Source organism: Hevea brasiliensis, chromosome 6 (genome assembly GCF_030052815.1).
Source record: "Hevea brasiliensis isolate MT/VB/25A 57/8 chromosome 6, ASM3005281v1, whole genome shotgun sequence".
Classification (NCBI taxonomy): Eukaryota; Viridiplantae; Streptophyta; class Magnoliopsida; order Malpighiales; family Euphorbiaceae; genus Hevea; species Hevea brasiliensis.
In genome coordinates, this window is record NC_079498.1 from 10058190 (window position 1) to 10202368 (window position 144179).

General features: G+C 32.5%; 8 protein-coding genes and 1 non-coding gene across 25 annotated transcripts; 4 read left to right on the plus strand and 5 right to left on the minus strand.

Annotated features, from left to right (window-relative positions):
• Window positions 1-3864: 3864 nt before the first annotated feature.
• On the plus strand, window positions 3865-18611 carry LOC110651660 (uncharacterized). Of its 15 annotated transcripts, none has more exons than XR_009149401.1 (11): window positions 3865-4000; window positions 4521-4655; window positions 6655-6784; window positions 6915-7021; window positions 7468-8547; window positions 12949-12986; window positions 13073-13277; window positions 15931-16181; window positions 16960-17100; window positions 18380-18425; window positions 18540-18611. XR_009149401.1 is itself a non-coding variant. In XM_021807084.2 (8 exons), exons 2-8 carry the CDS (start codon window positions 4521-4523, stop codon window positions 17006-17008), a joined length of 1698 nt encoding a protein of 565 aa, XP_021662776.2. In that variant the 5' UTR covers window positions 3865-4000; the 3' UTR covers window positions 17009-17277. The 15 variants fall into 15 exon arrangements, 2 of the variants coding, with proteins under 2 accessions (XP_021662776.2, XP_021662758.2); XR_009149404.1 differs by having other exon boundaries at window positions 16960-17088; XR_009149400.1 differs by having other exon boundaries at window positions 18380-18611.
• Window positions 18612-27323: 8712 nt separating this feature from the next.
• Window positions 27324-31214, plus strand: LOC131180762 (serine/threonine-protein kinase-like protein ACR4). The gene has a single exon (XM_058148381.1). The coding sequence runs from the start codon at window positions 28183-28185 to the stop codon at window positions 30946-30948; it is 2766 nt and encodes a 921-aa protein (XP_058004364.1). The 5' UTR covers window positions 27324-28182; the 3' UTR covers window positions 30949-31214.
• A 199-nt stretch (window positions 31215-31413) lies between these two features.
• TRNAT-UGU (transfer RNA threonine (anticodon UGU)) lies at window positions 31414-31485 on the minus strand. The gene has a single exon. It is a non-coding gene; the product is annotated as a tRNA-Thr (tRNA).
• Window positions 31486-33239: 1754 nt separating this feature from the next.
• LOC110650860 (eIF-2-alpha kinase GCN2) lies at window positions 33240-70969 on the minus strand. 3 transcript variants are annotated; one of them, XM_058148382.1, is made up of 29 exons: window positions 70433-70966; window positions 69938-70006; window positions 69794-69853; window positions 69602-69707; window positions 69245-69349; window positions 68470-68892; window positions 66186-66317; window positions 66019-66105; window positions 65831-65917; window positions 65641-65752; window positions 65159-65276; window positions 60903-60957; window positions 60378-60544; window positions 54768-54952; window positions 50510-50658; window positions 50146-50395; window positions 48749-49031; window positions 48573-48666; window positions 47395-47475; window positions 47204-47260; window positions 41484-41615; window positions 41322-41405; window positions 38969-39077; window positions 38738-38874; window positions 36075-36179; window positions 35671-35756; window positions 35471-35573; window positions 35269-35391; window positions 33240-33689 (listed from the first exon to the last, which is right to left on the minus strand). In XM_058148382.1, exons 1-29 carry the CDS (start codon window positions 70567-70569, stop codon window positions 33579-33581), a joined length of 3747 nt encoding a protein of 1248 aa, XP_058004365.1. In that variant the 5' UTR covers window positions 70570-70966; the 3' UTR covers window positions 33240-33578. The 3 variants fall into 3 exon arrangements, with proteins under 3 accessions (XP_058004365.1, XP_058004368.1, XP_058004367.1); XM_058148385.1 differs by lacking the exons at window positions 69794-69853; window positions 69938-70006; window positions 70433-70966 and having other exon boundaries at window positions 69262-69349; window positions 69602-69618; XM_058148384.1 differs by lacking the exons at window positions 33240-33689; window positions 35269-35391; window positions 35471-35573 and having other exon boundaries at window positions 35671-35776; window positions 70433-70969.
• Window positions 51032-54759, minus strand: LOC110657282 (uncharacterized). Its single transcript, XM_058148386.1, has one exon. It carries the CDS (start codon window positions 53976-53978, stop codon window positions 53379-53381), a length of 600 nt encoding a protein of 199 aa, XP_058004369.1. The 5' UTR covers window positions 53979-54759; the 3' UTR covers window positions 51032-53378.
• Window positions 70970-76443: 5474 nt separating the features above from the next.
• On the minus strand, window positions 76444-78649 carry LOC110650852 (zinc finger BED domain-containing protein RICESLEEPER 2-like). Its single transcript, XM_058147913.1, has 5 exons — window positions 78465-78649; window positions 77637-77927; window positions 76712-77558; window positions 76576-76636; window positions 76444-76502 (listed from the first exon to the last, which is right to left on the minus strand). Exons 1-5 carry the CDS (start codon window positions 78647-78649, stop codon window positions 76444-76446), a joined length of 1443 nt encoding a protein of 480 aa, XP_058003896.1.
• An 8106-nt stretch (window positions 78650-86755) lies between these two features.
• On the minus strand, window positions 86756-90460 carry LOC110642410 (putative receptor-like protein kinase At3g47110). The gene is made up of 2 exons (XM_058148387.1): window positions 87732-90460; window positions 86756-87610 (listed from the first exon to the last, which is right to left on the minus strand). Exons 1-2 carry the CDS (start codon window positions 90403-90405, stop codon window positions 87165-87167), a joined length of 3120 nt encoding a protein of 1039 aa, XP_058004370.1. The 5' UTR covers window positions 90406-90460; the 3' UTR covers window positions 86756-87164.
• A 2809-nt stretch (window positions 90461-93269) lies between these two features.
• LOC110651075 (hevamine-A-like) lies at window positions 93270-94403 on the plus strand. Its single transcript, XM_058148388.1, has one exon. It carries the CDS (start codon window positions 93324-93326, stop codon window positions 94218-94220), a length of 897 nt encoding a protein of 298 aa, XP_058004371.1. The 5' UTR covers window positions 93270-93323; the 3' UTR covers window positions 94221-94403.
• Window positions 94404-101129: 6726 nt separating this feature from the next.
• Window positions 101130-102286, plus strand: LOC110651625 (hevamine-A-like). The gene has a single exon (XM_021807003.2). It carries the CDS (start codon window positions 101287-101289, stop codon window positions 102181-102183), a length of 897 nt encoding a protein of 298 aa, XP_021662695.2. The 5' UTR covers window positions 101130-101286; the 3' UTR covers window positions 102184-102286.
• The last annotated feature ends 41893 nt before the right edge of the window (window positions 102287-144179 follow it).

The following is a 144179-nucleotide window of genomic DNA, read 5'->3' on the forward strand; positions in this document are numbered from 1 at the left end:
ATTCAATAAGAGTCTAAACTTGAAATTGCACTTACCTCAATTTGTAGATTTCAATCTTCAATTTTTCTCCTCTTCTCTTCTTTCTTTCTTGCTAAATTTCTTTCTCAAGGGAAGGAAATAAGGTTTTATGGAATAATTATGGGAGAAGTTGAGATTTGGTAAGGGTTTCAAAGCTTGAAGATAAATTTTAATGGAGGAATTTCCATGGAGATGAGAGGGAGAGAGTGTGGCGGCTTGGATGGGATAAGGAAGAAGACTAATTAATTTTTTTTTCTTTTCTTTTCTTTTATCTTTTTATGTCTTAGGAAGACCCAAAAATCCATTTAATTAATTATATTAATTATGACTTTTATGGCATCATGCATGATGTCATGCATGATGTCATTACCTTTTTTCTTTTTTCATTTTCATTTTTATTTTTCTATTAGTTTTTTAATTTAATTCTCGATTCCGAAATTTTTTTTTCTCCGATTTTATTTGACAGTTAGGTCAGGAGTCAGCTCTTAGGGTCAATTGACCAAATTGCCCCTCACCGATTCATCCCGGTTTGCAAATAATTCAATATTTCTTCCGACTCTCTGACCTAATTATTTGACTGGCTTAACAATTCTTTTTCGTGATTTTCTCTTTTTCACTGTGTTTGTAATGGTCCTAAGGACCGTAGCGTCACATTTTACTATTCAAAATTTGAGTTTAAAATGGCTTCGCAGTCGTTCCCGAGACGGTCACCCATCGCTGTGACTCTCGGCTCGTTTAACTTCTTATGTTCTGTTTTTCTTATTTATACTTAACTAATTGGCAATTACTAATTATTTGTATTTATGGCTTCTCTAGTTGTCTTAAGTGTGGTTCTAATCCCCTTAATTGTTCGGACCGACACCGATCACCGGAACAGTGAAATATACCAGGCTATACAAATAGGGGTGTTACACTCTACCTTTGATGTATTGAAATGTTGAGCGAAGCAGATAATGTAAGGAAAAAAAAAAAAGATATCTTGAAAGAATCAATGGCAAATAAAGAGAGAAAACAAAAGCTTCTTCGATGCTTATACTTTTGTTACTACCAAATCCTAGAAATCAACATCTGTAGGATGCCAATTCCTCTTCTAGTGACACAAAATTTTTCTCACTAGCAAACCCAAGTTCTTCAATCAGCGATTTTAAATCCCCCAACTCTATGCCTCTACCATCTCCATTTTATTTTATTGATTTTCCCTTGAACACCATAGACATAGACCATCACAAAACCAGTGACAATGTCATTCCTTAGAATCAGAGATTAAAGGTTTCACAGCACCACGCAGCACCTTCCCTTACCACTTCACATCTCCCATTCCATAGCCACCATCTTGCCTTGAATCTCTTAGTACTGACACTAACCCACACTATCTATTTCTCAATCCCTCACCTTGTAGTAGACCTATTTCACTTATAATTGCTTCCTTGCTAAACCCACATACCCATGATCACCATCCTAACACCGCCCCTTTCCCTCTTAACAAGCAAGGGTGGAGCTTGAAGCAAGGGAAATCTCACCATGTTTTAGCAAATTTTTGGTGAAATTTCCATTGAAACATTCCCAATTAACCCATTGACCTTTTTCCTCACAATGCTTCTCTTCAGCCTGACTTATGACACACCAGCTGCTCCTCTCCATTGACATAGAGGCACCACCACACAACATAAGCTCCTCCATCGGCACAGAGTCACCACCATAAACTGTAAGCTCCTCCATCACTGTTTAAGTACAAAATAAAACCACCACCATTCTCTTTTCCCTCACTTTTCAACACTAAATAGACAAGCTTAACAACCTAAAATGCCATTTCATGCCCCTAAATGATACATTTGCTAGGACCAGCCTCCTTCACATGATTGATGAACTTGGTAAGATTTACATGGAGGAGCTTCAATGTGAGGTTTAAAGACATGAAATATCGATTGTGTAAATTTTATGTTTCTTGTTGAAGATCTGATTCTACATGGTTGGGTTTTATTTGAAATTTGAGAATTTTTTTCATGCTCTGTGTTCGTTGTTACAAATCAATTGAATTAAAGGTGAAGAGATTAAAGGAGGAGAAAGAAGTGTGTCAACGTGGCATAATTTTTTTTTAAATCAAGTTAGAAAAGCCACGTGTACATTTGGCTAAAGCTCTCACTGAATTTTGGTGAGAAGGACTTTCTTTGCAATATAAGAGAAGTTAAATGATTTTATTTTAACAAAATAAAGTTAAAGGACGGAAATGGAATCATCCCCTAAGTTGAGGGACAGTTGGTGCAATTTAGCCATAACTTTTAAAACATCATATCTCACATCTCAACTTTCACAAAATGGAATTAATATACCCTATGATGCTAGTAAGCAACTTGTGTGAAGAGATGCTCTACAGTGTAAGTGAAGAGTACAAAATGAGATGGCATTAAAAAACTAAAAAGATTAACAATGAAGTCCCTCCCTTTTTTAATTCCCACTGCCGCATCTATAAGGGGAAAATATATTAAAAAAGAAAAGAAAAGAAAAGAATTCCATCCAATGGCTCTATTCTGGGTGGTATTCTTGGTTTCTATGTTATACACCATGTTGAAGTCACCTACAAGGAGAAGATGAATGAAAGATTGAAACAATACAAAACTAAATTGAAGAAGAAAGAGAAGTTGAATAAGCTTGAAGACTCTATCTAGTTTTTCTTTTCTTTTTCTTTTTTTGTTAAACTCTTTCTATTTGGTTGCTGAGAAAAGGATGGAAAGTGAAAAGAAAAAAAAGAAAAGAAAAAGGTAAACCCACTATGTTGTTAAACAAGCAGGACACATGCATCATCACAAGAAGTCTCATACTAATATTTAGCCAAAACAACTCATGGCACTATTAAGATGGATGGTTGAATGTAAACAAGAACAACAAAAGTGATGTGGTTGGACTTGGTTTTCACCACGACAAACAATGGGATTGCTGAACTTTTTCAAGATGTTGCCTTTCTCAAAACTAAAATAATCCTTGATATAGGTTTTTGCTTTACATTTGCTTTCCAAAAGCCAAGTATTGCAGTGTAGTATCCTTGTTAAAATAGCTCATGTTTTTGCTATTTTGCAATCAATAATAGAGTTATTTTGGATATTCTTGTCAAACATATATTAAATTATCCTACCAAAAAAATGCTAGGATTTTCATTCCCTTAGACGACTCTAACAACTTCTACAGGAGTGACAGCTGGGATTTGATCCTCAATAACTTTTCGCTTTTTAGACAAAAACCTCCATCATGAGCTTCATTGTGCCTAGAGTTGGGTCACCGTAGTTGCTAGTGTTCGTCAATCGTAGTCAATGGTGATGATGGTCAATGACAAAAGCAAAATGGACAGAGAGAAAAGGGAGTTGTGAATGGGGAGGTTTCTTTGGGAAGGAAGAATATAAGGCTAGGGAAATTTTTTTAAAATTTCTATTTTTTTATTTAAATATAATATATATATATTAATTAAATAAAAATAAAATGACAAATAAAATTCTCTATACCGTAACACGTGTAAGACAATTATTGGATCCAACATTATTTTGACATGTTGACGTGCTTCTATAGCACGTTCTGTAGTAAGCCAATTTCAAGGTTATTAACATTTCACTTTTTCAAAGTTAAAGTGTGTAATGTAATATTTAAAAATTTGGGTGTCACTATATTTTTTTGGGTAAAATTTAAGAGAAAACTTACATATTTTGCCTTAAAAAAAACTAATATGTTTTTGCGCTCTCAAACACTAATTTGTAAATTTCCTTTTACAAAAATATCCGCCACATTTTGTTTTATTAACAACAATGCCACTTTCGCTTTTTATTTTTATTTTTAATTTTCCTTTTTTTCCTTAAGGGAGAAAAACAAGTCGGGATTTTGACATTTCGAAGTCGGTTGCGCACCCCCCCGGCTCTTTCCTGTTAAAACTGAACGTAAATTTTCTCGAATTTTCCTTCACTTTCTCTGCAACTTCCCGGGAAAATTTTCAAATCAGGTAAATATTAGGCACGTGTTTGTCTTCTTATTATTCTTCGTTCTTGCTATTTTCTTTTATGACTTTCATGGGAAGCTTAAAAATAAAATAAAAGAAAAAGAGGAGGAATTCAAATGAGCTCGCACTGTTTGGTTGCTTGGATAATGTACTAAAAGAAGATGTAAATCAAGTATTTTCTTCTAGATTCTGCCTTTCCCTGAGATGTGAACTTAATTAAGAACTCTACTTTGTTTGGTTTCAATTTCTTTTTTAATTGCGATTTATTGCTTTTTAATTGGTGAAGTTTAGCTTTATCTGTTGTGTGTTTAGTGTAACTAGTGAATTTTTTCCCTTTTTTATATTCCTATTATCTTGAATTTACGTGCTATAGCTGAGTTGAGTTCCTTGGATATCGAGTTTTGGGAATAATTTTTTTGGAAGATTGTTTAACTGAGATTATCCATCTTTTAATGGAATATCATGTTCATACTGTGAAAAACACATTGATTGATCTTATTTATTACCGATTTAAATTTGGAAGATGTCGATTAAGGAAGGTCAGGAATTCTATCGTAGTCTTTCAAGGAAAGAGCTTCAAAGTTTGTGCAAGAAATATGGGTTGCCTGCTAGGAAGTCAAGTTCTGAAATGGCTGAATCATTGTTCTCTTTCTTTCAGGTAATGCAATTTGAGGAAGTTGGTGGTTCATTGTGTTTGCATTTAATACATTATCAGCTATTATGCTTTTGTATGTGTAGTTTTGCCATGTTTTGAAGTTATGTGCATCTGATTTTTGAATAATAACCTTTTGTAAAGCTATGATGGATATGTGTTAAGCCTCCTTTGTATCTGTTTAACTTTTTAACACCTTTTTTTAATAGATATTTTATGGGTGTATATTTTTTTGTAGCTAACAAACTCTAACCCTAATTAGGCTGTAGAGTAGGTAAGAGAATATTGAAGGGAGAGAACCAAAGTAATCAAATGGTCAACCAACTTGTTGTACAGAGAGGAAGAATAACTGTTTGTAACTGGTTTTTTATTATCCCAGAATTATGCCTCTAAAACTGAGCATTACAACTCTATATATAGCAAAAAAATCCTACTAAAATTAGGTCTTGAGCATACAGTCCTAATAGAATAAGGTCTTGAACATAAAATCCTAATAGAATGAGGTTTTGACCCTTTTAAAACATAAAATCCTAATAGAATGAGGTTTTGACCCTTCTAAATAAAGTCTAACATAGTAAAAATACAAAAAATAGCCTTAGCCTAATAGAATTAGGTTTAAACCTTTTGAAATTAACTAAAAGGCTATGTTTGTGATCTAGATGTTATGGGTTTAAACCATAGAAACAACCTCTTTGTGAAAGAGAAAGGCTATGCACACGTGAGATTCTCTTGAGTGACACAGCCCTCAATGCTAAAAGTCATGTGCACTAGGAATTACCATGCATTTTTGGGATGTTTTAGCTTCATATTACGAGGGATTTTTTTATTGGTTGATCAAGGAGTTACCTGGTTTTGAACTCTGTTGCACACTTCTCTCATATGTGTGTTTTTCCTGGCTGGTCTTTGTTCTCCTGTATAGCTTGGTTTACCGACTCAAGTTTCAATCAGTTTGATTAGCGTTTCAATTGAGAACGCTTGGTTCTTGAAATTATCTCTATAGATATGTCTATTGAGGATCTGATTTAAAATTATTTCATTATTTCTATATAAAAGTATTTGTAGCAGTTACTGTACTAGTACATGATGTGAGATACACTCTTTTAGCTACATGAGATATATTGGGAAATATAAGATGTCATTCTTGATTTACAGCTGGGGAGAATATGATTGAAACAATCCAAGCTGAGCTGTTGGTTGAATGAGGTCTTAATGAGGTTTAATTATTCTGGATCTAGCTTGAACACAGTTTGCTTGGGGACCATTTTGTAAAATTGTAATATGTGATAAGATTCATCTGTTGTGCCTAATCTGTAGATAATATTATCTCTTGTAACAAACTGATATACCATTATCTCATAGCTTGTATAAATATGCCTCACTATGTAACTGTAAATATTAGCCATTTTATTCAATGAATTACATTTGCATGGTATCAAAGGCCACCAAAGCTTAACAGCACATAATGGCTGTTTCCAATATGTAGATGGCCATTATCAGCTATTCTATCATTGTCTGTATGTGTCAGTATGTACTAAAACATTTTATTTGGAAATTAGCTTGAAGATTAGTAGATTGATGACAATTTAGAGGACTTGGCTATTCTCTTTATTTAACTTTGGGTTCACTTACTGTGAAATTATCAGCATTTGAATCTAGATTCTGTATTTCACCCGTTTCTCATCATTATTACTTGTAAGAAGTGAACATTTCTAGGGAGAAAGGCCTCCTTGTGTTTGTGCTTATATTATTTTTTATACACTTGTTAAATTCTTAGATTTAAATAACATTCAGTACAATCGTTTAAAGCAACTAGAGATTTAGCCAAATTTGAGGTGGTAAACTTTATAGAAATGGAAATGGAGCGCTATGCATTTGTATGCCATATGATTGTTTACTAAATTGTATAACTTTACATTTTTGGGTTGACATTATTTTCTTGAGATAAGCTAGAATGCTTTTAATTTTTAGTCCTTACATCCCAAATTGATGTGTGACAAATTGGCAGAAGAATGATTTAAGTTTGGCATCCTTAGGCAAGAGCAGAGGTGGGATCCAAGAGGTTTTACTTTCTCCATCTTCAGTAACAAACTGGCAGACTGAAGCACCTTTCAGTTTGACAGGAAATGTAATAAAAGGTTTGCACTTTAAAAAAATTTTGTTCTTCAAAGTTTGTAAAGATAAAAGTACTATCTTTTTTTCTGGGTGTCTTTTCTTTCCAAATCAATTTAGATTCTGATGGAAGTTGATCAAATTCTACTTTTACAGATAGTTTTCGACAGAGATCTTGTCCTAGAGAAGAAGGTAATAAAGGAAATAGAAACACTAAATGCAATGAAATGGAAAGCTGCGTGGGACTCGGAGTTTATGACAAGGTGTGATCATATTTCATATATTTATATATATTGTGCATAAAGTATTTGTTGGCTGGAAAAATTGCCTCATAGTCTTTAATTTACGCATCTCCTCTTTGAAATGACTTCAGTTTTCAGATCTTCCCCTTTTTGAGGATAGTCTTCAGATCTTTCTTAAAAGCTTCATGGGTTTATCAAAATGCGCTATTTTACAGGTTCTCACAAAAAATGAAACCTACATTGGAGATAAGAATAATTTCTTCTTCGACCATATACTATCCAATGAAAATTTATTCCAGTATAACTTTAATAATAATGAAGATGGAAAATGGCTTTAAAAAATACTGTAAAGTTTGTGCCTGGCTACTCTCCTATTGTTAAAAGAGTATGTTATCTTTTGGGCTTTTTTGCCTCTGTTCAAACTGTTGAAAACTCCTTTTTAAATTCCTATATATGTGTCAATGCAGGAAGCCATTGGTGGCTCAATTGATCATTTTCAGGGTTCATCCCTGTCTCAAACCGTTTTACAGAGTGCTGGTGGTGGTGTCATCCATAAGGAACCCCCATCAAGCCTCAGTGGCAGGTTGGAAGATACTCCCCAGTTTCATTGTGGACACATAAATGTAGGTGTCTGTCCTATAAAGAATGTCTCTCCTGCAAGAACTTATAGAAAAGTTTCTCCGTCTTTTGAGTTTTATGTCAGTTCAGAGGAGGGAATCAAACTGTGTGTTGATTTGAATTCAAGCCCCTTGGACTGGATTAAGGATTACAAAAATCAGGTTTCTTTATGCAAGAATGCAGGCGGTGCTACATCTCGAAGTCTTCATCAAGAGCTTGGGTGCATTGGAGAAAGTGATAATACACAAATAAAAGGTTCCTTTCCTCACAGTGTCAATCCTGGCGAAATCGAGGATGGCCGTGTACAAGTTGAAACTTTTCCGAGTTTGGTTATGGAAAATAATATAGAGATTGATCATCCAGATGGAGGTAATCAATCATCAATGATCTTACCGACAAGACCTTGTAGTGTGGAGGGATTGGAATGCTTAGGGGAAGAGCAGGGACCTATCTCATCTAAAACTAGTTCTGGTGTGCAGAACCAGATAATTTCCAATGCAGAGTTCTGCGCAAAGAATGGCTGTAGTGCTATTCTTGATTCAGATATTATTAATGTTCCAACAGAAAAGACAGCCTGTAATTTTGCTGTCAACTCCATATCCGATGGCTCAGTAGATCTTATTGCAATTGAGCATCAGAATTCAAAGCATGATGATGAAATTTGTGAGACTTTGACCCGGCAGAACAATAGTGATATAGAGAATAATTGTATTGTGTTTCCTGGATGCTTGGCCAGTTGTTCTGCAGAAATGCAATTGTCAGAAGCTGGAAACTACCACAAGGACACGTCAAGTTCACCTAATAAAAATGGTGAATTCTTGCGTCTGGATGATTCAAGGGACAATGCAGTAAATGAGCAAGCTGCATTGGCCACATCAAGTGAGAATGACCATTGTGGGAACCATTTGCCTACATGCTCTGAAGAGCAGGTATCACCTTTTTCTAGTTTATTTTCAGATGAAAATTCTAACCTTGGTGAAATTGAAAATAATATGTTTGTCATTTGAGCATGTTCTAGATTAGTAATGCATTTAGATTTGTAAGTGCAGCATGTTGTTGTAATTATATCCCATTTTTTAATTATTTGTTACATGTTGAAGATCTGAAAAATCATGAGGTGGACTCTGGTGCACTGTAGTTAAAATTGGCAGTAGTTTTTATTGTAGAAATCACTCATATTGTTTCACACTTTCCATCTCAAAATTCTTTGGAAAATTTTAATTATTAGTGAGACAAGCATAGATGGGTACCAAAGTAGGTTTTTAACTTCTTGTTGTAGTTATTAAAGCTGCAACACACATTAAGGCACAAAGATATCTTGGAGCCTAGGTGCTAAGTGCAAGGATGTGCCTGTAGAGGTGAGGAACAAAAGAAAAAGATTTGAGACCATGCATGCATAATATATGACAATTGACAAGTAATCCTATTTAAGACTACTCGTTGTTATGTATCAGACTTGCACTTAATCCAGAAACACAGAAAGGAATCTAGAAAGAGACTTAGTTGAGAAAAGAAGAAGGGGGAGAAAATTTAGAAAGAATATAGAGAAGAAGAGAGATAACTCTTTGTATTTGATTCTTGAATGAGAAATGCAGGTGTTTTTTTCCAACATTTTAACTCAGTCTATTCTTGGTAACTGTCACAGACATACTAACTGATTAACAATAGATTACACAACAGTTCTATAACTACTTCCTCCTTCTCTATTAATTTTTATATATCCCCACGCAACTACTCTACTTCCTTAGTCATAGCATTCCCCACTCCTTGAAATCATTCTTGTCCTCAAGAATGATGAATAACAATCAGCAGAACATATTGCAATTATAGACCACATGCTATTACTGGGACTTGTAATGAATTTTATGTGCAAATCTAATAACCTGCATACTGGAACTGGTTCTTCATATTTGCCTTTTTTCTTTTTTTGGCCTTCCCATCTTTCAAATTCTTCTTCTTCAAGAATTACAAATGTAGCTCCCTTGAAAATTAATTTCTTTTTACAAACTTTTTGATTTCTCCAATTTATCCTCCATGGAAATTAGGAAAACACAGTGATAGAACTCAAAATCATGGTCCTCTTGAATTAGTAAGCTCAATCCATCCCTATCGCTCCAAGAAATTGCAAGTTTATGGACTGTGGGTTGTGCAGCTTTAATCTACAATTTTATTTTCTAATCCAACATTTCTTTGGGTTGTGCAGCTTGAATCTCTAATGTTGCAATTTTCTGGTCTAATACTTCTTCCATTTTTAACTAAGGCAAAATCATCCTTTGTGTCATTGAACAAAGAACTTTCAGTTTATATTCAACTCTTGTTTTCCCCATTGCATAATCTGGTTGCCCCTCATCACCTTATTCAACATTTTCCTTCTTACAATCCTCACTCACTCGAAATGTATTAGCAATGAAATCCTGTTCCATCTTAGTGCCCTTGCTATTCTTGTTGGAAACTTCACTTGAGGCATCTTGGTCTTCATTTGGCTCTTGATCCTTTTTTCGAGAATTAAAGAAGTCTTTGAATGAGAATAGTTCTTCTGTTCTCAAAAACCTTGTTCTTAGATCTGGCCAGTTCATCCTCATTGTTGTGGACCTCTCTACCCTTATCTTTCATCATACTATTTATAAAGGCTAGAAATTCACCCCTAAAAAAAATTGAGTTCCAAAGAAGTCTTCTTCACTTCCTCCTTCAGCCCCCAAGACTCCTATTGGAAATCTCTTATCTTTTCTTCCAACTCAGCAATCCTAATCATTTCTTGACTTACTACCATAGATCCAGTCATATTTTCGATTTACAAAAATTGAAAATTGAATCAGTACCTCCACATGCTTGAAACCCTAATAGAGCTCCAGAGCTAATAATTGGTAACAAAGAGAAAGAACAGAAGAAAATAAAAGATTGAAGAAAGATCAAGAACAGAGAAGAATTTTAAGAAAAGGGCGGAAAATTTCAAGGAAAAAAAAAACATATATTTGAGGAAGAAAAAGGGGTTCCCAAAATTGAAGGAAGAAACTCAATTTCAGGGTTCTTGGGAAAGGGAAAAACGAAGTTAAAAAGGAAGAAAAAAATATAGAGAAAGAAATCTGTGTTTCAAGGAAGGAAGAAAGAAACAGAATGAGAAGGGAATTTGGATTCTCAGAAGAAAAAAGACCAAAAACAAGGTTCTGCTGAGAAGAAGAAACAGAGCAAGAAACAAGAGGAAAAGAAAGGGAAGGAATTTATGGGAAAGAAGGGAAGAAAAATTAAGGTAAGAAGGAAGAAGAAATTGAGGAAGAAGGGGAAGAAATTTAGAGGGAAAGAAGAGAAAAAGAGAGAAGATCAGAAAGAAACCTAATTATGGCCTGGGTGCAACTTTATCTAAACCATTTTTCAGCTTAAGCCCACTCAAAACCAAGCTCTGATACCAATTTGTTATGTATCAAACTTGCACTCAATCTAGAAACAGAGAAAGGAAGCTAGAAAGAGACTTGGTTGAGAAAGAAAGGAGAAGGGGGAGAAAATTTACAAAGAATATGGAGAAGAAAATTTAGAAAGAATAAGGAGAAGAGAGAACTCTTTGTACCAAGTATAAAATGTAAGAAAAGCATTTGTATTTCTCATTCAAAAATCAAATATAAGGAGTTATCTCTCTTCTTCTCCATATTCTTTCTAAATTTTCTCCCCCTTCTTCTTTTCTCAACTAAGTTTCTTTCTAGCTTTGTTTCTCTATTTCTGGATTAAGTGCAGGTCTAATATATAACACTCGTATGTTTAACAACCAAACATTTAAGCTATGTTTGGTTAGAATTGAAAATGGGAATGGAATGTAATTTTTGGAGTATGATTCCATTTTTGTTTTTATTACAAAAAGAATTCAAATTTTTTATAATATTTTTCATTTCAATAACCTAAGGATGTTGAAATGGCTTTTATTTTTAAAAAATAAGTTTTAGCATTCCCAATAAGTTCTGTTTGATTATTTCTATTGGATTGTTGAGATGCCAGCCTGTTTGTTGATCCATAATCCCAGGCTCTTGAATAGCCGCATCAAACACTCTCCCTCAAGTGCAATTGGGTTAAGCCCAGGCTTACAAGCCCAGTTGTCATTTGCCATTGCATAGGGCCCATCTACTTGGATCTTGCTCTTCTTGGCTTTGCCTTAAGGGATTGGCTCTCCTTGACTTGCCCATGGGTCCACCCAAGTCTAACTCATCTACGCTCAGCCATGGATTTAAATTGTGGTCACGGTTAATGGAAACATGGTTTTAAATAACTACCGTTATATAATGTAACAGTCGTTATTTTAAAAAATTAAAGGCCCTCATTACCATTTTCCCTATTATTTACTGGAAAAAAAAAAAAGCACGTTACACCCATTACCATCAAGTAATGGTAATGGTCCATTACTCACATAACATTGCCTTCCTGTGTGTGTGTGTGTGTGTGTGTGTGTGTGTGTGTGTGTGTGTCTGGATGGGTTAGCAGCTCATTTCATATATTTGTTTTTAGTTCATGGGTGTTTAGGCTTCTATTTCTCACATTTCTCTCAACTTTCCATCTAAAATTTTCTGTCTTTTTACTAATTTTTTTCTTCTTGAACTAAGATCATCAATTAATGAAGGTTTATTTAAAGTGAAGGAGAGCAATCTATACCTTGCAAAGAATGAGTTTTTTTTTTTTAATGGTAATAAGGTTAATTCTTTATTATCTGCATAGTTTTTTTTTTTTTAGTTTTAAATTGATTAATGGTAATGTTGTCTAAGAATAATGGATTTAATGTCTTTATTTGATGTATTTATGCTTATTATTTAGTTGTGTATCTTAGTTTTTTTGTATCTTTAAAAATTTACTAATTTTATGAACTTTACAAAATATTCAAAAAAATTGTGTAACGATAGGTCATTAGCATTATGTTATGACCATTATAGGCCTTTTTTCCATTACCTATGATTGGGATTTAAATTCATGATCGGAAACAAGAATATAAAGGCCGTAAAATAGCGGTAATGGCCTACTGTTATATAGTTTCAAAATTTATGAAATGAATAGATATTTAAAGATATAATTAAAATTAAGATCCACAACTAAATAATAATCATAAATACATCAAATAAAGACATTAAATTCATCATTCTTAGACATTATTAGCATTAATCAATTTAAAACTAGAATAATTAATTAGATAATAAGGAACTAAGCTTATTACCACCAACCTAGCATAAATCATAATTTTCTTCAACAAATGAGCAAAGTTTGTTATTTTTTTTTATGGTCCCAAAGTTTTTGTTGCTAAGATGCATATATACTTAATATTGTGTTGTGATTATATTCTTTTTTTTTTTTTTTTGCAGGAATGGAACAATATTGTCAATGTGATGGAGAGTTCAATGTAATTTCTTTTCTTCATAGAAGTTTTTGTTGTACTACTTTTATATTATGCTGTGATCTGATAATATACAGATATTCCCCTTTCAGATGCTCACAAGTTGATAACTCAATTGAGAAAACTTGTTTCAAGTCTAATAATCAGGAATCAAATGAAGAATTTTGCCGAAAGAGGCCATTTATAGGCAGTGAATGCCAAAATTGCTGCAGTAAGCATGATGCAAAAATTTTAAGAAGCATGAAGTATTCAACTGGAGAAGCTCTTCCCAGAAGATCCATGCGGCTTGTCTCTAAGGTGACTTTTTGACACATCACTTTGGTTGTATATTTAATTTTTGCATAAGGAGTTAAGGACAACTTTTGCAATATAAACCACTCATATATAGGTTATGGTTTAAGGTGCACTAAGGTCCAAAGTGTCCTGGAGCCTAGCTGTGTGCCTGAAAGAGGTTAGGTTCAAAAAAAAATGTAGGGAAATTCGAAATCAGGACTAAATTCAAGATGTTAGAACTGTTTAATAAAATTGACAAATATTTTAGCAGTTTTCCAAGTCTAGCATTTACTCAACATTTGGGGTTTGCAAGTGTTGTTGTGGAAACATATTGCAAGGACTGAGATTCTTCTATTTGATATAAGATATGCTAAGAGAGTTTGGGAATATTGAAGTTTAGTTTAGAGGAAGTGACTCAAATTTATTTGTTCATGAATTAGTAAAGTTTAGTTGTCCTTTATCTAATATCACATTTGGTATGGCCACCCTCAAGTTGGTTTAAACAAACTCTTGAAAGATGCTTTTATAATAGTTGTTAGATAGAGAGAAAGAGAGAGTGAAAGATGTGTAGTAAAAGTTTTAGTATAGGCCTTTGTGTTATCCTAATAGGAGAGAATCCAAAAGAATTTAATAAGGGTGGCAATTTTAGACACGACATGCGAACACGATACTAAAAAATAAAGGTTTATGGTTGGATTTATTCGTGTTCGTGTTGAAATCGCGTTAGTCCACATATGACATGCCAATAATCTTGTTATATCATGGGTTGACCCACTAACCCAATTTGACATGCTTCTTTGTTTGTGTCATATTTCTACCTATGATCTGTTAACTCATTTTGACTCACAACTGACATTGGAAAATGATAAATTAATAAATATAAGTTTAATTGTTTATTACATTAGAGATTTATTATTTTATTATAACTTATTTGTATTTTCTTAATTAGAACTTATTTAGTTTGTGAATTTACATAACAAGTTGAAAACTATATTATTTTACAATTATATATATTTTTTATTTTTTTATTTAGAATATTGATTATTGAAATGTTAAAATATCGCTTGCTTGTTTGATATTAGATTTCATATTTTTACATATTATTAAATTTATGCATGTTTAAAATTAAGGCATAAAGTTCTTTTAAGCCTCCTGACAATTACTTTTATAGTCAAATAAGTCTTTGTCAATTTACTTGATTATTTTAAGTCTCAATAATTACGCTTACAGTCAAATAAGCCCTTATCAATTTAGTTTACCTTTTTAAGCTCCTAATAATTGCATTTAGAGTTAAATAAGCCCTTGTCATTAAGCCCCTATGAATTGAAAATTTGTTTTTACAATTGTGCTCCGTTAATCGTAAATCTAGCATACCTAGTGCCACTGGGTCTTATAGCACTTGAAGCTCATCTTCTGCATCCATCACAGGGCATGCCGAAAAGCATTGAATTTAGCAATGGGCATACTGAATGGCAATAGTAGCGCATAATAGCCATATTTTTAAACATTTATCTTTTATTGATAGAATTAAGTTGTAGAGAGAGAGATGAAAGAGCAATAGAGAGTTTATTTCTTAGGTTATATAACAAAAATGGACGTTAATTAAATGTCCATCCATCACATGTAAATCACATGATAAAGACAAAACCTCTTTGACCCAAATTTTCAATGTTTTAACTTTAAGAGTAATTGTCAGCATTTTAATGGACCAACTAAATTGACAAGAGTTTATTTAACTTTAATAGTAATTGTCACAGGGCTTAAATGGGTCAACTAATTAAAAAGGGCTGATTTGACTCTTAGAGTAATTATCAAGAGTTTAAATGGATCAACTAAATTAACAAGAGCTTATTTGATTATAAGATTAACTGTCCAGGGTTTAGAAAGTCTTTTTGCCTAAAATTAATGTGTAATTTTATGTAATATATTGTTTTATAAAGATTAAAAATGTTGAATTGTATCAAAACCTATTGATTTATGTTGGGTCGGGTCATGTCTAATTGTGTTGTATTGTATAACCCATATAATAAAAGGGTCATGTTCGTGTTTAGATTTTTGGCACGATTCATTAATTGTATCGTGTTCGTGTCCATCCTAACCATGTTTATATTGTATATTGACACGACATGAACACAATCTGCCAACTCAAATTGCCATACCTAGAATTTATGATAGTTCTAGGGAAAATTTTGTGATAAATTTACTAAACTTGGAATGGGGTTGATCAATACTTTATCTTTTGGTTTCTGTTAATTTGGCTATCGAAATATTTCACACTCCCTCTTACTTGGATAACACATAAAGCTTATGTTAAAACTTAAATTACACAATATTGGAAGACTTCATAACACCCCTTTTGTTGTCACCTTTCAGATACATAACTTTGATGTAAGCTCTAGGGCCCCTTGGTGCTATGAGCCAGAGATAAGAACATGAAAAGTCTTCAGTTGTCCAATCCAAACTCAGCTAATTTTAAATGAATTATCATGAAAGTTTCAAAGTTATTTTTCATGAGAATTGGAATGGATATCAGCTGAAGTTAGCTCTCTCTCTCTCTCTCTCTCTCTCTCTCTCTCTTTTAAATCTGTCTCTTTTTTTTTTTTATGTATTTTTTTTAAATTATCCTTTTCTTTGAAATATGAAGTGGCTACTGAAAAATGAGGTCTTCTCCTCTTAGGGATCTACTGATAGTGACTGACTGGTAAGATTCGCAAGAGTCCAGCAATGGTGTTGGGAGAAGATCTAGTTGCAAACAGTGGCTAGAGGAGGCGCCACGCACTGACACGTGGAGGAGGGGCGTAATCCTTTTACTGGCATCTGTGCTTTGCACCATGCCATTTCTAACGGCGATCTCCGAGAAGCTAACTTGCCAGCAGCTAGTGCTTCTTTGGGAATTGGGATGAGACTTAAAGATCAACATAAAAGGGGGTAAGGCTTTTGAAATATATATGGGTCTATGTTTTCAAACCTGACAAAAAAAAAAAGAGTAGAAATCAAATGAGGGACTTTAAACCCTCGGCCAAAATGAAGTAGAAGAATAAGAGAGTTGGGTTTCAACCCTTGGCTCTCAAATCATGAAGAAGGAGAAGAAAAAAATAATGAATATTTTGGGACTAAAACCCACAACTTTGGGACTCAAATCCAGAAGAAGGAAAATAGATTTTGGGACTCGAATCCGTAACTTTCTGCAGAAGGAGAAGAATAAGAAATGAGAAACCCATAATTTTCTGAAGGCTCTGATGCGATGTAAAGTTTTTAGAAAGAAAGAAGAGATTGGAGGAAAATAACAACAGAATGATTTATGTGGTTCTACTACAGAGAGCCTACATCAGCAGACACAAAACCACAAAAGGACTACATTTTATTCATTTTTGTGTTGTTAATATAATACATAAGCCTCCATATATATAATGGAAGATGCATGATATATATGGTATGCTATAAATAATAAATCAATCCTTATTTTTGCTAATCAATCTTATGATTTTATCATAAACATGAGATTCCATACATTAAGGTAAAATCTCATCAATTCCAATAGTTGCTTTGCCCACAAGTCATATACAGAAATTTAAAACCGGAAAGCGTGAACTATTTTCATCATTCTAGGAAGATATGCATTATATTTGCTATTATAGGAGACTGCTGTTTCTTGACTTCAGTGGTTAGTTTTCTCACTGCGTGTTTTTGCTTTATGTCTCAACAGTTTTGAATATGCTATGTGATCCATTACTTTTTCATTTCCCTTATAGTGAGTTCACTGAGTAAATGCTGGCTACATCGGAAAAATTGGTTAATCTGGCGTTGTTCTATCAACAATTCTTCTGGATCTATGGTACAGTTTGAGGTACAGTTTTATTTTGTACAATCTTTATGCAAAAACGTTGGGTTTGAACAATTTAGTTCTCTTCAATTGTTTTGTGCAATGTTTAAAGTGAGTCTGATAGGCCTTTTGTAAGAGTCCTAAATAGGGGTGAGAGCTAATCGTTTTTACCCGAAAAACTGAACCAAACCATTTTAATTAGGTATTTGGTTTATTTTTCTTTTTGAAATTTGTTTTTTTTTTTTGTTCTGTTCAGTTAATTCAATAAAAAAATTGAAAAAACCAAACTGTAATTCATTGCAGTTCGGTTCGGTTTGGATTGAAACCGAACTGATTTCTTTGCACACCCTTAGTCCTAATTTATATTCATTCATTGCAATTCTAAAAACCATTAGGGGATTGATCAATGAGGGGGTCATGATATGGAGTTGTGTATAAGAGAACAATACTAGTTTGCACATTACTTCAAAATTTATATATAGTTGTTTGTGTGTGTTGCTTCTAGCCCTATATCAAGCATACTTTAAAGCTTGTTGTAAGTTCAAATAATTGTTTTCGAACTACATTGATTATCAGACTAGGTAAGGGAACTTTTGACAAATAAAGAATGCACAACATTTCAAAATCAGTTGTGTGTGCGGCTTGGTGATGTTACTGTTGCCTGTTAACTGTAAAATAAAATTTGGTTTTTAATTACAAAAAACCTCTAGAGTTTGCCTTAAAATACTTTTCATCTCTGTCGTTTCAAAATTTACTACTCCTTATATCAGTGTAAAGTACAAGATTTTGGGGACTCGACTAAATTTTGAACTTGTGGAGCTGAATTGTTATCTAACATAAATGTAAAGGACGATAGTGAAAAAATTTGTAATTATATAATCAATGACTAAAATGTTGAGTCATGGAAAAACAAATTTAAGTGCTACTTTTGAAACAATAGGTATCAAAGTGTATTTTAAGGCAAAACTTGGGTACTTTTGTAATTTACCATAAGAACTTTGGATTCATCGTGGGTTTCACATTTTCAGATTTTTGCTGGAACTACCCAACCAGTTAAATCACAGGTTGAATGCTGGTTCTTTACTCGATTTATGGGTCCAACCATTGGTGAAGTGGTTCAACTTAGGGTTTGAGATCCTTTGGATGTTTGTTTTATTTGGTTTGCATACTTTTCAAGCAGTATAAACCCAACGGGTTGCTGGACTAAAATAAAATAACTATTGAATTGTGAATGCATCTTTAATAATTTATGCGTGTAGCCTTTAGTCATTCGAGTTTTAAGCATGCCATCTTAACTTTGCAGGTTCTACATTCTTTGGAGAGCAATAGCCACGTAATAAAAATAAAAGGTATTCTGCTGGGTGTTAAAAGCCTTCATAATATCCCCCCTTTCTTTATTTGTATTATTATTTTCTTTAAAGGAATGAAGCCCTGACTTATATGTGCATTTGGATTTTTTGCAGCTTCCCAATTCTTTTATGCATTTTAAAAAGGAAACTCTTGTTCTGTTTTTGTGAAGTGTCTATTATGCGTCATTCGATTCTATTCGACTGGTTTAGGTTTTTCATGAATAAAATTAATTCATTAAATTATAATGAAATTGTTATAATGCCTACGCAAGTATAACACAGTTGAGGTGTTAATGAAGCATGACACTTTGTATATTAATAACTTGGGTAAATTACAATATAGTTTTAGAGATTTGTTAAAATTTATAATTTAGTATTTTTAAAATTAAATAATTTAGTTTTTGAGATTTAATAAAATTTATAATTTAGTCTAGTAGAATTAATTATCATTACCTTTATCTTTATTTTTAATTTAAAAATAATTTCATCTCTAAAGATCTATTTTCTTAATAATTTAGTCTTTAAAATTTTATTATATTAATAATTTAATTATTATATTTTTAAAATATTGATTCCATTAAATTAAAATTTTAAATTTAAATTATTAAAATGTGAATTAATTCCTTTATGATCTTTTAAAATTTTAGTTAATTATATAATTATCTATATATTTTATAAATTAATTTTTAAATATTATAACTATATATAAATAAGCCTTTATAATTTTCTAAAATTCTATTTGTCATTATTGTTTTAAATAATATATATATATATAAAAAATTATTAATATGGATGCAAATTGTTATTAAAATTAAACTTCAATGACTAAATAGTTTGCATATTGAAAATAGAGTAAAAAATATTTTTGTATTTCTACTATAATAGTATGGATTAATTTGTAGGTTTAATTATAAATAAAATAAAATTTTAGAGATTAAATTATTTTTAGATTAAAAATATAGTTAAGGGCATTTTGATCATTTTTATTAGAATTAATGGTATTTTATCTCAAATTCTAATGGTTGAGACTAAATTTTAAATTTTGTTAAATGCAAAATTATTGAATTTTGAAAATACAGAAATTAAGTTATAAGTTTTATATATCTAAATTGTAGTTCACCTTGTTGAAGTGCTAATGAGGCATAACACTTGTATATTAATAAGTGCAATATAACTCTCATCTAAAATCTTTGAATCGTTGTAATTACAGTAAACGAAAAGATAATATAACTTCTTTAATAACAAAAGACGCTAAAAATGTCCAGTTGGGTGGATTTAGATCAGGGTTTTGCATTTGAGATCCTTTTGGATGTTTGTTTTATTTGGTTTGCATACTTTTCGAGATAGTATATATGGAATTCTTTGCAATTTTTCATTTTTTTAATGTTTTTCTTTTTTTTTTTTTTTTTTTTTCTCATAAGAAATGGCTTGTGCGCCGTGGTTACGTTAGAGAAACTCAAGCCCATTTTTATCGCTAGGGCTTAAGCCGAAAAGCTTTGCTACAGTTGGTTGGGTGAACAAATTCTACGCCACTGCTACCTCATATGCGTTATAGAAAACTATAAGCCATTCTTATAATACAAGATTGTTTTAGTGAAATTATTTCCTACATTTGTGTGTTTATATATAATTAATAAGAAATTTTTTGTAAATATGCTTATACGTGAGACCTAGCATATAGTGTTTATCATGATTTCTTCCTTCTCTATAGGAAATCTTGTATAGCCTTGTGTTGCTTCCAATCATAGAAGAAGCAAGTACTTCAGAGATTTTGGTTTCATAGTGTATACATGGCTATGACAGTAAATGAAGAAATTATTTCATGCAATCATTTTATATATAACAGATAGATTTTGATAGCTGATTATGATAGGATTTATATGAAACTCATTATGATCAATGACTATAATAAAATTATTTTATGTACAGTGGTCATATTCTAAAATTTCTCCTAAAGCCGCTTTGAGCTCTTGATTTAGCTGACCATTTGAAATGCATCAACTAGGTGTGTTCAGAAAGTAGAAATCCCATAGCTGAACGTGAATATGTTGCAAGTTTGGATTCCTCCGCAACCATAAATTGCATTACATATCTATCTCATCTCATCTTGGGGTATTATTTTTTTGATAAAATAATAATTTTATTAAAAATGTAAAAAAAAAAATAAAACTTTGTAAAGAAGTTCTAAATTAATTGAGTGTTGGATGCAATGGTAAGGTTCATTGAAATCTCAAGAGAAAAATTCAAGTTTGATTATCGGAAAAGATATTATTAGAAGAGGCACTCATGAAATTGAAGGGATTAGCATTCTATCTACCATAAAACGAACATAAAGGAATATTCTGATAAATCAAAAAAGAAAGTCCAAATTAAATCCAAACTAATAGCGTTCAATCTAAGACTAAAAATGCTAAGTTGAAAAGGAAAAAATGAAAAAACTTCACATTGAAGAGTAGGAAGTGAAGAGCTTGGAGGCTCTTTCCAAAATATAGCCACCATGGTTAGAAAGTTATCAGCTTTCTTGGCTTGTCCTCTAACCCAGCTTAGAGACATATCCAGAATTTGTTTCATTAGAAACTTACAATCCACAATGATTTGGCCAAACTCAGGCAAATTGTCATTTTGAGATTCCACTGTCTTAAGAACTTCTTTATAATCAATTTCAATGTCCACATTTCGACAATTGGTGGATAAAAGCCAAGATAGCACTTCCCTTAAGCCTTTAAGCTTCAGCAGATGCTTACAACCCAAAGAGACACCTCTAAGACCTGCCACAAAAGCACCATGTTCATCTCTCACAATTGCCCCATTTGTCACTTTACCTTCACCCATAAAAGTAGCTGCATCTATGTTGCATTTTTGTCCTTCCATTTTGTGGTTTTGTCCTCGCTATCAGACCTGTAGATGTGCTTGTGTTACCCCTTTGGGTCGGCTGCATGGAGCTTTCTTTCACTGCTTTCCATTCATTCAAATAATTAATAGCCGAAGAGATAATGTCGTGAGGAGTGTCAAAAGTCCGCAAGAGAAAGGAATTCAAAAGGGATTTATAAGGCAAATGTCACCTCCACTCCTTTAATTTAAAATCGAAATAAGGAGTTCGGTCCTTTCCTTGCCACTGAAGACAATTCCTATGATTCCACAGGTTCCACAACATAACATTTACAGTTCAATCTATGTTTGGTTGGAGTAGTATCCCTTACTGCCCTGCAAACCAAATAAATTTTTTTATCTTAGGAGGAACGTGCAACTTCCACAAAGCATTCCATTTCCCCTCCCCTGATGAACAGGATGGGCTCCATGGTAACCTGTTTTAACAGAATAATCCCCATTAACAAAACGTAAAATATTTTTCTTCTTGTGATTTCATTTAATGGAAAAAATAAAATAAGCTTATATACTTTCGATTAAGATCAAATAAGTTTAAAATTAAATTTTGAGCTAAATAAATTTTTATACTTTTTAATGAAGGATAAATAAATTTATATTTAATAAAATATTATTTTTTTAATAATAAAATATTATTTTTTTCTTTTTAAAAAAGAAATAAGCATGTTATTTTAATCAAAACTAATAAAAAATTTTAAATATTTATAATTAGGAGAACATGTTTTATTATTAAAAATAATATTTTATTAGGTGTAAACTTATTTAGTCTTATTAGAAAATTCAAAACTTTATTTTGATTAAAACCTAATTTTAGATTTATTTAACCTTCTATTAAAATATATTTAAAAAAAAAAGAGGGCATATTAAAGTACATGAATTGCCCAAAACCAAATGCGACAGTTGTCCCTTAAATTCTTGCCATAGTGTTTTACAGTTAGCATTAATTAAGTTGTACCAAAATAATTGAAGATTTTCATGATTGTGTTCCTCATCACACTCTTAATTAACTTACCCTACAAAAATCATTTCAAATAATTATTGACGTGGACATTCACACACTTTCAAAATTTCCAGTGTCTCACATGCATACACATCATAAAATAATTAATATAATATAATCAATAAATCAAAATTGAATCCCAAAATCCAGAATGAATGAAGGGATTTGTTTGCTTTATTATTTAATTAAAACCCTATTCCATGTGTTAGTTTTTCTTGCTCACCATTGTTTCCTCTTGGACAGTTCATCTCTATTAATATTTTATACAGGTTTGCGGGGCTCAAGATTCTTTTATGTAACCTTATTATTCAGCTACCAATTTATTTTTCACCTCTATCATATTTCCTTCACTGTTAATAGCCTTTCACCCACTTCAACTTGTTCCATTGGCTAGTTCAAATCTTGGTACTATGAATATTGTCAAACGCAGTCTATATATATATATATATATATATATATATATATATATATATATATATATATATATTTCTTGTCTAAACTGGAGTGACAATATATTCGATATATAAGATATATAATGGGTTAAATTACCCTATTAAATCTTTTTTTTTCCTCATATTATATATTTTTAACTTATTTTAACCCTAAAATTAACTTTAAAAAAAATTATTTTGACCCTACAAAAAGTATTCAAAAGTTTTAAAACCCACAAGAGGGTGTTGTCCAGCAAGCCTTTCCCTCTCCCTTCATCGTCCACTACTCTTAGCTTTCTCCATTTTCATTCATTTTCCTATTCGCTCTAATTTTTGCTTGATTCTTGTCATTCTAAGATAAAAAAATTTTAACATAGTCCCACTAACGTTATTGAAAAAGCTCTTGTAAAGGTATTATTGACTTTGCCAATTACAACGGCAAGTGTGACAAGAACATTTTCCTTAATAAAAATTGTGAAGAATCGGTTAGGTAATCAAACGAGTGATCATTTGAAAATGATTGTCTAATTACTTACATTAAAAAGGATATATTTGATAATAAACTTATCATTCAATGTTTTCAAATGAAAACTCATCGAGAATAATTATAATTTGTTTAAATTAAATATTATATATGTATTTATTTTCAAAATAAAATTTATTTCATTAACTGAAGTTTTTTATTATGACACTGAGTAGAATTTACATATTAAATATATAAGTCATATATTTATATTTTAAATTTATAATGAATTCGATTTAGAAAATTATTTATTTTTTTATGTCTAATGCTACAAGATAGATGTTTAATTATGACATGGATATGCATAACAAACCTCGGTCTATGAATGATTTTATTAGGTTAAGGATCCATATAACTAGATTTGGTTTTTGGCTTTTTGCTCCCTTTCTTCTTTTGGGTTAAAGAAGCTACCTACTAGTGTTCTCATTTGTTGATTCGATTGAATTAAAAATATATATATATATATATATATATATATATATATATATAAACTCATTGTTGATGTTTTATTCATTTATTTATTTATTTTTATATGTTTAAATTTAAAATGAGTAATTTAAGCGATTATTTGATGTGATGTCACTATAACAAATATTAAATTTAGAGGTAAAAATTTTTCAACAATATTAATTTTATTGCCTATAAAGTCAACATGCAGTCGCAATATAAATAATTACTTCTAATGGTACATAAAAATACTATTGCGATAATTATTGTTATAATTAAAATTTTCTTATCGCAATAATTATTGCTAATAATTTTTTTTCCGGCAACCATAATTTTATTATAAAATATGAACACTATAATTTTATAACAGCAATATGCAATAATTTATATATTATCACTATAAATTTATGAAATGAAATTTTATATTTTTAGCAGTAAAAAAAAAAATTTACTATTAAATCTAACATTTCTCATAGTGTGTTAAAGATTTTTAATATATAAGTAATTCAATGCTAGTCAAATATGTTAGGTCTAGTATATTAGAAATTTGGGGAAAAAAAAATTGTAAAATCTAGTGGCTAAATTTATTTGAAGTCTTAGATCAGAGTTTCGGTAATTTTTTTAATTAAACTAATTGAAGTATTATTTTTAAACAATTTATAATAAAATTATAATTATTCCAATAAATTAAGTGCACCCTACTACTACTACTACTACTACTATTATTATTATTATTATTATTATTATTATTATTATTATTATTATTATTATTATTAAAAAATAAAGGAATGGAGATTCTAATCTAACACCTATCAATTAAGTGATATTAAAGGTTTATTATTATTTTTTTTAAATAATATATATCATATTTATTTTAAATCCCCAAGATCTGACGTTGAATCTTGATCACTTCATTAATGGTCGGCAAGCATAGACCAAACTCACTCAAATCCCAAGCATAGACCATCATGTAGCTCAGTAGCTGCTTGCTATCTAATTGTTAAACTTTTTTTTAATTAAATTATTAATTTTGGTCAACCTTTTTTTTATTAATTTTTATCGATTTAATTATCATTTATGTCATGAATTAATCAAATTTTATGTTTTATTTTATTTTATTCATAATTTCAATAACCATCTTTCTCTATATTTTTTATTTAATAAAAGTTTAATAAATAAAATAATAATTAATAAATTATATAGCAAGAAGTAACTCTTTTTCTTTGTAATTAATTCTAAAAGTGATTAATCTTAACATAAATAAATCGAGAGCAAAGGTATTTAAATTTAGATCACTCATATAGGTCAATTTAAATTTATAGACTTTGACTAAGTTAAAGAAACAAAATTAAAAAAAAAAAATTAAAAGATGCCAACGTTTTGCATGTAAGTGCATGCTGTTGCATGCTTAGACAAATATATAGTTTTGTATTCAAAGTCACTCTCTTCCTTCAAAAGATCAAAAAATGCAACGTAAAGAGGGAAGAAAAAGTTGGCATTCTCTGAAAAATTCCTTAGGCCAAATTATTATACTCTCAATTTCAACTATGTGAACCACTAACTTCAGCAATTAAGTATTAATGGATGTTTGATATGAGTAGTTGGACATTCTTATCGTTTAAGTGAGATCGAGTATTCGATTCTCGTGATGGAAAAGATATCTGTTGAAAGCGCTTTATCTCTTAATGGGTAGATCCGGCGTGAACAAAATTAATCATGATCTATTAGACTAGAAATACCAGTGGAATATCAAAAAAAAAAAACTTTTGTAATTAAGGTACATAAATTAAGTTGTGGAAATATGATATAATTAATCAATTCACGTGTATTAATATAGGAAAGTTTTACTTAAACTTAGTCTATTATTGATCAAAATATAAATTTTATGAGACTATATATTTAATAAGTGGATCTCACCGTATATCTTATATATTGAATGATGAAATGGGTTTAAGTAAGAAAACTTCATAGTCATATTATAACTTAGTAAAACATACGCATGGATATTAAAGTTATATACCTAATTTTTTTTATTATTATGGTCAAATTAAATTGAATTAATTCATTAATATATTTAAAATTTTAAAATTAAATATGTATATATAATTTTAAAATTTAAATAATCATAATGAATTAAAATTAAGAACAATAAAGTATTAAAAATATTTTTAAAAGTCTACATCGTACCATTGGAAATTAAAATTCCAAAATTAAATTATTAATATAGAGATTTAGCAAACCATGTAACATATGAATAGTTTATTAATTCAATAAAAAATATTTTTTTTAATTATTAATAGTTGTAATAACTACTAACTTATGGTTAAATTAAGCTTTTTTTTATAGTAATTAATTTTAATTGAGATTTTAATTTAAAATTTTTTCTAACAGGTACAATATTTCACTTTTTAAGGCTTATTAAATATATTTATTTATTATTATTTTGTATAAAAAAATCATAAATATTACATAAAAAAGTATAATATATGATGCAATATCATATAAAAAAATATAATTTCTTATGCTATCAATGTAAAATTAATAATAAATAATATATTTATAATTAACTTTAAGTTTAATGTTGCATTATTAAATTAAAAACTATTATTGTCAAATTAAAGTTTTTAAAGTAATTAATTATTAGTTGCTCAAGCAACTATAAGTCACTGATTGTTTTTTTATTTAATAAGTTCATCTAGCTATTAAAAATTAAAAAATAATCAACTGATCTCCAATTACTAAATCAATATATATATATATATATATATATATATATATATATATATATATATATATATATATATATATATATATATATATACTCATAAATATGAATATCATTTTATTTAAGTGTGAATTTGAAATAATTTATAAATTTTTAAAAAAATTTTAAGAATTAAATTAATGTTATTTGATATTTATAATTTATTAATAATTTATATTAACATTAAATTTAATTTTTTAAATATTAATATCCAAAAAATTTTCTGTTAGTACTTTAAGAAAATCACTTTTTATAAATCAACACAGTACTTGGAGTTAATTAACAATGTAATATTATATAAACAAAAATTTGAAAAATAATAAAAACATTGAAATCGGTTACATATATATAAATTCAAATTGAAAGAAATATGAAAATATTGTCATATACTGTAATTAATTATTATATTTACATATCTAAATTTGTTAAAATTATTTATAAAACTATGAGCCTATTAGAAAAATAATAATTAATTAATAAATATTTGATATAGTAATTACGATGATTGCTCTTTAAAATAAGAATTCAAGTTTGATAATTAGATATCACATTATTAAAGGAGATAATGATGAAATTCAAAAATATTAATCTTATATAAATCATAACATATATATATATATATATATATATATATATATATATATATATATAAACGATTACTATGAAACTTATTATTATTATTATTATTATTATTATTTTAACAGAAACATATAAAATACAAGATAAAGATTTTCCAAAAGAAAAAGAAAAAAAAAAAAAAACTGTGAGCAGTAATCCAGGCAGGAAAACATCAAACTGCATTAACTGCTCATTTAATGTCTTCACCTACACTTGCCCAAATTCAGAAGCTCCATTTTTATGGACATTTATTTCTCTCTCTCATTCTTGCCTGAAACAACAATACTCTCTGCAACCACCTTCATCAACAAATCTACCTCACCCAAAATTTTCTTCCACAACCATTTTTCATCTAAATCCTATAACCAACATGCTAAAGGGTAGCCATGAGAATCATCTTTTGCTAAAAATGGAGTCTTTTTTATTCTTCTGATGAACTTGAAAGAAGCTTGCTTTATGGCTTCTGGTGCGATTTAATGCTTCTTGTTTGTGGCTTCCAAGTTGCAGAAACTCTCTATTCAAGATCTTGGAGTAATGTTTTTATTGGTCGCGCAGGAAGAAAAAGATAAAACTCTTAAGACTTTCTTTTCGCACGGGTGTCAGGGGCAGCGGTACGAGCAGTTGGGTGTTGCCTTATTGGCGTTGAGTTCATGAGATTATTATTTTTACAGCTGCTTCTTGTCAAAGTTGGGGACTCTTTGATATCGGTTTTGGTGAGTTTGGCTGGTTAGGGCTGACATTCATTTTCTCATATACTGATTCCTTATTCATATGGTTTCTCCTCCATTGGCAATACTGCATATACTCGTGGAAGTTCTCTTCGTATTCTTTTGTTCTTTTTAAACCTTATCGAACACTTCTATGAAAGGAGCTTGTATAGTGGTGCTTTAGTGTAGTTGATGGTTTTTGGTATTTCGTTACTCGTTTCATAGGTATCAGAATTTCTCAACTTGTTTAAAAAGCCTGACTAACAAGCAAGTCACAATCATTATGTCATTATCTAGCTTTAGGTTTCGATGGGTAAGTATCAAACCATAAAGTTGGAGGGGTAGACTTTGATCTTTTTATATTAAGGTTGGGCTTGTGCAATGGGAATTTCAACACATTTGGTTAGAGATGTTCTAACCTGGGTCCTGAAGATTAGCACATTTGGGAACGCTGGAATTCTGGTTCAACTTGTGGTTCTATCAGATTTATGGTGGTTGGTTTCAGGCCTAGGCTCCATGTCTTCCATCGCCATTTCTTATGGGGAGAATGGACCCGTTTTTTGTGGCTTAAAGTCAGATGCGTCTCATCTTGTGACATGTTATGGTTCTAATTCTGCTATAATCTATGGTACTCCAGCGCGTTTCCCTTTTATTGGCTTAACTGCTGGTGATGGTTTTGTTTGTGGGCTTCTAATGGGATCTAACCAGCCATATTGTTGGGGAAGTAGCGGTTATATTCAAATGGGAGTTCCTCAGCCTATGGTCAAAGAGGCTGAATACATAGAAATCAGTGCAGGTGATTACCATTTATGCGGTTTGAGAAAGCCATTAACAGGCAGGCACAGAAACTATTCTCTTGTTGATTGTTGGGGTTATAACATGACCAAGAACTATGTGTTTGATGGACAGATTCAATCAATCTCGGCTGGTTCTGAGTTTAACTGTGGGTTGTTTTCTCAGAATAGGAGTGTTTTTTGTTGGGGTGATGAGACTAGTAGCCATGTGATAAGCTTAATTCCTGAACAGATGAGGTTTCAAACGATTGCAGCTGGTGGATATCACGTTTGTGGGATTTTAGAGCTGAATTCTAGAGCCTTTTGTTGGGGAAGAAGCTTGGACCTTGAGGAAGAGATCTCTGTGGCATATTCAGGTCAAGGAAATGTGGATTTGCCTCCAATTGATCCAATGCTTTCTGTTGTGGGAGGAAAGTTCCATGCTTGCGGAATCAAGAGCTATGACCATGGGGTGATTTGTTGGGGTTTTATTGTAAAGCCAAGCACTCCAGCTCCTAGTGGCATTAAGGTCTATGAAATTGCTGCTGGAAATTATTTCACTTGTGGAATTCTTGCTGAAAAATCTCTATTGCCTGTTTGCTGGGGTCTTGGGTTCCCTAGCTCACTGCCTTTGGCAGTCTCTCCAGGACTTTGCAGAACTACTCCTTGCACACCTGGTTCCTACGAATTTAACGATGATAACACACCCTGCCAGTCTCCCAATTCTCATGTCTGTTTGCCTTGCAGTAATGGTTGCCCAGCTGAAATGTACCAGAAAACTGAATGCACTTTGAAATCAGATCGTCAGTGTGATTATAATTGTTCAAGTTGTTATTCAGCAGAATGCTTCTCAAATTGTTCTGCCTTGTATTCTGATGCTGCTAAAGGAAAGGACGACAGGTTTTGGTCATTGCAATTGCCAGTCATCATTGTGGAGATCGGCTTTGCTGTTTTCTTGGTGATTGTTGTATCTGCAACTGCAATTTTGTATGTTCGCTACCGATTGAGGAATTGCCAGTGCTCAGAAAAGGGATCAAAATCCAAGAAAAACAAAGGCGGTGGTGCTTCATTTCCTAAAGACAATGGAAAGATCCGTCCTGACTTGGATGAGCTTAAAATAAGGAGGGCCCAGATGTTCTCTTATGAGGACCTTGAGAGGGCCACCAATGGATTCAAAGAAGAATCCCTAGTGGGGAAAGGAAGTTTTTCATGTGTTTATAAAGGGGTATTGAAGCATGGAACAGTAGTTGCTGTTAAAAAGGCTATAGTCTCGTCTGATAAGCAGAAGAACTCGAAAGAATTCCACACTGAGCTCGATCTATTATCAAGGTTAAACCATGCCCATTTGCTCAATCTGCTTGGCTATTGTGAAGAAGGTGGAGAAAGGCTTCTGGTTTATGAGTTCATGGCTCATGGTTCCTTACACCAACATCTTCATGGGAAGAACAATGCACTGAAAGAACAGCTAGATTGGGTTCGAAGGGTCACCATTGCAGTCCAAGCAGCTCGAGGAATCGAATACCTGCACGGATATGCTTGCCCGCCTGTAATTCATCGAGACATAAAATCTTCTAACATTCTCATTGATGAAGAACATAATGCCCGTGTGGCTGATTTCGGCCTCTCTTTGTTGGGACCAGCTGATAGTAGCTCGCCATTAGCTGAGCTACCTGCTGGAACACTTGGCTATCTTGATCCTGAATACTATAGACTTCACTACCTTACTACAAAATCTGATGTTTATAGCTTTGGTGTGTTACTTTTGGAAATTCTCAGTGGCAGGAAAGCTATAGATATGCAATACGAAGAGGGGAATATAGTCGAATGGGCAGTTCCTCTGATCAAATCAGGGGATATAACAGCAATTTTAGATCCAGTTTTGAAGCCTCCACCTGATCTTGAAGCATTGAAAAGAATAGCAAATGTGGCTTGCAAGTGTGTCAGAATGAAAGGCAAAGAAAGGCCATCAATGGACAAAGTAACAACAGCATTGGAGCGCGCACTTGCACAGCTGATGGGCAGCCCATGTAATGAGCAACCAATATTGCCAACTGAGGTGGTTCTTGGAAGCAGTAGATTGCACAAGAAATCTTCTCAAAGATCTTCAAATAGATCAGCATCAGAGACTACTGATGTGGTAGAAGCTGAAGATCAAAGGTTCGAGTTTCGAGCTCCTTCATGGATAACATTCCCAAGTGTTACTTCATCCCAGAGAAGAAAATCCTCGGTTTCAGAAGCAGATGTTGAAGGGAAAAACTCAGAAGCAAAAAATCTGGGTTACATTGGAAATGCTGGGGATGGGTTAAGGAGTTTGGATGAAGAGATTGGTCCTGCTTCACCTCAAGAGAGATTGTTCTTGCAGCATAATTTCTGAAATTATCCTCAAACATTTTGAGTTTTTTGATTGTTGTCGTTGTGTTTCCATTTTAGTTTCTTGCAGGATGAACTTGTAAAAAGAGGAAAAAAAAATGGATGGAGGATGTAATTTGCTGAGTTACTACTCTCTAGTGATGCCATATCCCTCTTGTCCTTGTTGTGTTTAATTTTGTTAGCTTCAGCAAGCAATTTATGAAAGAATTTTATTAGGCAGTGATTCATCTGTTGTCTAACAGAGTTAAATAACGAAAAAGTATCTATATAGTCAGATTCTAACTAATTTGAGATTAATATTTAGTAATTATTGTATATTTATTTATTTATTTTCTGAAATCTCTATTGCACTGTTCATTACTCATTGTTGAAAGTCGTTTTGCTTTTTTTATGTTCAATTTTAATGTCGTTTTGGGGAAGGAGAAAAACAAGAATGGCAGAAGTTAAAAAACAACAGGACGCAAGAGAATGCCCCCACGCAGGATTGAACTACGGACCTTCAGTTTACAAGACTGACGCTCTACCACTGAGCTATAGGGGCTGCCTGTTGAAGGATAAAAATGTAAATTAATAAATAAAATAAAAATGGAGTTTTTTTTCTTGACCAACTCGAACTTTTATAAATATTTTTCTAATTTGAATTTCACGTGAGGATAATATATATATATATATATAAAATGAAACTGATTAAAGAAGTTATAGTTGACTCATTTCTATTAAAATCTCTTTTTACATTTCCTCTAATTATGTTCTAACTAGTTAAATTTCTAGTTCTTTGCACGTGGTTATTTATTTATTTATTATTTTGTGTTTAATATAATTTATTTTTTAAATTGTTATAGTATTTGGATTAATCAATTTCATGTTAATATTATACATGAATAAACATATTTCTAATATGTTAAATATATTTTAACTTTTTACATCAATTTCATAATGCAATGATAATAGTAATAATTACTATAGTAATGGTAATAATTGACTTGAAAGCTAAAGAAAATTAATAGATTATTTTAATCATCACATATTTAATGATCTATAAATTAAATTTTTTTTTTATAAATATATATGATATATTTTAAATTTAAATATAATATATAATTTTAAATATGAAATATATTAACTATTTAAATATAAAAGTTAAAATAAAGAGACTGATTTATTTGATTTTAAAAATATAAAAATTAAATTATTAATTACATCAAAATTCAGGGATTATATGGTAATTTATGCTACATTATATTAGATTATCATATTCTGCCTAATTGCCTACCACTGGTAGACACATGTAAAAGAAAAGAAAATTTCAATTTGGAGCCACAATTTGATTTCCAAGCATATTGTGGGCTTGTAAAGTTGGTAAGAAATAATTGAAATTTGAACAGAGAAATCATTGATTGTTGAATAAAAATGGCCAAATACTTAATGTCACCAGTGGTCCAGTTTCTGTTGCACTGGCCAGCCATATTAACCATATACAGTAAACATAACAAAATTAAACATTAAATGATTTGGATGACCAATCCAATTATAGAATATCAGTTTAGATTAAAAGAAGATTTGAAGTTTAAATTGAATTAAATACCCTTCACAGTTCTTTATAGAATATCAGTTTCAAGCCTGCACAATGAGCAGAAAAAGCATTGAAAGTAGGGTTCAGTTTGCATAATTGTTTACTTGTGTATGATCAATGTTGCATAGGTAGTAGGTAACATTTGAATTTGAAATTTTCATTTGGCCATCTGGGCTGTGGAATTTGATTTTGAACAAATTTTGAAAACATGCATTAAAAAATAGTTCATTCAAGAAAATTTGATTTTACCCACCTCTACATTTTAAGGTAGGTAAGACAAAGCCATCATTTGCTAACGGTATGAAATCTCAGGATATCACTTTATCACGAAATAAACTACTGAAATGAATGTGTAAAATCACAATATACTTTTTTTTTATAATTTTCTCATTTTTTTTGTACAATTAACACATATTCTTGTATTTTCAAAAATCAATACTTAATTTTTGTATTTTAACTGTCAAATTAAATCCCTTCATCCATATTTAGAAATGATATTTTCTTCTTAGTCTAACAAAATCAAAATACAAAAATTAAACTCTTTGATTTTTGAAAAACCAGGTTAGTTTTGATATAATTGAAAGATGAAAAAGTAATTTATATTTAAGGATATAAATTTAAAAGAGCTTTTAATTTGACGGAGTTAAAATACGTCTCATTAAACCATTGATTTTTAAAAAAAATTGAAGAACATACGGATTAATTTTGACATAATCTAAGAATATGCAACTTTTTATCCACTTTTCTCATTAATAAACTATACAAAAATCCCGTATATTTACATATTTACATCACTGTTTTATAGAGAAAAAAAAAATCACCAAAAAAACCAAAAATGTTAAGCTGCAAAATCTCTATCAGCCAGTTTCCTTTTCCTCAGGCTTGGGAGGATGGAGATCAGGGCATTGACTGGTATTAGAAAAAAGAAAATGTTATAATTCCTTTGAGAATATGTTCCCTCTTGAGACACTGGAACAGAAGCTTCAGCTTAACATTTGGCGATGGATCACGAAAGGGCTAAGAAGAACCTGAGGAAGCAATTGCTTTTGAGGAACACAAGCTTAAATCCAAACTGAGGGATTTCTGAATTGTGTTGCCATTGCATTCAACAGAAAACTAACAAGCTTTTCTCTTTCAACTTCCTTCTCTTTCTTAAGTTCAAGATGACGAACCTGATAAACATATCATTGATGAAATGAATTAGCAGCACATTCTCACAAGATCAAATCTATATCTATATAAATATAATAAAGCTGAGCACTAAAATAGGCTCATAGCTTGTTGCCATGTGGCCTCTTGTTATTGTAAAATTGAATTCTTATATTAGCACCACTTGGCATAATACTAGAGCCACCTCATAGCTTGTTGCCATGTTGCCATCTACTTGCTTGACTCTGTCTCCCTCATTCATTTACTTAAATTTTTAACTCTCTCCTTTTTTTAGTCTTCTTTTAAATATCAACTTTCCCACCCTCCATCTTCAGGAGTTACAAAATATTCTTTCGTTGAGAAGTGCATGCAAAGCATTTCTGTGTAATAGTGTATTACTTAGTAATAAGGTGCACCAAAATTAATAATAAGTTTTTTTTCATGTCATCACATGCTTATCTCCATTTCAAGAAACCAGTAAGAACTTGCTCTCCATTTCAAGAAACTAGTAAGAACTTGACATGAAATTTTAGTAATATGATATCACTGCCAATTTTTTTATTCCAAATAAATAGTCCACAAATAAAAGAACAAAATTGTTTTTATACTAATTTCTTTTAGTATCATACAATTTTATTTTTATACATTATAATTGCAAATTAAATTCAAAAATGTAGAACCAATATGCATAAAAAATTTTAAAAATGCAATCAAATAATATAGTGACATCTTAAAATTTTATACAATAATAATTTAAAAATAAAAGACTGCACAACGCGCAGGCTAATGTCTAGTTCTTGTAAAGACAGAAGTCAGTTAAAGAAAGAAATAGTGTAAAATGGAAGGAAACACCCACACACAGTAAGGTTGAACTCGCAGTCCCTTGTGACGAAATATAAAATGTAATTACTCTTATATGAGCGCAGTGGAGGCCACTGACACACCTATATATATGGAAAATTCTGGCTGGCTTTTCCAATCGTTTTCCACAAAAATAGGAAAACGTCTCTTTTATCGAAATGTGTTAGCAAAATTAGAAAATTAGAAAATCTTGTTTTCCAATTTTCCAAATTTAACAAATCTGAGAATATCTTATACTTCTTTATTGGAATATTTAATTAGAAAAAGGCAATTGAAGATTCCAGTTATGAATCTCACCTATGATTATATTACCAAAATAACTTCTCGAACTCAAGATATTTCCCTCATTTGGCCTTCAGCCAAAGTGACATTTAACTTGAATGTCAATGTCATACTCATAGACGATACCATCAGATTTCTACAGTTCAAACTTGCCAACAATGAACTTACCACACTAGATTTGTTATCCAGACACACCACACAATCCTTTGTTCTTCCTGCTCTAGGAGGGAAGGAAAGAGGATTTTTTTCTGGGAAGGGGTGGGCGAGAGAAAATGACATTATTCCCCAAGGGATAATGATCATGATTGGAAGCTGATGCCAAGCCAGGTTGGATAGGGTGAGGTCTGGTTATTGTATAATGTTCAATTAAATATTTTGACATAGCAGTTATATTATTACAGCAGTCATCCATTTTAAACACTTTAATAAATTTCAGAAATGGGTTGTGATGAGTAATACCTTTACAAAACCTTTTTGTGAAAGACCTGTATCTGTTATGATGACGAGGCATCTTATATCATGTTCACTTGCATATTCATACTGCTCTGTAAGGCTTGGATCAGGCATAGGGACAAATTCAGCCTGGTGTTCATAGATAATTGGTGAGCAGAGAGCAACAGGGGTACACTGAACATGCACAGCAAAAAAATCAATTTCTAACCTTGATGTTTGCTTCCCATAGTTCAGCAACTAGTTCCATCCTCTCAACCAATAAACCACCTCCTCCTCTTGAACAAACAAGAATATTGGTGCTAGCTTCATTTCTGTAGCAACAAACAGAAAGATACCATCCACCTTGAGAACGTAGTTAAAGATTAGAGCAGAGATGAAAAAGAAAAGAGTAACTGAAAAAAACTTCACCTAACAGGTCTGAAATCAACAGGTGAGTGCTGAATTATTGTCTCTAACGCAAGACTAGTACCAACAGCACCAGGAGGATTTGTTCTCTGGACAAAATGATACAGAACTATTAAAAAATACTTTGTTAGAAGGGGGAGGGAAAAAAAAACATCATTAAGATTTTCCCTGCAAAATCTAGGAGGTACTGCTACTGACATGGATATCAATGGCTCTTGGCAGTTGTCCATATTTCAAATGACGCTAAATAAGGTATGCAAATTGGACGAATGAAAACATCATGTAATGGCATAAAAGTGTATACGATTGCACATGAAGTTAGGGAAACATTCTTTTTTTTGGCATTTAAACTAATGCACTACAGCAGTAAGAGAAAGCAGGGTAAACAAATCATGCGCATGACATACGTATTCATGATCCCACATTTGATGAAGTAAATAGTCATAGCGGCCTCCTACAGCAAGCAATGTGCCTTCACTAAGTGATCCAGGATTGTTCTCCATTAGATATATCTGGGATAGAAAATCACAATGTAGTTATTAAAAAACATCATCAAAGAGAATGCTTTCATATCTATTTAGAAAATCACAATGTAGTTATTAAAAAACATCATCAAAGAGAATGCTTTCATATCTATTTATTAGGCAGATGCAGATAAAAGGGCAAGGGAAGCAATTTAGGCACAATACCAGCATTTGTAGCTGCCATATTTTATCTAATCTACGCTGTTGTTCTCTCTATGGGAAGAAGATCCAAGTACGTTAGCATAAAAAATGAGGGTCCCAACTCTTAAACTTCTATGGTAATTAGGGATAAAAAAAGTATGTCGACAAAGGGCATGGAAAATTTTTATTGTGAACTACTATATGGATTTTGCTATTGAGATTGTTGTAATCAACTTGCAGAATGGCATCAGTTACGGGCAGCTTGGAAGAATTGGTTTGTGTGGTGGTTTTTTACATTTAAATTCAGGGATTAGATTGAAGTTTAAAGTGACCCTTCAAGGAGTAAATACAATGACAGCATGAAAGTCAACAACCCGTTCTCCAATAGCTCAGTTAGTTGCACCTACAGCACCTTTTGGATCCATGATTTGCTGAGACAGGACAAAAATCTAAAAGCCCCATGTTGAATATATGCTATTTAAATGGTTCAATTATGGAATTGAGAAATAAAATTTCAATTCAGTTCAAGAGACTTTAGGCAAAGAATGGTTGGTCTGACCCTTGAACAGGCAATCTGGATCTCGTATAGAGATGATGGTGGTGTGGAAAGACAGCAGCAGCTATCTTTTCTTAAGGTTTTTATTTTTCTTCCCTTTTACTGTTCATTTTTCCACAGGGAGGAAGGAGGAGAATACGCAGATTAGAGGACTACCTGCTGCTACTAAAGTTTTTACTTTTCATTTATGTGTTTGAACATCGCATGGATCCAGCCTTTTCACCCGTGGAAAGGCTCTGATGGCTTTTCTTAAACTATGTGCACAAGGGAAAGTTATGCACACACAGACCAAGTGAGAGAGACGTGAACAACACAGGGATAATGGATTACATAGAGCATCAATAAAGCAGGGCACCAAGGTCACAGACCCTGCAAGTATCCTTACTGTACATGACAGATATCATTAGGAAAACATTAGAAGAATTCAAAGGTATGGGACCAATATGTTGAGCATCGAAAGGATCCAGCCTTCAATTTATCACTCTTTTGGCAGCAAACAATGCCAATTGATCCCAATTATTTACAATGTTAATGCAAGCTCTAAACTATATAAAACAAAATCATAATTTATGGCTCAGATAGCAAACAGAAACTCAAGAGTTTAACAGGATTCTCAATGAGATGTTGAGAGCTGAGTTTCAAGATTAGAATTCCAATTATGCATATAAAAAATGATATGCATAAAAGAACAAAGTTGGTGATGATTAATTAAGATTGGTGAATGAATATATGAGAGAGGATTGACAAAGAACACAATTCTAAAATTTTAGGGAACGAATGGAAGCTTCTTGACAAAGGATAATAATTAGTTTTAGGACTACTCTCACGTTAAATGTGTAGATATACCATCCACATTTGAAGAAACAAAATAACTTGGTCAACAAGAACAAACTTGGCACACTGGTAAATTTGGATGTAACTTGAATGGAAGAATCAATAAAAAACTAAATCATACTCCCAAAAAATGCATTAATTACTAAAAAAGTTATGTGTCTCTGCAAGTTTTTCCATGTAAAGATTGTTTTGATGGCACGTGACAGAGCTCAAGCATGCATGGTGAAATTATTGTTCCACAACAAAAAGCACGTGTGGTGAAATCATGCTTAGGAACAAACTTAGAAATAATCACATAAGACTGGCACTATCATGTGGAATTAGGATAACTTTCAATAGTTGTCCCTGAACTTTAAGAGGTTGCAACAAAACTGTCCTAGAACTTAAAAATATAATATAGAATCCCTTGAACTTTGAAATTTTATACAGTAAAATCCTTTTGACTCCCAATAGCGAGTTTATACAATCCGAAATGATGGTGACGTAGACAATTCTCTCTCCTCCATGTAACAGTAGCAAAACTAGTTATGATTTTCTTCATAGATCAACTATGAAAGAATCTCAGCCATACAGAATAATGAAACGCTACATTTATAGCAACTAATTAGAAGGACTTTACCTCCAAAAAACAACAATAATTGTCCATGTTATAACCAATTTGGATTGTCCACATTAATGTGTATAAACTGACAATTAAAAGTGAGAAGGATTTTACTATACAAAATTTCAAAATTCAGGAGTTTTATATTATATTTTTAAGTTCAGGGATATCTTTGTTACAACCCCTAAAATTCATGTACAACTCTTGAAATTTATCTTGCGGAATTAAGAAGACTTCAAGTAGTCACTAGGCACAGGCTCACTCACTTTCTCAGAGACAAATACCCAATATAAAGAAGACAATGATTGATCGAGTGTTACTAATTAACTAATTTGTATAATTAGCTTCATATACACATAACATGTATATGCATGTATGCGAGTGTTTTTGTATACAGTAGTGAGGCTATTATACCTGAAAAAACAAATCTCTGTGATAATTCTCAGTTGGTGGCATTAGCACATTTATATAAACATGGTCTTCTATCTTCCAAACTCTCAAATAGATAATCAGATCTGACAACTCATCAAGCGCCTTCCGCGTGGGTTTATCTGCAGATGTGGCAAATGTAAGGATAAACATTATTATTATTATTATTATTATTATTAAAAAATACTATGAAAGCCAAAAAAATAAAATCTGTACCAGCTGGGAGGGCTCCCCTTAATCGAGGAAGGGCCTGGTCTGCAGCTCCACAGAACCTCAAACCAACAGTCTGCAACCTATTCACAACAGCTTCAGCCAAATTTAGTTCCTGAAAGAAAATGAATTGAGAAAAAGATAAATCCATTTGTGTGCCATCATATGGAATGGACTATGATGAATCAATGATTCCTATGAATGACATCTATTTCATCCGTGAAACAGCAGAATGGAACATAACTTTGGTAAGTCAAGAATCAGCATATGAAAACAATCTACACGATTATAAAAAGAGAATCAGCCACCAGCATGGTTAGAAACACAAAACTTATAAGAGTGAGCAGATGATAATTAATCTACTAATCAGACTACATCTGCAAAATTCAGAATATTGCTAGACACAGATGTTCTGCAATCTGCATTTTCTAGCAAAATAGCACACCATACACATCCATACAAGAAAGAAAACAAACAAAAAGAATATATAACATTAAAATCCCTCAAAAATATTGGAAACCGGCATGACAAAATAATGATGCAACAAATGATTGAAATTAAGTGCATTGGATTAATAGACCTGGGCCTGGCCTGAACACTGAAGACACACAATTTAGCACACAATGATATATGAAATGAAAAATAAGCCTTAAATGCACCCTACGATGATTAAGCATATAAAAATAACTGATAAGCAACAATGTGATGCAGTTAGGAGTGGAATAAAGAAGAATCAAACTTTGGATTTTCATCCAAAATTTTCTTTCTTGTACAGAAAGAAAGGGAAAACCTAATCATTGTGTCTAAATGTGGTAATGCTGAAGCACCTAAATGTGATAAACTTGAAAAATCAACAGATTAAACCTAGTAATTATCAGAACTTGTGTCTTTTTGAAAGTGAAATCCTAAAGCTTAAGTAGGAATCAGATCTCAAAACACAGATCATATTTCACACTGTTTCATTATCATGTGACAGAAGCATATCATGATCAAAATCAAACATCAAATTAACTACATGAACAAATAAAGAGTCAATCAACGCTGAATTTAATCTCCATGAACTATCATCGAACACCATGGGACCTTTAAGGAGACAACTGTTGGATGAAAATCTTTGCTTAAGTTCTTTCTTGAAGGCTTTCATCAAATGCTTGATATCCAACCTCTTTGAGGAAAGTTTCATTATTGTCAAACTCGCTTCTATCCATAGTCATCATTAGAATAGACATAAAAATTTAGTTCATAATTAATCTTGTATTACTTCCCTAAAATTGTTCATCTTCGAGATCACCAGAAGTGTAAAGATTTTTTGAAATCTTCTGCTTCTACGACATTGATTCATTGTGATAACGATGAAAAATTGTTCACAATAATCTCTTTCAACTTTTGCAATGCAAGTCGAAAATTCATAGACGCTCTTCAGTACTTACACAATAAGACATAGACAGGAAAGTGATAAAGTGGGGGCCTAGTTGATTTTCCAGCGAAACATGCGTCTTTTCTGGAGAGAAACATGGAGAACTCCACTCTTGGGGTGTTAAACCAGGCAACCTGAAAATGCCAAATAGGACTGGAAAAGCATGATAAGGTGGGAACCTAGTCTTGTTTTCCAGTCAAACCTAAGTTTTTCCTGAAGATAAACATGGAGATATCTTCTCTTGGGAATCTAAATCAGGCAACCCTAAAATGCTTAATAGGAATCAAAAGTCAGAAATACAAAAAGCTGCATCGCCCAAGTAAACAGAATCCTAATCACAAACCTCAAGGCCTAAACATTATAATTGAATCTTATTTCAACCATTTAGAACAGCAACACCAAACATGAGAGAGAGAGAGAGAGAGAGAGAGAGAGAGAGAGAGGGGGCATCATTGCTGCATTGTTTGTGAACAGTAATGTCAGAGTCATAAGCTTAGGGTTTTTTTATGTTTTTAAATGTTGCACCGAGAGAGAGAGAGAGAGAGAGAGAGAGAGATTCAAAAAGGCATCTCTGGCTACTACATTGCTTCTAAACAACAATTTCATAATCATATATATATTTTTTTAATGTTGCATCGTATTACTAAATTACAAATAAAGTGGGAGTGCAAACTATAAATGCTGCATAAGGGGGAAAAAAGGGTTATCAGAGAAATCAGTCACAACCCCCATTAAGGATAACATGAAAAGCCAGTGTTTCAAAATGTATCATTAGGATTGCAGATAGTATTTTCCAGATTATCTTGTTTTCTGCAGCAATTAGAATTAACATTAAAAAAATGACCCCACACAGAATGAAGAAGGATAAATTGGTAATGTCAAGTTTAATAACTGTTACAGGAAACTAAAATTTTGTGAGTTGCTGTGTACTATTGCTCAAACCTGCAAAAGTTGACGCCTAATTACTCCCCATTTCAACTTCCTTTCTGAGGATTGAGGACGCAAAGAACCCATCAATGACAGAAGCTTCATTGAGAAAAGAGCATCTGTGAGGTCATACTTTACATGCTCGTAATTCATGTCATAAATATATTAATGCCATACCTCTGCTACTTTCTGTCTATGCTCTGGCTTAAGTCCAATCCAAGTCCAAATAGCATTTAGTAGGTCCCCATGATTTAGATGGATATCACAGGAATCTGAGACAAAGAAGCGGGTTACAATGTCCATTGTTGCCTGAAAAATGAGCCAAATGTACAGTGAATTCCATAATAATGCATTCCATTTCCAACAGTTTCAACTCAGGCAAGAAACTAGTGATAGATCATACATAAAATATCAACTATTTGTCAATTAATAGACAATAATAGTTCATGGATTGCATTCTTATGCGAAGCTAGGCTAATCTCAACAATTAATGGCATTTTGCTAAACCATGTAAGAATTGCAATGCATATGAACCCCTAATCTATATTCTTTGTACTAATAAACATCAATGGTTTTTCAACTCTGGATGTAAAACGGATTTGACAAGAACTTTTACTGCCTATTCTTGTATTGCAGTTATCAATTTAACGTAGGGAATACTAATAATAATAATAATAATAATAATAATAATAATAATAATAATAATAATAATAATAACTGCATCAACATTAACTTGCTTTAAAAGAAAATTCATGTACAAGAAGAGAAATTTCTCTAAGGTTTCATTTTGTTCTTGTATATTCTACATTTAACTTTAAAAACTGTTATGGAAAGTTAATCACTATATTATTTCTCTGTATATTCTGTATTCTGTATTCCTATTTAGGATTTCTTATTTAAGATTTCTTCCTAATTAGTAGAACACAATTATAGGAATCAATTGTATATATATACCCATGTACAGATTAATTGAAATTAAGGAGAATCATCTCTTTCTACATGGTATCAGAGCAGGTTATCTATTTAGGGTGACTATTTGTTCTCACCACCCAACTCAAAAGAGACCTTGGCCGCCGACCGGCCGTTTCGACTCCGATCAACATCGCCGACGTCGCCTCAACCCCCTCATTCCACCACTGTGTGTTGTTGCCTGATCCAGTATACCCTTAAAGAACTTCTGAGGTTTGGCTCTCAGATCCTATTTCAGTATTTGTTTAATTTGTGATTTTGGATTATTTTGCTGCTGTAAGCACTTTGGATTAGCGTTTCGGTTGGTTTTCTGTCTCAACAAATGACAGACAATAAGAATGTTATTCCTGATGTGATTCCGGTGATGACTAAGATCACGGAACACAAACTTAATGGTTCGAATTACCTGGAGTGGAGTAAGACTGTTAGGGTCTATTTGCATAGCATTGATAAGGATGATCATCTTACTAAAGATCCACCTACTGATGATACACAACAAACTTGACTAAGGGAGGATGCTCGGTTGTTTTTGCAGATTCGGAACTCGATTCACAGTGAGGTAATTAGTTTAATTAATCACTGTGAATTTGTTAAAAAATTGATGGATTACTTAGATTTTCTGCATTTTGGTAAAAGGAATATCTCTCATATTTATAATGTTTGTAAGGCATTCTAATGTGCTGAGAAAGAGGATAAGTCTCTCACGGCTTATTTTATGCATTTTAAACGGGTATATGAGGAACTTAATGTATTATTGCCTTCTAGTCCTGATGTGAAAGTTCAGCAGGCCCAATGGGAGCAACTGGCTTATATGAGTTTTCTTGCAGGCATCCCTTCAGAGTATGAGACTGCTAAATCTCAGATTCTCTCCAGTTCTGAGATTTCCTCTTTGCATGAAACGTTCACACGGGTCCTTCGTACAGAGAATACCCAATCTTCACAGCCTGCCAGTAGTGCTCTTATTAGTCATAATCCAAATGGACAATAGGGTAATAGAAGAGGAATTAGAGGAGGAATTACAGGCAACAGAAGTAATTAGCGTAATGGAGAGGTTAGTTCTAATCATGACTCAAGAGGAGTCATTTGTTATTATTGCCATGAGCCTGGCCATACAAAACATAATTGTCCGCAACTTCAGAGGAAAAATCAGTGACCACAGATGGCAAATATGGCAGCAGAGGATTCTACAGTATCTTCCTCTGAGAAAACTATTTTAGTATCTGCACAGGATTTTGCACAGTTTTTCCAGTATCAGGCATCTCTAAAGCCTACCAGTTCCTCTGTCAGTGCGATCGCTGAGTCAGGTAAATCCACTACATGCCTTGTGTCTTCCTCATCCAAATGGGTTATTGATTCTGGTGCGACAAATCACATGACAGGTAATTCTAGTCTTCTATCTGCTTTTCAGTCTAATCTCACTTCCTCTACTGTTACTTTAGCTGATGGTTCTACTTCTTGTGTCATGAGTTCTGCAACTACGAATCCGACTTCGTCAATTTCTTTATCATCTGTTTGTGTCTACCAAAATTCTCTTTTAATCTACTTTCTGTTAGTAAACTTACCCGTACCTTAAATTGTTCTGTTACCTTTTTTCCTGACCAGTGTTTGTTTTAGGATCTTACGACGAAGCAGATTATTGGTAGAGGACGTAAGTCAGGAAGTCTCTACATTCTGGAAAATCATGTACAGCGGTCGCTTGTTTGCTCCAGTACCTTAACACCTTTTGAAACTCATTATAGATTGGGTCATCCTCCTTTATCTACCATAAAGAAGCTGTGTCCTCAGTTTCAGTCTTTATCAGCACTAGAATGTGAGTCGCGTCAGTTTGCAAAACATCATCGTTTGTCTTCTATGTCTAGAGTCAATAAACGGGCTTCATCCCCTTTTGAGTTAGTTCATTCTGATGTTTGGGGTCCTTGTTCTGTTACTTCTAAAACTGGATTTCGTTATTTTGTTACTTTTGTTGATGATTACTCTCATGTTACCTGGTTATATTTAATGAAGAATCGTTCTGAGTTATTTTCTATCTTTTGTGCCTTTTGTAATGAAATCAAAACTCAATTTAATATTTTTGTGCGCATATTAAGAAGTGACAATGCCAAAGAATACTTTTCAGCACAATTTCAGTCTTACATGACACAAAATGACATTCTTCATCAGTCTTCCTGTGTGGATATCCCATCCCAAAATGGCGTGGCCGAAAGAAAAAATCGGCATCTTCTTGAGTTAACTCGTGCTCTTCTTTTTCAAATAAAAGTTCCTAAACACTTTTGGGCGGATGCAGTTTCTACGGCATGTTTTTTTATCAATCGTATGCCATCTTCTGTCCTTAATGGGGATATTCCTTATACTGTTTTGTTTCATACAAAATCTTTGTTCCCTGTTAAACCCCGTATTTTTTGTTGTACCTGTTTTGTGCGCGATGTTCGTCCACAGGTTACTAAATTGAATCCAAAGTCTCTCAAATGTGTCTTCCCTGGGTACTCCCGGCTCCAAAAAGGGTACCGCTGTTTCTCTTCAACTCTTAATCGTTATCTTGTTTCTGCAAATGTCACATTTTTTGAGTCCACTCCATTTTTTCCTCAATCATCTGTGTATGAGAGTCGGGGGAAGGAGGATGATCTCTTAATATATACTGTCCAACCAATGTCTAGTCCTCTCCCACAGCCTGCTCCTTCTATCTCTAGACCTACTCGACCTCCCGTTGTTCATGTTTATTCCAGGAGATTGGAGATTCCTGACTCAGATCCTCCACCAGCTACTTCGTTGGAAGATCCTGTATCTCATACTGATCATGATTCTGATCTAGACTTACCCATTGCTCTTCGTAAAGGTAAACGTTCATGTACTTACCCTATCTCTTCTTTTGTTTCTTATAATCAATTGTCTTCTTGTTCTCGGTGTTTGTTACTTCTTTAGACTTTGTTCCTATCCCTAATACTGTTGGTGAGCCACTGTCTCATCCTGGCTGGTGTGCTGCTATGAAAGAGGAAATGGAGGCTTTAGATGCTAATGATACATGGGAACTGTTACCTTTGCCCACTGGTAAGAAAGCTATTGGTTGCAAATGGGTATTTACAGTAAAGGTAAATCTTGATGCTTCTATGGCTAGGTTAAAAGCACGCTTTGTAGCAAAAGGATATGCTCAGATATGTGGGGTTGATTACTCTGATACTTTTTCTCCTGTAGCTAAACTTACTTCTGTTCGCTTGTTTATCTCTTTAGCAGCTACATATGATTGGCCCCTGTACCAATTGGATATCAAGAATACTTTCCTTCATGATGATCTTCAGGAGGAGATATATATGGAGCAACCACCTGGGTTTGTTGCTCAGGGGGAGTTGGGTAAAGTTTGTAGGCTTCGAAAGTCTCTTTGTGGCTTGAAATAAAGTCCTAGGGCCTGGTTTAGGAGATTCAGTGAAGCAGTACCGGAATTTTGTATGCAAAAAAGTAAGTGTAATCACTCAGTATTTTATAGGCAATCTGAGGCTAGTTTAATTCTCCTGGTAGTCTATGTGGATGACATTGTCATCACTGGGAGTGACTCTGTAGGTATTTCATCTCTTAAAACCTTTCTCCAAACCCAGTTTCAGACCAAAGACTTGGGATTGTTAAAGTATTTCTTGGGTATTGAAGTTATAAGAAGTAAGAAGAGTATTTTCTTGTCTCAAAGAAAATGTCCTCGATCTATTGATAGAGACAAGAAAATTAGGTGCTAAGCTTTGTAGTGCACCAATGACTCCAAATTTACAGTTGTTAGCAGAGGATAGTGAGTTGTTTGAAGATCCAGAGAGATACAGAAGATTGGTAGGAAAATTGAACTACCTTACAGTCACTCGTCCTGACATTGCTTATGCCGTTAGTGTGGTAAGTCAGTTTATGTCTTCCCCAACTATTGCTCATTGGGAAGCCTTGGGACAAATCATGTGTTATCTGAAGGGCGCTCCAGGAAGAGGTTTATTATATGGCAATCATAGGCATTTGAATGTAGAATGTTTTTCAGATGCTGACTGGGCTGGATCTAAGGTTGACAAGAAGTCAACTACTGGATATTGCGTTTTTGTTGGAGGAAATTTGGTGTCTTGAAGAAGCAAGAAGCAGAGTTTAGTTTCTCGATCTAGTGCTAAATCCGAATACAGAGCCATGGCACAATCAGTATGTGAGGTAATGTGGATACTTCAATTACTAGATGAGACAGGTTTTAAGACCTTCCTGCCTGCGAAATTGTGGTGTGATAATCAAGCTGCTCTCCATATTGCTTCTAATCCGGTGTTTCATGAGCAGACCAAACATATTGAGATTGATTGTCACTTTGTTCGTGAAAAGATTTAACAACAGATCATCTCAACAGGACACATCAAAACTAGAGAGCAGTTAGGAGATATTTTCACAAAAGCTCTGAATGGAGTTAGGATTGACTACATTTGTAACAAGTTGGACATGATTAACATCTATGCTCCAACTTGAGGGAGAGGGTTATGGAAAGTCAATCACTATATTATTTCTCTGTATATTCTGTATTCTGTATTCCTATTTAGGATTTCTTATTTAGGATTTCTTCCTAATTAGTAGAACACAATTATAGGAATCAATTGTATATATATATATACACCCATATACAGATTAATTGAAATTAAGGAGAATCATCTCTTTCTACAGAAACTATATTTCCATGCTCCAAACTATTTCTTAAGTTAGCTTCTTGTGATGGAAGTGTAATTTTTTTAAGTTTGAAATGTTAGGGTGCAGAAGATTCCTTCATGCCCTATATCTGATCTCTTACTTGGCACCTATTTTTTCTGTAAAATTTTATTATCATTTCCCAATAAACAAGTTGAATAGTTTCAAAAACATGTTAGCTCAAAGATTTTGCCAAGCCAAAAGAAAAAAAAAAAAAAAAAGACAAGTCAAAGAGATGATAACACGACCTTGATAACCTCCGCTTCCATCAGTGCAGACACACCTCCAACAATGTCAAAATCACCCTATTGCAAAGACAAATTTGAGTATCAAATCACAAACAAGTTATGATGAAGCCTAATCATTTTGTTATTAGTGTCATATTATACACTTAAAAATCAAAGGAATGGGTCACTAGACCATTGTATGTAATTTGTACCTGTAGATAGCGATTTGGTGGTGAATGACCAATTGCTGTCCTATAAACAGGTGACATTTCATACCGTTTGAAAGAAGATTTCTACGATGGATAAAATACAATAATGGCTGAGTTATTTAAATCAACTTAAGCATATTGGAATTAATAAAGTAAACAAGTATGCTGACAATAAAAAAGCATATAAACAAGTATGCTGACGATAAAAAAATATGTAGTAGATCCCTAACTATTGGGGTAAATTACACAGATGTACGTAACAATAGGGTACCTAAACTTTAATTTGTAACAGAAAAACCCCTGTGACCTTCTGTAGCCGATTTCAGAGTTATTTATGCCAATGTGTCATTCATAAAATTAAAATAATAATAATAATAATAATAATAATATTTTCATGGATTGGTAACTTCAGTTAAACAGAATATGGGTTATTGAAAGGTTGATTTGTGCTAATTGGATCGTCGGAATTGTGAGTAGAGAGAGAATAATTAAAATTTTTTCATGATAAGTGTCAAATTAATAAAGAGAAAATATATATTTTTTTTTAATCAAACAAGTGTCACATCAGCAAAAATAACCTAGAAACTAGTTACTGAAGGCCATAGGGGGTTTTGTGTTACTTTATGTTACTTAAAGATCATGGTGTTTTATGTTACAAATTGAAGTTTATGTACCACACTGTTACATACCCCTACCTAAGCTGAGGTATTGTCTGTGTAATTTACCCCTAACTATCGTAGAGGAAAGGATTTGATCTTGCAAATGAGTTCATAAAAATTATAGGGCAAAAATTAGCCATTGAATATAACTTCGATCTATAATTACACCCTGATTTTTTCTCCTTTGTTTATAAGGAGAGATTGATATCAATGTTAACATGTTTTGGCTCACAATCTTAACTGAGCATCACATATCCTCATCCAAGGTCATCCCTCATAAAATCCATCTAAATATCATTGAGATTGACAAGAAGGAGATGCTGTTAAAGAGAATTGAAAGCAACTTTTTCCCAGTCATAATAAGCATTCCTTGTTTTGTTATAAGATCCAAATAAATGTCTACTTTTTACAGTACCTGAAAAATGAAAAAAACATAATACAAATTCATATTGATCCGAGTCAATGAAGGTTGAAGAAATTAGTTGATAAAAGTGCAAAAGATAAGGATTCCATATCCAATACCTGGTTTGCAATAAGCCAACTAACAAAAGGCAGACGCAACTCATGACAAAGTTCAAGCAAATCTCCTCCATGGGTCAAAAGTTTGACAGTGTTCCTTCTCATGCAAAACCAAAACTTATTAGCAGCTGTTGCACTAGGTAACAATGATAAAACCAAAATTTTGCTAACAGACCAACCTAGAAAACTGTAGACAATCATCCAATAAGCGCATAGGTATTATTTCCAAATGCTTTGCACAATGCTGTTTGAACACTTCCCTTGTGGCCTCAACAACATAATCACGAAGCTCAGTGTCTAAATCTGCATACTGAATAGAGGAAGTATCACCTCCACCCATCCCTAATCGACCAGAAAGCTGATTCTGGCTTTTCATGCTTAACATCTCTTCATCAAAGATAGAACTGACAACTTTGTCATACACGGTTCTATCCTCAGAAGTTTGCATTGTTCTTAGAATATCTGAAAATATGAGAGAGAAGAAATCCTTGGTCATATATATATATATATATATATATATATATATATATATATAACTTTGTCATACACGGTTCTATCCCCAGAAGTTTGCATTTTTCTTAGAATATCTGAAAATATGAGAGAGAAGAAATCCTTGGTCATATATATATATATATATATATATATATATATATATATATATATATATATATATATGACCAAGGAGTATATAAGAAGTTTGTCAATGAAATTTAAGCATTAACTGATTCTAGCAGTGTATGTCATTACAGTAAACAGTACTAATTTTTTTAAGCGCTAATTATCCCATAAGTCCTAAACTTTGAAATAATTTTCAATTTTATCCAATTGTTTTAATTTTACCAATGTATGCTATACACTTCAGAATTAGTAACATTGCATCTAACAGTACAAGAATCGTGCTAAGGCATGGATTTACGTTACTGTAGTGTTGAATTAACATGCTACAATGGAAATAACATGCTCTCAAACCCACCATGTGCTAGCTATTTTGAAACACAATGGTACACATTATTTATAATCCCATTAGAACTTACTAATGGATTTGAAAAGATTATGTGGCCCTACCCATTATTTATGAGTGCTGTCAATTAATTTATCCTTGCCAACTAAACACTGCATTAGTAAAGGACATGCTATGAGTCCTATTCCCTTGAATACAGTTGCTACCAATGGAAAGAAAGACCTTTATTCCCTCATGGGGTTAGGGGAGTTGTGGTTTGAGTTGCTGAAATTTTGCTTTGTGCCTTGTTAAATGAACTTAGATCAGCAATTCATCTGTAAATGGATTAACCATTATAGAAATAGAAGTTCAAGAACAAATCAAACAAATAGAGACAAGGTGCTCAATTGCACATTTCAACATAGATTGAGGGCTTATTTGGGTACTTGACCATTACAATTCTATTCAACAAATTAAATATTTGCTATTTCTTTCATCTTTTTCCTTTATTCATTTGACAAGACAATTTGCCACTCATTAGCTTAGTTGCAGTGAAATTAAAACTGTTGTGCCAGCTATCTAACACCAAGGAGCAAATATAAATAAGAATGCAACAAACAGATATTAATTACTCACTGTCTAACAACTCTGATTCCATTCTTGGGGGAAATGCATGCTTTAAAAGATCAGTAGCAGATGGACGATCAGATGGACTTGGAGACATTAAGCGTTGCAACAAGGATGCTTGCTCTGGAAATTGAACAACCCAGGAGGGAGGAAGCACTCCCTTTTGTTTCAAATCAAATAGAATAATATGTCTCTCCATAGCTGTGCCAAAAGGGTGCCAAAGCTCAAAAAACACAACTCCTAAGCTGTACATGTCAGCCTGAAAACAATGGTTACATGGAGTCTCAGAACACAACAAATTAGATTACATGACTGCAGGCCTGAAGGCCAACAAGAATACACTTGCTTACTAAGAACCTTGCCAAACATTCACCTTTTCATCGATCTTTGGCCATCCTTGCTCAATTTCAGGCGCAGTATAAAAGTAGGTTCCAACTTGACCAGTTCCATCAATTGATACTCCACTCGCCTCTGTAGGTAAGGTCGTATCGTGGTCCAGCTGCTCCAACTTCAAGAACTTGGCTGATACCAAAAAAGCCAATTATGAGAATTTCATATCATTTTTGGCCTGAGCTTCTAGTTTATAGTCTGAGATTAGCTACATGTCCACATCTGGTCTCATAATGTTAAGTTGCCAACAAATAAATCAGAAAAAATAGACCCAATTTTTTCTTGTACATGGTAAAAACTCCAGTCGTATATGCACAGACTCACTGTCTTACCCATTGCTCTTCATAAAGGTAAACGTTCATGTACTTACCCTATCTCTTCTTTTGTTTCTTATAATCAATTGTCTTCTTGTTCTTGGTGTTTTGTTACTTCTTTAGACTCCGTTCCTATCCCTAATACTGTTGGTGAGGCACTGTCTCATCCTGACTGGTGTGCTGCTATGAAAGAGGAAATAGAGGCTTTAGATGCTAATTGTACATGGGTATATATATACAATTGATTCCTATAATTGTGTTCTACTAATTAGGAAAAAATCCTAAATAAGAAATCCTAAATAAAAATACAGAATATACAGAGAAATAATATAGTGATTGACTTTCCATAACAGTACTGCTTGGTTTGTTGATTGGTACTGCTTGGTTTCTTTCAGCGACACTATTTTTGGTGTAGTAATTTTTTTTTTGGTTTAAACAATAACTAAGGAATTTTGAGGTGGAGAAGGTGCCAATAGAAGGTTTGAATGTTTGCGGAAGCTTTAGATTGAAGTTGGCATCTGATACCAAAATTGATGTCGAACAAACAAAGAAAAATAAAGAACCAGGAGAAGAGAAATCAATGACCAATCCTTGAAAAAGAAAACTAATTGTCAAGATATTATTGATCTCATAGAAATTGTCATAATAAAACTTATCTAATAACAACAGAAACCTTAAGTTTTATTTATAGAATTAGGAATCCCAGTTACATTAGGATTTTAAAGCTCTAATTCAATTCTAATTAGGAATACCAAATTAAACTAAAATAAACTAGGAAATAATAAAATTCCTAAATAATAGACCTAATTAGAATAAAATTCCTAATGAATAAAAATCTTAAATTTCCTAATTTTACATGGAATATAATTCCTAAATTGTATTTGGGATATCATCTTCCTATTCTGCATTAATGGGCCAATGGCTCAAGAATGCAATTTCTTTAAGGAATTTTTAGGGTATCTTAGCAAGTACATGAACCACAACATAGTCACCTATATTGAATTCTCTATTTCTACAATGCACATCAATATCAAGTTCATAATTTTCATTACATAAAATAATCTTCTGCCTAATCTCAGCCTGTAAATCATGAATTTGTTTGGCAAAAGATTTAGCAAGTTCTGAAAAATGAATATCGGGTGGAAGAGGAACAGGGTCAATGGGGGTCCATGAACGATCTCAAATGGGTGTATTAAATCTCCTCCACTCATGCTAGTGTCAATCTTAAAAAAGGAAAAGAAAACAGTCCAGCATTTTTAACTTTAGTTTATGGTTCAACACCAAAAGGTTGACAATAGGGTTTTAAATAACAGTTTATGTATTGGTCTGGCATCATATTATGCGGCCACATCAGCCAAAGGGTGGGTATAGCAGTATTGGTTGGCTCTATTCTGAATTTTTTTAACAGTAAGGAAAGTGATTAAACTTCGTAGTAATATTTAACTACAAACACACAAAAAAACAAGATTTTTGAGAGAAATTATAGTTTTCTAATCATAATTGACATTTTAAACACAAATCCTAAATTAAGAATATTTTTTGTGTTACAGTAACAGTATTTAAAATTGATTATCAAGCTTAAATTTTAAACTAAATGGTAAAAACTTATGAATTTATCTTTAAATCAGTATATAAATGGCAAGCAGATCCTTTTTCATAAAGGTCTAGTAGTGAATGGTGATAAATCAAATAAACCTTAAGAGCAAGCACACTAGGGTAACAAACAGTGAGAGAGAGGAAAAAGAAGAAGAAGACAGAGAGAGAAAGAGATAGCCACCAGCCCTGCACCAGGTCTTCTTCCTCCACTTCTTTTTTCTTTTGGATGTTATGTCCTACTCAATGAGGGAATGCGTAAAACTTAATGTCCCCATCAATCAATTAATGATGAGATAACTGTGATTTTAAAAATGTAACAATGTTTAATTCAATCATTTATAGCTATGCAAAAATCCCATTTCAATCCAGTCAATACAGGATCTTTTGGACTTCTCTAAAACTGAGGTTGACAGTACATTTTAATGTGAGTTTATTATATATACCAGTGAAGTTAGTTGATCCAGTTATTCTCTGTACATCTTGTTTCATTCTTTAACACATCATACTGGTCAACAAAAAGAGACATATTTGCAACTTACATGGCGAAATAAAGAACACAACCTTCTAGGTAAACATGTATAAAAAGGTGGAAAACTTGTTCAAGATTAAAAATTGGGTTAATTGTACCAACCGTCCCTTAACTTAGAGGGTAGTTTCATTTTCATCCCTAAACTTTAATTTGTTACAATAAAATCCCTTAACTTCAATTTATTTTCATAAAAAATCCTTGTAACCTGTAATAGCAGGTTTACAGGTAAAAAATAATAAAATTACCCTTTTACCCTCTCCACCATAAACCAAGATTGGTTGAGACAAACCTTTATTCACTTTATTCATTAATTAATCAAATTATCATTACCCTGCCATCATAAGCGCATGTTAGCACTCCACTTTTTATACCCACTAAAATGTACCAAATAACAAAAAGATAAAGAAATTAAATTATCGAGTTCTTGAGTTCCGGTCTGCATAGAACTTGCAACTGAAAAAGGGTTGACGTATATTCCCTTGTATCTGAAAAACCACTAGGCTACACTCAGGTTCACCACCAAACTGAAAAACAAATCGTGGGTCTGGTTCAGCCTGGACTACCAAATGAAGTAGAGTTGCTGGTTTATTTGGCTGGTTCCCCAGCTTTAACCATCCATTTTGAAATACTCTTGGGTTGGACTGAACATTCCTCAAATCCACACTGACCTGGACCTGACCCAGTAACTTCCCGCCGTTGACCCCACAAGTGCATCCCATTCGGCCAGTGAAAACTTCCACACGGAGTGTGATTGGCTTACCAGGGAGACAACGAATGGTGTTAGCATCAAGGTGGAAGCCATTGGCGAAGGTGGAGGTGTCAGGAGAAGAGTCATTAGCAGTAGAACAAAGAGGGATGAGGGCAGTTTGGGAAGGGAAATTCTTGATGCGTAATTTGCAGAAACAAGGCAAGGTTGATGGGTGGACACCAGAACCAGCTGGTTTGGTGGCCAAAGGGACTTTTAGAGCGAGAGATTCGATGATTAGACAAACAAATGGACACGGATGTGTCATGGATAAATTGAAGTGGCATTCGCCAAAGCCCAAAAAATGGAAGAAATAGAAAGGAGAAGGCAGAAATCAACTTGTAGAATCTTTGATCAAGAAGTGTCTCATGGATCAACAAGGAAGGAGTATGAGTCCCGCTTTGTCGAAAAACCCATTTCTACCTTTCTCGTCAATTTGTGTCATTCCGGCAACAGGGGACTACAAATCTGGTAGGAACCCTAAGTTGTGACGAGTTGAATAGAACTTAGAGGCGGCGAAAAGGTGGTTGGAAATAGACCCATTGCTCACCACTCAATTTCTGCACTAGTGTCGACATTTCAAGAGTTGTTATCACCGATGCTTGTCAACATTACAAGGTGGTTGGAAATAAAGCTGCTTGAGGATGTTGAGGTCATTGCCATCATCGATGCTTGTTGATTTTGGCTGGAAGAAAACAAACAGAGGGGAAAGGGATTGCGATGCTAAATGGGATGGTGGAGCTCAAAACGCGATTTGTGTTTTGGTAAAGGTAGGAGAGAAAAAGATAAAAGAAATAAAGAGATAAAATAGTGATTTTATTTTTAGCAGAGAGGGGCAAAAGTTAATTTCACTCTTTTTAACCTGTAAACCTGCTATTGCAGGTTACAAGGAATTTTTATGGAAATAAATTGAAGTTAAGGGATTTTATTGTAACAAATTGAAGTTTAAGGATGAAAATGAAATCACCCCCTAAGTTCAAGGACGGTTGATGTAATTAACCCTTAAAAATTAGAATCTCCATCCAAAAGAAGGGAAAAAAAAAAAAAGGAATCTCACCAAGACCAAAATCGCCAATTTTAATATCATTGCGAGCATCAAAAAAGATATTGCTAGGAGTTAAGTCTCGATGGATGATTCCCTGTCCATGTATGTGTGCCAAGCCTTCAACAATTTGTCGAAACAGATGCCATGCTAACTCTTTGTCAAAATGGTTATATGATTCAAAAACTTGGCGTAGAGTCCTTCAAACAATGAAAAATAAAATTACAAAAAAGAAGAAAAAAAATAAGGTAGCAAAATATATTGAACAAAAAATATAAAATAACAAAAAAAAGCAAAAACTTGCATTATTTTTAGACCTAAGGTGAATGGTAAGAGAGGAGTTGAATGCCTAGCAACTCTGGAAATAAAGAACTACAAAAAATAAGCACAATTAATTTGTTTTTAATAGTTCAAAAGATGTTAAACAAAAGATCAACTAGCATATTAAATTTTCACTTCACTCAAACAAACTAAACTACAGGGCAATTATTTCTAAAAGATGAAATCACTAAGCAGGGAAATTAGTTCTTATGTTAAAAAAAGAGTTTATCAGTAGAAGATTAAGAAGAATTGAATAAAAAAACAAAACAAAATATTAAATAGTAAAACTCTCCAATCTCATTGGATGTAAGCTAAGGACATCTCCTTTGAGAAACCCATTGGTAGACGCATAAAATGTAGGCCTAGAGCAGGATGTAAACTAAAAATAACCCAAAGCATACAAAAAACCCAAAAAAGTTCATTTTATCCCACAATTGCACAAGCAAAACTAGATCCATAAAAGCACTCACATTTTTCCCAAGCAAATGTATAAAACTGCAGAAATCACAGTACAAACCATAACCTTTGAGCCTCCTCACTACATTCCCTAATTCAATTTCGAAAATCCTCCAGACTTGCTAAAGAGAACTATAGTTCCTTAGAAATGCCAAAAGCTAATTCTAAATAAACCCAAATGGTGTTCGTTAGGAATCAAAACAGGATTAGTATGAAAAGATTTCCAAGAAAACGTTGCAAGTTTTCCAAAGTCCAATGATACCTTGCATCCCTATCATTTGAAGTCCTAAACATATGAAAAAACCAATTAATTGAATCCCCAATGGTGATAAGGAAACTCAAAATGGTGCGTCATGAAGAGTGGGAAATGTAATAGAGAAAACGAAAAAAAAAACGAAATGGGAGATCCCCTTCCTGCATGTCTACCCAAAATAAATACAAGATCTATCTCCAAATTTGTTTTACTTTGTTAAGATAGTTGCTATAATTGTGCCTTAGATTAAGATAGTGTGCATTGATTGTGTGCTATAATAGTGCCCATTGTTGAATTGAGATGTGTATAGCTATAAATTAGGGGATTACTTGAGACCATTAAGAGATCGACTTAAGCGACACCCTAATCTAGTCTCCCCTTAAGCAACAAACCCTAGTGGTTGCTCCATATATACCTCTTTCACAAGTTCTCCATGCAAGAAGGCATTTTTTATGTCTAACTAATAAAGAGGCCAATAGAAAATAGATACCATAGAAACAAATAAGCGAACAGGGGCAACATTCGCCACAGAAGAAAAGGTGTCACCATAATCAAGACCAAATACCTAGGTGCAACTTTTAGCAACTAGTCAAGCTTTGAGAAGATTAATCCTCCCATTTAGTCCCACCTTAACTGTAAATACCCAACAACATCCAACTGCAGTTTTACCATGCCGTATTGGAACTATTTCCCAAGTACCATTATCATGTAGTATAGACATTTCCTCAAGCATAATCCTCAAGCATAAGTTGGTGCCAACCAGGAAGAGATATTGCTTCTGCCGTAATCTTAGGTATTGGAACAATAGATAAATTGGAAATGAAAGCATGATATGAAGGTGATAAGTGTGATAACTCAAAAAATTGTAATTGGGATAAGGGTTGCTAGAGGAATGAATAGCTTTTCAAAGAGCAACAGGAAGAGTAGAATCATCCATTAAAGGCTCAATCAATGCAAGAGATGATGTTGAAGCAGGCAATGAGTCACTAGGAGTATTTTGTGGACCTACATCATGAGAAGAAGCATCAACTGGATTAGCATGTGGAGGATTTGATTAAGGGTGTATGAAGTAAACTTGAAGAGGAGGAATAGTCTTTGAAAGAGAAAGAATGGGAGTGAGAAGAGTTGTGGAGATGGCATTGTGGTTAAGTATATTTGGAGAGAAATATGGAGAAGTCTTGAAAAAGGCTACATCTGTTGAAACAAAGTATCTATTTGTATTTGGATCATAGCACTTATAACCTTTTTGGAGACCAGAGTATCCTAGAAAAATACATTTGGTAGATTTTGGTTGAAGTTTGTCTTTTCTGGGAGCAAGATTATGAACAAAGCTGGTATACCCAAACATTCACGAAGGAACAGGAAAAAGATTTTGATATGGACAAAGGATTGAATGAGGACTTTTATGTAGCAAGATAGCAGAACACATTCTATTAATTAAATAACAAGCTGTAAGAAGAACATCGCCACAAAAACGGAAAGGAACATTATGATGGACTAATATGCGAGTTGTTTCAATTAGATGTCTATTTTTATGCTTAGCTACTCCATCTTGTTGAGGAATGTGAGTGCAAGAAGATTGATAAAGAACTCCAAGAAGACATAAATGAGGAGAAAGAAGTTGAAAAATACTCTTTGGCATATTAGTGATTAATTTTTTATTAAGATACCAAACTAGTTATAAATTCAGCACAAAAAGTTTGGAAGATAGAAAATAACTCAGATTTATATTTCATGAGAAATAACCAATTGCAACGAGAGTAACATCAATAAATGTAAAAAGTAGTTGAGCAAAAAAAGTTTGGAAGGTAGAAAATAACTTAGATCTATATTTCATGAGAAATAACCAAGTGCAACGAGAGTAACATCAATAAATGTAAAAAGTAGTGCAAAGTTAGATTAAAACTGACACAACTTAGACCCCATACATCTTGTTAGAATTGATAAAATTTTCCTTAATTTAAGGAATAAGATTGCTCCTTAATTTATGAGATGAGATTTCTCCTTAATTCTTAGAAAATCCCATAATTCAAGGTGATTTAATCTTATATTTCTCAATTTATGAATTCTTTCTTAAATATGGCCTATGTATTATGTAAATGTGTGAGAGTGAAGTTAATAAAAATGTAGCCTTTGTGTTCTTTCCTCCTTTCTTCCTCTTTTTCTTTTTATTCTCTTTCCTTCTAAAAACTTAACATGGTATCAGAGCCTGTAGAAAATTTTGGGTTTTCTCCTTTCTTATTGTCCTCCTTCTTCACAAGGTTATGGGTTTGAGTCCCAAAAAGTATTTTCCTTCTTCAGAGTTTGAGTCTCACAGCTATGGAATTTAGTCCCAAGCTACTCATCCACTTCTTCTTCTCTTTCTTCATGATTTGAGAGCTTGGGTTGAAATTCCTACTCTTCTACTCCTTATTAAACCCTGTTTTTCTTCCTTAGAGTCAAGAGTTTGAAGTCCCTACTCTATTTCCTTGATTTTTGTCGTCTATTCACCAAGAAAAGAAATAGACCCAAAAAAAAAAAAAGGAAAGAGAGGACAAATTAGAAAAATAACTTTAGAAAAAATCTCATTAAGGGGAGTGTTAGAATTGATGAGATTTTCATTAATTTAATGGATAAGATTCCTCCTTAATTTATGGGATAAGATTCCTCCTTAATTATTAAAGAATCCCATAATTTAAAGCGGTTTTAATTCTTTCTTAATTTATGAAATATGTCTTATACTTTCCATTATAAATATGAACTATGTATTATGTAAATGTGTAAGAGTGAAGTTAATAAAAAAGTAGCCTTTGTGTTCTTTCCTCCTTTCTTCCTCTTTTCCTTTTAAAAACTTAATACATCTTAATGGATAATTTCATGCAAAGATGTGGCCCTATTACTGAGACACTACAGGAAAGAAGCATGAGTTTGTTTCCCAAGCTGATACGACTCACACTTTAAATGAGAAAATTTGGAAAGAATTGGAATCATATGTTATAATTTGGAGAAACTTGGGTGTCCCAAACGACTGTGAAAGAGTTCAAGAGAAACAGCAAAAGTGAAAGCAAAAGGTGATGGTTTTGGATTTAGATTGGATAGCTGATACAAGTCTTGTGACTCATGCCTTGTTCCAATCATCTTCACAATTCACCAGTCCTACATAAGAACAGAATAGTTTAGGTGTCTAGTTAACTTACTAATGGATACCAAATTGCCTGGACATTCGGGTGCAAATAAAACTGAGGTTAAAGGTAATGAAGGACGAAGGCGAGCCTCACCTATTCCCGTAGCTGTAATTTTTAATCCATTAGCTAGGGTAACATTAGAAAGGGTTGAAAGAGAGTTAAGATTGGAGAAAAGATTTTTTATTACTAGAGATGTGATCAGAATCACCATAGTCAAGAATCCATGTCTCAACAGCTGAAGATTATGTTAAAGAAGCAAATGAGTTACTAAGTTGTGCTGCACAGGCAATAGAAGAGGATGATGACCGTTGTTGGTACCATAAATAATCTTCATAATTAGATCCTGTCAAGGTGATGGAATGTATAGATGAAAATATAGGCTTTTCAACTTCTTCTCCTAACTTTTTTTTTTCTTTTCCTTCTTGAAAAAAAAAAACCTTGAACTTGCTATTATTAGGGGAGGAGATCCTCTCCTCAAAGTGTTCTAAAGTAGATGACCCACCAAAAAGAGCGGTCGGACACAGGCAATAGGCGACTATGCTAGGAGGAAGTCTGGTATCAAACAATAGCCAGAGCAGTGACCACACGGCAGCACGTGGAAGAAGACCCCGAAGAAGAAGAGCGGCGCGTGTATGTCACACAAGTTGTTTCCGATGAAAGGATTCCTGCAGATCAATCGCCAACAACTGGGTGTTCTTTTGGGAAGGGAGGTAAGTCTCAAAGATCAAAGTTCAAGATAGGTTGGGGTTTAGAGAGATTTAGATCTGTTTTTCAGACCTATTTCTGTATTCTTAGACCTACTAGAAGATAAAAAAAGAGATAGGGACTCACAACCCTAGCTCTGATACAATGAAAAATAAAGAAGAAGAAGAAGAAGAAGAAGAAAAAGAAGAATAGAATTTGTGGAACAGCTTGATAATTTTCTTAACCTATGAATAATATTTACATATAATCACAGACCCTTTAAAGGAAGATAAGATATACATAATCAAGAAATTCCTTGATTATAGGGATTGAGTCAATCCCCTAATTTACAGCTATACATATCTCTATTCTAACACCTATGAATATGCTGATGAATGTGCCCTATAATCTTGTATTCTTCCTTTTCAGTGTATCTATAACAATATACATACCCCCAATGGCTTGAGGGCATAATCATGCTTCTTTTAGCTCAATCTTCCTTCTATTCTTCTAATCTCATCCATTTTTTCATACTCGATAAAGAAAAAATTGATGCCACTAAGCAGGAAACTCTTCATATCAATTGTCAAAATAATTAAGTATGCAAAGAGAAATGGTCTCGCACGTCATTAGTCAAGTTTATACCAATTTTTCATATTTGAAACAGAGGAGAGAAATATCTACCTTGAAAAGGATGAGAGATCATTTAGCGAATAACACAAAGGTAAGGAGAAGTAAATATTTTACCTGGGGCAATACTCCATTTGAATATACAAATATGTTGATTCAAGCTTATTGTCTTGCCCAACATCACCTAAGGTTGCACCTCGGTAACTAAACGTAGGGCTTGTGGCAGTAGTAGAACCCCAAGTAGTGTCACCAAAAGAACCAGCAACTCCTGTTTCAAACCATGCCTGAAAGTTTTTACGAATATCACAACCATCAAAGAGGCCCCAAAAGCATTGTATTCCTAAATCTGGATCAACAAAGAGCTTCAATTCTATTGCCAAACAGGCAAAAATGAAGTTCACATGAAAACCATTACATCTTTTAACTAAGAAAACACAAGCATCATATTAAATTAGTGTCATTTACAAATTATATACAGCAGTTACTAAAATGATCAATTATTATCATTCTATAAGTAGCCATAAATTGGCCTCAACGTTCTATATGTATTAATAATAATTCAACTCACTGCCTTATACTTAAAAGAAACAATTATACTGTTTGCTAGGCAGCAATCAACAGTAATGTTGAGAAAACAGTTACCTGATAATAGCGTACAACATGCTGATGCTGCAAACGTGAAAGTGTTGCTACTTCTCTAAGTACCTCACCATGGTTGACACAAATAAATATTTAATAATATCAAAAAGAAAAGATGATGGGAAAAAAAAAAGCACCACAAACTCAAATCATAGAAGATCAGAACATAAAGTGTTTGACTTTTTTACCAAAAATATAATGCAGCAAGTAAGCAAATTATAAACAAATAAATAAAAGCATCAAGGTTCAGCGTTACACATATAAAGGGAAGCAATTCTGCACAGGCCAGTAAAACAACTGAGCATGCAAAAAAAAGGAAATTAAACCCACTACTGGCATTCCATCACTCCATCCCAATCATAAAAACAAGAAATTCAGGCTTCAAACAAGTGATGAAAATGCTAGTAGGTTAAAATCTATTTAACCAACAGAATGCTGATAAGCAAGACAGACAAGATAGAAAAGAAGAAAGAGAGGTACACCTGAATCTAGACCATAAGAATTCCTAGCCAGAAGTGTGAAACCAATATCAAATTGGCAACTATGACAATTACAGAAAAGAAAAGGAAAATTTAGATTAAAAAAAGAAGTAAAGTCTGAATCTAGTCTGCATGATCCCTTTACAATGACTACAACCATGTTCATCAAGTTTTCAACTCTGCCACTCCATGCATTCTTATAGGGGAGAACAGCATTTTTTCTATGGGCAACAATTTTACAGAAACAAATTCTGGAATTTAAAGAACCAACTCTCCATGAATCCTTTTCTTTTTCCAAATATTACTCTCGAGCTGAGATTGAATAAGAGAAATCACTGTCTTCCATGCCAGCTGGCTTGTTAAAAAGGCCTAAAAAGCCAAGGTCTATCATTGAGGCACTTTTTTAATCTTACTTCATGTATAGGGTCCATATATGGATCCACGAACCAGTGGCAGCAAAGAGAGATCAGTAGGCCTTTTGGCCCTCTCCTCCCACCCTCCAGACCTTGTTTTTGACATTAATTTTCATTTTTAGTTCCTAAATTCCAGCTATACTTTTTAAGTCTATCTATTGATGCCTTCCAATGTGATTTTATTCTTTACAAATTAAGACAACACTTAGCTCTTTTAACTGGTGAGAGGAGAAGAAAGAAAGGAAAAAGAGAAGAAAGGTGAGTGAATTTGAGAAGCTTGATTATTTCCTCAAGCCAACGAGAATTTTTAGGAGAGATTAACAATCTGTATGGAAACAATTCTACAATTAATCTCTATAATTCCTGCATGATTCTAGCCCTAATTTACAACATGCAATCCCTTAATTTAAGCCCTAATTTACAATATTCAATCCCTCAGATTTAGCTCATAACTTAACATTACTACAAGATGAACATTTTCTCTATATCATCAAGGATGGTCATTAACAAATTAAACCTCACCTTTTTAAGAAACTGCTATATTCTCGTGTCCATGATCTCGTCACAGGCTTGTTAACAATGAAATCTGATTCAAAGCATAAGCTTTTGATTTACCTCGATTCTTTTCTTGACTTGTTGTTGCCAAAAACGTGGGCTAGTTAAAAAGGAGCTCTAACCTTAGACTCGTTGAAGAAGAGTAAGTCCAGATCTCAATGTAATTGAAAATAGTTCTACTTAATTTTATTAATTCAAGTGACCCTTTTTATAAGAGAGGTTTACACAAGATCTATTGGAATCCGACTATAATTAGAAATCCTAATTCCACCAGGTTTATGACTAGAAAGGAAATAATAATAATCTTACTAGAATTAGAAGTCCCTATATAAGATAGATTATAATTCTGAAAAGGAAATAACTCTTAACTAAAACAATAATTAATATCTAATAATAATAGGAAGTAAATCCCCAAAATTCAACTACAAATGTGTCCATAACATCACTCCCTTCCTGTAGAAAGAGCTTGTCTCAAGCTCAATAGTAGGATAAGACTATGAATCATCCATAGTCCTTTTCCCCATTGCTTCCTTTGAATCATTCATCTCTATCCAAAACAACTTCTTACATTTATGCCCGAAGGAATATATATGGTTCGTCTCAATTATAGCACAAGCCCCTTGCTCTTCACTCAGCCATCTCTGTACGACTCAATTTTTTAATAAAGGGAGACGAAACACTTTTTAAACTAGAATTCTATGATGTGCTAATGATATAGTAGGCAGTAGCCTTGGTTACAAGCGGAATTGATGAAGTAAGTGTTGTTCTTATATTGGACCATGAATTTGTCCAATTTCCTTCTTGTAAGTCTCCCCCAACTCTTGTTTTCTTTCCAAAGCTCTTGCCAAACTCATTGCTTGTACTAGACTCAACGGATTTTGAATCTCCACATCAAGCCTGATTGAATAAGTTAACCCCACAATAAATAAGTCCACCTGTTGGTCTACTTGGACTATTGTTGCTTTAGCCAGCAAACTTTGAAATTGGCATTGGTACTCCTCTACTGTTCCTGTTTGGTTCAAATTAACTAATTCACCCAAAGGATTGCTACTGAGTGGAGGTCCAAAACGCAAATTACAGTAATCCTTGAAGATTGGTTCTTCTTATTCCAATCTATAGAACCAAAGTTGTACTTCTCCAAGCATATGGAACGCCACAAGACCTACTTTATCTGCCTCAGAAGTCCTTTGATTGGAAAAGAATTGGTCACATCTATGCAGACAAATTAACGAATTTTCAATTCCATCAAAAGTTGGGAAATCCAACTTAGTGTACCATGGAACAACTCCTATCATAGGTCGCCTTTTTACTCTTTCTTCGGTTCTATTAAGCATGTGACTATTGCCACTACCCATTCCTCCATCGGATTCTCTTCCTTGTCTTCTACTAGCACCATTAAGAATTTCCTGAAGTTGTTGAGATAAAAGCTGTAATTGTGCTTCTATCTTGGCTTCTGATTGTGCAACTCGAGTCTCCATTCTCGATTCTGCTTCAGCCGCCTTAGCTTCAGATATGGCTTGTGCTTCCTAGAAAAGAAATCTCAACTCTTCTCTCAGATTTGAGTCGCTCATGACAATTGGCTGTGACACCAATTTGTTATGCTCTCGTGCCCAGGATCTTGTCACATACCTATTAACAGTGAAATCTGATTCAAAAGCTTAAACTTTTGCTTTACCTCAATTTTTTCCTCGATCTGTTATTGCTGAAAACGTGGGCTCATTAAAAAGAAGCTCTAACCTTAAACTCATTGGAGAAAAGAGAGTAAATGTCTCAATTTAATTGAAAATAGTTTTGCTTAATTTTATTAATTCAAGTGACCCTTTTTATAAGAGAGGTTTGCACAAGATCTATTGGAATCCTACTAGAATTAGAAATCCTAATTCCATCAAGTTTATAACTAGAAAGGAAATAATAATAATCCTACTAGAATTAGAAGTCCCTAGATAAGAGGGATTATAATTCTGAAAAGGAAAAACTTTTAAATAAAACAATAATTAATATCTAATATAATAGAAAGTAAATCCCCAAAATTCAACCACAAATGTGTCCATAACAGAAACCATGTTATCTAAAAGCCCCTAATTGATAATGGAAAAATGAACTTCTGACTTCTCCCCTCTAGAATGTAGGAATATTCATGGTTCCACTTAACATTTGTTCATTGAAAATTCATCACTTTTGAGTCGCATTTTTTTACAACAATCAATGTGTAAAAACATACAAATAACCTTTTTTTTTTCTTCTTCTCTATTATGCTTTGATTATATGTTCATTGTAATAATCTAAATATCAAAAGGCTGAAGTGTAGGCCGTGTGGCATGATCACTTCTATTCACTCTTGCTATGATTTTAACTTGAATTATCCAGATTTTTTCATTTTTTTTTTTTGGCATGTGATTATGGGACCCTGAAAAGTTGGATCTTTTGTTTATTGACAGCCATCTTTCCAAGTATTAAGTTCTTTTGTTTATGGCCAAATTCTGTGTCTCACAAAAAGTGTAGCACATGATAAAGAGATTTTATGGTAATTAATATCGTGTGTTTAGTTTCATTTGATAAAGAAAAACAAACAAACAGCAACAATGCAATATCGCTCAATTATAGTGAATGAAGGGCAATAGTTAGAATATGACTTGATTATAATACCAGATAAAGAAAAAAGGGATTGCTACGGACAAAACTATGTTTTCCAGTAACCAAAGGTGCAAGGGTTTAACAAAAAGCAAATTACAATAACTACACCTCATGGCTCATGCAGACTTTTTCAAGTGACGACTTCCAATACATTTCCCAGACTAAAAAGCAAACTTACCTCAAAATTCGGTCATTAATAGGCAAGCTTTTGTCCTTGAGGCGAATTTTCTTCACCGCATATTGTCTCCCATCTAGCTTGTTTTTGCACAATACAACATGACCAAAACCACCATGACCTGACAATTTGGAAAAGAGAACTCTAAATAGAGCAGAAATACCAAACTGAGCTTATGATTCCTGGAAATGAAACAAAATGACTTAAAAGGGTCACTACAACAAATGCAACATCAAAAAGTTTAATGAAACTGTGCAATTTGGACTCAAACATGCAATTTGGTAGAGAAACATTCATTAAAACAGTAATTAAATTTTCAGACAATTAAAAGCCTCCTTCAGAACATAGCAACATAAAAGTAACCATCTATAAAATGATTACATATGCACTCTTGCTTATGTAAATACAGCCATAATCAACTAACAACAGCAAATGAAAATATGTATACATATTTACATATAAAAAGAAGCTAAGAAGCACAATACCGAGTGGTTGTAGCTCTTCAAAGTCACTCAGATATCGAGAGTTTGGGAGAGACATATTAGGCCCTCCTAAATCAGAAGTAGGCTTCCAAAATTGAGATACTTTCGATGAAACCTAGAAACAAAACAAAGTGAAGTGAATTCTATGTCAAACTCTTGCAACCAAGGAAAGAATTAAGTTTGTATGACAAACCACATGTTGACGGAAAACATGATCAAAGGTCTTGTTAAAGACAGAAGATGGTTTAGAAGCTATATCTCGTGCCCACTCTGAAAGTACCTGAACAAAATCTTTTATATTCAGAAAAACATAGAACTGAAAAGTTTAGGCAAACTGAGAATAGAATTAATTTCTTTATCTCCAAGAGAAGCAGAACATACACCTAAATTACACAGTTCCATGGTTATTTGAGATATAGCATCAGCCAAACCTCCTTTTGAAGCACAAGCAAGGCGAAGCATATGAACCTGATGAAGAAGTAACTAGTTCATAAATTAAATTAAGCTCTCTTATTAAGAAAAAGATCAGAGGAAAATACGAAGAATACCATTACTAGATCCTTTTCAATAGTTTGGGTAGCTTGATCATGACCTAAGGATGCCGATGAAAGCAAATCCCAAGGCTCACTTTCAAAATTGCCATCATCATCTTCTGTTCCTCGCTCCTCAGAAAACACATCCTGTGAAAGCATGCACTATCATTGTATTAACAAAGACAGTAAGGAAGATGAATTTGATCAGTACCACCACAATAGTGACTCAGTAAGCTTAATTGTACTTCATATCCAAAGGATTCTAAGATTGTCCCCAGCACTTGTTTTGACAGAAAACTGCCAATGACATCACATTTACTCTCTTCCTGATTTTGACCCCTTAATAACCAATAAGTAATAACTAATCAATCAAAGAGCTTGGACCGGCAATTAAGGGATAAACCAGAACTTTCCTTACCATCTTATCAGTTTTGACAATATAGTTTTTAATTCCATTTGACTGGAATCAATTGCCCCATTTTCTATGAAGCAAAACATCTTCCATAAATTTTCTTTTGTAGCCTTCTACTGGTTAAGGCAGGAAAGTTAAGATTGTGCTCACCTGGTTAGTATTTGGCACACTCAAAACAATAAATAGAAAAAGAGAACTAATAACTAGCCTATCTTAGATAAAGCAAGAGTCTCCGCCAATTTTTGGCCCCGATTTCTTAAAACTTCTGTCCTTACTGTAAAATATAATAGACAGCAGGGAACAAAGTTCACCTTCCTCTTACAAGGGCACCATCTATCATATCCAGTTGAGAGTTCCTGCAAAGAAAGCTACACTGCCTTGTCTAATTCAGCTAATTGGGTCACTTCTTTTATGACTATGAATTGAGATCAAAATAAACATGTCGTTTTAGCTTTTTCTGAAGATGTAGCACAAACATCAGGAGACAATGCCTTGGTATGTGTTTAGCAAAGGGAGAATTAATGAGTTGTTATTTGCTTTGTACAGAGGCAGGAAGCCAATTTCCAGAATTAATTAATTCAAGCATATCCTCGGTTATACTGGTAACTTAAGTTGAATCTAGAGAGTCTTGGTCTTGTTTCCTTGGGTTTTGACGAAAGTCATTTGTATGTTTTCTAGTTTATTAATATGAAATCCTAATTCCAATAGGACATAAAAGAGTTATAATAGTCTATAAATACCAATTCTTTCTATTTATTTGAGTTTGAAGACATTAATGGCCAGCGCTTGACTTCTTTCTCCTCTCTTTTTGCTCCAAGGAGCCCATATGCTTCTTTAATTCTGTAAGTTATTAAAAGAACTACTTTCTGCATGAATTTCTTTATTCAGTAAGTTGTTTTCAGCACTTCTATATCTATTTTCTACATGAATTTATCATCTTTTTCTTATTTTCCTTACCCAAAAACAATACAGAAATAAGCCCAGCATTTCTACTATAATCCAAATCTAGACCTTACATGCATTCTCTAACCTACCCAAAAAGTGCAATAGATTTCTCAGATCCTTCATTATCAGCTTAACTCTATTTTGCTTATGGCTTCTCTTCTATAGTTCTATTTCTTGATCTCCATATCTCATTTTACAGAGATCTATCCATCTCACACGTCATTCTCTTAAGAAATATGCTTCTCAGCCTAAAAGATCAGATACGGAACTTTTGGATGGAGAGAAATGCAATCATTTTCAAAAATCAGAGTATGTCATTTAATTTGTTGCAGGACAAGGTATGTTTTTGGCTTCTGTCTTAGCTAATGCTTCAGGAGCTTTCAGGGCATCATTTCTTCAGCATGTTTTTATGTTCTTGTTTTTAGTTTCTGTTGAGTTTTATGGGAGGATTCCTTGTATTCTAGGTGTATAGTCCTTTCTTTCTCAATAAAATTTATTCTCTTATTTAAAAAAATGGCACTGGAGAAAGACAAAAATACATAAAATATGGCATTGAAAAATCCATTATTTAATTTCTTTTCCTTTATCTTAACAATAATATCAGTTCTGAACTAAGAGTGGGTAAGCACTAAAAATTGAATCCTCTGCAAACAATATAAGGACACTTAACCAAAGTAGAATTAATTGATGAATAACAAAAGAGAACTTTCACAGAATATAATACAGGTGACAAATATTTACAATCCTTAAATGGAGGTTACTAATATTTTGAACTCTTCAAGCAAGAAAATAAGATAATTAATTACAAGACGGCCAAAGAGCATCATGAGAATAGCAACATTAAATTTATATGAATATAATGAGAATCATAGACAATGCAACAATTTTTACAATTTTAAGCATGCATCTATGAAAAAGAAATCTTTCCTCAATATCACTGACCTTTTTCTTGCCTTCCAATTCATTTCCCACTGATTCCTCCGTAACAGATGTACTTGAGTCAGTTGATACGCTCCTATTCTCATCTTCACTCTCTTCTTCAAGGATACCTAACTTGGCAACAGGGAAAAGCAGTGGACTTTGCTTTGCATCTTGTACTGTCAATGGCTTTGAGGCCTTATCAAGTATCTTTTCCTGTACTTCATATCCAACCTTTGAACCATCTAATGAATGAGATTTTATTGACGAATTCACCGCCCTACTGTCATCCACTGCAAGACCCCAATGCCATGACTCTCCAGAGCCACTAAAGAGGTCTATGAAACCATAAACAAATGGTTCACTTGAAGAGCAATTCTTGTTACTTGAAACAGCAATGTCCTTCTTAAACAACTGGCCACTGCCACCCATGGTTGAAAGTAAAGCCTACCAGAGGAAACAAATAAGTTAAAGCCCAACTAACCAGATGACAACCAGAAAGAAGGGGAGAAAACATTGAATTCTAGGAACTACAGCAAACTATCTCAGCTTGACACCTTAGATTTTTTAATCACTAAATAGAAAGAAAGTATATTTCTAGTGCAGGATATGCAGCCTTAAAATTTATGGGAAGTGCTTTATAGAATTATTTTGAAAAGTTTTATTCTAAGCAAGAGCAAATGCTTTGATTTGGAACAAGGAAAAAAAATGCACTTGGGAAGCTCAATCGTTTGTAATATTAAAAATAGCATACTGATAAAAATTGCAATAGCTGGTGTGAATGCAAGATAAAGCTTACAGATTCAGGTACTGGACCTTCTGGAACTATTTCAGACAAAAACTCTTGAGCAGCCTCTACCAGATTGAAAATCATGACCCGTCCTTCCCGAGCATTGGAATTTGCCTAAAATGAAATTTGCAGTAAAAGCAAGACAACTGATTTTGGAAGCAGAAACACAACTATTTGCAGTATTAATAAAACTAAGTATCAGATGGTGTGTTCCTGTGCTTGCAAAACTTACAACAGTTGCAAAAAAGAATCTTGAATATGAATTTTGAATTTTAGTTAAAATACTAGTAAAATAAATATTAATAGCTACTCGGTTGCTACTTGCTATAAACACAGAGGCGACAAAAAAGGACCGCTAGAACTTACCTGTTCATGTAAGAGAGAAAGAAGATTATCCACATCACTTTTTGTCAAACCCTTCTCAGGAGTAATTTGCAACCTCGGGCACTTGTAAGGATATCCTGGTATGCACCTGAGAAATGACAGAAAAAGGAAAGTCATGACATGACATATCCAGTAACCTAAAGCGGAAACAGGGGAAACTGCTGACTCACTAACCTGACTGAAAGCAGAGCTGAAACATCTAGATCCTCATAGCCCATATCCTTTGAGTAAGGCCTGCTCAAACTCCAGAAAAGCAGAATGCAATTAAGGAGAGATCATATCTCATTTTCAAGTTTGAGATATCAAGATAACAAGAACCTGAGCTTAATAAGTATTTGAGGAGGTGACTCTGAAACAATCTTGCAGTCTTCTTGAAATATCGCACACCTAAAGAAAACATAAAAAGAGAACAAAATATTAGGACACAGTACTGAAAAATAAAAGCCTTACTGAAGTCATGAAAGCAAACACAGATGCCACCAAAGAAAAATTCTCAAGTCATAAATGAAGCCATTAAGTAGATAGGGAAAACAAATTACTGATTACATTCTGAAACAGACTGTGGAAACACTCTAAAAATTTAAAACAGGAAAACATAAGCAATATTCAAACTCGAACAGGGCAAGGTAATCTGAATAGGTTATGGGACCAATCTGGCCACTGACTTGAGCAACCACCAAAACTGTAAATGGTCAAAACATCAACTCAATCGATGTCTTGGCAGTTCAATCGAAACTGCCACCTTATATCATTCGATTAGATTTCAGATGATAATGTAATTAGCAAAACCCAAATGTCAATGCAAGCACTTACAAGGCAGTGATCTCCTCAGCAAGAAGTTCATTGTCATCACCAGAACTAGAAGCATGGTCCTTCAATGGTGTCCTTCCTTTGCTCCTCCTCCCAGTCCCTCCTCCACCTTTCTTCTTCTTCTTCGAACTATGCCCCATTATTGACCAATTTCTTGAATGCCCAGATAACTAATCCACCCCTTCTTCAAAAGGGTGAGCTTCTTTTTATGTGTTTTGAAGGGCGAAAGAGATTAGAAGCCCAATGACCACAGAAAATGCGTAGAAATCGACGGACCTTCATCAACCCAACATTAATTTCTTCAAAAACTCATAAACCCATAAAAACCCAAGAACCAAACACCCTAAAACCAGAGAAAAAGAAAATTGCCTAGAACGGAGGATTATCGAAGAAACAAAATTAAGTAGAATTTTGTAATCTTTTTAAGAGGAAAATTAGTAAAATTATTGAACAAGCACAAATAAAATATGAAAGGGGATTTGGAATAATTTCATTTGTTTTGTTTTAAAAGGAATAAATAAACCAAAGCAGACATTTGTTTCAATGCGCAACCTTTCTATATACATGCCATGCCATAATAATGCTTCTATTACAAATGAGGAGACAAATTTCTAAATGAATAAAAATATTTTTAATTTAATTTTTTTAAAAAATATTTATAATAATTATAAAATCATTATTTATATAAAAAATTTCTAAATCAATAAAAATATTTTTAATATAATTTTTTTAAAAAATATTTTTGATATAAATAAAAATTATATAATTTTAGCTTTGAGATATTATAAGTTTCCACAAAGTTATAATTAATTTTTTTCCTGGTAGAATAATTAAGTTAAAATTCTTAATAAGAAAAAAATATACTTTAAAGCATTTTTAATCTTTATAATATTAAAAATTAAGAAAAAAATCTATTAAAAATTAAGAAAAAAATCTATCTTAAATTAATTAGAAAAAATAATTTTAATTTTAGTAGAATTTTATTTACTAGCCCACGACAATATCTTGTATTTAAAGCGTGTTACATAATAATTAACTTTTTTTATAATAAATATAATTAACTTCTTTTAGCTTTTTTATTAAGCTGTGAATATAATTATATTCATTTAATATTTTTATTTTTACTAATATTTTTAAACATGTTTTGCACATTATTTATATTGTACTTTTTATATGTAATTTTTGAAAAATTTTCATACAAATTAATTAATAAATCTCAAAACTAATAAAAAATTTTCTTTTAAATTAGTGTAATAATACAATAAAACTAAGAAAATTAATATAAGGATCTAAATTAAAACTATGCAAATATCTAAAAAAATACTTAATTAATTTTTAGTTATATGCATTTAAGTAAACAAAATATATTTTTATTTATCAATAATATTTTTTATTTTATTTAAACAATATTTAAATTATCCATTTTATTAATTACTAGTTTTTTTGGTAATGTGCGTTGCACGTTATACTCATTGTTTATACTCATAATTTATTATTTTATGTAATTTTAAAAAATTTTCATACTAATTGACTAATAAATCTTAATATATTATGAAATTTTGTTTCTTTATTTTCTTAATAATGAAAATTATATAAAAAATATCACGATATTAACTATTCCTCAACCCAATCCTAAGGCTCATTTGGACCCAATTTCAAGAATTCAGGCGTTCAACGGAGAGTTTTAATTAAACACAATATATAATAAATTGGGGAGTTCAGCTCACCCTCTACATGCTCATAATATCAAAAGTCCAATGGGAGCTCAGCTCCCTCATCCCATCCAGTTATACATACAGTTAATAATTTTACAAGTCCAACATAACTTTTATAATACAGGCCCAAAATAAAAAATAAATACTTCTAACACATGCAGAGTCTAAAAATTTAACTCGATTGTACAAAATACATTAAATACTATCAATGAACCTACGAAGAAGAAGAAGAGGTTAGCCACAACAAATAATCCTCCTGTAGCTTGGAAAAATAGATCACAGGAGTGAGCGTTCGATTCAGAGTGTAAAATATCAATTTTAAGTATAATTTCTATAACTATCTAAATCTAATGCACCCTGTGGAATGAAATGCAATATCATCATAATTTTCATACAATTTACATCATAACAGCAAAAAGGCAATTTGGAGCACTCACACACTCAACACTGTTAAGCAATATATATATGGAAACTGATCCCTTATACAGCCCTCTTAATCCAACATCTGCCAGCGAGTGTCTTTCAAGCCGGACTTAATAAAACAAATGCGAGGTCCCAGCGAGTGTCTCTCAAGGCCCCGAAGGACCAGGTCCCAGCGAGTGTCTCTCAAGCCATGTCTACCCGTCCTGTCCATATCCAATACCATACCACACGCGCGCCAACACGCACACACACCACTCTAAATTACCACAAACAACATCCATGGCACTTCAATAATTATGAATGCAATATAAAACGTGTTTAGTGTTTAACTATATAGATACATATTTATAAGTAATGCATGGGCATGCTTGAACATATAATAATATCGAAATTATAAAAATTAATATTTTACTCACAAATTTAAATCGAGGTCACTGCGGCGGCTGAGCGAAAGAAAAAGGCTGTCCTGGCTCACTTGACAATTTTATTGCGATTATTTAATATATTTGACTCAATACAAGAGTCTCTCCTATACCTATGACCTACCCAACCTGCAAAATGACTCAAATAACACTTCTAAACTCAACCCATATCTCATCATCATTATATAGCCCCTCCTGGGCCCTCCAAATCAAGCAATAATCACAACATCAGATAACTCAATTATAAGACTTCAAAACTAATATTTTTCAAAAACTATCCAAACTAACTTTAAAAATTCTATAAACCTGCCCCGTGGTTCTTAACAATATTATAAGGCTATTGCAATAGGAATCGTAATTTTCTTATCATTCACGAATATTTTATAAAATTTATTCTAACCCAGTACAAGGCAAAAATTGAGTAATGTAGAGTTCGAGTTTACCTATGCTAAATCTGACAATTGGAACGCGTCCAGAACGTCTGAAAATGATGGGGTAGCCTATAATCTTGACCCGGTTCTGAAATGGTTATAGCAGCTTATCTGCTCGGCCTGAAATTGCAAATCCGGACGATAATTGAATTTCCACGAAATGAAAGTATATACGCGAAGTCCACAATACCAGGGTTAGAATAATATATATATATATATATATATATATATATATATATATATATATATATATATATATATATGTAATTATTTTAGATTTTAATAATATATATGATTTATGAATGTGCTCTTAATTCTTTATTTATTGCATATATTTTATATATAATAAAAACCAACATAAATTGAAATAGTAAAAATTATCTAGCACATATCACTAAAAGTATAAAAGATAATTTCTTTAGCACCGAAATAGTAAATTACCAAATGAATTTCTTTATATCAATAATTAAATAGAGGATTAGTTATATTTAAATAGAATTATGGAAATCGATATTAAATAAATACTTTTTTTATAAGAAAATACAAATTTATATTTAAATAAGAATAACGTCTTTATTCATATTAAAATATTTTTAAAAAAAACCACATAACTGAATTATATACACATGAATAACTTCCTTTATCTTGAAATCTTTATCTTATGCAATTATTTAATAAAAATATTGAAACGAACCTAAAATAATAAAAAAATGATAATAAGGACACCATTTCAATGACCATAGAAGTAACAGGTAAATAGTAAAAAAAAAAACACTTAGCAAATTAGCTATTCTCTAATTTAGATTTCAATTTTATTGATAAAATAATCATGCCCTTAATTATTATTATTATTATTATTATTATTATTATTATTATTATTATTATTATTCAGTGTTAATTATCTTATATATAAGAAATATTATTAATTTAAATTTGTTTTAGGAAATTTAAAAAAATAATTATTCTATATTTAATTAGGTCATGTTTTATGAAAATAAAATATTAAATATAATTAATTTAATAATTTAGATATAATAATTATTAACTAAAATTCACATAAAATAAAATAATTATATATATAATTAATATTTAAACATCAAATAATCAAATTATCAGATTGGTTGGTATAATTTTTTAAAACATATTTAATAATTAATATTTAATTTTAATAAAAATGTCACGAACTAACCTATGGGCCGGACCGGCACTAGGACCTAGCCCAGCCTAAAGCCCCCGAGGCCCGTGGTGAGCCTAACTATTCCTCAACCCAACTCTAAGGCTCATTTGAGCCCAATTTCAAGAATTCAAACGTACAGAGTCCGGCCATAAAATGAACCATTTAACAGGGAGTTTTTGACTCGCCCGACCTGTAAACACAATATATAATAAATTGGGGAGCTCAGCTCACCCTCCACGTAATCAAAATGTCATAACTCAAATGGGAGCTCAGCTCTCTCATCCAATCCCATCATGCATACAGTTAATAATTTTACAGGTCCAACATAACTTTTATAATAAAGGCCCAAAATAAAAATAAGTGTTTCTAATACATGCAGAGTCTAAAATTTAACTTAATTATATAAAATATATTAAATACTATTAATGGACCTGCGAAGAAGAAAAACAGGTTAACCACAACAAATAATTCTCCTGTAGCCTGGAAAAATAGATGAACAGGAGTAAGCGTTCGACTCAGAGAGTAAATATCAATTTTAACCATAATCTCTATAGCTATCTAAAGCTAATGCACCATGTAGAGTGAAATGCAACATCGTCATAATTTTCATATCATAGCAGCAAAAACGCAATTTGGAGCACTCACACACTCAACACTATCAAACAATACATATATAGGAGCTGATCCCCCATACAGCCCTCTTAATCCAACCTCTGCCAGCGAGTGTCTCTCAAGCCATGTTTACCCCGAAGGACCGAGTCCCAGCGAGTATCTCTCAAGCCGTGTCTACTCGTCCTGTCCATATCCAATACCATACCACACGCACACCACGCACACTCACTGCTCTAAATTATCATAAACAACATCCATTGCATTTCAACAATTATAAATGCAATATAAAACGTGCCTAGTATTTAACTACATAGATACATATTTATAAGTGATGCATGGGCATGCTTGAACATATAATAATATCGAAATTACAATTAAAATTAATATTTTACTCACAGACTTAATCGAAGTCACTATGGCGGTTGGGCGGAGGAGGAAGGCTATCCCGGCTCACTTGACAATTTTATTATAATTATTTAATACATTTGACTCAATACAAACTAAGAAAAGACCAAAGATGTCCTAAGTCGTGCCGAAAATCTGGCAGAGTCTCCCATATACCTAGGACTAGGGCTGAGCATTCGGTTCGAACCGAACCGAACCGAACTGAATTAAAAAAACCGAATAAACCGAATTACATAATATTATGAACCGAACCGAACCAAAATATATAATAAATCGAACTGAACCGAGCCGAAACATTTTGGTTCGGTTCGGTTCAATCGGTTTGGGCTCTAAATGGGCTTATGTTTTGGACTCGATTTCACCTTACTTGAACTTGATTTTTGCTTTTTTGATTTGATTTTTACCCTACTTAGACCTAATTTCACATTAATCAATAAAATTAAACATATAGTACTCAAAATCTCTATAAAAATAAAATAATTTAAAAAAAAAATTCATCATAAAGCAAATGGATAAGTCCTTGACAATCTAAATACATAAAATGAAAGCCATTCAAACCAATAAAATAAAAGCTCTTATACAGTCCACATTAAACAAACTCCATAAAATACATCAAACATGAAAGCAAATAAGCAAGTGTCCAACATAAAAATTCATACAATTACAAATTAAAATATTACAATAGTTCCATCACTTTGTCTCCAACTAACAAGCCTGAGTGCTTCAAATACCAATTAATGGATATGCAAACATGAAAAGGATTAGAATTGGTAAAAAAAATTTAAAAAATAAACAAAATAAACAATTATAGCCATATTTACCTGTAATATCAACTATCCAGGTTCACAGTTTTATCATTGATGCTACTTATTTCACAAAGTGAAAATGCTGAAAAAAAAATAAAAAATAATTTAGCAAATAAATTAGAAACAAATAAAAGCAAATTAATCGAAACACATACCCTCTTCAAGCCTTTCAAGGTCAGCAATTTGCTCTTCAATGGATTTGCAGCAATGGGACTTCTGCAACCAATCTTATGTACATATTAATGCTTCAACAATTTTAGGAGTTAAAGAACTTCTAAAAGGATCAAGTACTCTACCTCTAGTACCAAAGGCTGATTCCGAAGCAACTGTAGATATAGGCATTGCCAATATATCTCTTACCGTGATTGAAAGGATGGGAAACCTACCAGAATTAAGTTGCCACCACTTTAATATATCAAATTCTTCTTTTTCATCCACCACTTTAATACCCTCATTCAAATAGCAATCTAAGTCAGACTTGCTATTAGCTTCTCCAGTCTCTATTTTATGTTTCAAGAATTGATCTCCCAAATTCAACCGTGATTTCTTTTTTGCTCCTTCACTTTCATTATTTTCACTTGTATTCCCAGCTACATTGCTACCACGTTCATGTTCAGCTTGATATGTTTTCTTGTATTCATCAAACAACTCATATACAGTCAATTTAATTTTCTTTACCAATTCCATACCCTTTTCTTTCTCATACATAACTGAAAGAGCAAATTCCATAAATTCCAACTTATATCGAGGATCAACCACCACTGCAATATAAATTATTTTATTCATCTTATCAGGGTCCCCCCAATATTTATCAAATTTTACCTTCATCCTATCACCCATACATGCCAATTCTATGTCATTACTCCCTTGCCACTCTTGCAATAAACAATCAACTGAACTGATCTCATTAAAAAATATATTAGAAGTGACATATCGAGATCCTGATATTCTCAAGGTAAGATCATAAAAGTGGCCCAAAAAATCTACAAGTCTCCTAACATTTTCCCAATCCAAACTATCTGGCAAACCATCACTTGACTGAAGATCAAATTTAAAGCATGGATCTATAGTAGCATATCTATCAAATGCATTTTCAAACTTTTGTGCAACATTTAACATCAAATAAGTAGAATTCCACCTAGTGCACACGTCTAAGCATAAAGAACTTTTACTTTCAATCCCCTCCATCTCACAACTTGATTTAAACTTTTACAACCTAGCAGGAGATTGCCTAATATATCTCACTGCTTCCCTAACCCTTTTCACTGAAACATTAGTTTCCTTCAATCCATCAACAACAACCAAGTTAATTATGTGTGCAATGCATCTCATGTGAAGGCACTTGCAATTTAAAATGCTAAACCCCCAACCAACTATTTTCTTTTTCAAATAGGCAATAGCAACATCATTTGAACTTGTATTATCAACAGTTACTATAAACACTCTCTTAATTCCCCAATTTAGCAAACAACTCTCAACTGTCATGCCAATATCATCACCCTTGTGACTAGTAATTAGACAAAAATTAAGAATTTTTTTATGCAATGTCCAATTATCATCAACATAATGTACAGTGATACACATATAATTGATTCTTTGCAATGAAGTCCATGTATCTGTGGTAATGCAAACCCTTTGATTAGAATTTTAAAAGTAATTCTTCAATTTTTTTTCTCTCTTCCATGTACAAGTCATAACAATCCATTGAAACTATCCAACGGGATGGAATTCGAAACCTAGGTTGTGTAACTTCCATAAATTCCTTAAACCCTTCCCCTTCCACAAACATAAATGGGAGCTCATCAACAATTATCATTTTAGCTAGGTTCCGCCTTGACCTCTCTTGATTAAAATTCCAAGTATTTAGTGTACCACAATGACTTTCTCCTCCCTCTTGTATACTTAAAGATGGTTGTAAATACAATTGTGATTGACTAGTAGTCATACCATGTGGTTCTTTATGCATGCAAACATGTGATTTCTAAGTGCAGTAGTTCCATTTTTTTTGGAGTCACAGAAAAATTTTTTATAGCAGTAATTGCACTTGCCTTTTTGTATGCCACTACCATCAACAAACTTTGAAAAGTGATCCCAAACAGCTGATCTTGGCTTCATGCCCTTCCTCTTCATTTTAGAAGTTGCTTCGTCGACTTCGGTTTGACTTGAAGCAACTGGAGGTGGATGAGAAGGTTCCACAAGAAGATCATTTGTTGTTTCTTGTTGTGCCATCTTTGAAATTTAAAAATTAACCTGCATATGAAATCAAAATATATAATTACATATAATATACAATTACATGTCATTTAATATGTTTTATGAAGGAATGAAACTTAAACATAATACATCTACTTATATGTATGATATATATATATATATATATTTCAGCTCATTAATATATCCAGGCTATGCATAGTGCTGCTTCTGTTACTGATATGCATAGTGCTACTTGAGCTACACTTACTGTAAAATTTAATTCTACTAGTTGTATCTGAGATAAGCTACCCCAAATCTGCAATAAACTGATTTTTGTTATTTAGCCTTTTGATAACTTGATAGGAGTGCTCACTTTCTTATGGGAACCAGTGTGACAAATAGACATAAGAGTAATTGCCTAGAAAAATTCATGTAAGGCCTTAGCTAGTGGCACTTGGCACAGAACTCTCATTTTTTTAATCAGAGTTTAATTTCTCCATCACTGAGTATAGGAAACTGTTGATTGTTTTCCTAGTCCTTCATCTTCACAATGTTGGAAAACTCTGACGGTGTATTTTCCTCCCTTTTCTGAATGGATGATGTGGATGGTATAATTTTTGCTTCATTCAGGCTTCTCCTTTATTTGCACTAAATTGTTCCTTAGCCATCTTGTTTCTTATGGGATATATTTTAAGTAGTCATTAGTAAAAGTGACAAAAGATTGTCTACCTTTTACTTTCTAGATTATTTAAGAAAACAAACGAGTGATCAAATTTCTATCATGAGATATAAAGTTCACCTCACAAGTGTAAGTGTGTATCCAACCCTAGAGGATAGTTCTCTCAACTGCTGTAAAAGGCTTTGCAATAACAAGTAAATTTCTAATTGTTTTAAGAGAATTTCTACTTTTCTTGCCATACCTTTGGTATATTTTATTATAAAAATCTCAATGTTAAGGTTGCACAATTGAAGTGCACCATTAACATCTACTAAAGGGTAAATAGTTTTAGTCTCTTCCAAATGAAAATGGAGAAATTTGCTTGGTGGTAATGTCTGGGAATGCAACTACAGCCATGATATCAAGTTTAGATTTTATGGGGGGTTGTAATTGTCTTGGTAGACTTTTTTTTGTCTGATCATACTACTATTTATAGTTAAGAAGAGAGAGTTCTCTCTCTCTATAACTATAATGTCAGCAGGAAATGGGATGATGGACAGATAACTAGGTATAGGAATTAAGAATATGATCTATAATTATTACTTTCCTATAGTTGTTTATAGAAAATTACTCTTTTCTTTGATGGTTTTTCATGGCTATGACATGTTGCCTCTTCGAGCTTCTTCGGTTGCTTGAAAACCATTAGAATTTGAAATTTCCAGCTTCATTCTTTTGAAGTTGTTTTTCTTGATTCTTCTTTCTGCTGGATTTGTTTCCCTTCATTTTATGTTATCGAGGTAATATTACATTTCTTGATACCCAGATGGGATATATACTATACTAGGCAATACCTTATTTAGTCCTATACTCCTATTATTCTACTATTCTATAATCTAAATATTGTCAGACTAAATATATTAATATATATAATGATATTAACAGTTAATATGATGTAAAACAATATTAATTATATATTGACCTGATTAGATTAACACAAAATAATGTTGATTCTGTTACTGGTATGCAGAGTCCTACAAGCTATTAGCATACTCAAACCACCAATATATCTCTACTTATTGCGTTTACACTCCAGGAGACCGTCATTTGAAATGGATATAGACTAGTAATTCCCCAATTGAAATCATAATCAAATACTAGTAACACTACACCCATTTTGCGTCATGTTAATTACTGAAATTATTAATGCAGTAGATATAACTTTATAGTATCATGTAATAAACTACTCAACAGTATTTGAGAATTGGGCTACAAAAACAAACAAAATTGAGCAATTTAACAACATATACGATGATTCCCTTTAATAATCATAGAGAAATTTTAGTATAAATCAAGCATTTAATTGAACATGCAGTAGATATAAATTTATATTATCGTGTATCAAACATTCAAACTACTCAATTGTATTTCAGATTGAAAGTAAGAAAAGAACTAAGGAGAGTTGAACCTACCGTGGACTGGAGAATGAGAGCGAGAGACCAAGCACTCCAAGACAGCGACGACAGCCTCAAGTTGCAAGAAGAATGAGTCGAGAGAGAAGAGAGGAGAGGAATGAGTGAGGAGTGTGAAGACTGACGAGACGACGGGTATCAGTAACGAAATAATTTGGAGTAACGAAAGAATGTTATTGCTAACATATGTTATTGGCGATAAATCATTTAGCTGTTGTTATAATTGCGTTTTTGACATCTTTGTAAATAATAAAATATTTTGGAAAATCTCAATGTCCCCCTTCATAATTTTATATATAATTAGTTTTCTCTGCAATGTGCATTGCATATTATTGTTTTTGTTATGCACACTCATTATTTTATTTGTTATGTATGATATAATATAACTATAGTATTGTAAATATTATATTTAACTATAGTATTGTAAATATTATATTTAATTATTTAAATTAAAATATTAATATTAATTTTATTTTAATTTATTGTATGGAAAAAATATTTATTAATTTAAAATTATTATATTTTTATTAGATCAAATTTTTATGAAAGTTATGTATTATATATAATAATAACATAATTATAAACAGAAATTTAATTTGATTAAAAAAAAGATATGAGTGAAGATGTTTAAAAATTAAAATAAATTAATAAAAAAATCCATGTTAACTCATTGAATTAAATTTATTTAAGCTTTGTTATTTTACTTGAAAAAAATAAGTTTGAATTGCCTACAGTTTATTTTTTTATATTTTAAAGTAATTTTAATTTGCAGAATGAGTTTGTATAACTTGATTAATGTGAAAAGTTTATTTATAAATTAAAAAAATAAGATAATTTTTAAAATGTATTTTATAGTCTAGTGCATTATCATTATAAAAAATTTATTTTCATTATATTGATATCTTGAAATTTTATATTATTATATAATTTGATACAAATTATTTTAAAATATATTTAACAATATTTTTATTTTTTTAATTACAGATTATATTATATATGTTATAGATACATTATAGATTAAAATATAAATTTAATAAGACATTTTTAATTAATTCAATCATATTAATTATATAATTAATACTCTTAAGTAATCAAATTATTTTTTGTTCTCTTCATATTTTCTTCTTGTTTTTATTATTTTTAAAATTTTAAATATAACAACCTAAAATTAATATTGAGAGGAACATAACTTTTCAAATAATATATGTAAAAATATGATTAAACTTTCTTATAACCTTATAGTCAAAACCAACAATCTAGCTAAGATTAACTAATAAATTAAAATTAAAAAATATGTTCATGCACATAATGATATTAACAAATTATAATTAATTTTTAAATTAAATAGACCCAAGAAATTAAAATCTCACACAATCATGTATAAAATACACTTTTTATGTAAAAATGATATTAATCATCTTAAATATTACAGGATGTATCAATATTAAACATGAAAAAAATAAAGAAAAATTAATCTATTTTAACATGTATAACAAAGAAAAATCAATCTATTTTAACATGTATAAATATTATTGAATATTCTTTCATTTGATATTGGTAATAATAATAAAATCCTAGTGATCAAATACATGTGAAATTACATTCATAAGAATGATATCTGTTAGAGAAAAAGAGGCACAAAAAATATAGTTAAAAAAATTACATTATAAATCAAAGTTAATTAAGCTTATTCTTATTGCATAAAAATAGAGTGTATAAATATAAAAGTTATTCATTACTATTATTTAAGAATTTAGCTGCAAATTTATAACAAATAAAATATTTGTCATTGAATAGGATTAGAATTTTATATCTATTGATATAAATACAATTTCTTTTATTTTATTGAATTGTTAATTTTTAAAAAATAATTTACAATTATGTAATTTTTTAATATTAATTTTATGATTTATTATTAATAAATAAATAAATTAATATAAATGAGATTCAATGTTTAATTAATATTGTTTATTAATTTTATCGTAATAAATTAAATAATTTTTAATAAATTAATAATATTTATAGAATTAATAATACAAAATTATAATAGAATTATAATTACTATTAGAATAATATTAAAATTTTAATTCATATCAATTATAATAATATTATAAATTAAAATTATTTAGAAATTTAGCAATGGATAAAATACTGCTAAAAATTATTAGCAACGAATTTATATAGAATAACATCTTACTAGTGAAAGTATTAACGACGGATAAGTTATCGCTAAAAATTACTAGAGATGATTTTGTATAAAATAACTTTTTATTGCTGAAAATATTAGTAATAGATATATTATCATTAAAGTTAATCGATGATAAATTTTCATCACTAATTTATAATATTAGCGATAAATATATATACCTGTCATTATACATATATTTTTATTAATATTTTTATAAATAATATAAATTATAAAAGGTTTTATCACTTCATATATATATATATATATATATATTAATTAAATATTAAACTTATATTTACTATTACATAGTTTAAAAATTTTTGTTGTATTATATTATTTTCCATAATTAATAAAAAAAGGAAAAGATTTTCCGTATCTTTGAATTGTTTTAGAAATACAATAATAGAATATCTTTTATTATACATTTAAGCTTTCTATCACGTCATAGACAGAAGAAAACAATTTGTCTCCTAGCATTCAATTATCGGTGGTAGCATATGCATTATTCAACCGGATAGAGTTCGACCATAAATAGATCATTTAACGAGAAGTTTTTGACTCGCTGGACCTGTAAACACAATATATAATCAATTGGGGAGCTCAGCTCACCCTCTACATACTCATAATAACATAAAGTCCAATGGGAGCTCAGCTCCCTCATCTAGTCCAACATACATGCATATAATAAGTTTACAGGTCCAACATGGCAATTATATTACAGACCCAATCAAATAAATATTTTTAACACATGCAAAAATTCTAGGAGTTAACAGAATTATACAAACATTAATAAATGACCTGTAAAGAAGAAAAGCAGGTTAACCACAACAATAATTCTCCTGTAGCCTAGAAAAAAATAATGAACAGGAGTGAGCGTTTGACTCAGAGAGTAAAATATCAATTTTAACCATAATCTCTATAGCTATCTAAAACTAATGCACCCTGTAGAGTGAAATGCAACATCGTCAATATTTTCACATCATAACAGCAAAAAGGGAATTTGGAGTACTCACACACCCGGTAATGTCAAACCATAAATATATGGGAGCTAATCCCCTATACAGCTCTCTTAATCCAACATCTGCCAACGAAGAACTCAAGCCGGACTTTCGCTTAATAAACCAATACGGGGTCTCAGCGAAGAACTCAAGCCGTGTCTACCCAGAAGGACCGGGTTCCAACGAAGATCTCAAGCCGTGTCTACCCGTCCTATCCATATCCAACACTATACCACACGCACGTCAACACACACACACTGCTCTAAATTACTACAAATAACATCCATGGCACTTCAACATTTATGAATGCAATGTAAAACGTGCCTAGAGTTTAACTACATAGATATATACATATAAATGATGCATGGGCATGCTTGAACATATAATAATATCGAAATTACAATTAAAATTAATATTTTACATACAGACTCAACCGAAGTCACTATGGCGACTGAGCGAAGGAGGAAGGCTATCCCGGCTCACCTGACAATTTTTATTACAATTATTTGATACATTTGACTCAATACTAGCTAAGAAAAAGATAAAAAATGTTCTAAGTTGTGCCGAAAATCCGACAGAGTCTCCCCTATATCTAGGACCTACCCAACCTGCAAAAGGGCTTAAAACACACTTTTATATCCACAAATCATACACTCATAACTCAATCACATCATACAGCCCCTCCTGGGCCAATCCGAATAGTCATCAATCACAATATGTAAAATTACAGTTTAGTCCTCATAATTTAACTCTTTTGCAAAAACTACCCTAATGAGTTCTAAAAATTCTAAAACTTTGCCTCGCAGTCCTTAGCATCATTACTAAGCTAATGCAAAAGGAATTATAATTTTCTGAGCTACCACGAATATTTTATGAATTTTTAATCCAATTCAAGCACTAGAAAATTACGAAAAAGCAAGGTTCGGGTTTACCTATGCCGATTCCGACTCCGGGGACGCGTTCGGGACATTTGACAATGGTGGGGTAGCCAAAATCTCGACCCAATTATAAGACTTTTTAGGTAGCCTGTTTGTCTGGTCGGAAATTGACAGATTCGGGCAACTGTCGAATTTCCGTGAATTGAAGATACCTACATGAAGCCCACAATACGGGGGTTAGTATATAATTTTTACAGAATTTTGTAAGCTCATTTAATGCTCGAAAAAGCACTACGAAGTTTCGTGGGACCTATCGAAAAACGGTGTCGAAAAATTTTGAAATTTATAATGCCGTGAAGCTCTCAACGAGTGGAGCGCTCTGGTACTCTTGGTTTTCTCGTGGGGTTCATGGTTTGCGAGAGTACTAGAGGTGTATTGGGCAAAACTTCCCGGACAAAAATTGGACAAACCGCTAGATGGATTTTGGTATTCTTTGTGTCTATAGAAAGCTCTCGAGGTGTATATGGTGTTTGACATAAGATCAGGCTCAATCGGTGGCCAGATCAGCCAGATTTTGGTCGGGAAGCCAAAACGGCATGCTACTAGTCGCGTTTCTTCGTGCATTGTTTTCGGCCGCCTGGAATGCCTGCCGGCAGTGGGGGAAGGCTGGGGCAGCGCGCCGACGAGGTGGGGAGGGCTGGGTGGCGACGGCGCGGCGTGGGGAGCAGGGAGGAGAGAGAAAACGGGAGAGAGAGGAAGAGAGACGTGACGCGCGCTGGGAAGAAAGAAAAGAAAGAAAGAGGCCGGTCCGATTCTACCGGTCCGATCCAAGATACAAAATTTTAAATTTTTACTCTGCCTTGAGACCGAAAACAAGACCCAAAAATCATCAAAGTTTGTAGAGTCCAAATATATTTTTAATTTTGCCACGTGGTTTTTAAATTAATTTTTTAAAAATCATCATAATTTTATAATTTTGGAAAATCGAACCCGATTTCTAAAATTCGAGAAATTTCAAATAATTTCCTAAAATTTAAATAAAATAAAATATTAATATTTTCTCACAAAATAAAAATTTAAAAATTAGGGGTATTACACACACCAAATTTTATAATTTTATTAGTAATAGGATATTATATTTAAATTTAAGTAGTACTAGAATTTGTAATATTGTAAATAGTTTAGGGTATTTTTGGAAAAACTAATGTCTTTCCCCCCTCATGCATTTATACATATTATAGATAGATTATAAAAAATTATAAGTAGATTAATAATTTTTTTATTTATTAATTTCTTATTTTATTCAACCACTTCTTATAAAATTTTATATTTAATTCAAATTAAACATAAGTAGGATTAAGAATTTAAACTTATATGAACTCTTAAATTAAAAATGTTGAATTTATACAAACTTTAAAATTAATTTAAGTAATAAAAATACAGTTGTAATTAATTTTAAAAATGAAAGGCAACTTCAACAAAGCCAATGTTCTCCCCTTCATAATACATATAATTTATTTTTATTCATAATTTATTTAATAATTAATAACTCTATCCCTCTGTATCTTTGTAATTGGCTCACTTAAAGAACATAAATTATATGTATGTGTGTGCAAGATATCACAAAAAAAAGGGACTTTAGTGATGGATCAAAATTTTGTCATTAATAATGCTGATGATTAGTGTGGATATGTGGGTTATCTAATGCTAATACTTATTAAAATATGTCGCTAATACATCATCTCACAAATTAGTTATGGATTAGTGATAAATTTATTTGTTACTAAAGACCTTGTCGCTAAAGGATTTTAGGAAAAGATTCATCTATATTATTAGCAACAAATTAGTGATGGATATGTGATTTCGCCATTAAAAGTGATCAGTTTTTTTGTGATGTATTATTCATTAGATCCATAAAATAATAATAATAATAATAATGATGCTTGTTGATTATTATTGCACATCAATCTATTAGTAAAAGCATATATAATAGAACAACCTGTATGTAGATACTAGATTTTTACATTTGCTCATTTATGCGAAAGCATAGAGCTAGCTATACTGTAAATAGAACTTTATTTACTCTGCAAGGACTCGGTGAAGAATGCATAACAGATGGCCCTCTGACTTATTCAAGAAGTGTAATTCTCCTGAAATTACAGAAAGAAACTAGTAAGATTAGCCAATATATTAATAACTTTCCATCAAAACCAATTTATAAAATTAAATGACTCCACAGAAATTAATCAAAACAAGATGAGTTGAACTCAAGAAAGAGTTATCAGCAAGAACATAAATTAATTTTATTGGTTATTTCTAATGACAAACACTTTCGACGATTGTTCTTTACTTGCCTGTCTTCATCCAAAGATACGAATTCCAAGGAAAGTACTTCTAATCAAATGCAGTTCTTTAACAACATCCCTCATGCTCATTCTATCTTTTGGTGATTCTACTGAACAGGCTACTCCAACTTTGAATACTGAAATCAAGCAATCTTTCTGTTTAGCAATACTTGTTCTGCTCACGTTCGCATTATTGCTCGATTCTGCTTCTGCGTTTATTTCTATCTGCTCATCTATTTCAGTATCTGTTGTTGGTGTTTCTTCCATTCGTCTTGAGAGAATGGTTGGGTCTGTGATTTGGGTAAGTCTTTTTGGCAATGCATCCTTCACAAAGTTGTGCAGATTTAAACGGTCTTCAAACATTTTATCTGTTGGTCTTTTCCCTGAGAAAATCTCCAATACAAGGATCCCATAACTATACACATCTCCCTCTTTTGATGTAATGCTACCCATTCCATACTCTGCATTAATTTTATTGAATTTTTCCAGTTAATTCAAAAGGATCATCAATTGGTAAGAAAATAAAGTAAAATAGAAAAACTAAATAATTAATTAAAGAGCATATATGAATTGAACTGTTACCTGGAGCCGCATAGCCAACAGTCCCCCTTATTCCAATTGAGCTGGTTTGAGTTTGTGATGCATCATTTGTGTTCAATAAGAGCTTAGCCAAACCAAAATCGCTTAAATGTGCAACCATGTCGTCATCCAGAAGAACATTGCTGGGCTTCAAGTCACAGTGGATGATTGGAATTTCACAAAGGTCATGAATGTAATGCAATGCAGATGCCACATCAATTGCAATATTCAGTCTTTGAAGAAAATTCAAGTTTCTTGATTGATTATTGCTGTTGATATCATGATACAACCACTTCTCCAGGCTTGCTTTACCCATGAATTCATAAACTAGAGCTTTGAATTCATTTTGTTTGTAATCAATGCTAGAGCAATATGTAAACAGCTTAACCAGATTCCGATGCCTTACTCTCCTTAACACCTTGCATTCGGCCATGAAGCTTTTTGAAGCACCCATTGTTCCAAGTTTGAGGACCTTAACAGCCACAGGTCTTTCCATTTGATTGAGAAATCCTTTATACACAGAACCAAAGGTTCCAGATCCAATTAAGTTATCAGCAGAGAATCCACTTGTTGCATCATAAAGATCCCTGTAAGATACCCTTATAAGACGATCCATTTCTTTCGATGAGGCAGATGATTTCTTTTTTGATACTCTCCTTCGATAAGAAAGCAAGAAGGCTAACATCAACACGGCACCAAGAATCACACAAGGAATTATGATTGCTAACTTAATAGCAATGGACTTTCCTTTCTTCATTGCTTTAGTGGGACATTTTGGTTGATGGAGTTCTGGCACACCACCACAAAGCTTATTATTACCCATCAATGATATTGTACTTGCATTTCTAAAAACTCCTTCGGTTGGAATCTCACCCGCAAGATTATTAAAAGAAAGATTCAAATATAATACAAACCGTAAACTTTGCAAATCTTTTGGTATTTCTCCTGTGAGGTTGTTTTGCGAAAGATCTAAAACCTGTAGACCCTTCAATGAAGCCATAGATGATGGAATGATTCCTTGGAAAAAATTTCCTTGCATATGGAGATATTCCATATTTGAACAAAACCCAATGGTTCTAGGAATTTCTCCAAAAAGCAGGTTTCCTGAGACATCCAATGTAATTATATTTGTTAGCCTTCCCACGTCAGTTGGCAGATCACCATTGAGTGAATTATGTGATAAGTTCAAGTTTTGAAATAAGGAAGGAAGACGAAGAACCTCTTTGGGTATAGATCCGTTGAGGTTATTTCCTGAAATATCCAAATATTGCAAATTCTTGCAGTTTCCTATACCTGCTGGAATATTTCCTTCAAAATTGTTTTGTGAAATGGAAAGTAGAGACAATTGAGTGAGATTGCCTATAGAAGATGGGATTTGTCCTGACAATCCATTTTCATGTAAAAACAGAAGTTGAAGTTTTCTTAATTTTCCAATAGAAGAAGGGATGACTCCAGTGAAAAGATTGTTTTGCATGTACAGTGAAACCAAGTTGATGAAATTCTCAAAGGCATCAGGAATAATTCCTGCGATTTGATTTGCTCCAAAATATAGTTGGTTAAGTTGAACGGACAAATTAGCTACAGAGTTGGGCAAAATACCTCCAAAATTGTTGTAACTGAAACCTAGAATTTTCAAATTGCTACAGTTTTTCAAAGACCTTAAAAAGGCCAAGTCACCAGCGGAATTATATCCTAGGTTATTAACAGCAACTCTTACCAACCAAAGACTCTGTAAATTTCCTAGACAATTCGGGACTTGTCCCGTAAAATTGTTTTCTCCAACATCAAGCATCTCCAATTGAGAAGCATTGCAAAAGGAATTTGGAATTGGCCCAGAAAACAAATTATTTGAAATACTAAAACTCTGGAGATTTGGAAGAGTAAACCCAATGTTGTTTGGTAGGCTACAACAAAGCTTGTTTTGCGGTATTGAGATCACATTAAGAGATGAGATATTGAAAATAGATAAAGGGAATACACCAGATAGTTTATTTAACCCAAAACTGAAAAATGTTAGGCTTGTTAATCGACCCAATTCATCTGGAATATTTCCCTCTAACTCCATATTTTCTCCAACAAGGATATTAAGCAATGAAAGGTTGCCAAGGAAAGGTGGGATTTTTCCATTCAGATTGTTTGCTCTGAATCGAAGGTCTTCAAGCATAGGTAAAGAGCCAAGCTCTGCAGGGATTTTCCCAGTTAGATTATTCCATGATAGGCGGAGTATCCTGAGACGGGAACAACGCGTCAAGTTGACGGGAATTTCACCTTCTATTGTGTTGTTGTTGAGATAGAATTCCCGAAATCGAAACAAATTACCGATTTCCTGGGGAATTTGACCATTGAAACTGTTGTTTCGCAGGTTGAGGATTCTCAAAAAACTCAAATTGCCAATATATGGTGATATGGATCCAATCAAATTGTGGCCTTCTAACACCATTGAGGTGACTCTCTGGTGGCGGCTACTGCAAGTGATTCCATACCATTGGCAGAAAGGAAAAGAATGATTCCATGAGTTAAAGATTTGATGTGGGTCACTGGATATCCCTGCTTTGAATTTGAGCAAAGCAAATTTATCGGTCTCATTTGCTAAAGATTGGGCTTTCGTGAATTGCAGGTTTAAAGAGAGGAAAATAACTAGTGGAAAACAAAGAAGAAAAAGCTGATAAATCTTCATTTGGTTTGGTAGAAGGAGGCTATTGGGACAATTACACAGCAACGGTTACAGTGATGGATAAATAAACAAATGTGGAGTTGACTAAATGTTGACGAAATACTGAGGGGAAATGAAATAAGAAAACAAGTTTTGAATGGAAATAAGAAGAAAGAAAATTGTGAAAAAAAAGAAAGAAAATTGTTGCAACTTGTCAAGTAGGTTGGGCAAAAAATAATACCATGATTTGACTTTATAATTTGAGTGATTATTCTTTTCTAATCTGATTGTAAATTTATGGTTTTATATGAAGAAATTTATAAGTAATTAATTCATAGTATTTTTTTTTATAATATATACTAAGTTTTTTTTTTTATAATAAAGTATGTATTGAAATGATTATACTACAAAATTTTCTTAATTTAAAATATATGCACTAACGAATGTATGTGAAGGTCTATTTATATGAATATAGTTAAATTTATATTATTTAAATATTTGTCTTTAATTAATTGTCTGGGTATTTGTTAAAACTCATGTTGCCTATTTTAATTAATGAATGTTAATTATTATTTGATAAAAATACAATTTATAAATTTTTATTAATTACAATAATTATATGATTGCTTGAATTTTGGCCCTCTCCATTTTTTCTCCTGCGTCCGCCTCTAGATATCATGAATGTCTTTATAATTTGAGTATTTTTCTTTTTGAACACCAAATAGTGAGGGAAAATGGAAGAAGAAAATTCTATATTCTTCATTATCTTCATAGATGTTGAATCAAATTTCTAACTTGTCCCATGGGAAGGACAAAAGGAAATTGCCAAGGGACACTTATACCGACTAATGTTGAATAAAAATAAGGAGAAAGAGAAATAATACCATGACTGACTTCATAATTTGAGAGATTATTCTTAGTCTGCTGCTATCTACCGAATCAGTAGACCTCGAAAAATTAAGTTCGTATCAGGAGTTGCTGTCAACTTTGGATTAAATTTTAAACTTTATATATCTATCTGTATAGGGTGTGACTACAAAGAGCTCGAATTCATATGAGAATGAACTCATTAACCGTTAGATTAAATATTTATATCGAGATATGTGTAAAATTATATAAAATGTATCTACAGAGTGCATAAATCTATGTACGAAGACTCTTCAACTTCTTAGATTCACACACAAACTCCATAACTCATTAGATTCATAGACAAACTCCTTAATTTCTGTGATTCACACACAAACTTTGACAACTTCTTAGATTCACACACAAACTCAATGGAGCAAATTGTTGAAGATGAAAGACCCATGTGAGTCGGCCAAGCTAAACAAGATTAGAGCACTGAATTGGCACAGGTTTATTTACTTTAATTTGGCAAAATCCCTATTTTGACTCTTTAATTATTATCTAATAGTTATTTTTATCCCTAAAAAAATTACAATGAAATGAATCCTTTTAATTTCAATTAAGATCAATTAGATCATTTGTATTTAAATTTTTTGTTCAATGGATATATATTTTTTCATTTATAGTAAACTGAGCATCTCCATCGATTTCTACCTTCATTTCACAGCAATGTTCATTCTTGAACCATTTTCCTCTTTAAAAAATTCAAAACAACGCATTTGATTCTTTATTCTAAACATATTTATCATTATCATAGACAAGGTTTATTAAGTTAAATGCAAAATTGTATTAGTTGCTATTAAAAATATAAAATATTATATTAAATGTTACATTCTTCTAAAAAAATTCTGCAACTAGATGGCTGTTAATTTTTTAATTGATCCTGCTCTAAACACCAATTTCTCACTTATATTTGTTAAACCAATAATAGTATTGTCTCACTTGCCAGGTTTGAACTTTGTTAACAGAAGTGCTCTAAACAATTACTGTAATCCATGTGCCATTTGAACATGATGATTAGAATCTGGATTTGCAATCACGTAACTGTTCTGTTAGGATCTTATTTAGGTGATAGATATAAAGTTCTTGAATTAGCAAATTCAAACAACAGCAAACTCCTGTTTTCCAAGTGGCCTTATGGGAAGTAAATTTCATGTTTCTTGAACTCCAAACTAGCTGGAAGGATCATTTAAAAATAATAAAGAAACTCTCTGTAGGAGAAGTTTTATCTTCTTAGTGCAGGAAGCTGAGGAGATATGATTCACAGAACTGGTATAATTCCAACTCTTTTTCAATTGACATTTGATCATGGGAGGATGTGGGGGACCAATACTTATGGAAGGTGACAAGCTTCAACTATAGACCTGACACTGATAAATTTCAACTTTCCTCGTCAGCTGGTGTGAAAATGAAGTTGGTAAGTTTTTTATTTAGTAAAATGTCAAGAGACCATAGTATTGGCAACCAATAAAACTTTTTTAATATGATTCAGCTACTGAATCCATTAATGCATTTTACTGTTTGTCATTTTCAAGCGATAGTGAAAATGCACAGACAGATAAAAGTAAAAGCAAACAAATACATGACAAAAATAGGGTATGCAGTCATTATAAAATGTAATTATTCAGCCTCTTAAATTTAACATCATTAATCTATTATACATGTAGTGTTTGTCATTTTCTACTAGTGGTAAACTAGTACAGACAATTCTTGAAAAGTAGGCAAACAGAAGATACAAAAACAGTAGAGAGCAGACAGCTATTCAAGGTGGGGAAAGTGGTCATCAGGAACTGATATTTGATGATGTGAAAACTTCTTGTACGAGTAAATTAGCTATCATCCACTCGTCCATATCAGGCAAAATGAAGCAACTGCGAAGGCACGCACTCTTTAACAAAGACCAAAATGTATCCATCAGAATGTGATCATTTTGGCCTATAAAAGGAAATTCATTTGAGCATTGTAGTACCAAAGCAGCAAATCCTGGGAAGTATATACTAGCCAGTGACTAAAAACATTTCCAAATCTGTTTTAGAATGCCATCAAGTTCATCAATATCAGTTTTATTCCTCTTATCAGTAATTCTAACATTACTTTTGGGTTCTGATGCTGGTGGAATAGCAATTTATTGGGGCCAGAATGGAAATGAGGGGACCTTAGCGGAGACTTGTGCCACAGGAAACTATGACTTTGTAAATATAGCTTTCCTGCCCACTTTTGGCAATGGTCAGACTCCTATGATCAACCTCGCTGGCCATTGTGATCCATACAGCAATGGCTGCACAGGATTAAGCTCTGGCATTAAATCATGTCAAGCCAAAGGCATCAAGGTAATGCTTTCTATTGGTGGAGGAGCTGGGAGTTACTATCTTGCATCTACGGAGGATGCCAGGCAGGTTGCTACTTATCTTTGGAATAACTTCTTGGGTGGTCAATCTTCTTCTCGCCCACTTGGACCAGCTGTTCTAGATGGGATTGATTTCGACATTGAAGGAGGAACAAACCAACACTGGGACGATCTGGCAAGGTTCCTTTCAGCATATAGCAAGAAAGGTAAAAAGGTATACTTAACTGCAGCTCCCCAGTGCCCATTTCCTGATGCTTGGGTAGGAAATGCACTTAAGACGGGTCTTTTTGATTATGTTTGGGTTCAATTCTACAACAACCCTCCCTGCCAATACTCCTCTGGAAGTATTGCCAATCTCGAAGACGCATGGAGGCAATGGACTTCAAGTATTCCTGCTAACAAGATTTTCTTGGGATTACCTGCTGCTCCTGCTGCAGCTGGAAGTGGGTTCATCCCTGCAACTGATCTCACTTCAAAAGTTCTTCCTGCAATCAAGGGTTCTGCTAAGTATGGAGGAGTTATGCTATGGTCCAAGTATTATGATGATCAAACTGGTTATAGCAGGGCCATCAAGGGCTCTGTCTAAATACCTTCTTCACAGCTTTGTGTGAATATATAAATCCTTGTTACATCTTTACCTGTACTATGTATGCAAAGATGTAAACAAATGCAGAATTATGTGTTCTTGATTTATGATCTCTTCTTCATTTTCTGTCTTTTCTCCTCAATACAACAACGCAAAAGCATAAGCAGCTCCTATTAACTATAACTTTTATGGTTCTATTTGTGCAGACAACAGCTGCAATTTCAAAACACAATTGGTAAAGTAACAATGGATGCCATGGAAACCGAAAATAAAGAATGAAAGATGAAGTTTCAGTTGGAATTATTAACATGTTAGGTGTCATGCAACATCTGATCTCGAGTTCCACGAGGGGAAAAAAATAATGAAAATTAGACCTTTCTTAGTATGGTAAAAAAATGAATAAGAAATTACTTAAAATTTTTCCATTTTCTTTTATGCAAAATTTATTTTGCACTGAAGACTCTTAATTGGAATTTATAAAATTACGTTTTCACAGTGACTTCAATTACCACCACAACAAGTTCATCAAGTTAGTGAAAAGCAGATGGCTGCATTGCATAAACGGATCAACACCTTGTAGTGTCATAAATATGTGGAATCGGGTTAGCAGGTCAATCCGCGACATGACACAACTATTGGCGTGTTTATGATTGATGTGAGCATGAATAAGCTCGATTCAAACCCTCTATTTTCATATCATATTCACAGATCATGTCTAAAATTGACACCCCTAATTATAACTTATCTTGTGGGTTGAGCAGGACACAAGGGAATTGCCAATCAACTAATTTTCAATTGAAACAAAATTTTTATGGGTTGAACAAGAAATAATGCCATAAATTTCTTTATTATTTATCTGCATCTAAAACTATGATTGATTTTCTAATTTGAACAAGAAAGAAAATTGTGGAAAAGGAAAGAAAATTATTACTTGTTCAGTGAGATGGGCAATAAATAATACCATGATTGATTTTATAAGTTGAGTGATTATTCTTTTCTAGTTAGGGATTGCGTAGTGCGTAGCTTGAATTAATCCAGTGGCTAAAAATACATCATTCACCTTGCAGGTGCAAGGTTCAATTCTCACTCTTCAATCCCCTTAAAAAAAACTTGATTGTGCATTGGTAACTTGGAAAGGTTATTATTATTATTATTATTATTATTTCGTTACAGTCACAATGTATACTTAAACTTTCAAATGGTGCAGGAGAAGCAACTTGAGACTACTTGTAAAATGGGTTTCTTATATGGACAGCAAAGCAGGTATGGTAATAGTAATGAAGATGTATCTTCTCTATAAACTCTGTCTAACGGGTTGTTTGAGATGACTGAATTTTATAAAATTTTTTGAAATTCATTTCCAAATATAAAATTTTGTATTTGAAAGCAAAAAAAAAATATGAATTTTAATTTTATAATTTGAATTTCATAGAATTGATTATAACTATCACAAATTCCATTAAAATAGGTGAAATTTCTAAATGAATTCCACAGATTTTACCATAATTTTTTTTTTAACAAAACTACCCTTATCTTCACGTTTTATTTCTCTTCTCTCGCAAAATCCCTTATTTTTTAAACCCCATCTTCATATTATCATCTCTTCCCATATTTATAGGTAAAACCCACATTTACCAATTCAATAAAATTTCAAATTAACTTGATATGCAATAACACAACTTAATTGGCAATGCTAATTATTTTTATTGTATATTTAGTTCATATTTTCCATTTAATTAGGGACGTAGAACCATTAAAATTTGGTGAATAAATGGGTATATGTTTTGTCTGATTCCTTGCTGGGTTTGATGTTCATTAACACGTATGCTTTTTCAATAGCTATGGAAAAAAGACCTTTGTTAAAGAGTGTATGTATGAATTTGTAGTAATCAAAGAAAGTTTTGCCAACTATGGCTGCTTGTCGCAATAGCTAAATCTTGTTCAGTATATGATAAACAAATTAATTTGAGAGTGAATATAAAAGTTTTTGTGAAGCACTAAGATTTATTAGCCTTTTTTATTTATGAATTAATTAGAGATTATATTATTTTATTTTATTTTAATATTTTGACTTTTTTGTATACGATTATGGGATATTGATGCTTTTTTTTTTTTAATCTTAGAGAATAAACCATAAGGAAAATATGTATTATTGACAGATATTATTTTATCATTCTAATTTTTTTATTTTACATAGTAATAGTTATTATTTTAAGGGTAATAATATATAAAATATAAGTATATTATGTATCTTAATATAAAAACTATACATAATTATTATATTAAGTAAAATAAATATAATTATGAATTTGTTATTTATTTTATAAGATTAGTATGTCAAGGATGTTTTAGAAGATAAATGTAAATGAATCAAACCGAACCAAACCGAATTAAATTATAAAAACCGAACTGTAAATTTTAGAAATCGAACCGAACCAAAATTGGTGAAAAACCGAATCGAACCGAACCACTTTATTTCAGTTCGGTTCGGTTTAAACCCATCGGTTTGATTTTTTACTATTTTTTTTAATTTAGACTTGATTTTCAAGTCATTTGGTCTAATTTTAACTTTGGTTTGAACCTAATAACCATTAATCAATGAAATTAAACAATTAATGTATATATAATTAAATATAATTCATAAATTTTTCATAAAAATAAATTAATTTAAAAATCAATTCGATTCGATTTAATTCGATTTGACTATATAAATTACTATTCAGTTCGATTTAATTCGATTTGACTATATAAATTACTATTCGGTTCGGTTCGGTTTAACCGATTTTTTTCTCTTCAAAATTGAACCGAACTGAAATAACCAAAATTTTTATAAATTAAAACTGAACTGGACCGATTGAATTTTAAAATCGAACCGATTGAACCGAATTGACTCGATTCAGTTCAATTTTTTGATTTGAACCAAATTCTGCTCAGCCCTAGTCACACACCAATATTTTTTTTCTCTCACTCACACCAGTTCTGAGCCACACACAAGACTTTCACTCTTAAGGCACTCACCCTCTCTTCACGCCCACACACTCACAATTCACACTCTTAAACTCTAGGACACTCACCCTTGAACACCTCACACTTATTTGCGCTCATTCACTCACGCACCACACCAGCACACATATTCACCAATTTATACTTGTAGTAAGTCGGCAATAGAACAATTTTAGGCCATAAGTTGAAGTCGATGATGAAGAAGACCCTTGAAACATCTAGAATGGCGATGATGATGCTTCTCTAACACAACTCATATTGTTGTAACTTTGTATAATTTTCTAGAGCGAGAGAGGTGGTGATATAATCTTCAATACTCCCCTCAAGCACCGACTCTCATTTTTCATATTAAGGTCTTCTTGAAACTCATTAAATTTTATAGAACTTAAACTCTTTGTGAATATGTCGGCAACTTGGTCTTTTGTCTTAATCAATGTAGTTCAATATCTCCTTGTAGCACTTTTTCTTAAACAAAGTGATAACGTATCTCCACATATTTTGTTCGAGCATGGAATACCGGGTTCTCCACCAGGCGTATAGCAGTTTGATTGTCACAATCAATGACCTGATGTATAATTTTTATTAATTATAATAGCTACATACTTTCTTGAGATGCCATTGTCATTGCTCTATACTCAACTTTAGTAGTTGATAATGATATTGTAGGTTGCCTTTTACTACAACATGATATGACACCTAATCCAAGAGTGAAAACATAGCCAAAAGGAGACCATCTTGTATTTATAGGTTGCCTTTTACTACAACATGATATGACACCTAATCCAAGAGTGAAAACATAGCCAAAAGGAGACCATCTTGTATCGTGGTTGCCTCCATAGTCAACATCACAATATCTAATAATTTTGCAAGCTCCCTCTTTCTTGTACATGAGTCCAAAATTGATAGTACCTTTAACGTACCTCAATATTCTTCGCATAGCTTCCAAATGAGGCTTCTTCGGATTTTGCATGAAGTGACTAACAACTTCCACGACAAAATATATGTCAGGTCGTGTCATGGTTAAGAAGATAAACCTGTCTACCAACTATCAATACATGGTAGTATCTTCCAAATCTTTTCCTTCTTCAGCACGTAGCTTGGCACTATAATCTCCATAGGTGTACTGATTGGCTTGCACTCCATCATTCCAAATTTCTCTTGGAGGTCTTTATCATACTTCCTTTGGCATAGGACCAAGCCATCATCTATGCGTCAACCTCGAGCCCGGGAAAATGTCTAAGTTCTCCAAGCTCTTTCATTTGAAAGTGAATAGATAAGTTTCCTTATGTTCAAAGAATTTTTTCCCTTTATCGTCTCTTGTTATGATAAGACCATCCACGTAAACTAGTACTATTGCTAGTTTATCTCCTCTAGCTTTGACAAAAAGACTTGAGTTAGCAAGTGTCACCTTGTATCCATTTAGTGCAAAGAACTTAGCTATCTTCCCGTACCATGCTCGTGGTGCCTACTTTATCCCTTAAAGAGCTTCTCTCAGCTTGCAAACAAAGTTAGGTCTCTCTTGATTTATGAATCCTCTAGGTTGCTCCATATAAATATCTCAATCAATTTCTCCATGAAGGAAGGCATTCTTCACATCCATCTGCCATAATTTCCATAACTTATTAGTAGCTAGTGCTAATAAGACACAAACTATGGTGATCTTCGCTACTGGACTGAATGTCTCATCATAAGCCAAGCCATGTTGTTGAGAAAATCCATGAGCAACCAGGCGAGCCTTGTACCTCTTGATCGAGCCATTGGAATGAATCTTCACTTTATAAACCCATTGATAGGATATAGGCTTAAAATCCTTCGGCTTTGGAACCAAGTCCCATGTCTGATTTTATTTTAGAGCATTAATTCCTTCTTATGTCACCTTTCACTAATTATTATTATTATTTACTTTTTTGAAGGTAATAGGCTCCTTAATTTTATCTACTTCAGTACAGGCAGCATTGACGTACCGTGGGTTTGGATGCTTTACTCTACTGGATCTTCGAAGTTGAGGTTTTGCTTGTTTAACTTCCTCATGTTGGCTCAGTCGAATATCTTCAAGTGTTCCAAGATGTACACTTGTCTGCCACGGGCTTCTAGATCTTTCTTGGTTTTGTGAGCTAGACTATTCTCCATCATCAACGGCTCGCCCTTTGTCAGCTACCTCTTGAATATTGTCTTTTTTATCTTGTTCTTCCTCGTCCAACTTTCCACATAGCTTATCCTTTAGCTCTTTAGTGTTAGGTAGCACCACTTCTTTTGAAGACCACTATGATGACATTTCATTAAAGACAACATTTCTTGAAACGTAGCATTGGCCGATAGTGGGATCGCAGCATCTCCATTATCGTAGCACACAAAGATACATCATTGTGCCTTTTTATCGAACTTGCTACATAGATGATCAGACACGAACACATAGCAAACACAACCAAAACCTGTAGGTGACTAATTGTGACTTCTTGAATGGGGAGATAAAGTTTAGCTTTAGTTGTGGCAAACGATCGGTAATATACACCACTGTCTTTATACATTCCGCCCAGAACCAACTAGGAACATTCTTAGCATCTAGCATGCTTCAACAAATCTCTGCAAGATGTTCATTTTTCCTTTCTACGACTCCATTCTGTTGCGGAGTCCCCGGACAAGTCAACTGACGCTGTATATTTTGTTCTTTTAGATGCTCTGTGAACTTGTCCAGTATGTACTCTCTACCATTATCAGTACGAAAGCATTTAAATTTTATATCTTTGTGTAATTTTTCAAATACAAAATTGTTGCTATTAAAAATATAAAATATTATATTAACTGTTATATTCATATAAAAAAAATATACAACTAGATGGCTGCTAATATTTCTCACTTTATTTGTCAAACCAATAATAGTATTGTCTCATTGCTAGGTTTGAACTTTGTTAAAAGAAGTGCCCTAAACAATTACTGTAATCCATATGCCATTTGAACGTGATGATTAGAATTTCGATTTGCATTCAGATAGATGAAGGCTACACTGTTCTGTTAGGATCTTAATTAGGTGACAGATATAAAGTCCTTGAATTAGCAGTTTCATACAACAACAAACTCCTACTTTCCAAATGGCCTTATGGAAAGTAAATTTCATGTTTCTCGAACTCCAAACTAGCTGAAAGGATCAATTGAAAAAAATAAAGAAACTCTCTGTGGGAGCAGTTTTATCTTCTTACTGCAGGAAGCTGAGGAGATATGATTCACAGAACCGGTATAATTCCAACTCTTTTTCAATTGACAGTTGATCATGGGAGGATGTGGGGGACCAATAATTGTGGAAGGCGACAAGCTTCAACTATAGACCAGACCCTGATAAATTTCAACTTTCCTTTTCAGCTGGTGTGAAAATGAATTAAGATGGTAAGTTTTTTACTTATTAAAATGCCAAGAAACCATAGTATTGGCAACCAATAGAACTCTTGTAATATGATTCAGCTACTGAACCCATTAATGCATTTTATTGTTTGTCATTTTCAACTGATAGTGAACACGCACAGACAGATAAAAGTAAAAGCAAAAAAATACATGACAAAAATAGGGTATGCAGTCATTATAAAATGTAATTATTCAGCCTCTTAAATTTAACATCATTAAGCTATTATACATGTGGTGTTTGTCATTTTCTACTAGTGGTAAACTAGTACAGACAATTCTTGAAAAGTAGGCGAACAAAAGATACAAAAACAGTAGAAAGCAGACAGCTGTTCAAGGTGGGGAAAGTGGTCATGAAAAGTAGGCAAACAAAAGATAAAAAAACAGCAGAGAGCAGACAGATATTCAAGGTGGGAAAAGTGGTCATGAATTGAAGATGTGAAAACTTCTTGTACGAGTAAATTGGCTATCATCCATTCGTCCATATCAGGCACAATAAAGCAACTGCGAAGGCACTCACTCTTCAATAAAGACCAAAATGTTTCCATCAGAATGTGATCATTTTGACCTACAAAAAGGAAATTCATTTGAGCATTGTAGTACCAAAGCAGCAAATCCTGGGAAGTATATACCAGCCAGTGACTAAAAACATTTCCAAATCTGTTTTGAAATGGCATCAAGTTCATCAATCTCAGTATTATTCCTCTTATCAGTAATTCTAACGTCACTTTTGGGTTCTGATGCTGGTGGAATAGCAATTTATTGGGGCCAGAATGGAAATGAGGGGACCTTAGCAGAGAATTGTGCCACAGGAAACTATGACTTTGTAAATATAGCTTTCCTGCCCACTTTTGGCAATGGTCAGACTCCTATGATCAACCTCGCTGGCCATTGTGATCCATACAGCAATGGCTGCACAGGCTTAAGCTCTGACATTAAATCATGTCAAGCCAAAGGCATCAAGGTGATGCTTTCTATTGGTGGAGGAGCTGGGAGTTACTATCTTGCATCTATGGAGGATGCCAGGCAGGTTGCTAGTTATCTTTGGAATAATTTCTTGGGTGGTCAATCTTCTTCTCGCCCACTTGGACCAGCTGTTCTAGACGGGATTGATTTCGACATTGAAGGAGGAACAAACCAACACTGGGACGATCTGGCAAGGTTCCTTTCAGCATATAGCAAGAATGGTAAAAAGGTATACTTAACTGCAGCTCCCCAGTGCCCATTTCCCGATGCTTGGGTAGGAAATGCACTTAAGACGGGTCTTTTTGATTATGTTTGGGTTCAATTCTACAACAACCCTCCCTGCCAATACTCCTCTGGAAGTATTGCCAATCTCGAAGACGCATGGAGGCAATGGACTTCAGGTATCCCTGCTAACAAGATTTTCTTGGGATTACCTGCTGCTCCTGCTGCAGCTGGAAGTGGGTTCATCCCTGCAACTGATCTCACTTCAAAAGTTCTTCCTGCAGTCAAGGGTTCTGCTAAGTATGGAGGAGTTATGCTATGGTCCAAGTATTATGATGATCAAACTGGTTATAGCAAGGCCATCAAGGGCTCTGTCTAATTACCTTCTTCGCAGCTTTGTGTGAATAAATCCTTGTTTCGTCTTTACCTGTGCTATGTATGTAAAGATGTAAATAAATGCAGAATTATGTGTTCTTGATTTATGATTCTCTTCTTCATTTTCTGTCTCTTCTGCTCAATACAACAAGACAAAAGCTTAAGCAGCTCTTATTAACTATGATTCTCTTCTTTATTGTTCTATTTTGTGCAGACAACAGCTGCAATTCCAAAACACAATTGGTAAAGTAAAAATGGATGCCATGAAAACCGAAAATAGAGAATGAAAGATGAAGTTTAAAGTTGGAATTATTACATGTTAGATGTCATGCAACATCTGATCTCCAGTTCCACTACGGGAAAAAAAATAATGAAAATTAGACCTTTTCTTAATACGGTAAAAAATGAATGAGAAATTACTTAAAATTCTTCCATTTTCTTGTATGCAAAATTTATTTTGCACTGGCAGAGGGTATTGTCATTGAATCTGATTCAAAGAATGCTTTACTCTTGGTCTCCAATTGGAAGAAGGCACCATGGAAGGTTAATGCAGTTCTCAATTCCATTTGCAATTGCCTTAATTCTCTCTCCAGGATTTCTTTTGTTCATGTTCTGCGTGAAGCAAATAATGTTGCCGACTATTTGGCTAAACAAGGTTTGTTCATATCTCATGACTTTGTGGCATGGTTGTGATGGTGCTGCTTAGCTTTAATTTTTTGGGTTTGTCTCTCTTCATCTGGTGCATATGAAGAACTCTTGTCGCTTTTGGTTGAATTAGGCGGTGAAGCCTTCATGTTTGCTTGTCTTTCCGATTGGGATCATGTTTCATCCTGGAGGCCTGATGTTTTAGTTTTTTAGCTCACTCATGCTGCTGTTGTTTTGGCTCTTTTCCTTTTCTTATGTTCGTTCATTTTGCTGGGTTTGTAATAGTTTTGTGTTTTGATATTTGCCGCGTTGTATTTTTCGTTGCTTCGGAGCTTTTGGTGTTATAGTTGCTTTTGTACTGGTTTCTCTTTTGTTCCGTATTTTTCTAAAATTTTTCGCTTAGCATTCATTGTTCTAGATTGAGTGTTCTGGGGTGGCCTAATGACCAGAAAGTAGTTGGATAATGGCCGCATTGCATAAACGGATCGACAAATGATACATGTCATAAATATGTTAAATTGGGTTAGTGGATTAATTTGCGATACGATACGACTATTGGTATGTCATAAACAAATACGAACACGAATAAACCTAACTCATTATTTTCGTATCGTGTTCATGGATCATATCTAAAATTACCGTCCCTACTTATAACTTATCTCATGGGTTGGGCAGGACACAAGGGAATTGCCAATCAACTAATTTTCAATTGAAACAAAATTGTTAGAACTTGTCCTTTGGGTCAAGAAATAATACCATGATCGTGTTTATTATTATTCAGCATTTGAAAACCTGATTGACTTTATAATTTGAATAAGCAAGAAAAATGTGTAAAAAGGAAAGAAAATTATTACTTGTTCAGCGGGTTAGGCAATAAATAATACCGTGATCGACTTTATAATTTGAGTGATTATTTTTTTCTAATCATGCCTCGTTTGACTTAATTCGGTTGCTAAAAGTATATCATTCACTTTATAGATGTCGGATTCGAGTCCTACTCTCTTAATCTCTAAAAAATACTGATTGTGCAGTGATAACTTGGAAAGGTTGTTGTTGTTATTATTATTATTATTATTATTACGTTACAGTTACAATGTATACTTAATTTTAAATGGTGCAGGAGAAGCAACATGAGACCACTTGTAAAATGGGTTTCTTTTATGGACAGCAAAGCATAGATGGTAAAAGTAAAGAAGATGTATCATTCTTCTCTATAAACCTGTCTAAAACTTTGATGATACATTAAACAGAAGGAGAACATGCTCAATACCTGATAATTATTGTATAAGATTAATTCAATACACTAGAAAGTAGAAACAGCAAAGGCAGGCACCAGGAAACTTCTTAGATTTTTTTATTTCGATTAAAAATAATTTTAAAATTTAAAATGTGAAAATTAATATTTTATTTTAAAAACATAAATATTAATACTTTATTGATATATTATATTATTTAAAAAAAAAAAGGGTAGATTTGGAATTATAAATCAAAAGAAATGAGAGAGACTGTTTTCTTGGTTAATTCCATCGGAAAGTGACTACTTTAGATAATGTTAAATTGAAGCTTGCATACTTTTGCATTATTGAAGTTTTGAGTGCTTTTGCATTGAAGGAAATTGAAGACGGTGCTGATGGGTGAAAACTAGGCTATTGTTTGTTACCCATCTCCAAGTCACATTGAGTGTAGGGACATTTCCTGACCTCTATGGATTAGTCTGTTCCGCCCATCCCTGAATGCGCTTTTCAGAATTAATAATTGCCAGCAACCTGTCCTTTTTGCCTATCATCTTTGCCTTCGGTCTATTATTTTCTACCTGTAATTTGGATTTAGATTCCAACTTGTATGATGTATCCATCTTGATGCTGAGAATCATCCAGAAACCAATAGAAAATTGAGGGATCAAGAAGAAAAGATAAAAACAGAGGGAGTAGTTAGAAGAGGTGTCTGGCAACGAAATCTTTTATTCTTCAAGTATAAATTCCACAATAGAATTAGGGCTTCTTATATACGGTTGACTTAGAGGGAGAGTAATGAAAGTTCAAACTTGGTTAAAGCCTAATCAACCAAACACACACACACACTCAGGATGATGTATAAATTGCTCAAACAATTGGAACTAACACATTACTAACTTACAAATGATTCTAATGGGAGCAGATGAAGTAGACAGTTTCAGGTGAAAACACTGCAGGAGAAGAAATATGAGAGAACTTGTAAAATGGTTCTCTCTTATAGACAATAAGCAGAGATAGTAAAAGAAAAGAAGATGCATCTTCTCTATAAACCTGTCTAAAACTTGGTGAACATGCTCAAAACCAGATATTTGGATTAGAATAATTCAACACAGTAGAAACAACATTAAGTACTGACTAATGCACTGAACAGGTGCAAAGTAGTAGTCCAATCTAAGTCTTTGGAGGAAAGAAAACAAATGCTTCCTTGGAACAAAAGATAAAAATGGTGGTATCTTAGGACAGGGATACCAATAAACAAGGCCAAATAAGACACCTTAGTGTCCCCAATGCATGTTGCTGAAAAATTGAGGGATTTTGCAAGGAAAGCTACTCAAAGATATTGAACAAAAGATCACCAAAGGAGGTGAAAATAGTAAAACAATCCCACTCACAAACTCATATGGCAAATGCATTAATGCCATCTCTTTATGTTTGCAAATTATAACAAATTCCTGCAAATCTTATGATTGGAAAATACAGCCAAAAATTATCCATTCAGAGGAGTGAGGATTGAACTAGCTTTGATATTAAGATTCAAGCAGTTTCTAATAGAATAAGATCCGACTTCAAATCATAACTATATTCTTGAAAAGAAAATTGTAATAGTAAATTTCAAGATTACAACGCAGGCACCATTCTTTTTATTCACATCACAAAGTAGAACATAGACTCACTTCTTGCTCAACTCAACCCCAAGGCTTAAGATATAATGCAAATGTTAAACTGGATCAACACCTAAACAGAACCAAAATAAATTCTGATCTGACATAAGCCCATACATGGCATGTATAATGTATAGATAAGAAACAGAGTGAACTCCTTAGATCCTCACGCAAACTCCTTAACTCATTAGATTCACACACAAACTCGTCATTAGATTCACACACAAACTCGAGGAATTTGTCGATGATATGGATCCATGTGAGCCATGACATGGAGGAGACCGATTCCACTGAATTGTATTTCAGCCAACATCTATGAGCAGCAACATCAAGCAAAAGGGCTTAGAGCACTGAGCTGGCACAGGGGAGACCTGAATTCAGATCCACACCATCACAAAATAATACCTTCACAATTAGAGCCGTAGAGACACAGATCGGGAAGGTTTTGGTACATCTTGTTGAGATTAGAAGCATTGCTTTACTATGAGGCACGGATCGTGGATTAAAATCTCCAAACCCTAATTAGAGTCTTTCAAATTCAAGGATTTTTTGCCTATGCGTGAATGGACGAACGATGATTGTTGGTGCCACAGGAGCGTAAAACTGTAGAGGAGGTGCGATCGTTGGCTTAGGATCTCAGGCCTCCGAGCTAGCGGGGAGCGCCCTCCCCGAATGGAGGGGAGAAATTCTCCCTCATCCAACTCCGGCCATTCCCCACGCTTATTTATTCTGGAATAAAGGTAAATTAAGCTTAAGTTCGACAATTTTTTTTCCTAAATAATCTATACTTTTAATTTAAGGGAAATTACAAAAGTGTAACATAGATTCCATTCATTTTTCGGTTCGTATATGGCTTGCTTTGTGATGAAGTAATATTTTAGTAAAAGATGATTTTTTATCTATTTTGTAAAAATTATTAACGTAAAAAAGAAATTTATTGTACAAATGCATGCCGTGTAACGGTGAGCATGTTTGTTCAAATATATGTGTTTATATATTTGTATGGTGAATGAATGATGTTAATTATTTTTTTAGCAAATTATGTTTTTAAAAAGAGGGTTGAGGATTTAATATTATACTTTATTTTTTGTGAGAGAATCAGGTAAACAAACTATTTAAGGGTTGATTGATAGTGCCAATAGCATTCATCAAATTTTGTAGTCCACGTAAAAAACATGCCAAGTGGATGTTTGATTAGGGATTAAGAAAGCACCATAAAGATATAGTAGAATCTTCGATACTAAGGGTGTAGAATACTTCAATGCCAAGTGGATGATTGATCAGGGATTGATAGAGCACCATGAAATATCTTAGAAAATATATATATCTTTTTTTTTTATTATTAAAAGTAATTGAAAATATTATTTTAATGCTACACCAATGAAAATTAATGTCGTCAGATAAAATATTGTAGTTTGCTAACAGAATGTTACTATAAATACCACTTTGTCACAAAATAAATATCAGACCCCGAATTTAAAAATGAGTGAGATTACATGGTATTTTTTTTTTGTAATTTTTCCTTTAATTTGAATTATTTTTTTGAAAGTTATTATTTTATTTTACACACTTGTAATTTTACTTTTATGTATATAAATCTTTTTATATGATATTATATTATCATAATATATTTATCATGACTCGATTTTTGGGTCGAACCGGTACTAGAACTTGGATCTGCATAAGACCTCCAAAGTCTGTAGTAAGTCTAAGCAATCTACAACCCAACAACAAAGCCCAAAAAAGAAGGCTCAAAATCAAGAAAAAAAAAACAGATAAAGTCTAACCATAAAATAGACAATCCAACAGAGAGAAACTCACTCGACCTATATCACAAACAAAATCACAATTAGGGAGTTCAGCTCAACTTAACAAACCAAATCAACATCCAATATCAAAATGAGGAGCTCAGCTCACCCTAAATCCAACATCACACAAGTACCTTAAGTCAAATATATTAGTTACATTACAAAAATACCATTACAGTCATTGCGGAATTTTATATTTGAATAATAAAATTAACAATTAATACATTAACTATTTCAAATTTCCTGCGAGAAAGAAAGCAAGTACACTTCAAAATAACATCCACCTGTTACTTGGGGAAAAATAATTAAATAGGGGTGAGCGTTCAACTCAAAGAGTTTAGATATTGATTATAAGTATAATTTCTATAGCTATCTACAACTAATGCATCCCTAAGTATGAAATGCACACCAAACATATACAACAAGTAAATCATCCAATACTCGCACAGGAAGATAATTTGGAGCTACACATGCACCTAGTAAAGTGTTTTCATACATAACTATAGGAGTTGATCCCCTATCCAGCTCTCTTAATACAAGACCCGCCAGCGAGCTCAACTTAAGCTAGACTTTCGCTTAAATCCAAGTGCGGGGACCAGCGAGATCAACTCAAAGTCATGCCTCACCCCGACTTTCCATATCCATAAGGACCAAGTTCCAAAGAGACTAGCTCAAGCCGTGACTACCCGTCCAATCCATATCCATCATATGCCATATATATATATATATATATATATATATATATATATATATATATATATATATATATATATATAGCACAACTCCAAATTATCCTTAGGGCAGTAAACACAAGTAATTATTAACAAATAAATATGCAACAATAAGAATGCTCCTAATTTATTTAACTAAGCATGTAAATATATTTATAAAATGCATGAGCATGCCAAAAATATATAAATAATATTGAAATTATAAAATATAATCAATATCTAACTCACATTGCAACCAATACTTATTGGTTCTGCTGAAAAGAAAAAAATGATTGATTTGGATCGTCTAAGCAAACATGCCAAAGAATTATCAAGAATAGACTAACAATAATTAATTAAAGAAACAAAAGACTTCCTAGTTGCGTGCCAAAAATTCGACAGAGTTTCCTCTATACTTAGGACCTAACATCCCTACAAGAAAACACAATTTATATCTCAACAACTCAAAGGCTTAGGCCTACAACATAATATAACACAATGCCCATTTGGGGTCTCCCAGAACAACCTAAATTAGTATCATTGTTCCATTCCAATTTAGATGCTTAAATTTCACTATTGTTCAAAATTATCCAAACCGAGTCTGAAAATTCTATAAATATTTCTGGAGGTCCTTAATAATATTATCTTAATATTACAATTAAAATTACTGCATTTCATACACCCATGAGTATTTTATTAATTATCAAACTATAGATCAACTAAAGACAAAAAGAGTGAATTTGCATTCGGAGTTACCTACGCTAATTTTGACACTTGGAACACGTCCAGGACATCTGAAAATAGTAGGAACGACTATAATGTTGACCTCCTTCCGAGGTTGATCCCGAAGCCCGTGCATCTAAACCAAAATTGCAGTCTCGAGAGCCGATAGAATTTCTACGAAATGAAAGTACCTACACGAAGCCCAAGGTATAAAAGGTTAGAAAATAATTTTATTTAACCCAAAAGACAGCTTTAAAGATCCGAAATCTCACCAGCAAACTCGTGAGTTTCAAAAATTTTTTGGTGCCAAAAAATTCTAGAATTAGTATTGTTTCGAAGCTCTTGAAGTGTACAATGCACTGGCATACTCGGATTTTGGAGAAAAATTCCAGTTTGGAAAAAATTTGTCTGAAAGTCAAAATGGGCTAAAATATTTTAAACTCGATTCATGCAAACCGGGAAATGATACCGTGTAAACTTGATATCTATACGATGCTTATGAGTAGATGAGCATTTTGATACCAAGAACGCAAAAAAAAAAGTGATCGGAGAAAGAAGCTATGGAGCTATGGGTGGAAAAAATAAAAAAAGAGAAAAAAAAAAAGAAAGAAAGAAAGAAAAGAGAAAGAGAGAGAGAGAGAGAGAGGAAAGAAAAAAAGTTGGGGGGGGGGGGGGGACTTTTCTTCTTCTTCTTCTCTTTTACTTTTTACTTTTAAATCGTTGAACTTTTTATCCTTTCGACAAGGTTTAAAATTCTTTTCAATGTAGTCCAAAATAATGTACCATAATTAAATTACGTTTAATAATAATAATAATAATAATTATAATACACACAATATATTAAAACAACAATTTAAAATATATTTAATACATGAATAGTAAAACTTTAATTAAAATCAATTTTATTTAGTTAAGATACTATTTATTTTTGGAGTACAATAATATATTTATTGTTTATCTATTAGTATAAAATAATATTATAATAAAATTCTAAGTTAAATACGTTAAAAATTAAAATTCAAAACTTGAATTTAGAGCTTCAAAATAATTTAATAAGAGCATCTTTAAATAATAAAATAAATCTTAAAATAATGAAATTAATAAATTGTTTATTTTCTTAAAATTTTTTTTAGGATATTACAATCTTCCCTCCTTAAGAAAATTTATCCCCGAATTTTAAACAAATTAGGGATAAAGAAAAAAAGATGATTAGAACAAGTGCGAGCATTTGTTACTCAAGCTCTGCATAGATGGTTGAAAATGTTTTACATATATCTGCCCCTGCTGTAGTACGCCAGCTACTGTCCTTCTTCTAAAACAAAACCATCATATCTGAATACTCGTTTATCTTTTTATGACATCTCTAGTACCCACAATGCTTCCACTGTACACTATTGTGGTATCTTGCAATTCTAGTATTTGTTTCCTTTTATTACCAATCTCTAGGGCACAAAGATCTGACTCATATGACTTGGTTTACAATGTCTTGTGAAGTGTCTTTCTGAAGTAACTACTTTTACATGCACTTTACCTAAGATTAGTACTGATTCTGTTGGTCATTAAAGCTTTAGTAAGACTTTCTCCATGCTTAAAGCACTTATACTTCCTAATTTAATGATATTATGAGCTTTTAGCCTACTTTTTGCCATGAGATCCTTGTACTACCTCCTGCCTATCTTATGCAACTAGCTGTATAGAGCTCCATTCAAGTACCGAGCATCCATATACTATCTATCAACATTGGAAAGTGAATTGGGTCTCTTCTCTAACTTGACAAAATTCTATGTATTCCAAAGCAACCTAGTTAGCACAACTTTATCATTTCCCATTCCTTTAGAATGAGAGTTGTTTGACTTCAACCTGAAACTTCTTACTGTTTGATGTACTTCTTAACACATTGGCACTTAGATCAAGGTTCCACTACTTTCTTAACCTATCATTTCCCATAACTTTAAGATGTCCATCCCGTCATCAATTCTAGCCTTTTATTATTTCTTAGTTTAAGATGATTGCTAGCTTCACTACTTCTAGAATTTTTACGTTGCGATTTGTTTCTACCAATACATCCTTCATGTTATATAACACTATAGTGTCGACCAACTACTCATGCTCTACAACACATGCAATTCACCATGTTCGTTCATGTTGTTCCTCCTTCCCCAACTTGACCATTAGAACAATTATTTCTTATTACCCTTTGTAGGAAATTGCTCATTATTGTTAGTTAGGGGTTCTTTAATCTATAAGTTCCATCGAAACTAACAGGGCAGTGGGAAATGTGTGTTGTACCATAATCCCAAACAAGATATTTCAAGTGTTCCTTCTCCTTGATATAACCACATCTATTGCCCACAGTTTTCCAAACTTATGCCTCAAATTTACCCATCAGCAAAAGTTTCATCCATCGAATCCCATCTACAAATAGCATTCCCTCTAGCTTATAGTTTAGAAGGGCTATAAGCCCTAGTAACTAACTTGATCTAACTCCTATCACTACTCTGATCGTCCATCCATCCTTGCCATTAGGTATGCACTTATCGTCATTCTCATATCAGGAGATTGTGTATGAACTGGTGCCTACCAAATTCTCAAATAATTGAGTTACTTTAACCCAGTCTCCATTCCTTATATAACCTTCTAGAGCCAAATGTATGAGCTAAACTTAAAGAGAAGGAGAAATATCCTCCTACAGTTAACTACACACAATTATCCATATAATAATATTTAACCCATGTCTCTTGGTCTTTCTCTTCAAATTTTATCATCTCCTTGCAAAAATTGTGCTTTACCTATAAGGTATCAGCCACACTAGCCCTCTATTGTACCACCGTCCTACATGACATAACATTTTATAATTTATTAACTTTGTTTATACTCGATCTATATTTCATACCTATCATCATTCGTATTGTGCCCCTGACTTTTGCTATATTCTAAAAGATACCTCTCACTAATAGATTCTTCTAGTACTAACTCCACCCTTACCTATAATTATTATTTTGATCCTTGAACTTCCTATTGACTTATAATCACCTATACCTCTCACTTTCCGTTCTACCCCTATTGTTGTTCTATCATTATTGCTTTACTGCAAAGTGACTCTATTAATCACGCTAAAGACATTCACCTGACATTCATAACAAACCTCTAACTACCTTCTCATTATCTCAATAGTCTAACCTAAAGCCTATGTGCCATTATCCATCATTCTTTTCTCTCATCATGCCTATTTGATCCATTAGATTGACTTTTATTTAACTTACTACTTACCAACTTCTTTTCTCTGCCTGATAAGACAGTTTAGGCCACCATTGCACACCTTCTAGCTTTTGCTCATTATTATCGTATTCCTCCCCTAATCTTCTCGATACTGTTAATAGATTAAAGGAATCTTGCCCCATTGCTATCCACTTTACCTTAGGAATAGGGAGCAAGTGAAGGTTGATCCAATCCTATAACTTCAAGCTCCACATTCTGGCCCCTTGCCCCAACTATAACCTATTCTGAGTTCTGCACTTCTAGGTTATATATGTTGACAACTGTTCTCACTGATGTGCTCCTATCCTAGGCTCTTTAGTTTTATTTTTCAATTCACCTCATTTACCTTATCCCTACTAACACTTTTACTATTATATATTTTTATTTTTTTTTTCACTAATTTGATAACTATGCCAAAAACTTGTACCCTTTTTTTTTATTACCTTTGTTGTAACACTCCCTTACTCAATCTACAGTGAAACTGAGAGGAGATGTTACATTCGGTGCACGGAGCACCTATCTTTGTCATATTATTTATTTTCCTTAATTTCTTACCAATTTATTTACAACATAATTTATCTGCTTTTGTTAAATGGAGAAACTGCAAGAGTTTTCCTTAAATGTTAACAATTCACCTGTTAAAATAATGTTCATAACCTGTTAATCCAGAGTTTCTATATCATTTCCATCACATAAAAATCATCAAATTTCATTAATATCCATTCTGCCCCAAGTTGCATATACACAAGAATTATCTTTAATTTACAATTTTATTAACTATCTCACAGGGCTAAATTAAACTTACATCCTTATGGTTACAATCTCCAAAATAAAGTTTACATAATATTTATTATAACATAAGGTACACGCATATGAGTAAAACTATACAATGAGGATGATGATGATGTATCTACCCAAAAGTCTAAGATATGGTGACTCTGGACTTTTCTGCAGATCCAATCTACCTCCTGTCAGCCCCTATCAACTCTTTATCGACTATACCTACGTGAAGAAATAAATCTTCGTGCTAAGCTAAATAGCTTAGTGGTGCACTCTTAATTTAAAACAAAATAATAATTTTTTTTCCTTATGCACAGTAACACATAATATGCTCATAATATTCATACAAGAGTATTTAAAAGTTTTAAAACAAGTACATAACATCATGACATAATTATAGGTCAATAAATCCATACTTGTTAATCATACCATTTAATGAGGTTAAATGCACTTTATCATATCTTATTTGAAATTATTGTCTTTATGATCACAATTGGAAGCTTTACTCCAGTACCCATAATAACCTATGACAGATGATATATAGATTGGATAGTGAGACTCTTGACACTGACTACTCGGTGGTTCTGATCGGTTTAACACAGGCTTACATTCTCGGTACTGACCACTTGGTGGCTCTCACCGGTATAACATAGGCTTTCATTCTCGGTACTGACCACTCGGTGGCTCTGACTAGTAGCATACCTACCTATCCAATCCTATACTCATTGTCTAGGCTTACTTGGCTCAACTTTCATAATTAACATTAATTCAATATTCTTTGTTCACATAATTGTCAAGATATGTGTGCCAACATCCTCATGCCATTTTCATATTTGTATAGTCTTTGCATTCAAGCATACTAAATACATATGCAATTTGCATTGATGAATAACATGGCAAAATCTTGCAAATTTTTGAATGTATATACAGTTCTCCATTAGAAATTAGACCAAGTAAATGCAAGAATTAACTTAGGCTTTCTTCATAAGATTTTTAGATTTACGTCTTAACTTTCATTTGATTTTTAAATCACTTGATTCTGATTTATAGATCACAAGTTATGACCAAATAAGCAGGATTTGGTCATATTTGCCTTTTTCTTCTAGAATACAGGGTATCTTCTAGATAGGTCTTAAAACACAAATTCAGTCAAGTTTCAGTCATAATTTATCAAATTGATCTTCATGAAAGTTGTTTCTCTATATCTTAGCTTCCCAACAAGGTAAGATTCACCTCATTTGGAATTTTATATAGTGATTTATGTCCAAATAAGCAGGATATATTTAGATATACTACTTTACTGATCACAGGATAGGTTCTGGGTAGTTTTTGGAGTTTAGATTTGAATAAGTTACAATCAAAATTTGTCATTTTGTTATTCAGGAAAGTTGTTTCTTTATGTCTTAGCTTTTCAACAAATTAAGAATCACCTCATTTGGAGTTTCCTAGGATGAGTTATACCCATTTTACTCTAGACTATTCAGGGTGCACTACTCCCAAGTTTCGGATATTGTGCCTTATATTCTAATAAATTTTAAGGTTACTTATACACAATATTTGACCAAGCTTCCTTGATAAAAGTTTTAGACTTATGTCTTAACTTTAATTTGCCATAAGTTTCAAGTCATTTGGAGTTATAGAACTCAAGATATAGATTATAAAGTCCAGTCCGGTCAAATTTGGCTAGATTACTTTGCATGTCTATTCACAATGCATACTTCAACATATACAAAGCAACATAATTCCCAATAGGCACAATATCATTTACACACACTAAGCATCATTTTTCTATATATAAACTAGACATTTACATTTAATTTAGCCAAAATCCCTAATTGGCATGAAAACCTTAAGTAATCATTTAAGAAGGTTTTAAGAGTGCATATGCCACAAATTAAGCTTCTAATATTTGCTTGGCTCTTCAATATCATCTTGGCCTTCCCTTATTCCTTGCTAGCTTGGACTGAACTTTCCCCTTGAAAGAATTCAAAAAGTTCTCATTACAAATCACTTTTATGCCATGAATATGACATGATAACATAAATTCATGCTTGCTAAACTCAATTTTTCCCTTACCTTGAGCTTTTTCCCAATTTGATTACTTGGTAACCTTCCTAAATCCTTAGAATTTCTTGCTTAAAAGAGGTGCTCTCACTAAATTGAAGCTTAATTATACTATTTAAAGTGACAGGAGTTGAGAAATTAGTGAGAACTCAAGCTTGGAAGAAAAAAAAAATGGTGGAAAGAGTAAAGATGGGGTGCAGCCAAGAGAGAAGAGGAGGAAGAAGATGATGATCATTTGTCTATGCTAATAGATATTTATATTATTTTAATTTCCTAATGGCAAACTTGTAAACATTGAGAATGGCAAACTTGTAAATATTTAAAAATTTCTAATTATTAGGTTTGACTATTTAACTAATTATGTTTAATTTTCTTAATCATAATTAATTAAATTAATCCCACTTAATTAACTTAATTAATCACATCTTTGATCAATGTTTGACCTTTAAACTTAATTGACTAAATTTTTTTCTCTTATCGGTTTACTATTTATCTTTTCCATAATACCTGATAAGTCCATAACTCCATTTTTCACTTTGGTTTTTAATCTGCTTATTTGAACTTATTTCCAAGTCATATTTAATCTTGAAATTTTCTTTGAATAATACTATTCATAGGCCAATATTAGTATTATCTAAGGCTAGGGATTATGGGATGTTACATTTGTTACGTCATCTATGCATTTATGTTACTTAAAATTGATCCTCTGATTAGTACCCAACTAGCACCTGAGCTTTTCACCCTCCAATCACTAAACCTTAACTACCCTGCACACTTCTTCTCATGACTTTTCAACATTGTCTATTTTGATCCTGAAATTTATACCCTGGACTACCTTAAGGAAGGGATCTACATGAGTTCCACCTTTCATTCTACTTAATCTGTCAAAACATAAGGTATTAGGTACCCAATTCCCATCCTTAAGCTCTAAAGAACCACATCTGTCATGATTTGATCACTTATGACTCTTACAATAGAACTTGTATCCTCCCCAGGGTACTCAAGCCAACAGTCTCTATCACACTATAGCCCCAACTGGGACATCATTCCTTAGGTCACTACACTAGTAGTAACCTTTTGTCTTTCCTAATATAATGCAACCATACTAAAATGTCTAATCTCGTGACAACTCATGTTATAACTTTGTACTCAAGTTAGGATAACCAAGTCATTAACTCTAGTTATCACTTAAAAGCAATATATGATACTCTATCCCAAGGGTTTTAAACCATAACTAGGAGTTCCTAACTCCTCTGCAAGAACATAATTTTGTTATGGTGTAACTATACTAAAATATAAGCTGTCTGCAAAATCTCATCATGGAACACCATGGGGATGCACATAGCTCCACACAATAATCTCATGTTCGTACTGTAATTTGCAGCTTACAGCATAAACAATGAGAGTATTACGTAGGTTATTATGGTACGTCCCAACAGACTATTATCTCTAACCCCTTGCACCTCAATAAAACTATATGAAAAACTATCCTGATAGAACACTTAATTAATACCATAAACTTGCCCTAACCAAGCAGTGCACTGATAGTAATCACAGTGGTACTCGCACCCTCATTTAGGGCAGTTACTCTATCATGACTCATTCTATGTACTTATGCATTACACTATTAAGCATGCCACATGGCTTTATACTGACTAATCATATCATCTCTTGGGGTACTTATCACTATGGCAGATATCGGTAAATCTGCTAACTCAAATTATATCACTTGTACTCCCATGAGGACCAATACATTGGACACACACCAAGGAATGCTACCGAGGGAAAATGCTAAAAATAAAAGCAAGAAATTATAGAAAAGACAAAACAAGATCCTGTGCTCTGCATGTGATAAACTCAAAACAACAATTTCTATAAATCTAGAGCCAAAGCTCTGATAGCAACTTTGTCATGACCCGATTTCTGGGCGGAACCGGCACTAGGACTTGGGTTAGCATAAAGCCTCTGAAGCCCATAGTAAGCCTAAGCAGTCTACAACCCAACAACAAGGCCTAAAAAGGAAGGCCCAAAATCAAGAAAATGAATGGACAGAGTCTAGCCATAAAATAGACAATCCAATGGGAAGAAAACTCACCCGACCTGTATCGTAAATAAAATCACAATTGGGAAGCTCAGCTCACCCTCACAAACCAAATCAACATCCAATATCAAAATGGGGAGCTCATCTCACCCTAAATCTAATATCACACAAGCACCTTAAGTCAAATACTTTAGTTTTACATTACAAGAATACCATTACAATCATTGTGAAGTTTTAGATTTGAATAATAAAATTAACAATTAATACATTAACCATTTCAAGTTTTCTATGAGAAAGAAGGCAAGTTAACTCCAAAATAACATCCAACTATCACCTGGTGAAAAATAATTGAACAGGGGTGAGCGTTCAACTCAAAGAGTTTAGATGTTAATTATAAATATAATTTCTATAACTATTTATAACTAATGCATCCCTAAATATAAAATGCACACTGAACATATATAACAAGTAAATCATCCAATAGTCGCACAAAAATATAATTTGGAGCTACACACACAACCAGTAAAGTGTTTTCATACATAATTATGGGAGCTGATCCCTTATCCAACTTTCTTAATCCAAGACCCGCCAGTGAGCTCAACTCAAGCTAGACTTTTGCTTAAATCTAAGTGCAGGGGCCAATGAGATTAACTCAAAGCCTTGTACTATCCCGACTTTCCATATCCATAAGAACCGGGTTCTAGCGAAACTAGCTCAAACTGCGACTACACGTCTAATCTATATCCATCATATGTCATATATATATATATATATATATATATATATATATATATATATATATATATATATATATAATTATCTCTAGGGCGGCAAACACAAGTAATTATCAACAAATAATTATGCAACAATAAAAATACTTCTAATTTATTTAATTAAGCATGTAAATATATTTATAAAATGCATAAGCATGCTAAAAATATATAAATAATATTAAAATTATAAAATATAATCAATATCCAATTCATAGTTCAACTCAATGCTTAATGGTTCTGCTGAAAAGAAGAAAATGAATGATTTGGATCACCTAAGCAAACATACCAAAGAATTATCAAGAGCAGGCCAACAATAATTAATTAAATAAACAAAAGACTTCCTAGGTTCGTGCCGAAAATTTGGTAGAGTTTTCCTTATAGCTAAGACCTAATCTCCCTACAAGAAAACATAATTTATTACTTAACAACCTAAAGGCCTCAGGCTCACAATATAACATAACACAATGCCCATTCGGGGCCTCCTAGAAAAACCTAAACTAATGCCATTATTCCATTCCAATTTAGATGCCTAAAATCCACTATTGTTCAAAATTATCCAAACCAACTCTGAAAATTTTATAAATATTCTTGGAGGTCCTTAATAATATTATCTTAATATTACATTAAAATTACTGCATTTCATACACCCATGAATATTTTATTAATTATTGAACTATAGCTCAACTTAAGGCAAAAAGAGTAAATTTGCATTCGGGGTTACCTACGCTAATTCTGACACTTGGAACACGTCTGGGACGTCTGAAAATAGTAGGAATAACTATAATATCAATCTACTTTCAAGGTAGGTCCCAAAGCTCACGCGTTTGGATCATAATTGCAGTCCTAGGAGTTGGTAGAATTTTTACGAAATGAAAGTACCTACATAAAGCCCATAGGCATAAAGGGTTAGAAAATAATTTTATTTAACTCAAAAGATGCCTTTAAAGACTCAAAATCTCACCAGCAAGCTCGTGAGTCTCAAAAATTTTTCGATGTCAAAAAATTCTCGAATTGGTGTTATTTTGAAGCTCTTGGAGTGTACAACAAGCCGGTATACTCATATTTTTGAGAAAAATTCTGGTTTGAGAGAATTTGTCCAGAAGTCAAAATGGGTGAAAAATTCTAAAGCTTGACTTGTGCTAACCGAGAAATGATACCTCGTAAACTTAGTATCTACGTGATGCTCATGAGAATAAGAGCGTTTTGATACCAAGAACATTGAAAAAGGTGATCGAATAAAGAAGTTATGGTCAGAAAAAGAAAGAAAGAAGAGAGAGAGTGTGTATGTGGAGGGAGGAGTGTCTGGCACATTTTAAAAATTTGACTTTTTTTTTTTACTTTTTACTTTTAAATCTTTAAATTTTTTATCCTTTCAATATGGTTTACAAGTTCTTTTCAATTTAGTCTAAAATACTATACCATAATTAAATTATATTTAATAATAATAATAATAATAATAATAATAATAATAATATACAATATATAGAACAACAATTTAAAATATATTTAATACATAAATAGTGAAACTTTAATTAAAATTAATTTTATATAGTTAAGATACTATTTATTTTCAGAGTACAATAATATATTTATCATTTATGTTATTAATATAAAATAATATTATAATAAAATTCTAAATTAAATACATTAAATATTAAATTTCAAAACTTAAATTTAAAGCTTCAAAATAATTTAATAAGAGTATCTTTGAATAATAAAATAAATCTTAAAATAATGAAATTAATAAATTACAATATTAATTTTTAATAATCAATTAAACTTAGCCATTCATCTATTTATATATATTTATATAGTTTAGCTCAGACAATAATTCTTAATAGAATATAATTTGGATTAAAATAAAAAAATCTATTTAAACAATCAAATTAATTTTTTTTAAATAATAATAAATTTATATATTGTTTTTAATAATTTTAATTTAAATAGGAAACCAATCAAATTAAATATTTTTTAAAGAATAATAAATTCTTATATTATTTTCTAGTTAGTCAAAATGGAGGGCAATTTGACATTTCAAAATTTAACCATTGATATTTTTGACAATTCCACTTTCCCCCTTCCCACTTTGATATAATAGTTTATTTAGTAACTTGTAAAACTCATTGTACATATTTGTGATTTAATTTTTTTACATACAGTTTTTTATTAATTTTTTATATCATATCTAATTATCACTTAATTAATAAATAAATAATCTATTAATTATGAAAATTTTTAAATTTATGGTATTTTTTTAAAATATTAAATTAACAAAATTTGAAAATAAAAAAATAAAATTTAATTTTTAATTAAAAAAATTCTAATTTTTTTTAATAATAACAAGAGTAATTATTATCTTAATATAAAAATTAAGTATTAAATTTAATTATTTAAACTAAAATATTAGTTTTAATGTTAATTTAATTAATTTTATAAATAAAAATAAAAAATCATCAAGTTATTTAATAATATTAATTGTTCTAATACATATTAGTTATTTTAATAATTGCCAACTGTTTTATTGATTAAATTGATTAAATATAAAAATAGTGACATCGTCTTCGTCTTATTGACTCTAATTAAAATGGTTTCTCAAAATATAAAAATTAATATAAATACTACAACACCAAATAATATAAAAAAATAGTGTTTTAATTAAAGTTTAAAAAAAAAAGGGCTAAAAGTTACTTAAAAATTGTGGCGGGCCTAAGTCTTTGGAGGAAATAAAACAAATGCCTCCTCGGAATAAAAGATAAAAATGGTGGCATCTTAGGACAGAGATGCAAAATAAACAAGGCAAAATAAAACAGCTTAATTTCCCCAATGCATGTTGCTGAAAAATTGACGGATTTTGCAAGGAAAACTTCTCAAAGATATTGAACAAACGATCATCAAAGAAGGCGAAAATAGTAAAACAATCCCAATCCCAAACCCATATGGCAAATACATGAATGCCATCTCTTTATTTTTGTAAATTGTAACAAATCCCTGCAAATCCTATGATTCGAAAAGGCACCCAAAAATATCTATTTGGGAGAAGTGACTGAACTAGCTTTGATATTAAGATTCAATTACTTTCTAAGAGAATAAGATCCAACTTCAACTAATAACTAAATTCTTAAATAAAGCAGGATCATTAAAAAAGAAAAGCATGAAAATTGTAATAGAAAATTTCAAGTTTAGTAACAATGGCAGGTGCCATTCTTTTTATTACACCACAAAGTAGAACATAGACGCATTTCTTGCTCAAACCCAAGGCTAAGACAAGATACAATGCCGAATGTTAAACTGGATCAACACCTCCTAAACAGAACCAAAAGAAATTCTAATCTGACATAAGCCCATGCACTGATCTTTAGAACAAGATTAGAAACAAACTGATTTCTGGCTTTGCATTGGATGATTAAGAATGCCAACTTTGCTTTAAGATTGTTTAGAACTGTGGATGGTATTTTAGAAGATTATTGCGCTTCACTTGATAATAAACATTCGTTTCAAAGAAGAAATATACATGAAAAAAACTCTATTTCCTCAATGGTGCTGTAGTAGCAATATAAATTATATTCTGAGATTAACGACATCTCTTGGACTCTGAAGAATCATGAGGTAGTGTTCACCAAATGATACTTTTTCATTGCCAGAACTGACTTTTCTCCAGAAGGGATGCAGCTTCTAATCTAGATCATTTGACAAGAACACTCCAGGTACCTTGGTTATGTTACCCATCTCCAAGTCACATTTGAGTGTTGGAACATTTCCTAACCTCATTGGATTAGTTTGTTCTTTGCATCCCAGAATGTGCTTTTCAGAAGTGATAATCCCAGCAAACCGTCCTTTCTGCCTATCATCTTCGCCTTCGGTATATTATTTTCTACCTGTAATTTGGATTTAGATTCCAACTTGTATGAGGTATCTATCTTGATGCTGAGAATCATCCAAAAACCAAGAGAAAATAGAGGGATCAAGAAGAAAAGATAAAAACAGATAGGGGAGGAGAGGGAAGAGTCTAGTAAGGAAATCTGTTATTTGTCAAGTATAATTACACTATAGAATTAAGACTTCTTATACAAACTCAACTTACAGAGACCAATGAACTTTGGCACTGTGATATTAAAGTAGTTTTCAGGAATGCAAAGTTTAAACTTGGTTGAATGCTAATCAACCAAATACACACAAACACACACACTCACTCAGGATGATGAATAAATTGCTCAAACAATTGAAACTAACACATTACTAACTTATACTGATGCTTTATTCTAATGGGTGCAGATGAAGTAAACAGTTTCAAGTGACAACAGAGCAGGAGAAGAAATATGAAACTACTTGTAAAATGGTTTTCTCTTATGGACATTAAGAAGAGATGGTAAAAGAAAAAAGATGCATCTTCTCTATAAACATTGATGATACATTTAACAAGGTGAACATGCTCAATACCAGAATTAAGATTAGATTAATTCAATACACTAGAAACAACATCTATTGACAAAGGCAATGACTACGTGCAAAGTAGTCCAATTTGGAGGAAATAAAAAAAATGCGTCCTTGGAAGAAAAGATAAAATGGTGGCATCTTAGGACAGAAATGCAAATAAACAAGGCCAAAGAAGACACCTTTATGTCCCCAATGCATGTTGCTGAAAAATTGACGGATTTTCCAAGAAAAGCTTCTCAAAGATATTGAACAAACGATCACAAAAGAAGGTGAAAATATTAAAAACAATCCCACTCCCAAACCCATATGGCAAAAACATGAATGCCATCTCTTTATGATTGTAAATTATAACAAATCCCTGCAAATCCTATGATTCGAAAATACACCCAAAAATATCCATTTGGAGAAGTGGCTGAACTAGCTTTGATATTAAGATTCAAGTAGTTTCTAAGAGAATAAGATCCAACTTCAAATAATAGCTAAATTCTTAAAGAAAGCAGGATCATTGAAAAAGAAAAGCATGAAAATTGAAATAGCAAATTTTAAGTTTAGTGACAATTGCAGGCACCCAATCTTTTTATTCACGTCACAAAGTAGAACATAGACTCACTTGCTCAAACACAATGCTAACACAAGATATAATGCCAAATGTTAAACTGGATCAACGCCTAAACAGAACCAAAAGAAATTCTAATCTGACAAAAGCCCATGCATTGCGTGTATAATACAAATAAGAAACAGAGTGAACTTCTTAGATTCACAGACAAACTCTTTAACTCATTAGATTCACACACAAACTCGAGGAATTTGTGGAAGATGATAAGCACCCATGTGAGCCATGGCATGGAGGAGATTGATTCTACTGCATAGCGTTTCAGCCAACATCTACAAGCAGCAGCATCAGACCAAAGGGGCTAGCTAAACAGGCTGAGAGCACCAAGCTGGCACAGTTGAAACCTGAATTCAGATCCACACCATCACAAAATAATATCTTCACAATTAGCGCTGCAGAGACACAGATCGGGAAGGTTTTGGCACATCTTCTTGAGATTACAAGCGTTGCTTTACTGTGAACTAGGGATCGAGGATTAAAATCTCCAAACCCTAGACTGGTGTACGAAGTTGATTGTTGGTGCCACAGGCCTATCGATGATTGTTGGTGCCGCAGGAGCGTGAAACTGAAGAGGAGGAGCGATTGTCAGCTTAGGATAATCGGGCCCGGGTGGGGAGGACTGTCCTCGAACGGCGGGGAGAAAATCTCCCTCATCCATCCCCTGCCAGACTGCCATCTCCACTACATGCTTATTTATTCCGGAATAAGGGAAAAGTTGAGGGAAAATTATTATTTAATTTTTATATTTTAATGATATTAATCATTTAAGTTATATTTAATAATATTTTATTCATGTTAGCTAGGTTTAGTTTAGTAGTCAAAACCTCGCTCAATCAGGACAACATCTTGGGTTTGAGTCCATCCAAATAAAATGTACCTCTGACAAAAAAAAAATATATTTTATTAATCGTTAGTTATTAAATATTTATTATTAGTAGTTAATTGTTTATATATATTTTATCAGGAGTATCTGATCTATCATTTCATCAAGAAAATTTCTGCCAAAAAAATACGTTCAAAACTTTCGAATGGATCAATGTAGTCTCAGATCTACAATTGCAGAATAACATGCAACTCCAAAAGTTCCTCCAACCTTAATTCTTGTTTGGAGAAGACATAAATACTCTCATCTTCACTTTGGAGGTGTCAGAATAATTCTCACTCTCTATGGTAGGAGAGGACTTCTAGTCATCGCCAGACTCTCCTTCTGGACACTCAATTTTTGCATTATGAGCATGCTGTAATTGTAACTTAGATAACCACTCTACATACTGAAAGTGTGGCTCTTACCTTTTTCCCAAATTACAATATATCTTTACAAGATCCAAACTTGCTAACAGCATTAAAAGTCTAAGTGCAAATTACCGGAGCGGAATAGACTATATCCTCCATGGCAGCTACCCTGCACCATCAGATAATCTACAAGCTACAAGATCATGCTATTGATCTCTCCCAGCTTAGTGTTTCCAATGAAGCCTTACTTATACTGGCAAATACAGATACCACTCCCACTATTATTTAGATTCCTCGTCAAATCCCTAGAGATGAACTTGAGAGAATCATCCTAAGGGTGTGGCTTACAAATTATGAAAGGTTTCACAACAATTCTCATCCCATCCAATCGTCCGAGCCACTTTCCAAAGATAGGCATATGGCATTGTCTGAACCATTTTCAATCCTCCCAGAAATTCTACCAGCACTCCTCCCATCTTCCAAACACCAGTACTAGGGCCCCGTGAGAAGATCCCTATTGTTGCTTTCAACAATGAAGGAATACCTGTCTATATAGATAAGATCAATGGGCACTTTATTTGGGATGCCCCCGGATTTGGGATTTGTGATCCGAGATGTGACTGTCATCTAGCAAACTATGACGAAGATGATTGTCCTCATGGACACTGACAAAGGGAAAAAAAAAAAAAAGCATTCTCCTTGTAAAATACAAAAGCCCAGGAGAGATTATTCTCCAAAATCAGGTCCATGGGTTGGCATCAGTAAAGAAACTCAAAGAAGGAATCCTTTGCTAATCTATGAGATGGCTTTAGAGATATTAAAAAAGGAAAATGAAAATGAGTATAGAAAAGCTCAATCTCTTTCGGTTGTTCCTCCTCTAGCCGTTCCTCTTGTCCAACCTTGCATGATGTTTTCTCAAGCTTCTGAGAACCAATATGATGAAGACTTTCCTCCTTTAAGACATAACGTTGATCCAACAAGGAATATGTCTTCCAGGCCATTTATCCAGCCTCTAGCAGTTGAACCTAATGGCCAGCCTAAAACCCCAACTCAAGCAGAAGAAGTTCTCAATTGGCATACTTTGAATGCTCAAGCTTAGAATTCTATTCTAAGAAATATTGATAGAAAGGTTGATGTTGTGGTTCATAAAACACAGTAGATGGAGTCCAAAATCAATAACCTTGAAGAGCAACATAACGTAATTTATAACAATTCTTAGCTTAAAATTGAGCAGCTTGATAAACATCTCCTTGAATTAATTCAAAATAGAAGAATTTTAGTCAAGAATTTGTTCAAAAAGATGCAAAGCTGAAAAGATTAAAAGCTAAAGTTGCTAGAATAGAAGTTGATCTTTGCAATACTACTCCACAGACAGATACTGGAAGATCATTCCATTTTACTCCAGGTAAAATACTAAGTTAGCCTCCTTTCAGTACCTACAGATTGCCAGAAAAACCTCTAAGCCTGAAGTGCCCAGCACCAAAATTACTGCTCACTTCTTCCACACATTCTAAAAGGTCAGATAAGCGGCCTATGGAAGACCCTGAGCCTCCTCCTCAAATGGCTATCTAGCCAGCACAATGAGACTCTTCAAAATCCTCTTCTGACACTGACACCTCTGTCTCAGATTCAGAAGCTGATTTAACAGATATCACAAATCTACTTATGATGGATTCCATAAAAACTGCTCAATTTGGTTCAACTCAAGCTTTTAATTCGGGTCAACCATCTTTTTCAAGCACATCCCAGCCTACCGCAACAATAGAGATAAAAGAACTTGCTATCGAAGTTGAAATTATCCACCCATCTCATAGTGGATCCTAGTTTACCCTTAATGACATTCCTCCTTCACAATGGGGAGACAGGATATATCAGTTTGGCACTTGGATTGACACGCAACAAATAAAAGAGGGAATGACCATGCCTTTAGTTCTCAAAGAATTCATGGCATGATTCAAAGGAACTCTTCATGCTTGGTTTACATTTTTGAGTGACTACTAGAAAGCTGGTTTTCTTTCGCATACAACAACCCAAGAAGTCCTTGGTGTTCTCCACATGGAATTTCTTGGGGATGCAGGCAACATTATGACAGACTGCATAAGAGAGTTTCATGAAAGAAAATGTTGTTCTTTAAAATAGAAAGACATTGAGCAGCATTATCAAAGGATGGCTTATCTCCTCCATGTGCTTTGTGGCAGAGAAGATGTCAACCTCAAAACAACTTACATTTCTTCTCTACCAAAAGAGTTGATCCCTAAAATTAATGAGAAGACAAAGGGATGAGATTTTTCTCAGGTCATTCTTGGAGAAATTCATTAGTTCTCCTTAGCTGCACTGGGAAAACTTTGTGATCAAAAGCAGAACTGGAAATGTTTATGATCAATTCAAAAAAGCTTAGCAAGATCTGTGACAAATCTCATTTGCAGATCAAATGCAAAGAAAAGAATTGTGTTGGCAAGAATAAGAAGCAGCTTCATCACAAGAATTACAAGTATGGTAAAGGCAACAAAAAGAAGAAAGGGAAATATCAATTTTTTAAAAGAAAATTCAAAACAAGCAAATCATCCAAATCGAATTGATGCTACATCTATGAAAAGAAAGGGCATTTTGTAAAAAATTGCCCTCAGAATCCTAAAAAGGTTGCCTAATTAATCCAACAGATATGTCAAAGCTCCGACATTGACGTGGAAGATGCTGATATTGAATCATTGTTTTAAGAACAACGTGAAGCAAACTAGGACACAGTCTTTGCTTTAGAAGATTTTTCCTCAACAAATGATAGCTCTGATTCATTCAGCATAGACGAAGAAGATGAACTCCACTTCTTCAGCATTAATGCCTTGCAATTATGCTCTTCAGCTCATGATGAAAAGGTCTCCCTACTTCTCCTTAATTATATCATATTCATACTCTCCTCTTTGAGAAGTTTGTAGGCTCTGATACCATGATTGGCCAGGAGCCCCTTAATCTAACTTTAATACCACAATGCTCGTGCGATGCCAAAGTCACACTACACCATCCATGGCTCAAAATAGACCTCAAGCGGTGCCTTTTTACATTATGATATTAAAATTAAACTAAAAGGACCATAGCATAATGGATCTTCAAACTTAACATTTTCTGATGCACAGAATCCTCTATAAGATGCAAGTACAGAGCATACTCATGTCTTAGTAGAGGATTACCTGAACATGATATACACCAGGATTTTCAGGAGAAGAGAAAGTTTTTAGAAAGCCATAGAGATATATAAAGAGCAGATAATTTATTGAGTTCTACCTAAAACATTACAAACTAGCTCCTTATATAGAGGTGGAGCAGAGATACAAAGGACATACGTGATTCACAAAGGAATCACTTTTACAAAAGTAAAGCATATTAGGCTAGTGCAGACACTATACATGATGAACGTTGAAGCAGGGATATAAAGGACACACGTAATTCACAAAGGAATCACTTTTACAAAAGTAAAGTTGACAGCATATTAGTCTAATACATAAATAGTGATATTTTAAATAAAGACATAGATAAGAGCATCGGATGCTCTTGCTATCAGCTCTTTAATAGTGTTTTACTTTATGAAAGGCGCATGTTGATGTCATTTGGATCTTCAAACACAAGAACATCTGTCAAGTCTTCAAAGCTTTCCAAAGCATATGGGTCTTGGGAATCTTGCCACGTGATATCATAATTAGAAACCATTTTGGGCTTTGCTTTTAGGCCAACATAAATGGTGTCTGTCGTTTGTGCCTTGGGTTGGTAAGTGTTGAGCTCATACAAGTATGCAAAGACCTATTTCTTGAATGATGAGTTAATGGACTTGGATTTAATAGTCTGTGAATAAGTCCTCCATTCATACACTAAATTCTGAGTCCATAGCATTCCTTATGAATTTCTGAAAAAAGGCCGATGAAGAATGAACATGGAATAGACATCCATTGCCTGTTGGAGCATTCTCTACTAAAAATAGTGCTCATTCATTATTTTTTTGAGATCTTGATACCATTGAGACAAGGGTCAGAACCATTCAAGAAAGTTCCAAATAAGAGTCATTTGGTTGTTTTTATCTTTTAGGAAATTGTGTATTGCAACTACAGGAATTTCAATGGCAGTGGCATATAGAGTGACCATGCACCAAAGAAATCATTTTTTTTTCAAGGAGTATGTTCTCCTTAGGATCTAGGAAGAAATTTATAAAGAAAGGGGTATCAGGCTAGAAATGGTTGTAATTGTCCCTTTTTTGCTGAAGAACATTGGAAAGATTTTGGAAATGAAAGAGGTAATTTTTGGCATAAGCCACAATTTGTGATAAAGTCATGGAAGGAGTGCATCCTAGAGGAAAAGTCTCAAGTCCAGGAATAAAAAACTGAGAAAGTTGGGAACTTAATGGTTTGAAGGAGGTTGCCATATAAGTGGAATGGAGAGATTGTGAAAAATTAGGCGACAATTTTGGGTTATGGTGAGGAGATAAGGAATAAGGTTTAGGTCTCCTTTTATATGTTGGACAGTGTAGTCATAGTTATGGAACTAACACTTCAGTCTTAAAAGTTATGGTTTTGGTAGAGCCTTATTTTTGAATTCATGCACCTTTGAAAAAGACAAATTATCCATTATAATAAAAAAGTAGAGGCCAATAAGGTGGAATTCAATTTTTTTTATTCTATTTTTGATGGCCAAAATCTCCTTGTAGATTGTATGATAGTGCTTTTTAGACTTTTTGAATTGTCCACTTGTATGTCCAAAGATGTGTTTCTTGCCATCTAGGTCTTCTATCAATACTGCACTCCAAAATTCATCACTAGCATCTATCTACAGAATCCTTTTTTCTGTACCAGGAATCTTGAGTGGTGGAGGATCTTGAGTGATTTACTTTTATGTCTTGGCAGCTGTTGTCTATGCATTACCCCAAGCAGGGGCCTATTTTTTTAGCATCTTGGATAGTTGACTAGTGTGCTTGGACACATGTGGGATAAAGTCTCTTAGGTAATCGATGATATAAAGTCTCTCAAGTAATCGATGATGCCTAAGAATTGTTAGATCTGTTTAACAATAAGATTCTCATCAGGAAACCTGAGCAGTTCTTGAGTAATGTGTGGACTAGGTTGGTAATTTCCATCCTTGAATTGCATTCCAAGAAATTCAATATCAGACTATCCCAAATGGTTCTTCTTTTCTGAAAGCATTATTCCATATTATTGGATCAAGGAATGAAATTGGGCTAACAATTACTAATGGGCTTCAGCATCTTTTGAAAAAAGGAGAATGTCATCTATGTAGATTAAGGACGAACGTAGAATAGGCTCAAAGATTCAGACCATGACCTTTTGGAATAATGATGGAGCTACTTTGAGGCTGAAAGGCATAACAGTCCACTGATATTAGGCATTTGGAATACGGAATACTGTTTTGTATCGATCTGCTGGATCAATACCCAATTGCCAAAATCTTACTTTTAGATCGAGAGAAGATGTGGGCATCTTGGAGATGGGTAAACAGAGAACCAATCTTCGACAAAGGAAACTTATCATCTCTCAAGAAATGATTTAAAGGCTTATAGTCAATTACTTAGCTTCTAATAGCTGTCAGTTGTTTTATTAACTGTTAGCCATTAGATATTAGCGATTAGTAGTCAACTATTTATATAATGATTTAAAGTAGAAGTGTTCGGTAAGAATATTTATTCAATTAGCTATTAAATATAAAAATAATGGTATCATCTTATTGACTCTAGTCACAATGCTCTTTCAACCTCTAAAAGCTAGGAGGCGTAGACTTTTATTTACCACTCCCTCAACCTTTAAATACTACTATAAACATTATATTAATAAATAGTATAAATAAGAGAGTTAGCATTTTGACTATAGTCCAAATATTAAATGCTACACTAAAAGCTGTTGCCAAAATACCTCTATTATTTTAATCAGCATTCGTTTAAGATAGTGTTTGGTATTTTGACTAGAGGTTGAGAGAGCGTTTTCACTAGGGTTAACAAGATGATACTACTATATTTATATTTAATAGCTAATCTAATAACTATTTTTACCAAATACTTCTACTTTAACAGCTAACCACTAACCGCTACTAAAACAGTTAGCAGTTACTAAAACAGCTAATAGCTATATAACAATAGTTAATAAGGGCCTTAGTCTTTTTATTTTTAAAAATACAATATTTAGTTTCACAATTTTTAATTTTGAATTATTTAGTCCTCTCATTATTTTAAAATAACTTTTTATTAGTTAAGTTAGTGATAGTTAAGGAAATAGTTGTACTAATAAAAATTACAAGACTAAAGCTCCGTTTGTTTCACGAAAAATAACTTATATATGAAAAATATTTTTATTTTTCATGAAAATATTTTTCATTATTTGGTTACAATGTTAAACTAATGGTATATATTTATATCATATATGTATAAATATTTTCAGATTTCAATAAGATTATCAATGTCTAGAAAATGGAAACTAGCTTCCTCTTTTATAAAGAGGAAGTCATTTTTCTTAAAAATGACTTAATTTTTTCTTTAACTAGGAAAATATTTTTCATTGACTCATTTTCTTAAGTGTCACAAACACCATAAAATATAAAAAATATTTTTTTAAACAAAAATTTTTGTGAAACGAACGGAGTCTAAATAATTAATAAATTTTAAATTACGAAGACATTAGAAAAAAATTTTACTTTAAAATAACAGGAGAAACTAAATCGATCATGTATTTAAAAATAAATAATTAAATAATATATTTTTTAAAATAAATAAATTAAATAATTAATTTCACTAAAATACAATGATAATTTAAATAAATTATTTTTTCCAAGAAAATTATAACTTTAAATTTAAATAATATTAAAAAAAATAAAGAATTATATTTTTATAAAATTATTATGAATAAAAGTTAACTAGTATAAAATTGAATATTAATTTATATTAAAAATATTCATTATTTAGTAAATAATTTCTTAATAATTTATTATTATATATAAAATTGTTAACCCAAATAAAATAATAATTTAACTTATAAAAGGTAAAACTTTATTGATTTACAAACTACATCATTTTATTATTTTACTTCATTTAAATATAATTCTTTTATTATAATTAAGTTTATTTTGATGCTCATTTATTTTGTTGATTTCTTAATTGATTAATATTTTACTATATAAAATTAAATTTCACCGCATATGGTTTTATAGATATTTTTAAATAATATTTGCACATAAATCATGTTACATGCATCAATTTATAAATAATATTTTTGTATTATATGTAAAATTATGTCATAATATCATAAATGTGCATATTACACAAGCATATGACTAAATATTTTATATTTTAATTTTTAAAAAAAAATACAAAAATTCTTAGCGCGTTACGAAAAGAAAGTGAAAATCTATTTTTTAGTATTTATTTATTTTTTACGAATTTAAAATCTTAAAAAAATATTTTATTTTTAGAATAAAATTTAGTGAAATTATGGACTTATTAATTCAAAGGCATATTTGATTTAACAGTTAGATACAATTGATAAATGATTGCTGTTACTGTTAACTAATAGTTAATAGCTAATTCTAGTTTGTTATCCCTGAAACAACCCAAGAGAGTGGTGAATTGGGTTTTAAATAAAAATTTAAAGGCTAGAAGAAAATTGTCTTTATGATCACAATTGGAAGCTTTACTCCAGTACCCAAAGTAACCTATGACAGATGATATATAAACTGGATAATGAGACTCTTGACACTGACCACTCGGTGGTTCTGATCGGTTTAACACAGGCTTACATTCTCGGTACTGACCACTTGGTGGCTCTCACCGGTATAACATAAGCTTTCATTCTCGGTACTGACCACTTGGTGGCTCTGACTAGTAACATGCCTACTTATCCAATCTTATACTCATTGTCTAGGCTTACTTGGCTCAACTTTCATAATTAACATTAATTCAATATTTTTTGTTCACATAATTGTCAAGATATGTGTGCCAACATTCTCATGCCATTTTCATATTTGTATAGTCTTTGCATTCAAGCATACTAAATACATATGCAATTTGCATTGATGAATAACATGGCAAAATCTTGCAAATTTTTAAATGTATATACAGTTCTCCATTAGAAATTAGACCAAGTAAATGCAAGAATTAACTTAGGCTTTCTTTATAAGATTTTTAGATTTATGCCTTAACTTTCATTTGATTTTTAAATCACTTGATTCTGATTTATAGATCACAAGTTATGACTAAATAAGCAGGATTTGGTTATATTTGCCTTTTTCTTCTAGAATACAGGGTATCTTCTAGATTGGTCTTAAAATACAAATTCAGTCAAGTTTCAGTCATAATTTGTCAAATTGATCTTCATGAAAGTTGTTTCTCTATATCTTAGCTTCCCAACAAAGTAAGATTCACCTCATTTGGAATTGTATATAGTGATTTATGTCCAAATAGGCAGGATATATTCAGATATACTACTTTACTGATCACAGGGTAGGTTCTGGGTAGTTTTTGGAGTTTAGATTTGAAAAAGTTACAATCAAAATTTGTCATTTTGTTCTTTAGGAAAGTTGTTTCTTTATGTTTTAGCTTTTCAACAAATTAAGAATCACCTCATTTGGAGTTTCGTAGGATGAGTTATACTCATTTTACTCTGGACTATTCAGGGTGCACTACTCCCAAGTTTCGGATATTGTGCCTTATTTTCTAATAAATTTTAAGGTTACTTATACACAATATTTGACCAAGCTTCCTCGATAAAAGTTTTACACTTATGCCTTAACTTTAATTTGCCACAAGTTTTAAGTCATTGGAAGTTATAGAACTCAAGATATAGATTATAAAGTCCAGTCCGGTCAAATTTGGCTAGATTACTTTGCATGTCTATTCACAATGCATACTTCAACATATACAAAGCAACATAATTCCCAATAGGCATTATATCATTTACACACACTAAGCATCATTTTTCTATATATAAACTAGACATTTACATTTAATTTAGCCAAAATCCCTAATTGGCATGAAAACCATAAGTAATCATTTAAGAAGGTATTAAGAGTGCACATGCCACAAATTAAGCTTCTAATATTTGCTTGGCTCTTCAATATCACCTCTAATCAACTTTATTGGCCTTCCCTTATTCCTTGCTAGCTTGGACTAAACTTTCCCGTTGAAAGAATTCAAAAAGTCCTCATTACAAATCACTTTTATGCCATGAATATAACATGATAATATAAATTCATGCTTGCTAAACTCAATTTTTCCCTTACCTTGAGCTTTTTCCCAATTTGATTACTTGATAACCTTCCTAAATCCTTGGAATTTCTTGCTTAAAAGAGGTGCTCTCACTAAATTGAAGCTTAATTATACTATTTAAAGTGACAGGAGTTGAGAAATTAGTGAGAACTCAAGCTTGGAAGAAAAAAAAATGGTGGAAAGGGTAAAGATGGGGTGCGGCCAAGAGAGAAGAGGAGGAAGAAGATGATGATCATTTGTCTCTGCTAATAGATATTTATATTATTTTAATTCCCTAATGGCAAACTTGTAAATATTGAGAATGGCAAACTTGTAAATATTTAAAAATTCCTAATAATTAGGTTTGACTATTTAACTAATTATGTTTAATTTTCTTAATCATAATTAATTAAATTAATCCCACTTAATTAACTTAATTAATCACATCTTTGATCAATGTTTGACCTTTAAACTTAATTGACTAAATTTTTTTCTCTTATCGATTTACTATTTATCTTTTCCATAATACCCGATAAGTCCATAACTCCATTTTTCACTTTGGTTTTTAATCTGCTTATTTGAACTTATTTCCAAGTCATATTTAATCTTCAAATTTTCTTTGAATAATACTATTCACAGGCCAATATTAGTATTATCTAAGGCTAGGGATTATGGGATGTTACATTTGTTACGTCATCTATGCTTTTATGTTACTTAAAATTGATCCTCTGATTAGTACCCAACTAGCACCTGAGCTTTTCACCCTCCAATCACTAAACCTTAACTACCCTGCACACTTCTTCTCATGACTTTTCAACACTGTCTATTTTGATCCTGAAATTTATACCCTTGACTACCTTGAGGAAGGGATCTACATGAGTTCCATCTTTCATTCTACTTAATCTGTCAAAACATAAGGTATTAGGTACCCAATTCCCATCCTTAAGTTCCAAAGAACCACATCGGTCTTGATTTGATCACTTATGACTCTTACAGTAGAACTTGTATCCTCCCCAGGGTACTCAAGCCAACAACTCTCTATCACACTATAGCCCCAACTGGGACGTCATTCCGTAGGTCACTACACTAGTAGTAACCTTTTGTCTTTCCTAATATAATGCAACCATACTAAAATGTCTAATCTCGTGACAACTCATGCTATAACTCTGTACTCAAGTTAGGATAACCAAGTCATTAACTCTAGTTATCACCTAAAAGCAATATATGATACTCTATCCCAAGGGTTTTAAACCATAATTAGGAGTTCCTAACTCCTCTGCAAGAACATAATTTTGTTATGGTGTAACTATACTAAAATGTAAGTTGTCTGCAAAACCTCATCATGGAACACCATGGGGATGCACATAGCTCCACACAATAATCTCATGTTCGTACTATAATTTGCAGCTTACAGCATAAACAATGAGAGTATTACATAGGTTATCATGGTACGTCCCAACATACTATTATCTCTAACCGCTTGCACCTCAATAAAACTATATGAAAAACTATCCTGATAGAACACTCAATTAATACCATAAACTTGCCCTAACCAGGCAGTGCACTGATAGTAATCACAGTGGTACTCGCACCCTCATTTAGGGCAGTTACTCTATCATGACTCATTCTATGTACTTATGCATTACACTATTAAGCATGCCACATGGCTTTATACTGACTAATCATATCATCTCTTGGGGTACTTATCACTATGGCAGATATCGGCAAATCTGTTAACTCAAATTATATCACTTGTACTCCCATGAGAACCAATACATTGGACACACACCAAGGAATGCTACCAAGGGAAACGCTGAAAATAAAAGCAAGAAATTATAGAAAAGACAAAACAAGATCCTGTGCTCTGCATGTGATACACTTAAGACAACAATTTCTATAAATCTAGAGCCAAAGCTCTGATAGCAACTTTGTCATGACCCAATTTCTGGGCCGAACTGGCACTAGAACTTGGGTTAGCATAAAGCTCCTGAAGCCCATAGTAAGCCTAAGCAGTCTACAACCCAACAACAAAGCCCAAAAAGGAAGGCCCAAAATTAAGAAAATGAATGGATAGAGTCTAGCCATAAAATAGACAATCCAATGGGAAGAAAACTCACCCGACCTGTATCGTAAATGAAATCACAATTAGGAAGCTTAGCTCACCCTCACAAACCAAATCAACATCCAATATCAAAATGGGGAGCTCATCTCACCCTAAATCTAATATCACACAAGTACCTTAAGTCAAATACTTTAGTTTTACATTACAAGAATACCATTACAATCATTGTGAAGTTTTAGATTTGAATAATAAAATTAACAATTGATACATTAACTATTTCAAGTTTTCTATGAGAAAGAAGGCAAGTTAACTCCAAAATAACATCCAATTATCACCTGGTGAAAAATAATTGAACAGGGGTGAGCGTTCAACTCAGAGAGTTTAGATATTGATTATAAATATAATTTCTATAACTATTTATAACTAATGCATCTCTAAATATAAAATGCACACTGAACATATATAACAAGTAAATCATCCAATACTCGCACAAAAATATAATTTGGAGCTACACACGCACTCAATAAAGTGTTTTCATACATAATTATGGGAGCTGATCCCCTATCCAACTTTCTTAATCCAAGACCCGCCAGTGAGCTCAACTCAAGCTAGACTTTTGCTTAAATCTAAGTGCAGGGGCCAATGAGATTAATTCAAAGCCTTGTCTTACCCCGACTTTCCATATCCATAAGAACCGGGTTCTAGCGAAACTAGCTCAAACTGCGACTACCCGTCTAATCTATATCCATCATATGCCATATATATATATATATATATATATATATATATATATATATATATATATATATATATATATATATATATATCACAGCTCCAAATTATCTCTAGGGCGGCAAACACAAGTAATTATCAACAAATAATTATGCAACAATAAAAATACTTCTAATTTATTTAATTAAGCATGTAAATATATTTATAAAATGCATGAGCATGCTAAAAATATATAAATAATATTAAAATTATAAAATATAATCAATATCCAATTCATAATTCAACTCAATGCTTAATGGTTCTGCTGAAAAGAATAAAATGAATGATTTGGATCACCTAAGCAAACATACCAAAGAATTATCAAGAGCAGGCCAACAATAATTAATTAAATAAACAAAAGACTTCCTAGGTTCGTGCCGAAAATTTGGTAGAGTTTTCCTTATAGTTAAGACCTAATCTCCCTACAAGAAAACATAATTTATTACTTAACAACCTAAAGGCCTCAGGCTCACAATATAACATAACACAATGCCCATTCAGGGCCTCCAAGAAAAACCTAAATAATGCCATTATTCCATTCCAATTTAGATGCCTAAAATCCACTATTGTTCAAAATTATCCAAACCAACTCCGAAAATTTTATAAATATTCCTGAAGGTCCTTAATAATATTATCTTAATATTACATTAAAATTACTGCATTTCATACACCCATGAATATTTTATTAATTATTGAACTATAGCTCAACTTAAGGCAAAAAGAGTAAATTTGCATTCAGGGTTACCTATGCTAATTTTGACACTTGGAACACGTCTGGGACGTCTAAAAATAGTAGGAATAACTATAATATCAATCTACTTTCAAGGTAGGTCCCAAAGCTCATGCATTTGGATCATAATTGCAGTCCTAGGAGCTGGTAGAATTTCTACGAAATGAAAGTACCTACATAAAGCCCATAGGTATAAAGGGTTAGAAAATAATTTTATTTAACTCAAAAGATGCCTTTAAAAACTCAAAATCTCACCAGCAAGCTCGTGAGTCTCAAAAATTTTTCGGTGTTGAAAAATTCTCGAATTGGTGTTGTTTCGAAGCTCTTGGAGTGTACAACGAGCTGGTATACTCAGATTTTTGAGAAAAATTCTGGTTTGAGAGAATTTGTCCAGAAGTCAAAATGGGCTAAAAATTCTAAAGCTTGATTTGTGCTAACCGAGAAATGATACCTCGTAAACTTGGTATCTACGTGATGCCCATGAGAATAAGAGCGTTTTGATACCAAGAACGCTGGAAAAGGTGATTGGATAAAGAAGTTATGGTCAGAAAAAGAAAAAAGAAATAAGAAAAAGAAAGAAAGAAGAGAGAGAGTGTGCGTGGAGGGGGGAGTGTCTAGCACATTTTAAAAATTTGACTTTTTTTTTTTTTACTTTTTACTTTTAAATCTTTAAATTTTTTATCCTTTCAATAAGGTTTACAAGTTCTTTTCAATTTAGTCTAAAATACTATACCATAATTAAATTATATTTAATAATAATAATAATAATAATAATATACAATATATAGAACAACAATTTAAAATATATTTAATACATAAATGGTGAAACTTTAATTAAAATTAATTTTATATAGTTAAGATACTATTTATTTTTAGAGTACAACAATATATTTATCATTTATGTTATTAATATAAAATAATATTATAATAAAATTCTAAATTAAATACATTAAATATTAAATTTCAAAACTTAAATTTAAAGCTTCAAAATAATTTAATAAGAGTATCTTTGAATAATAAAATAAATCTTAAAATAATGAAATTAATAAATTATTTGTTTTCTTTAAAATTTTGTTAGAGTATTACAATATTAATTTTTAATAATCAATTAAACTTAGCCATTCATCTATTTATATATATTTATATAGTTTAGCTCAGACAATAATTCTTAATAGAATATAATTTGGATTAAAATAAAAAAATCTATTTAAACAATCAAATTAATTTTTTTTAAATAATAATAAATTTATATATTGTTTTTAATAATTTTAATTTAAATAGGAAACCAATCAAATTAAATATTTTTTAAAGAATAATAAATTCTTATATTATTTTCTAGTTAGTCAAAATGGAGGGCAATTTGACATTTCAAAATTTAACCATTGATATTTTTGACAATTCCACTTTCCCCCTTCCCACTTTGATATAATAGTTTATTTTGTAACTTGTAAAACTCATTGTACGTATTTGTGATTTAATTTTTTTTACATACAGTTTTTTATTAATTTTTAATATCATATCTAATTATCACTTAATTAATAAATAAATAATCTATTAATTATGAAAATTTTTAAATTTATGGTATTTTTTTAAAATATTAAATTTACAAAATTTAAAATAAAAAAAAATAAAATTTAATTTTTAATTAAAAAAATTCTAAATTTTTTTTAATAATAACAAGAGTAATTATTATCTTAATATAAAAATTAAGTATTAAATTTAATTATTTAAACTAAATATTAGTTTTAATGTTAATTTAATTAATTTTATAAATAAAAATAAACAATCATCAAGTTATTCAACAATATTAATTATTTTAATACCTGTTAATTATTTTAATAATTACTAATTGTTTTATTGATTAAATTGATTAAATATAAAATAGTGACATAGTCTTCGTCTTATTAGCTCTAATCAAAATGATTCCTCAATATATAAAAATTAATATAAATACTACATCACCAAATAATATAAAAAAAATAGTGTTTTAATTAAAGTTAAAAAAAAAAAGGGCTAAAAGCTACTTAAAAATTGTGGCGGGCCTAAGTCTTTGGAGGAAATAAAACAAATGCCTCCTCGGAATAAAAGATAAAAATGGTGGCATCTTAGGACAGAGATGCAAAATAAACAAGGCAAAATAAAACAGCTTAATTTCCCCAATGCATGTTGCTGAAAAATTGACGGATTTTGCAAGGAAAGCTTCTCAAAGATATTGAACAAACGATCACCAAAGAAGGTGAAAATAGTAAAACAATCCCAATCCCAAAACCATATGGCAAATACATGAATGCCATCTCTTTATTTTTGTAAATTATAACAAATCCCTGCAAATCCTATGATTCGAAAAGGCACCCAAAAATATCTATTTGGGAGAAGTGACTGAACTAGCTTTGATATTAAGATTCAATTACTTTCTAAGAGAATAAGATCCAACTTCAACTAATAACTAAATTCTTAAATAAAGCAGGATCATTACAAAGAAAAGCATGAAAATTGTAATAGTAAATTTCAAGTTTAGTAACAATGGCAGGTGCCATTCTTTTTATTACACCACAAAGTAGAACATAGATGCACTTCTTGCTCAAACCCAAGGCTAAGACAAGATACAATGCCAAATGTTAAACTGGATCAACACCTCCTAAACAGAACCAAAAGAAATTCTAATCTGACATAAGCCCATGCACTGATCTTTAGAACAAGATTAGAAACAAACTGATTTCTGGCTTTGCATTGGATGATTAAGAATGCCAACTTTGCTTTAAGATTGTTTAGAACTGTGGATGGCATTTTAGAAGATTATTGCGCTTCACTTGATAATAAATATTCGTTTCAAAGAAGAAATATACATGAAAAAAACTCTATTTCCTCAATGGTGCTGTAGTAGCAATATAAATTATATTCTGAGATTAACATCTCTTGGACTCTGAAGAATCATGAGGTAGTGTTCACCAAATGATACTTTTTCATTGCCAGAACTGACTTTTCTCCAGAAGGGATGCAGCTTCTAATCTAGATCATTTGACAAGAACACTCCAGGTACCTTGGTTATGTTACCCATCTCCAAGTCACATTTGAGTGTTGGAACATTTCCTAACCTCATTGGATTAGTTTGTTCTTTGCATCCCAGAATGTGCTTTTCAGAAGTGATAATCCCAGCAAACTGTCCTTTCTGCCTATCATCTTTGCCTTCGGTATATTATTTTCTACCTGTAATTTGGATTTGGATTCCAACTTGTATGAGGTATCTATCTTGATGCTGAGAATCATCCAAAAACCAAGAAAAAATAGAGGGATCAAGAAGAAAAGATAAAAACAGATAGGGGAGGAGAGGGAAGAGTCTAGTGAGGAAATCTGTTATTTGTCAAGTATAATTACACTATAGAATTAAGACTTCTTATACAAACTCAACTTACAGAGACCAATGAACTTTGGCACTGTGATATTAAAGTAGTTTTCAGGAATGCAAAGTTAAGTTTAAATTTGGTTGAATGCTAATCAACCAAATACACACACACACACACACACTCGCTCAGGATGATGAATAAATTGCTCAAACAATTGAAACTAACACATTACTAACTTATACTGATGCTTTAATCTAATGGGTGCAGATGAAGTAAACAGTTTCAAGTGACAACAGAGCAGGAGAAGAAATATGAAACTACTTGTAAAATGGTTTTCTCTTATGGACATTAAGTAGAGATGGTAAAAGAAAAAAGATGCATCTTCTCTATAAACATTGATGATACATTTAACAAGGTGAACATGCTCAATACCGGAATTAAGATTAGATTAATTCAATGCGCTAGAAACAACATCTATTGACAAAGGCAATGACTACGTGCAAAGTAGTCCAATTTGGAGGAAATAAAAAAAATGCGTCCTTGGAAGAAAAGATAAAATGGTGGCATCTTAGGACAGAAATGCAAATAAACAAGGCCAAAGAAGACACCTTTATGTCCCCAATGCATGTTGCTGAAAAATTGACGGATTTTCCAAGAAAAGCTTCTCAAAGATATTGAACAAACGATCACAAAAGAAGGTGAAAATATAAAAAACAATCCCACTCCCAAACCCATATGGCAAAAACATGAATGCCATCTCTTTATGATTGTAAATTATAACAAATCCCTGCAAATCCTATGATTCGAAAATACACCCAAAAATATCCATTTGGAGAAGTGGCTGAACTAGCTTTGATATTAAGATTCAAGTAGTTTCTAAGAGAATAAGATCCAACTTCAAATAATAGCTAAATTCTTAAAGAAAGCAGGATCATTGAAAAAGAAAAGCATGAAAATTGAAATAGCAAATTTTAAGTTTAGTGACAATTGCAGGCACCCAATCTTTTTATTCACGTCACAAAGTAGAACATAGACTCACTTGCTCAAACACAATGCTAACACAAGATATAATGCCAAATGTTCAACTGGATCAACACCTAAACAGAACCAAAAGAAATTCTAATCTGACAAAAGCCCATGCATTGATGTATCTGACAAAAGCCCATGCATTGCATGTATAATACAAATAAGAAACAGAGTGAACTTCTTAGATTCACAGACAAACTCTTGAACTCATTAGATTCACACACAAACTCGAGGAATTTGTGGAAGATGATAAGCACCCATGTGAGCCATGGCATGGAGGAGATTGATTCTACTGCATAGCGTTTCAGCCAACATCTACAAGCAGCAGCATCAGACCAAAGGGGCTAGCTAAACAGGCTGAGAGCACCAAGCTGGCACAGTTGAAACCTGAATTCAGATCCACACCATCACAAAATAATATCTTCACAATTAGCGCTGCAGAGACACAGATCGGGAAGGTTTTGGCACATCTTCTTGAGATTACAAGCGTTGCTTTACTGTGAACTAGGGATCGAGGATTAAAATCTCCAAACCCTAGACTGGTGTACGAAGTTGATTGTTGGTGCCACAGGCCTACCCGCTGGTGCACGATCGATGATTGTTGGTGCCGCAGGAGCGTGAAACTGAAGAGGAGGAGCGATTGTCAGCTCAGGATAATCGGGCCCGGGTGGGGAGGACTGCCCTCGAACGGGGGGAGAAAATCTCCCTCATCCATCCTCTGCCAAACTGCCATCTCCACTACATGCTTATTTATTCCGGAATAAGGGAAAATTTGAGGGAAAATTATTATTTAATTTTTATATTTTAATGATATTAATCATTTAAGTTATATTTAATAATATTTTATTCATGTTAGCATAATGGCCAAAATATTGCTCAATCAGGACAATATCCTAAGATTGAACCCCTCCAAACAAAATGTACCTCTGACAAAAAAAAATATTTTATTAATTATTAAATATTAGATATTTATTATTAGTAGTTAGTTGTTTATATATATTTCATTAGGAGTATTTGATTTATCATATCATCAAGGAAATCTCTATTAAAAGAATAAGTTCAAAACTTTCGAATGGATCAATGTAGCCTCAGATCTACAATTGCAGAATAACATGCAACTCCAAAAGTTCCTCCAACCTTAATTCTTGTTTGGAGAAGACAGAAATACTCTCATCTTCACTTTAAAGGTGTCAGAATAATTCTCACTCTCTATGGTAGGAGAGGACTTCTAGTCACCGCCAGACTCTCCTTACTGGACACTCAATTTTTGCATTATGAGCATGCTGTAATTGAAACTTGGATAACCACTCTCCATACTGAAAGTGTGACTCTTATCTTTTTCCCAAATTACAATATATCTTTACAAGATCCAAACTTGCTAACAATATTAAAAGTCCAAGTGTAAATTACAGGAGGGGAATAGACTATATCCTCCATGGCAGCTACCCTACACCATCAGATAATCTACAGGCTACAAGATCATGCTATTGATCTCTCCCAGCTTAGTGTTTCCAATGAAGCCTTACTTATACTGGCAAGTACAGATACCACTCCCACTATTATACAGATTCCTCGTCAAATCCCTAGAGATGAACTTGAGAGAATCATCCCAAGGGCGTGGCTTACAAATTATGAAAGGTTTCACAACAATTCTCGTCCCATCCAATCGTCAAAGTCACTTTCCAAAGACAAGCAGATGGCATTGTCCGAACCATTTTCAATCCTCCCAGAAATTCTGCCAACACTCCTCCCATCTTCCGAACACCAGTACTAGGACCCCGTGAGAAGATCCCTATTGTTGTTTTCAACAATGAAGGAATACTTGTCTATATAGATAAGATCAATGGGCACTTTATTTGGGATGCCCCCGGATTTGGGATTTGTGATATGAGATGCGACTGTCATCTAGCAAACTATGACGAAGATGATTATCCTCATGGACGCTGACAAAGGGAAAAAAAAGCATTCTCCTTGTAAAATACAAAAGCCTAGGAGAGATTATTCTCCAGAATCTGGTCCATGGGTTGGCATCAGTAAAGAAACTCAAAGAAGGAATCCTTTGCTAATCTATGTGAAGGCTTTAGAGATATTAAAAAAGGAAAATGAAAATTAGTATAGACAAGCTCAATCTCTTTTGGTTGTTCCTCCTCTAGTCGTTCCTCTTGTCCAACCTTGCATGATGTTTTCTCAAGCTTCTGAGAACCAATATGATGAAGACTTTCCTCCTTTAAGACATAATGTTGATCCAACAAGGAATATGTCTTCCAGGCCATTTATCCAGCCTCTAGCTGTTGAACCTAATGGTCAGCCTAAAACCCCAACTCAAGCAGAAGAAGTTCTCAATTGGCATACTTTGAATGCTCAAGCTCAGAATTCTATTCTAAGAAATATTGATATAAAGGTTGATGTTGTGGTTCATAAAACATAGCAGATGGAGTCCAAAATCAATACCCTTGAAGAGCAACATAATAGAATTTATAACAATTCTTAGCTTAAAATTGAGCAGATTGATAAACATCTCCGTGAATTAATTCAAAATAGAAGAATTTTAGTCAAGAATTTGTTCAAAAAGATGCAAAGCTGAAAAGATTAAAAGCTAAAGTTGCTAGAATAGAAGTTGATCTTTGCAATACTACTCCACAGATAGATACTGGAAGATCATTCCATTTTTACTCCAGGTAAAAGACTAAGTTAGCCTCCTTTCAGTACCTACAGATTGCTAGAAAAACCTCTAAGCCTGAAGTGCCCAGCACCAAAATTACTGCTCACTTCTTCCTCACAATCTAAAAGGTCAGATAAGCGGCCTATGGAAGACCCTGAGCCTCCTCCTCAAATGGCTATCTAGCCAGCACAATGAGACTCT

Coding starts and splice junctions, on each gene's coding strand:
- LOC110651660 (XM_021807066.2), top strand. CDS start 4,521: ATGTCGATTAAGGAAGGTCAGGAATTCTATCGTAGTCTTTCAAGGAAA. Junction 6,785..6,914: donor GACAGGAAATGTAATAAAAG/GTTTGCACTTTA, acceptor CTACTTTTACAG/ATAGTTTTCGACAGAGATCT. Junction 13,278..15,930: donor CCATGCGGCTTGTCTCTAAG/GTGACTTTTTGA, acceptor TTCTCCTCTTAG/GGATCTACTGATAGTGACTG.
- LOC131180762 (XM_058148381.1), top strand. CDS start 28,183: ATGGGAATTTCAACACATTTGGTTAGAGATGTTCTAACCTGGGTCCTG.
- LOC110657282 (XM_058148386.1), bottom strand. CDS start 53,978: ATGACACATCCGTGTCCATTTGTTTGTCTAATCATCGAATCTCTCGCT.
- LOC110650860 (XM_058148382.1), bottom strand. CDS start 70,569: ATGGGGCATAGTTCGAAGAAGAAGAAGAAAGGTGGAGGAGGGACTGGG. Junction 69,854..69,937: donor CAAATACTTATTAAGCTCAG/GTTCTTGTTATC, acceptor GAGTTTGAGCAG/GCCTTACTCAAAGGATATGG. Junction 65,753..65,830: donor ATGTTTTCCGTCAACATGTG/GTTTGTCATACA, acceptor TTTTGTTTCTAG/GTTTCATCGAAAGTATCTCA.
- LOC110650852 (XM_058147913.1), bottom strand. CDS start 78,649: ATGGCACAACAAGAAACAACAAATGATCTTCTTGTGGAACCTTCTCAT. Junction 77,928..78,464: donor AGTGGCATACAAAAAGGCAA/GTGCAATTACTG, acceptor TCTAATTACTAG/TCACAAGGGTGATGATATTG. Junction 76,503..76,575: donor CCTTGAAAGGCTTGAAGAGG/GTATGTGTTTCG, acceptor TTTTTTTTTCAG/CATTTTCACTTTGTGAAATA.
- LOC110642410 (XM_058148387.1), bottom strand. CDS start 90,405: ATGAAGATTTATCAGCTTTTTCTTCTTTGTTTTCCACTAGTTATTTTC. Junction 87,611..87,731: donor TGTTGGCTATGCGGCTCCAG/GTAACAGTTCAA, acceptor AAATTAATGCAG/AGTATGGAATGGGTAGCATT.
- LOC110651075 (XM_058148388.1), top strand. CDS start 93,324: ATGCCATCAAGTTCATCAATATCAGTTTTATTCCTCTTATCAGTAATT.
- LOC110651625 (XM_021807003.2), top strand. CDS start 101,287: ATGGCATCAAGTTCATCAATCTCAGTATTATTCCTCTTATCAGTAATT.